At 38.3% G+C, this 144,179-nt stretch overlaps 3 protein-coding genes across 3 annotated transcripts; all 3 read right to left on the bottom strand.

Annotated features, from left to right (window-relative positions):
- Positions 1-1,449: 1,449 nt before the first annotated feature.
- Positions 1,450-38,117, bottom strand: FAM171B (family with sequence similarity 171 member B). Its single transcript, XM_082056626.1, has 8 exons — positions 37,875-38,117; positions 16,482-16,715; positions 15,676-15,768; positions 15,222-15,380; positions 11,987-12,154; positions 7,974-8,090; positions 7,032-7,155; positions 1,450-6,761 (listed from the first exon to the last, which is right to left on the bottom strand). The coding sequence occupies exons 1-8, from the start codon at positions 38,041-38,043 to the stop codon at positions 5,426-5,428; spliced, it is 2,400 nt and encodes a 799-aa protein (XP_081912752.1). The 5' UTR covers positions 38,044-38,117; the 3' UTR covers positions 1,450-5,425.
- A 3,355-nt stretch (positions 38,118-41,472) lies between these two features.
- Positions 41,473-91,050, bottom strand: ITGAV (integrin subunit alpha V). Its single transcript, XM_082055360.1, has 30 exons — positions 90,764-91,050; positions 86,067-86,194; positions 73,376-73,467; positions 72,754-72,868; positions 71,368-71,429; positions 69,715-69,760; positions 68,195-68,320; positions 67,452-67,496; positions 67,225-67,268; positions 67,081-67,137; positions 66,555-66,607; positions 65,941-66,143; positions 63,364-63,555; positions 63,209-63,254; positions 62,507-62,608; positions 61,689-61,747; positions 60,510-60,664; positions 59,985-60,122; positions 59,178-59,245; positions 58,057-58,204; positions 56,788-56,880; positions 55,670-55,749; positions 53,778-53,858; positions 52,650-52,755; positions 51,824-51,982; positions 50,334-50,447; positions 48,726-48,839; positions 48,526-48,633; positions 47,338-47,460; positions 41,473-46,963 (listed from the first exon to the last, which is right to left on the bottom strand). Exons 1-30 carry the CDS (start codon positions 90,913-90,915, stop codon positions 46,868-46,870), a joined length of 3,105 nt encoding a protein of 1,034 aa, XP_081911486.1. The 5' UTR covers positions 90,916-91,050; the 3' UTR covers positions 41,473-46,867.
- Positions 91,051-102,719: 11,669 nt separating this feature from the next.
- ZC3H15 (zinc finger CCCH-type containing 15) lies at positions 102,720-116,146 on the bottom strand. The gene is made up of 10 exons (XM_082055043.1): positions 115,956-116,146; positions 113,332-113,433; positions 110,899-111,010; positions 108,997-109,149; positions 107,928-108,019; positions 106,792-106,974; positions 105,957-106,103; positions 105,697-105,801; positions 105,331-105,457; positions 102,720-104,645 (listed from the first exon to the last, which is right to left on the bottom strand). The coding sequence occupies exons 1-10, from the start codon at positions 116,031-116,033 to the stop codon at positions 104,452-104,454; spliced, it is 1,293 nt and encodes a 430-aa protein (XP_081911169.1). The 5' UTR covers positions 116,034-116,146; the 3' UTR covers positions 102,720-104,451.
- Positions 116,147-144,179: the final 28,033 nt, after the last annotated feature.

A 144,179-nucleotide genomic window follows, 5' to 3' on the forward strand; every position in this document is an offset into this window, starting at 1 on the left:
CAGACATACAGCAATAATCTTTTATTTGTTCTCAGAGCCACAGAAAGTCTCTAATTGAAAGAATGGAGCAGGGATTAGACATTAGAACAAAACCTGAAATAATAGTCTTCTATGGCTACCCCTTTCCAATTGCAACAAAATTAATTTACACAAGCAATAATCTTACACAAGCTGCACTAACCAAGAAACAGGAATCAGATTCAATACAGATATAGATGTCTTTCTTCAGCAGAAATGAAACAGAGAATGTAACTGAATTTAAATAGGTAAACCTAAGGATAACAACATTCTTTTGTAATGGGAATTATGGTGCTGACAAAAATACACATTTTTAGTGCTATTTAGCAAAAAAGTATGAAGTAAAAGAGGTATGTTCTTGAACAACATATGACTTCAAAGCTGTTCAAATAAAAGTTAAGACACCAATGACTTTTTTAAACTTTTATTATATTGCATAAGCTATAACATTTTACAAATCTTACATTTTCAGCAACAGATACACTGAGACTGTAGTAAATACAGAGATGAAAATACACCTCTGACAAAATATAAAAAGGTAGAAATACTTAAAACCAGGATGCTGAACATCAAGAAAGTTTTACATGAACAATATCCATACTAGAGTGTTTTTGAAAATGATTGCCCAGGTAATGAAGTGTTTGTTGAATATAAGGCTCCAATGTGCAAGGTGGTGAGCACAGTCAGCGCCATCAGTTCACCTATGGTTCAGCATCTCAGAGCCGGGCTTTTGATGAACTCCATGCTCTAATAAGCACTAAAAAGTACCTTTCTACACAATAAGGTGTTGTAAAAATATTACTGTTTTCATATGGACTGAAGTGCAACAAGTGCTTCAAAGGAACTGGATCATTTAACTGGGGAATAAAGTACCAGTACATGGAGGGGGATGGGGGGGAATATAGGAATGTTAAATAAATCTTAAACTGAATGAAAAAAATTCATTTGGTAAAATAATTTTCAAGCTGAGAGTGCTTATACTAAAAATAATGACATAGTTTTCCCCTGCCAGTCTTAAAAAAAAAAGTGAAGCCATTGTTTTTTGGTCATCAGAACACGCTGAACACTGCTTTTAATAGAAAATGAAGCTCAGATTAAAGTCATTTAAACCACCTTTCATATAAATTCTTTAACACACATGTAGCTGCCTACTGTTAGAAGTGTGGCACAAATTAGTGCAACTACTATGAAAGAATGCTCATTTTTAATCGGTAGGTATAGGACTGTGCTTTGCATAATCCCACTGAAATTAAAAAAAAAAAATTTAAAAAGCAGAAGCTTGGGTTATATAAACAATACAGGTTAGGCTCCAAATTGAGATAAAAACTGGTTCTAGAAAATAAGAATTAAGTACCTATCTCTATATACTTTGTACTTCTACTGGCAAAGGATGTTAGCAGCTAAAAAAAAAAAGGATTTTTAACATGATAATAGTTTTTATATACAAACATATATTAATTTTGTTTTTGAAGTTAAAATCCCAGTCAGTTTCATACCTGTAAATCCAGTGACTTCAGGATGCTTACTCTTGACATATGAAGTTGAATGAGATCACGTAGGTGCATTTTTAAAAGGTAATACTGTTCACATTGCTAAAGATATATTTTTTGATTTCTTTTCAAACATAAAGTACAAAAAAAAACCCCAAAAACAAAAGACAACAGGGTTTACAACAATTACCATCATAACTGACATGCAGGAGTCAGTATTCCAACATAAAGAACACTAGATCTGCCTTTAAAAATATTATAAAAGCTACATAATTGTAAGTATGAATTGAGGTTCTTTTGGCTAACAGAAAAAAAACCCAAAACATAATGTGCTTTTCAGATAGTCAGGTGTCCCACTGATAAAATAAGTCTGATGAAAAAGAAAGGCACTTCAGCAGGCTTATTTACCTTTCAATTTTCCTAACATGCAGCACTAGACAACAGATACAGTGTACTGCCTTTTAATTTGTACAGCATTAGATGGGTAATTAGACTGGTGCCCATTCATTTCATCCTCTTTGGTACAAATTCCTGCATAAAAACAGAGCAGACAACTAAACTTCTTCATTCCTACATCCTGGATTACTTTTTGTGCATCATCTCTAGCTCTACATTGGTAAATAATGTCTCTAATTACCAAATTGATTGTGCTTTCAGGATTGTAAGATAGAGTTGGTTTTTTTCCTGACAGTAATCAAATGGAATTTTTAGGTGATTCCTCCATTTTTTAAAAATTTCTATAATATGTGACATTTGATAGCAAACTGAGAATTACTGCCAATTAGCTTATCCAGATTAATGTGCATATAGCTGCAGACTATTTAGCCTTAATTTGTGATACATCAAAGTACTGATCCAAGCCACCTGACTTAATCTGTAGAAACAAGCCTTGACTAACTCCATTAACCACCTTATCAAAACCAGGGAAGTCCTGGAACTGGTTATAACCTTCTGCAAGAAGAATCTCAGCATCATGTACTGCAACCACAGTGAGGAAACTCCTGGAGTTTATTAACTGCCTTTCACCTTAAATATGTGACAAACTTTGGTCCTGACTGTTCTGTACCTACCCAACACCTTTCACTTAAAAACTGTACGTACGTATATGTGGGTTTTTTGCAAAAGCTGATAGCTCAAGAGGCATCCTATGAAGAACTGAGACCTAATTCTTGCAAATATTTGTATTCCTCAAAAATAATTGATTCCACTGAAGCACAAATACCTAGCAGTTTGGAAACAAGCATCAGAAAGAAGCTATTAATATATCCTTTCCAATTTTGCCACTCATTTCCCTCTCCTGAGCAGGGGCTTAGTTAAAGGTGCTTCAGGCATGGCCCACTTCTTGTTCTCAAAGTAATCAACCTGCAGATTCAGAGAAGGTAAAACTGCTGAATTTCTCCCTGGTCTTTCCAAAAGCAGTGTGCCATGAATCCTTGCCACTTTTTGTGTGGACCTAATTCTAGCACTAGCATTTGAGCACTCTGTTCGTGCTGCAATACTGAGCCAACAGAAAAAAAATAAATATTATTTATTTTTAATATAAGACTCAACTCTAGAAAAGCCTTTTCAAGTGTTACCAGCAGCATAAGACATTATGCGAAAAATTCTAGCAAGTTACACACAGAAAAGACAGTGGATGGGATCTCCAAAGCAAGCAAAGACAGCTGTCACTTGACTGGCATGGAGAGAAGCAACAGCTAACGACAGCCTTGGAAAGGGTATCACCAGAACTGCAGCAAGCGCTCTCCAGAAAATCATTTAAATATTCCATTAAAAGAAATGTCCACACCCTCGTTTGGCAAGGGAGGAGCTACTATCTAGTAGAGATATCAATCCCATGTATGATGGAGTGCCTGTTTTTCAGAAAACTTTATCATATCTTTCTTCCTACTACCGAGAAGCCCAGCAGCCAGAAACTCTTCCAAGAAGATCTGTTCTGTTCTGCCTTGCTTTGTTGGCTACAAGCTGAAGTGCCTCATTGATGTACGGCCTTTAAAGGGGCCATTTGGCACTACCGTATGTGCAGGGTAAAACTGTGACTAATCCAGATAGCCACAAGATCCTTTAGAATGATGGAACAGAATCAAACCCTGCCCTTTGCTCTTGATCAGCTGTCAGAGCTGACGAGAAGCTGCGTGACGTGAGTCTGTCTTTTGGCACTGTTACTTTGAAGTCTCAAAGTTATAACTGATCTTCTCAACATTTCTAATCTTTTTACTTTGGTGCCCAGATACCTACCTGGATGCAGAGCGAGAACACTAGAGTGCAAAACTTCATTCCTTTGACCTCACATGAATAAAGTCATTTACAGGAGTCTGTATCACAATATCACAGAATGTTAGGGTTATTTCCCTACTCTTTAGTGTACTACAGGGCAGACAACCGAGTGCAACTCACCCCACAATTCAGATTCAGGCATCTTGGTATAGAACCTTAGCCAAGCTCCAAAGGAAATGTTTATAATGCTTTTTTAGGATGATTTATAATCAAACTGCCAAAGCCAAAATGCTGGAACTTATTTCACCAGGGAAACAACTTCAAAGCCACAGAAAGACATTTGATATACTATATGAAGCACATTAAGGGATACATCTACTTTTCTGTTAGCCAAAGTTGAAGCAATCACTTTGACGAGATAAACATTAAAAATAAAGAATATTCTGATGGCCTTTTCCTTCCTCTATACATATCTTAGTTACATTTCATGCATTCATGACTTTTGGTAAATTTAACTCTGAGTCGTAAGTACTATATATATTGCATTACAGACCAAATTTTGCAATTTGCTCTCATGTTCATAAAAACCCCCAACTTTTAAAGCCTGTTTAACCCCTCTGCAATGCACAACCTAGACAAAAGTAGCTCAGGCTGGCAAAATGTAGGCACATAAACCTCCAATGATCTTCCACTTTTTTTAAACATAAAATAAAAAGCAACCATGACAAACTTTCTTGCTAAGAAAAGTTGTTTCAAAGGCATAATTTGTCTAAGCTTGTATATTTTGATTCTGGGCCAAACTCTACCTTACAAACCTGCAGGGATTCAAGAGTATGTTGTGGAGCTCAGCTTGCCCAACAGCATGCAGAACGGAATATCTTAACTGACAACGAAACCGAGACAAGACACTGGGATCAGGAGTAGCAGCAGCTTTGAGTGCTACCAGAACCAGACCTTTTCTGCTGGATGTGGACACTTCATAGCAGATGCCAATCGTTAATGTCCACAGCTTGTAACAAAGCAGATGGGCAACATCTGAAGACAGCGGGGACCATGAACTGCAGTGGCCACAGAGCTTGGACAGTTCCCCCTTCTGCCACTACTACATGGAATGGCAACCATTTGCACAGGGATGGGCACACAGGGAGGGCAGCAACGCTATGGAGCTCTGCTGGTAAATCCAACAGAGCTCGTCTGCTGGTGTCGTGGGACTAACGGATGAAACATTTTACATTATACAAAGAAGTAGGAACAGATCGCTAGAAAAGTTCACATATAAAATACTGTATAGATGGTCACATTGATTAGGAATAAGGCTGAGGAATGGCTTTAACAATGCCAACACAACAGCAACAAGTACGAAAAAATTAAAAGGTGTGCCTACATTTCTCACCGTGCATTCCCAGAGGTGTGTCCAAGAATGACAGGCTAATTAAAATGTGGGCCTTCCCAATACTGCCAGCAAAATTAGGAACTGGAAAATCTTAATAGTAGCATTTCCCTGTTTTCAATTCACGTTGAATATCAATTGCCCAGTTGAAGTTTAGTAACTCAACCAGTATATTAAAAAAAAAAAACAGTAACTTTGCTCATTACTGGAAAACAACATTTCCCTTGTAAACCCAACACTGCAGAATTACAGAAGAAGCCAAGAGGTCAATAACCAGCAAGGAGAGCAACACCACAAAGCACATTGTGTTTTAGTTTATAGGAACAAGTGGCCGCTCCTCTCTTTTCTTCCAGATATTGGTTTTGCTATCTCTTTTTGTAATAGATGGTCTGTCCCTTTTTTTAGCAGAAGGGATACCAGATTCATGACTTACTGATACAGTTTTTCTTCTTAGACCTTCTTCATCATGCTGGTCCATGACTGGCCTGTTCCCTCCATCCAGAATGTGCCTCACAGCCTGGTCCTCTGGAGTGCAAACAGTGGTCCCACTTTCACTGCTACTCAGATCCAGATCTTCCAGGTCAAGGATCTTAGAATGCGGCATATTTTTAATGAAAGTTTTCTCTCTCTCCAGTTTCCTACTAGGATGATGCTCATTCATGTCCACACCAGAGTCCAGACTGGTATCATTACTCTCTGTTTTTCTGCCCTTTTTCAGATCTATGAAAGAATGCCTCACTTGAGCGATCGGCTTTCCATCCAGCGACACAAACCATGCTCGAGGGTGTGGAGATGGTTTTCCTTTAGAGAGTTCCAATAGTGTTTGCTCTGAAATACCTTGGAGTTCAGATGAAAATGGAGTCATTACAACAGCTTCATTCAATGTCCCAGGAACAGAGACAGACTCCAGTAAGCTGTTAGTGTACCGGCCCCAGTTTGATGTTTGTGAAGGTAAGCCCTCTTCAGTATCCAATGCACTGTTTTCATCTCTGCAGGCGGAAGGCTGTGGATGAGAGTGCACTGGCATTTTCGGTAATGTTTGCATGTAACTCTCGCGATTCATGGGTTCCACCATGGGGCTATACACTAACTGCCCTTTTCTTGGCAAAGTTGCTGATTTAGCAGGATGCAATTGTTCTGGTGAGTGGAAAAGGTCAGAGGTTTGAAGAATAGCGATGGGTTGATTGTAAACATGCATTAGATGTTCTGGGATATGGGAAAGCCCATACATCTCCTCTTTCACTGAAAGGTACCTGTTTGGGTCTTGAATGTCCCTAGGAGCCTGGGAAGTAGCACTGCTACTATGCTTTGGCTGCTGTAAATTCCTAAGTCCAGCATTAGGCTCCAATGAATGGCCTGAATTTCTTGCCTGACCAGTCTGACAGGATGACTGATAAGAAGCATCCTCTGTATAGATTTTAAAGTTGTCTCGTGATTTTCCATCTTCTTTGTCTATAGACATCCTTCTTCGAGGGCTGTATGAAGAAATCTTCGGTGTATATAACTGTGACTTATCCTCCAACTTTAAAGACCCTTTGACAGCATTGATGTGATTTATGTGAGTTGTTGATGTTGTCTGGTCTTTTTTTATGATCTCCAGCTTAGTTGTATTTTTTTCCTTCTTTTCTGCCCGACCACATTTGTCCCTATGCAAAAGAGATGTAAGGTGACTGTACAGCATATTAGGAAATCACTAGACTGTTGTCTACCAAAGCTGAATATTAGATTTAGGTAAAGAAATTACACTGTACATCACAAACTTAAAATAAAGTTCTGTAATAACTGTAATTTTTGAAGAAATATTAGGCTACATATTATAGTTTACCTAAGGAAACAAGTCTCAACTTCAAAAGACTCTTTTATCAACCTTAAATTCCATTCATGCTGAACTTCTTATAGCCTCTCTTTTTGCTTACCTGCAATAACAAAGAAGAACAGCAAAAAATCCAATGATAATGACAACAGTAGCTCCCAGTATGGCCGTAAGGAACACTGTGTGATAGGCTGTTATGTCCTTGGAAACCGCACTAATAATGGATTCTAGATTGTCAAACAGAACCAGGCAAGTATTAGTTCTCAAAAATATATAATTCCCCTTGATATGCAGAGCTGTAGCTAATGAATTAAACTGTAGTTTTCCAATGATTTTGTGTTCCTATGGCACTATGTTCATCCTTCCCTCTTCACCTTGCTATCTCAGCAAACTAGTAAACATACAAACAGAGGTTACAATATAGTGGATCTTCAAAGGATCATCTCAAGTACTAACACCTTGTCATGACATCTACTCAATTTCAGTCAAATTACCTTTGTATTAGTTGTCCAAACTGACTTTGAAACATGGTCTACGTTTTCTATTTAGTGCTTCTGTTGGAAAGTATTGGTTTTAAATTTTGACATAATATTACTCCAATAAGAATCCATTCATATGAATTTCAAAAAAATGCAACAAGTCTACATAAACCAGAATCCACTGGGATGGTTCTACCCAAGTCTAATTTTCTTGTTTTATTTCCTCGTGTCATATATGATCCTCAATACTAAGAGATACAGCCCTGCTGATTTTTAGACTCTAAAGTCACAGCTCTCTTGCAGGCTTCTTCCAAAAGGTGGCGACAGAATAAACATGTAAGTTCAAATAAGTACAGTCTAGACTTTGCCCCTTACAACATTCGAAGTTCTAGGAAATGGTTGCATGCACAAAGACACACTAGCAGCATTCAAACAGAAGTTACCCAGTTGTTGAAACTGCATGTCATTTTTTCCTTTCTGTTGTAAATAAAGCAATCAAGCTAACAGCCTTATGATACATTGTAAGTTGGGTTACTCAGTAATTTCTTTGCCAGTTGTTGCAGTACCTTTTGTTCCAGGCAGTGGAGCTGCTATCCAGTAGCCCAAGTGTTGAGCAGTGTATGTCCAAACTAACTGACCATCTGCTTCCTTCACCATCCCCAGCCCACGGCTTACCCAAGCACCTGGAAAAAAAAAAAAAAAGGCAAAATATTATAAATGCCATGTAGGATTCTTCTGTACCTCAAACCATTAGCAATTAAGCTATTATCAAAAATACACAAGGTCACAAGAAAACCTGAAACTTCCAACCTACATGCTATTCATTACACAGCTTTTGCTAAACACACAAACTTTCTCTCTTGACAATTTCATTGTAAATATCCCAGTGTGGACATTTACTTTGAAACTAAGCATCAACATTACTTACCATAATTAATTTAATAGAATTCATTTTCTATTAACAAGTGTCTTTCATAGCTATGCACACAAATCATTTGAAAAAATCAGATTATATGAGCTTAAGCATGTATGAAGGCCACTACTAAAAAAAAGAAAAAATCAAGGAGCAGGTAATTTAAGCATATGAATACAACTTCAACATTAGCAGTACTTAGTGGGAAAGCATTTTAATATAATAAACTACAATAGGATAAACAATGTTTGTCTTGAGTGTTTCTGTCCTGCTCCCTGCCCCAAGGCAATAACAGTTCAATTAGCCTAAGGAAGGTCTATCATTAGGACACAGATCCCACACCATCTGTTTGGCAATGCAAAGGACAGGTATCATGTTATGCCAGCTTCTACAAATAATAAAATCATGCAGTAGAAGAGACAGAATTGTACTGAAAGCACTTGACCACATTTCTTATGGGCCATCTGTGAAATTCTCAAGACAGAAAACCACCTCATAAATAACCTTACATTTTGAAAAGCAAATATTGAGAAGAAGGAAGAATGACTAGTTTTTTTAGAACAACAATAATCAAAGCATGCAAACAGTATAATTCATGTAAGCCCTGTAAGTTTCATTTTCCTCCAGGACTGACCTTTCAGCAAAGCAAAAAGAAGTATCTACCAGACAGGAGATAAAGATGAGAACTGACAACATGCCACGTATGCGCGCACACAGACACACACACACAGAATCATTCAGCAGTAAAACTTGCAGCCTTTCCCGGTGCTTGTGTGGGCTGGCAGAGGGAACAGCAGCCACCACCTGCAGAGGTGGCTTCTCAGGTACCTGGAAAACCCCTTCGCCAGACTCAGGAGCAACACCAGCCAGAAGGGTCTTCCACCCTGAACTCTCATAGAGATGCAACAACAACAGATCCTCAAATTCTCTGTCCCATCAACTCTAAGGCAGGATGTCACTATACTCCAAAACTATTGTTTTACAAGTACAGAGGGTGGGCTGCTTACAGGCAGATTAAAAAAAACAACCAAACAAAAAACCATAAATCAACACATACAAAAGGCAAAAAAATGTCTTGGTCTCCAAAAGTTCTGTCTTGACTGACCAAATCTATAAGAAGCTGCACAATCTTTGCTGTCCTCTTCTGTAAATTATATCTTCCTCCAATATACTCCACAGAAAACAGAACGTGTTAAGAGAAACGTCAACATCTGATTTATGAGTAAGCATATATTCACTATGATTTACTGGCAAACAGAGGGATACTGTTCCCAATTAAATGTTGCAATGCAAGCCTTCTTTTTTTAGTTCTGTTAAATCCCACATAATATTTTTGGTACTAATGAGGCAATAATTTAGTAGAAAGGAAACCACATTCAATATACATCTACAAATTCTGCATTTACAGCAGCTGGAATATAGTTTCAAAAGCTCATTTTCCTGGAACAATTTCAGTACTATGACACTTGGAGTAACCCCAGGGAAAGCTGCACGAGCAGACATGCAAAAGCAGTTTCTATTATTTTTTTCTGGCACATGCGGATCAGTCTACAGAACATCAAACACAGACCTGTTCCTTTACCCCTAACAATACTGACATGGAAGCCCTGATTATCATTATGACATATTACCCAAGGACTTCAGAGTTTATAGGTGCGTGTCAGCATCTTGCTGGGGACATTCCACATGCAACATCCTGGATGCCAGAGCCTCATCACTCAGTGCAGTGACAGCTCTTCATCTGAGTGGGGGCTGTTGCTCCTTATGGACGCTTTCAAATGCTTGCTGGAGAGCTGAGGTGGTCAGCTGTCCTCAGTCACCTGAACCTTGACTAAGGAATGCCTTGATATTACCCAGTTACCTTCAAAAGTAGTTTGCACATGTCAGATCAAAGGTAGAAGAAACATATTTAAGAATACATATTCAGAACAGTGAATACTGCTGCAAATTTTCACTGCAGAGAAGAGTTAAGGAAGTGGAAGAAAAAATGGGAGTTATGCCCGAAATGTCTCTCCTTGTCCAGAGCCCTCCTTGTTCTCTCCTCAGCAAGCAGCAGTGAACGCTCTATGCGAACACCACAACTCAGTGAGCACCCATCACAAACAATTTACATTCACAGAACCTTTATCAGAGTCCAAGAGGAAAACAGCTACTGTTTTAATTGTTTTTATTGGGTCAGCATGCCACATTCCTGCTCTTGCTCTATCCCTAAGGCCAACACACCTAGGTAGGCACGTTGCGTAGGTCCCTCAACACCCACACACACCTTACCCTGGTTTATACTCTAACCTGACCCTGTGCCGAGCTGCTCTAGCTCTGTCAACTTTTATTTTTAATAATGTTGTTGACCTAAGCTTTCTGTTTAGTGAGTTAAAACAGCTCAGCTTTAACTTTCCATTTAGCTATAGCTTTATTCAGCATGACTGTAGATAAGGGTAGCAGCAAACAATCATTGAAGCTTACAGAACATTTTAAAAATAAGTACCAAGGCCTAATTTTGTTCTGAAACTGTTATATTTTCAGGGAATACTGTTTAATTTAATTGTATTGATTTTGATGAGCAGAGGAGCTGGCAAAAGTGGCTGTGGCAGTAAGGAATTAAAACACGTTGTGCTGTTTGACTATGTCAGGCTAACCCCGCTTTTTTGATGAAGAATGATATCTCTTATCACCAGTTAGTCCTCTGAAGTCTAGGTGTATAAATGGACTTAATCTTTTATGTCAAAATTATTTTATTAATTCTCTCCCCAAGAGACAACCTAGCCAATTTTTTATTAGCATGTTCTTAATTCAAATTAATGTTCTTTGGTTGTTCTTCATTACGATGATGAGTTTATTTCTTGAACATGTAAACAAAGCTTTGTTAGAGTTTGTTTTCTCCTGTACTTTCAACAGTTGAATAACAGCTTTTTGCCTTAATAAGGAGTAAGACACCTCTTCACTTGCATATTTCAAGATGAAGTGTGATGGCAAGTATAACGTACAATGTAAGGCAATCAGGACACTAATGCACACACACCTAATACAGGACATTCAAATGGGATAAGTGTATGTAGCTCATTACTCACTGTTGACTAAAATTAGACATGAAGGGATGACAAAAGGTTTAGAATGTCTAATCCCCAGCCTCTTCTTCCCATGCATACTGTAAGAACTATGTTGTTCCCTTTGATAACTCTTATTTGCCCCTCATTTCACTTTCTCAATTGTTTTTGTTAAGTAATGTCTATTCCAGTTTTAGCATCAAAGGATCTTTAGAGCTATATGCTATGAAACAGAGCATCCAAATCTTTAAATCTGATTTGTTTTCTTTTAAGAAAGCATTCACAAAAATACCAGGCTTAAAATTTAACATCACTCAAAATGTGTGTTCTCTGAATCCTCAGCCTCCCAAGAAAATAAAAATCCATTACATTAAACATTTGTTCAATAGGAAGACTAACGAATTTTACCAAAGCTTTTTGAAGTAACGAAAGCAGGGAAATTCCTTTGAACAATTCAGGCTAGTCAATCAAAAAACAATACAGAATCCCTAATAAAATTGGTGACTATTTACCACTACTTCACATATATTAGTGCCATCACTGTTCCATGACAAAGTGTCCTGTGCCCAAAACTATATACATGTGCTATAACGCAGAATAACAAATAACTTAGCCCACTTACCAGTTTTCATATCAAATGTCCATGCAGGTATAGCATCTCCTGATTTTACAGTACTTGTGGGAAGAGGAAGTGTGATCTGAATGGGACCATTGACCTTCAGTTCTTTCCCAGCCAAAAGAACACTTACGCATATTGCAGCAAGAGGAGCTAATTCCATGCTTTTGAAACCTGAATGTGAGAAATATCTCATCGGTAATTTTCCATTCATAATGTATTTTTAAAAAATATTTAAAATTAAGACTATATCCTCTTTATAAACAAAGGCAAGCCCTCATGCACATCCAGCTACAGTCAGCTATCACCAAATTGGTCAAATAAAAATCAACATTTCTGCTCTTCTGGACTTTCAAAATCTTATTATTAAAATAAACCCCAGTCATTTCTACACCAAATCTGTAAAAGAGAAACAGACTTTTGACATATAGGTTCAATGCTGACTGTAGAACCAATGATTAGGCAAAACTTGGCCTGTGGGTACGCAAAGAAGAGATTGCATAATAGATAACCTATGTCAAATATAAATAAGATTTTTTATATAATTGCAATATACACAGCACTGAATCAAATGGAAGACATGCAAACATATGACTGCTGCCTTTCTCTATAGTTAAACAATCCTCTTAAACTTTCCTGTAAGGATTTCTAATTCAGCAGTTACAATTAATAGAAGAGCTCATCTTGAGGCTTGTCAAAGCACTCAGAGAAAACATTGCATATACAGAGTTTTACAGTGCAGCCTGAAAGTTTGTTTCCTTTGTTTTTCTTACACTAATTTGCAAATATTTCAGAATGCACAATATGACAGGACGGTGGAAGAAGCTGAAACAGAATTAGTAAGTTCCAGAATAACGTTAAATCTATGCAAGCTGTTAGAAGCTGGTTGTGAGAAAGCTCCTGATGCATCAGATATCAATTAGCTTCCACCTGCCCTAAAAGGAAGCCTATTCCTTCAGGAATATATGAATAATTTAAAACACATGTCAGACAGATTGAAAGGAAAACTCAAAGGGGAGAAACCACTGCTTATTCTCTTATGCTTTACATTTAATGAGGTGAAATATAGGTAAGAAAGGTTCACAATATGTAAGTCATGATATAAATATATGTGATTTTAATTCAATTAAAATTAAAGAAGAGAGCATGACACATTCAAACAAGCCATACAGTGGCCTCCTTCTGCACTGCAATGAATTTAAGAGCCTCATGGCTTCAGGTCCACTGGGAACAGAAAGAAAAGAACAAAAGAAAGATGGAACTGCACAGAGTACAATCTACCAGAGATTACTGTATTTATGCAAATTAAAGAAGTATCTGATAGAATGACAAATACAAAAAGATCCAAGTGCATATAAGCAGAGTTATAATGACTCATGAAACAACTTACTGCTTTTCCAGTGAAACAGATGCACAAAAACATTATTGCAATTGTGCTCTCTATACACAGTGACTACTTGGTGTCAAACAGGCTTCTGCAGATTAACTGTCTGTGAGCCAAATTAGAGCTTCTATTCAGTCATCATGCTCAGTGTAAAGCTCCCAGAGCAAGACATTCTAGTGACAATGCAGAAATCCCACAGCTGAAAGCGACTGCTGCAGTTTCACTGATATCTTTAGGTTCACCTAGTTTACGCTCTAGCCATAACCCTATTTTTAAGGTGTCTACTAAACCAGTTCCACAGTCTCATGAAACCCTGAACACATACATACATACACATACAAAAAGCAGACTCTGAAGGAGTATTTCAGTGTATAAGATATATGTTATGTTCTCACACCACACAGAAGCGAATAAAGACTAACATCAGTTATTTACCTGTTGTGTTTGTAGCTTACTCCTATAGAACAAAGCTTTGTGATTTCATGCCATGAAAGCAGGTTAAGGCCCTTTTAATTGAAGTGTATGTTTTTCTGAATCACTGTGCACTCATGTCACGGAGGCACTCCAAGGTTAGTTTAAGGGACAACAGGGTCCAAAACAACTTTTATTAAACCGGTGAGAAACAGGGTTTTAACACTCCAAAGTGACTTAAATACAGGTTCGGGTATCAGTTGAGGAAAATTATTAAGGGGCAGCAACTAATACAACAGGCGGTCCACAGAGTGCACGCACATGGCTTCACCCAAAACAATGCTCGAGCCGTCCATGAGTCCCGGAGAAGTACACACTTGCCTAAACACGGTGTGGGATTATTTTTAAAGAGATACACGTACTCGTAGTGAGTACGGGAAGTGTACACTTGCGATTCTGCGAGGGTAAATTTATAATACACTCACAATCCTGCGAGGGTTAATTTACTTACACGTGCAAATGTGCACGGAATATTACATGTGCTTATGTGGAAGCACAGGAGGAAAATACACCCGCGATTGTGTGAGGAAATAATTTATACACGTGCTCGTATTGAGCACGGAAAGTTACGCGTACAAATGTGCACGGAAAGTACACGTGCTTGTATTAAGCATGGAAAGTACGCGTGTAATTGTGCACGGAAAGTTACACGTGCATATGTGCACGGAAGGAAAATACACCCGCGATTATGGGAGGATTAATTTTACACGTGCTTGTATTAAGCACGGAAAGTAAGCGTGCAAATGTGCACGCAAAGTTACACATGCAAATGTGCACGGAAGGAAAATACACTCGCGATTGTGCGAGGAAATAATTTATACACGTGCTCGTATTGAGCACGGAAAGTTACGCGTGCATATGTGCACGGAAAGTATAAATATACTCGCAATCCTGCGAGAAGTTTTACTCACAGCCGTGGCGGCACGGCAAGCGGAGTCTCCATCCCGGGGCGGGGGGGGGGGGGCTCTCGGCGGCAGCATCTTGCTCGTGCCCCGAGAGACCCGCGACAATGGGCGGAGTCTCGACGAGAATCCCGTTTTTATATTGGCTGCTCAGATCTGACTGTAGGCATTCCAGAAGCTTCTCTGCACCCCCACACTGGCTGTGGGTGCCCCTGAAGCCTCCAAGCATCCCCCACACTGGCCGCAGGTGCCCAGCGGCTCACTGGCGCCTCGGCACTCCCTTCTCCTAATGGCCCTGGCTCTGGGGCCAAACAAAAGAAGCTGTTAGCCTCAAGTAGCAGAGGGAGAGGGAGATGTGCCTACTCCTTCCATACTGAAGGAGGGAGGGGGAAAGAGGGGAGTTTGCATTCTGCCACAACTCATATGCATTATAATTTGAAGATTTCTTCTTCTAAAAAAATTCTTAAACAACACGGTTACATACCTGATTTATTTAGAAGAATTCCTGTTGTATAGAGAAAGCTGTCCTCTTTTAAAAATTGCTCTGGTGCTGTCAGATAGGCTGTAACATTTGTAATGTGGTGATTTGTTGGAAGCTTCATTAAAAATTTTGGAAACTGAACACTTGGTTGAGATTTGGCATCTGTAAAAAAGTAATACTCTGTCTTAGCAACGGTGAAACACACAAACAGTGGTTTTATTACTGCTCAGAAATCCATTCAGCATAACAACTTGTTTTCACCCATTTTCTCCATGGTTTGTGTATTTCTAGTCTAGCACTTGTCACAGCCACATGTACAGCTACACAATTAACCAAAAATCTGGCACTGAGTAGATAGGTATTATACGAGAATATTAACATGCTTAATTTTTTTTGGTATGTGCACAGATGGTTATCACAAAGTGTTTAGATTATCATCTGCATGCACTGAACTTACCAGACAGTTTTCCAGTAATTAAGACAATATCTTCAAACAGCCGCAGATTTGCTTGCCTTTGTGGGAATAACGAAAGTGTCACAGAGGAGTATACTGTGGAAAGTGATAATATCTGTTACACTGTGCAACCCCAAAAAATCCTGTAAGATCTCAGAATCTGAAGGAACAGTGAATAGAGCATTTGAAAAAAAGAGCATTTATGAAGACTGGATAAATAAATACCTCCTGTTGTACAGAGCAGGGATTTTAGTGGACAGGCAGGAAGACCTGTTGTATGTTCGCTACTGTCTTATGCCTTCTGTGGATAAATGAGTGGCTGAAATACTTAAAAGCCCATCTCTTTAAAAAAAATATATATCACTTTTCTAAGATCATGCAAGAATTAAACAGGAAAACTTGTGAGGAAACACTGCTGAAAGGAAGCTCTAATAACAGGTTATACATGTTACACAGGACTCAGAGCATTGGCGCTCCACGAATCCGTAAAGACAACATGATTTTTGTCAAAACACATTACCAGCCCTTTGCTAAGCTTAGGTAAGCAATTTCTCAGAATACACTCATGGTATCGTAATCTAATCTACTTAAGAGTTAAAAAGGGCTATTTTCTGTTTTACAACAATAGGAATTTTGACAAGTTTGACAGATTATTCACCCTTACATCTGCACTGACAGGCACTGCCTCCCTTGCCTGACTTCATTCGGTCATTGTCAGTTGACAGTAATTATCTAGACTGCTGAGGAAGACAGAAATTTAATTAGCGACAGATACAGTTTAATAATAGGACTGTAAGACGCTTACGTACTTGGCATTCTCGCAGTCTTCCAAGGCAAAGGTGTTAACATGTAGCCATCCTTGTATGATATGATAGTTAAACTTAATCCTAATTTGTAGGGAACTTTTATTAGTACTGCTCCATTGTTTCCAGTAAGAGTAGAATTTGTCTTCGTGTAGTTGACAAACACTTCTACAACCGCTTGTCGCAGGTACTGATGACTGATGATGTCATTCACTTGAACTTTTAGTGTAAAAACAGATCCTATTAACAGAAAGAAAAAAACAGGAGGTCATAATACATCATAACTAAGGACCATACCTTAAATTTGTAAGGAAGTCCTAGAGTTTAGGCCTTAGCTTTTCATCCACTGTATGGTGGATCTCTGTCTCAACGGAGGGTAAGCTCTGGCCAAAGGGAGGGATAATCATACAATTATACACCATGGATAAAAAGGAAGAAAACACCCGTGAGATGGTGCACAAAGATGCCAAAAAGCGTTTAGAAAACTCAGCAAATATAACACCTAACCAGGTAAAACAAACAAACAAACAAACAAACCCCAAACAAATAAAAAAAGCAACCAAAACAAAATTACAAAGCAATTCTTCCCCTGTTGTTTAAGCTTGAACAATGCATCTGTGACAACACGAGATCCAATGTGCCTTGCAAGTGCTCTGCGGTATCGCACCAATGTCACAGCTGGTCTTGTTATCCAGTGTAACCCCTGGCTTGGGTCACACAGTTAAGGATGGACCTTGAGTTTCTAAAAACAGAGAACCTCATGTCTACAGACTGTGGGATAACACACTTATGTGTAAAATTATTATAAAGGAACCAAATGCATCCAGACACTTGGACTGTTTTAATCATCTCCCACCAGACTTACATTTCTGGTCTAGTTTTCACCTTTCTGTATTGCAACTTCTATATAGTATCTGTCTGCTGCTAATTAGAGGATCTGAGTGTCTTGCAGAGATCGTATTACAGTGATGAGTGGTATGTTGAAAATAGCAGGCCTGCTTGAACAACAGTCTCAAGATGCTCTGAATTACATTTAATGTCTCTCTCACCTTGACTGTAAATAAACTATTAGGGAATCTTTTCATAGACAGAAGGTACATGGAAATGGACAGAAAACCATGTTATTTCCAGTGTGAAACTAAGTTATTACCATAAATTAAAATACCTACAGACCACAGTTAAAAATATTTCAAATAACATCAGTTTTCCAGTATTTTGATTACAGACGTACTACTATTCAACACCATTGCATTACTTTATACCCAAATATTTTCAGATACTTCAGTTATGAATATGCATTTCTATTTAGGTCAAATGTCAGGCTAAGTTTGTTTGAAATTTCTCTACATAAAATCATAGTTCAATTTCTTTATGTTATCTCCTCTAGAATTGAGATTGACATTGCACCAAGAGATAACTACCATTGACCTTGATTTAAATGAAATGGTCTGGAAAAGCCAAGTGCAATCCATCAAAAAGTACACATCCAAATTAGGCCTCTCTGAAATAAGTATTTATTTACATCTATTGTAAGCATGGAGCATACCATATATTAAAGCAAAAAATAACCCGCACACAACAAAAGCTACGTTAATTTATTACTACTTATTGCACACACAGCAAAGCTTAGCAGCTGTGCCAGTTTGATTCTCTATCATGTTATAGAAAAGTCTACATCTTCTTTTGCAAATTAATATGTACTTTCAAAAAAAAAGAAAAAATATCCCAGTAGTACTTGAACATATTTTGATGGAATTAAACAGAAAATGTACAATAATCTTAGAACAATGTCATCTGTCTTTTTTTCCTTATGCATGATATTTCAAGAATAAAAATGCTTTTAAATTGCTGTTGCTAGAGAGTTTTAAAATCATGTAATGATAAAAAAAAAAAAAATCATGTAAGCAAATTATGGCTGCTAAACAGATCTTCCAAGGACTGACCCACCTACACATGTACTAGTGTGATTCCAGTGGTTTCCAAAACTTGGAATACAGGCCATTTGCCCTTGGCCAATGACAATTTAAAAGGCTACTAAACAGGGAATCAGACTGTGTACAATATTCTGACCCTGTAATCGCTTGACTGCCAGGAGTATCTCATGAAATGGTATTTAAAAAAATAAGAAATTCAGCAGTACAAAATTCAAGCCCATGCCAGTAGGAACCAGTACCAGAAATGCTTTGTATAAATTAGTATTTTAACAGCTGGAGTCAAGTCAGGAGAAAAAGAGTCTATTATTAACAGCTGAAATAAGTTGTAAAAAAAAAAGAAAACCTAGAATGTACTCAGAAAGACACTTTCTTTCAATCATTTCACACTTTTAATGTGTATTTTTCCACTTCCTGCTAACAAAAAGCCTAATGAAAACACAGGGGTGGCAGAATTGCTACAGTCCTCCTCCAGCTGGTAGTAAATTCAAAGGCTATTTTTTGCAAAAATATTTCTTCCTCTCATCTCCCTTAGTCGCAGCCATATTAAAACCCACTGTTTTAGAGGCCTTTGGTTGAAAAAAAAAAAAAAAAAAGACTGCAAAAATGTAGAAAGCTATAGTATTTTCACTCTCATAATGAACTGAGAAATATCATGGTCTGCTTTTAGCCACACTCAACTTTCATTAGTTCTTTCTCCTATGGGTTCAGAAATTGCCATAGCATTTTTCAGAACTGGTACTCTGTCTGAGGCGGTGAAGAGAAGATGCAGAAGCGCGGCTGTAGATGCAGACTGCAGTCCCGGGGGCATTACTGACACAAAGGTCTCCCATGTGAAAACAGACACAGCCTTGTGCAACACCAGCTCCGAAAGAGTAATTACCTGCGTATCACGGCTGTATGTGAGCAGCGGTTACTCACGTGGAAAACTCTCACTTCACACCAGCTCATATTAAGACAAAGATTAAAGGAGACTTGATCCCCAGCTCTCTTTGCTTCTGCCCTTACCAGACAAGAGTCTTCCTGACAAAGGAAAGCATGCCAAACGGCTGGGAGTTCTTCCCTCCCTGCAAGTCATATACACAAGCAAATAATTAAAATTTCCTACTATCAACCAGAATATGCTCTGCCAACAACTCACTTGAAGCTTCTGTGCAATCTTTCAATATCTTGACAGTAACAGGGCAGAAGACAATATTATGCCTCAGAATCTAAATGCTAGTGAAATGACAACACATACAAAATTCCAGTTAAAAAAGCCAGAACTCAACAGTAACAACAATTTTCCTCCCCCCCAGTCACATTCCACTACTGTTTTGTGTAAAGTGGAGTGTACCAGAGCATCCTATAGCAGTCCTGAGTTATTAACAACGTCCTATTGACGCTCACAAAATCTAATTTGTAAAGAAAATCTTGCTTCTTAATTTTTGTTGTTACAAACACCTTAAAGCACGAGTCCTTAAGGACACTTTTAAGTCTCAAATATGATTGAGACTGTTGTAGGGGTTTTTTTAACCACAATAAAATGTACTGAAAAATATTTTAGATGCAAAAATGAACTGTTGGTAAACTGTTTAACAAAACCAAAGCTGATAAATTAAGCAATAGATGAAGTTTGTGGTTTTCTTCTCATCACTTACACTTGCTAAATACAAGTGGGTCAGCTGTGTCGCAATATTAAATAGATTTGACAGAACTCCTACAATTAGAAGAACGAACTCAGTCTTAGCTAATTTGATTTGTGCTGCCTCAGAGGAAGGGAGATTTGTCTTGTGGCGAGTCCGCTGGAAATGCCAGCTTCTACAACATTTAAACATTTGCTGATAAATGTTCAGACAAATGCAGCAGTTATTGAGACAAAGAGAAACAAGGCCTTCTACCACATCTAGCTACTTCAGAAATGTCACAACAGTAAAATGACATTTCATTTCTTCCAGCAACAACATCTAATGCCTGCAATTTAGCTTCACATCACAGTCCTAACTCAGAAATCATATCACAGAATTAAGCCAAAGGACTGCTCGGAATTTCAAGCCAGGTACAAAATGTAACACTGCAAAAAAAAAAATCTCTGTTTATAATACCCCTGTGTAATTTGTTCCTAATTCTTTACATGCAGATAATCGTGTCATCTGGTTTCCATATTTATCTGAGATTTAATTAACATGGTCAAGGCCAGAGACCTTACAGGCACCAATATGTTCCAAACTACACATATTATTAACTGTGAGATACAGCAGCGAACACACACAAACACACACAGGGCACTGCCTGGGAAATATTCCTACACATTCTGCAACTCAGTCCTAAATCCATTCTCCTATTCCTCATTAAGGTCCTGTGGCAAAAGAGGTTCTACACCTCAAAGGAGGCAGCTACTCTTCTCAAGCACACAGACAGTTACTCAATTAAGCAATTATCTTATGGAGTGGAGGGAACAGTAACTACAATTAAATTATTCATTAGTTCCTTCCTTAGGAGGAGACTTTTCTTGTGGTTGCCTAGAGAATGTTCAAACTCATGCCAGAAAAGGCACATGCTTACATGTGTTTTATGGAAACTGCCTACACTGTGTTAGCTGCTCTTGGCTAACCAGACAGATCAAATGTGTGCTGTGCAATTTGCTTGGTCTTAGCTGACTGAACAATCATTTTCTCCATCTTTTATATTCACAGAACACCATATAGTTTGGCTTAATATAATTAAGGATATGAAAGGTGCACTGATCTGTAAAGAAGAAATTACATGTTCTAAGAATATCAGGTTTTACTATCCGCTGCAATACTGCATGTGTATCACCACTAGGGAAGAGGAGGAAAAAAAAATTTTAAAAAAATCAATGAAATATATATAATCTACACAGTCACACATCTGGCTTTAGTAAAAAAAGGTCATACAAAACAATCCTCCTGCCCATGAAGCCCAACCATTACTTCTTAAAATTTCCTTAAAACTACAGAAATGCCAGTGCCAAACTATAAAAGCATATCTATAAAAAGTAAAAGCCTGTTATACCTTTAAAGCTCATTAAGAATCCATGTATGTGAAGGTGAGCTGTGGCAGCAACTCCCTGCCACAGGGATGGTTTAATGCTGAAGCCAGCCCTCCTCAGCACAGCGCACGTCAGCCCGCGGTTACCTTTTGTTCTTTATTAGGGTATAATACATTGACACTGGACACATTTTGCTGCCTTGCATAGTGCATTAAAGTGACATAATAGGTGACTCCTAAACCCTAGTAACTATTTTATGCCTATATTCTGACAGTTATTGTCAGACATGAGGATAAGCTCTCTGAGCAGTTTTCAATTTGCTTCTTGTAGCTATCAGATAACCTGCAAATCTCATTAATAACCTCTACATCCTAATGTAGCCTTCGTTTGGTAGCTATCAGTGGTCTTCAATGCTGCCTTACTCCACAGTCATTTATAGATATTTATGTACAGATGGGCATGTACATGTATGATGACATTTCTAAGTCTATGCAAACAGTTCTGTATGTTCCAAACTGCTAACAGAGTATCTCATTTAAAAACTAATTATGTGATTCTTTATAAAGAAGTTTAGATGCTATTTATATGCTGCTCCTCTGATTCAAAATAATAGCATAAGATAAATGCAAAAAATTATTTTTCCTCCCTAAAATGACAAAGGAATACTACTAAAATACGAAACACTGCAAATGTTTTGCCCTCTGCAATTTAAACTTTGTTAATTAGTTACAAGTACAATCTACACATTTTATTCTCAACACATTTTAACTGAACTGAGAAGCTAAGAAGCTCACATGGTTCACAAAAGGCCTGAGGAAATTCAGCAAACAAATACCTAACAAGCAGTAAAAATCATTTTCTCTGGAAAAGAGTATGTTAGATTTTTCTAAGAATGACGTACACACAGGAGAACAAACATAATCATCCTACCTGGCTACAAAGAAACAAACACTTGAAAGTTGACAACCAGCTGACAGTTTCATTCTTGCATTTAGCAAAGGGTTAAAAGTTGTACCACCCCTCTCTAGAAACACTCTGGGAGTTAAAACTTTCATCTAATTAGCAAACAGCCCTGTAACTACCTGTAACCATGAAGTGACTGGCAGAGAACCTGAGTGCATAAGGACAGACCCGGGTTACAGCACAGCTAAAACTCGCCCCTGTTTAGGTTGATCTTTAAGCAAAATGACAGCATGATAAGCCTAATATTAAAGCAAGTGCAGACTGCTCCTTGAAATGCACTTGGGAAAAAGAAGATATTGGCATTGTACTGCTACACGTCACGGTTGATGTTCACTAGTGTTTGACTATGGAGACTGACAGAGAACTGCTTTCAGATAATGTGAAATTGTAAAAAAAATAAGTATTAAGTAAATTGGAGCCCAGAGCTAATTAACGGTTGCTCCATTTTTATATGAACTGCCAGTCCTGTGAAGGCAATACCACTGCATAATCTATACAGCACAGTTCTGTAGCTTCGCACTCCCTTAAAATATTTTAATGCAAAATAGAACATTAAGATGTATATTTAAAAGAACAGCTTTGGAAAAAAACAATGCAGTGGTGCAGAATATATTACACGCTTCCACAGACAAAGCAGCAAAACAGGGTCTGGGAAAGTAGGACACCACGGTATTCCCATTGCCCTATTTCTGGTCAACCAATTTCCACAGAAGCCATCAACAAAATCTCAATCATGAAGGAGCTAAGGCTAGATCCTGGGGGGACAAGCAGTGCCTTTTACACAGCAAAAGGCTGTTACAGGCATTTTACAGGAGACAGTTCAATCCCATCTAGTCAAATGTAGGTGTCTCCAGCAAGCACTTGCTTCATTTGAAGATAAACTGTAACAGATTAGAAATTAGAAAAAAATTGAATACACTGTTAGGTAAGTGGGGGATTCGTCACCCATCAGGCTGCTCTGGAGAGCTTTTGCTGGAAAAAAAAAAAATCTATTCTAAATCTGAGAGCATTCCAAACATTTTCTTTTACATTTGCTTCAAATAAAGCATTATTTCAGATACAGAGAAACACTTCCTTCCATCAATAGTATATGCTGTGAGAGGCACATGCAGACCACAGTGTCAGCGTCCTTAAGCATCTGTATATTGGTTAGAGGAAAAAAAAAAAAAAAAAAGAAAAGAAATTATTTACTATGAGCTCATTCATGTCGATGCCTGCACTATTCCAGCACACACCACAGTCTTCAGGTGGCCCTTCTTCCCACCTTACTGGGAAAACCCAAAAATAGTACTTCAGAAAACATTTCATGCTCTATCCTGCCTCCTCAGTTCCAAATCAACAGCAGGCTGCATCTCTTGAAACAACTGGATACATTTGCTTTTAAGAGCTGAGCAAAAGAGCAACATAGGAAAAGACATAAACCAGTCTACTGTAGCCTCAAACAAAAACATCTCATCCTTGCTCCCATCACTTTTGATTTCTGAAAACTATCTTCCCCAGTTCCTATTTCTCCAGGCTTTCACGCTGCCCTCCTGTCCTGGCCGAGCTCTGCTCAGTCTCCTTCCTCCCAGCATCCGCCCCATCCCCGAGACCTCCCTGTGACAACAACTCCCCATAATAGTTTAGCCCATGACATCACAGATCACAACAAAAGATCAATACTTTTCTAAAGATCAGGTTTTTTGCAAGCTTCATAAATAAAAAGAGATTGATAAATGCATTACGTAAAATTCAATGCATTGAGTCAAACCTATCTTTAAATGGTGACTTCAAATCTAGGGGAATGACAAACTACAGGGGGTTGCCTGTGGCAAATGAGCACATAATCCAGAAAAAACTTCAAGGGTCTAAGAAAATTAGTAGGTCAAAGACTAGCTATGCATTTAGTTCAAAACAGACCCAAAATCCAGTTTCATGTTATAATAAAACCATATCAAACAGTACGGAGAAGCCGTCCAACTACTGAAATAATGGAGAGAGTGTTCTCTATTTTACAGATAAGAACAAGGCCTCTTTCCCTTCTAAAAGGGATTTTGGTAGCAAATGGAATTAAAAAAAAAAAAAAAAATCACACTACTTAAGAAATAGACTGTTTTTCTCAGGTATACATTCTAGTTTTTGGTGGGGTTTTTTTTCCCAGCAAAAATATTTATAGACTTAGCACCATTTCTTTACATAAAATTAACACTGAATTTTTACCAATGTTTTTATTAAAAACAAATGTTCATTGAATTTATTTACTTACAACAATCTTGTTTCATTTAAACAGAATAATTTTCCTTTTTTATGAACTTATTTCATGGATTTACACTTTGTATGTATGTGTGTGCATATATAAACACAAATATTAAGCAAAAACGCAAGAGGAAAGGAAAACAACAAGGAAAGGAAAAACAAACACCACAAAGGAAACATTACATAGCATTCCAGCTATCTACCTCCATGACCCACTTGTACAGATACAGATGGCAGCACTACCTTGAGTTCATGTGTTTAAAAAATTACCACACTTCACATGCAAACTTTTAGTGCTCCTCATTATTTTATTGGATTTGGGTTATTTTATGGTCTGGACAGCCTTAGCATTCAAAATCCTACTGCGTAGGTAAATTAACATTTCAGCTTTTTCTATATTAAGACCTGCTGTATACAAGAGTGGACTGATTTAATGAGTTAAATAAATAAAAACAACAAACAAAACAAGCCTCTTCTACAGCCAACAGCTGAGTAATACCATGGTTAAGTGGTTACACTTCCAACAAAGATCTCAGACCAGACGCATAAAGAAACTAGTAAGCATGACATTCATTCCACAAATGTTGACGGGAACCAAATGTTGATGAAATTAAGGTCCTTCAAAATCAGTAAAATAAATCAGATCATTACAGGCTGTGTCCTTCATGATTACTACTGCATAATCAATAAACACCTTCCTGGAATGATCACACTTGTAAGAACTACTCAAGAATGGCACCAGGCTAATCCATAAAGCTGCTAACAACTCACATATCCAGGGGAACAGACCCCCAAATGCTTTCAAGCACACCCAGTAAGATGGATAAAATATAAAGAAAACAAGCCTTCCCCTTTAAATATTTTTGTGGACTACCTAAGCAAGAGCCATGACATTTAGGCATGAAAGCAGCTATAAAATTTAGATGGAATTTTTTCCCTGTATTTTTTAACATTGGATGGTATACCTATGTCATTAAAAAAAAATTCCACTGGAATATTTTTAAGTGCATAACACATACTGCTGTTGTAAGGTACTCATTTGGTAAGTAGTTGCAAGATACTTTTTCTACCACTAGATACCTTCTTCATTCAACTTATATATTAAAATGTTTCACCATCCAAGACAAAAACGAGAACTCACAGGATATAATAAACCAGAATTTTCATTACAGAATTATATTTCATATGTCTTGCTGTATGGTATATTGGTATAAATAATAAGAATTTCAATAAAATTCAAAATTGACACCTGTTATTGAAGCTATGACAATTACAATTACCATAGCAACTTTGCATTTTTATTTGCTGCTATTTTGTTGCCTCAGCCAGCCTGGTTCTCAGAACTCTGGTTACTATGGAAGATGGAAGCTGAGAAATTCACCCTTCTGGGGCAAGGGAGATAAGCAGCAGACAGGACTAAATGGTACAGTCTGTGGAACATCACTCATTTAGGATTCATTTATTTTAAATATCATCTTCTGTACTCTTATCTGAAATAAACGGTCAATATTATGAAACCAAAAAGCTTAAATAAAACTTATATATCAAATAAAGATAAACTTGCAAGTGAAAGAGACTTAAATGACCAAGTAAATACTGATAACAGAGATCCTGAAGCCTACAAAATAGAAACTCTTTGCCCAGGCATTTCAGAAGTCATTATAAGATCATTTTTTCCATCTCAGTTTACTTACTGGCTAATACTAAACGTGTAATGCTGCTCTTTCATTTTTTTAAATGACTGCCTGTATCATTCCACCTTGCATCAGAGTTGAGGGAATGAAACGAATAAATATTAAAAATTCACAGTTTTTTATAGAATACTGGGGAAAAAAGTACAGAAAGCAATCATCAAAATCTGCATAATACTATTTTAAATATGCTATCTTAAATATTCACATTATATTATATAGCCTCATTAAAAACGGGCAAGTGCCTATTAGGTGATAAGCAACCAACATGCATTTCCCTCTCATTAAGTTTACAATCAAACCTTCATTATGGAAACAAACCGACAAACAAAATTCAGCATCATCTCCTTGACAAAAAAAGAGACCATTTCTTATGGAAAATTTCTAATGATTTGCCAAACCTATCCTTTAACAGTCAATATACGTGGACAAAGGAAGAATATTCCAGTAACCCTGTAGCATGAATAATCTTTTTTTAACCTCATGGGCTAGGTATAGGATTTGTATCACATAATTCTTAGTGGTGGATAGTGAATGGAATTAGCTGAAAAAAAATCCGTGCAAGTTCAAACATGCCCTTATTTGGCAGAATGAAAAAAAAAGTCAGAGGAAAACAAAGCAGTACCTTCTTCAAACATGACATTTAATGCCCTGAAGGTTTCAACCTTAAGACAGATATGCCTGTAAAAACTCAAAGTGGCATAGTATAACCTACAGACTAGTAATTCGAATATCAGTGCATGTTATTCGCTAATCACAGAGGAAAACTACTGATGCATTCAGTGACGTTATTCAATAACATGCTGGTCACTACTCCTTCCTGAAGATACTTTTCTTCCCCAAAAGCTGCAAAATCTCATACTACTCCTTGAAGAAAGATATTTGCAATGTTCTGGCAATCTTTATCTTCAGTTACAGCAAAAGATCCTCTAACACCTTGTAAGAAGGCCAGGGTGTAGAGACCTATATGGAGAAAATACAATTGAAACTTTGCAGGCCAGCATTTCCTAACTGCAATCCTGTACACGCGGGATGGGAATTTTTTAATGCACTGGTTAGGAAATCCATATTGCAGCAAAACAAGAGCATCCAACAAGCTACTATCTCTTCCTTATATAAATTTTTACTAAAATTGAGTTTCATAAAGTATATAATTAAAAAAAAAAATCAAAATAAATATGACATTATTTTTTAGAAAAATGATTGCAGATTCTTCCTAATCTTAGTTAAGTAAAATTCCATAGATGCCATTAAAAGAGTTTAAAAAAGAGCAGGATCTGTCAAATCAGATCACAGGATAAAGCAAAACAGTTGAATCAAGACTGCTGCCACATTTATATAACCCTTCTGCATATGTGGATGCCACTGAGCTAAGTGGCAATACTGAACCTATTAATGATTCAGCCACTGCCATGGAATCATTATTGCCTCCCTACAGCTGAGCACAGGATGAAGTGCTCCAGGAGTCAGCTAAGGGACAGCTGGTAGAGAAGAACATGGGGTCCACCAACCGTGTCTCCAACACAAACACCACCAACATGGATGCACAAGTTCTCCCCTCACAGCAAGTGGCCATATTCCTGTAGGGAATAATTGGAAAACAACTTAGCACCATGGAAACCTTTCTGGGGTGACAGAAATATTTTTATTGACTCCAAGACTAAAATTGGGACAGTAAACATTGCTTTTTCCCCAAAATATGCAGATTCATTCAGTGCCTCTGATATTGTGCCAACTGGACTGAGGGAAAACAAATCCACTTAAGTATTTCTGAGACAAGTTGTTCCATGAAACACAAGAATCCAGGAGACAGAATGTAGGACAGGTTTTTTATACTGTGCTTAGGAAAAAAAAAAAAAAAAAAAAAAAAGAAGAAAAAAAAGAAATCTAACAAGTAATTAAGAGGCAAATAGCCATGACCGATTCTTTTGCCCAACGCTGCACCAAAACTATGCAGAATCTCACAAATGTTTTGCTGGGTATCTATTCCAGTCAACTTAATTAGAGGATTTTCTCAACATCAGTGGTCCATAACCGAAGAAAAATCTCTCCTTCAGCCCCGTGAGCGGAAGTTTTCTCCCTCGCTCTCACAAAAAAATGAAAAAAGCTCCTGTGATATTTATCACAAGACATAGTTCATAATATTAACAGCTTTTATTGTTCCAAACACACACGCCACTGATGTCCTGCATTTACCCAACATAAAACTACTCATTTCTCCTGTTCAGTTACTTAATGAAAGGCTTCAGAACAGAGGAAGAATATTTTCCACAATGACCTGAAAAACTTTTTATAATTCCAGTAGTGTCTATAATAGTTGCAGAGGGCAAGCACTTCCTTATTCATTCCAGCAAAATGGCCTGTATTTTCAAATCTCTTCACATCATTGACCTTTTTTTTCCAGTTTAGCTCACATTAGCACAGACAAACTATTAACCAGATTTGATACCTCATAGAAAATAGTTTATACAGGAATGCTCCAAACTCATTGTTTCATTTGGAATCCTTGCCCATACAAACTTGCAATAATAAATTATGAATTATAAATTTGGTGTCTTGCCAAACTTCATAACCAAGGACATGCTCATCAGAAGTCAGAAAGTCCATGCTACTCCTTAGTATATATTTCAACAGCCTGAGCCAGCTGTATATGTCATATTTATAAAACAGAAGCTTAGCCAACAGAGCAAGATAAGTAATTAATCCCTCTAATTTAACGCTCGCTAGACTGCAGCTTTAACTGCATCCAGTTTTGGACCCACAGAAAGAAATGTGCCTTGTTTGACCTTGCAAAGGAAAGGCTTGGGGAGACCTAAACAACTGCCTCCTAATACCCAGGAGTTTACCAAGGAGACAGAGACAAGGTCTCTGTTGAGGTGCATGGCAGGATAACGAAAGGTATCAGTCACAAATTGCAGGGAAGGATCTGACTGGACTTTTTTTCTCTCTGAGGACAAGCAGTCGTTGGAATAGGTTGTCCAGAGAGGTTCTCCATTCCTGGAGCTTTCCAAGGCCTGACAGGAAAGAGCTCCCAGGAGCGAATTCAGTGTCAACCGTGCTTTAAGCAGGTTGGACTAGACAGCTCCTGATACCCCCGCCAGCCTGAATATCTCCATGATTCCAGGTCCTCATAGTTACTTTCAAATCATAGAAAACAGTGACAAAAACCCACAAAGATCATCCACACTCAATTGTGGTTTATTTCAGCTGCTAATTTTAACACACTTAGCAAATCTGGCTGGATGTTTTAGCAGGAGTGCAGTATCCTATCATAATCTGGGGCTCAGAAACCAATGCTAATTCTACACTTTATTAAGGAAATAGTGTGAAAATATGTATTTTATCTTGTACGGCCTTACTCAATTACACTTGCAGTCAATGTAAACAGAAACACTGATGATTCTGAAAGTAAAGTGAGTTTGACTAACCAAAGGGTTGCTTGGACCGGTGACTAAAAAGAACAACACGAAACCTGAAAGCTACATGCACACTCCCGTGGGAAAGCTCACTTGTTGAATACAGGTAAAAGATATATGAGAAATGAAGAAAGCTGTGTTGACCAGAAGAAAACATTTCAGAAGAGGCAGGTAAACTATTAATGACCATTTAGAAAATCAAACAAACAAAACCACCCAACATCAACAAATAAATTCAACTCTTTTCTCCAAAAATAAACTGCATGATAATGGCTTGGTGCTCCAGTTTCTCTGGCTGTAACTACACTTTGTTTAGTAAAAGTGCTCAAGCAAACACTCAGTTATACAGGCTGAAGCACACATTAATCGAACGACACTCTATAGACCTTAGAGCGCTTTTGGGGTGCAGTGGTCATGTCAATAATGCATTTCAATAGGAGTATGCTGGGGACATGTTGAAGCACTTCTGAGGTTCTCTGTATTTTGCTGCTTCATGACCTCTTAATGCACATGGCTCAATACGTGCCTCACGCTCATACCTCTAACCAGTGCATCATGTTCAACACAAAAACCCCACTCCCCACCACAGTTATTCAGCCACCATTTGCAGGTTAACTTGCTAAAGCTGCCAGTGGTTCAGGTTAAGACTCACACCAAAAACATAAAATTATTCAAAATGGGACAAGGAAAATCAGGAGGTAGAGGGCCAAGAATTTTTTTGCTCTCTAATGCAACAAGAGCCACAATGCATTTCCATGTAACCTCAATGAGAAGCCACCACTTGCCTCTTCCACTGGTAGGACTGCAGTCTTAGGTACCTGGTGCTACCAGCAGTGAATGCAGAACGCTGAAACAAGAAGTGTCATGTGCAAAGTCCAGCAGGAAGATCTTCAGCTGCCTCGTTTCCACATGGTAAAAAAAAACCAATTGTGCCCTGAAGTCTGACATGTCTTTCAGTCAGTGGAGATGCTCTTCAAGCACACATGATGAAATATAATCACAACCTCAGGGAAGACAAAGAAGGGCAATAAATTGAGGGGGAAGGGATAAGGACAGCACGGGACCCAGACAGGATTCGTGCCTGCGCTTGGTGAGCCTGGGGGGCTTATGTGTCCACAGACGGCCAAGAGCATCACTGCCCAGCCCTGTCAGTCCCAGCAGGTCACACGGGATGGCTCCCAGGAGTGACATTGGACAAGAACAGGCATCCCCAGGGCCATGCCATGCATGTACCGTAAACTGCAGACCTGTCAGTATTTTGTTAACAAGTTTGCATAACGTTTACAATCAGAGGGCAAGTAGAATCATTTGGAAAGTTACAGCAACTGGTGCAACTGAGACGGGAGAAGGATATTTTCTTCACATCATCTACAGACAGCTGACAACCTCTCGTGAAATTCATAGCATACAATACAGTATTTTACTTGACAGAACTGCTGGTGCCACAAATTAGTACTGTCTTCTGCCTGAGAAGCCGAATTTAAGGCAACTGGTGCAGCTTCAGACCTGGTTTGGAAGGACTGTCCTTTCCCAGGGACCCATGTCTTCTACTGGATGGATCTGAAGTGCCTGTTCCAACTGAAGAGATGAGTTACAGCTTGAGGGAAATCTCCCCTATTGGCTTAGGGACAGAGGGCACTCCTAACGATTAATTCATTCTCTTGGTCTTTCTAACATTAAGTTCCTTCAGCAAATACACTTCCATATTGCGAATGGTAAAGCTGTGCACCCCCACATCCTCCTGTAAAGCATGTGCTAGCATGAAAACTGCTTTCAAACCTCATGTTCTCTGTACAACAGCTAGTGCCAGAAAAGCAGAGAAAGACAAACAATAGCTGCTTTGCAGCCTGCTGAATGCAGCTTCTTGTAGACATCTGTGGAAGATGAGAGCTTAGGAATACACAGGAGGTATATGCTGGAACACCTCTGGCAAGCTAAGATTAGGTAGGAGGAGCTAGGTCTGGAAGTTTCATCCTACTGGACACAGAAGGGTTATTCAGGAGTATGTTAACCCCTACAGTGCAATGGAAATTCTTGCTGAAGGGATCCGGGTGCTCCTATGGCACACCAGATAGCTAGATCTATGAATCAGGAATTAAGGGCAGTATCAGGAGTAACACAGAGGACTCATCTGCTCTGTCATATTGTGCCTCAAATCCCCATTCATTTCAGAAGAATATAGAATTATGCAACTTTCAAGATGACAAAGTAACCTGTGCTATTTTTCTAAGTTTGACATGCCAAAAATTAAGTTTATTTTGAATAAGCTTTCCTGTCAGGTCTTTGCCTCTCTGTTCAAAGACTCCATCAAATGAGATAGTTCACAGAGAAAGCATGCTATAGATTCCTAGTGACCCAGATAGCACTTGCATTCCACATCCCCGAACTGCCTTTTTCTCAGCCTGACAAGTCTGTGAATGTTTTACATATCAATTGGCCTTTGAAGATGTATCATCTGCCAACAGATTGACAAGAAGTAATGAAACTTTAACAAAACAAACAAGAACTGCAAAAACTACCACCTTGCAATAGGTAGCTTCTTGCTGTCATTGATTTCTCTTGCTCCCTGACACTTCTCACCGAGTGACTGTGGGCTCCACTTCCACGAATGCTAAAACACATTTCTGCCCTTGTCTCTCTCAGATCCTTATAACGACAGCTACCAGCAATGCAAGTTTCTTGAAATCAAGTTTTCTGAAGTACAGAGCATGATGCTCTTTATATATTATAAGCAATAAATCAATAGAAGCAAACTTGCACCTTGGGAGAGCTGCCTACCCCTTCACACCTCCTCAGTACCTTTTTGCTTACATAGATTCTCCTTCCAAAAGATAAAAAGTACTTAATTTTTCATTTGTGCTCTACCATGGAAAACCCCAAACTCTCCTTTTTCTTGTATTAGCAACTGAGTGATGTAAATGATGGAACACATGGACATATAAATGAAGTTATCCGTGAATATTTCTTTTTCATTATTCATTTCTATCTCAAACTGCAGATGCTTTATCACCTCTCAGTGTCCTAATGCCCTTCCTGATATTTTGTTGCACTACTAAGCCTGAGATCAGCACAGAAAGCTAAGTCACTTAAGAACATCAGCTCCAATAAATCAGGACAAGTCTTAAGTATCACATTCTTTCTCTACTTTCTCACCTAGCTGAGAAACATTATTGCAAATCCCCGAGGCTGAGAATACTCAGAAAACTGAACAGGAAATCAAAGGACATTTTCTGAGCTTATTTCTATAGGTGGAGTTAGCTGTTTGCATTAAACCATTTTGCTGGGTTCTGCACATAATACTTTTAGAGTTCTATTTTGTAGTGAAAGCATTATTTCTCACCAGATCCAAAGTCAGCTTTCCAAAGTTTCATTAAGGATCTTCATATCAGAAAGACACAGATTCCCAACAAATGTTTACATTGGGTATATCTGAAATCAAGTTTTAAAGACTGCAAACCATCTCCTCCATGTCCAATAGAAAACAATCACTACAATTTAACCCATAAGCTGTGGTGACTAAAAAAATAAACCTTTTCCCTGACAGCAATTATATTCCAATAACTAAAGGATATACAAGGATATTCCTGCTTACACAAAGATATACAAAGGATATAACCAGGATATTCCTGGTTATACAAGACAACCCCAGAGCTGACCAGAAGTCCCTAGATAGACAGCTCTGACTTCTTGAGCAGCAACTATATCCTTAGTAATCACTCGGTCATGAAAATTACTGAATTTGGAATGCTCCAAAACAGAACTGGATATATTCCTGCCATACTAATCCCCTATCCAGTGACTATAGAGAGAGTGAACCATAAAGCTTGTTCCATTAAACAACAAAAAAGCCAGTCACACAGCACTGCATATTTCTGAAAATGTGCATCATTATGTATTATCACCCAAATTCAAACCCAGATTAACAGAACAAGCTATCAAACCCAAATGCTCCTCTGAATACCTTACTACTACCTACACACCAATATATAAGTCATTAGGAAAAAATATTTCACAAATAGAAACATTGAAAACAAAGATGAGAAAAGCAGTAAGTCACACAAAGATGCGTCAGATATTTCTGTTCAGTATCTCAAATAAAAAAGAAGCACAAGGAAGTTTTATCCTCCTTGAATGACAAGGAGGAATAAGACAACGTACAAAAGAGTTTAGAAAAATCTTAACTAGAAACCTCTTGTCTAGGTTTTGCACCGTTTGCACTGTTTTGCATTAGACAGCAACTCACCATCATATGCAAGTAGATAATATTGAGAAATGGGCACAGAATCAAATACTACAGGCAGCATCTTCACAACGTATTCGCGTCCAACAGGTACAAACACCATCTCATATTTTCTTCTGGGTTTGCCAACAATCACTTATGTATCTCATCAGTCTCAACAAACAAAACTAACTGTAAAAATACATACAATACATGCAATAATTCTCTCCTCTCCTTTGTTCAGGACCACTATTAGCTGCTACAGGTTTTTAATTTCACTCTACAAAATTCAAGATAATCTTCCCATTGTATGCAAAACCACCTGCTTAAAAAAAAAAAAAAAAAAAAAAAAAAAAAAAAAAAAGGCAAAATCAGTTTATTTTTCCCCTCAATTCTGGAATGTGAGGCAGATTGGGAACAGTCTATAACAAATATGATGGCAAGTCTTTTCCTGTTTATCCTGGGATTACAAAAGGTATGGAGAGATCCCACAGTGTAGAACATGCGGTTCTATGACAGAAACTTGAAAAAAATAATACCTATTTTAAAACATACTTCACATCCAATTTAAGGGCTCAATGTGGGGAAAAAAAATCCAACATTAAGATGATGTATGTTATTCTGTGTGCTGTCTACACATATGTGACAGCTTCTATTTACCCAACTGCTGTTCTTTCCAGAAGAATCTGGTTCATTCAGTACACGTCAGATCTGCCATGGAACTGACACAGTTAAGTATCACTTATTCAGTTAGTGGTCTCTGCTCTATTTATTGCACAATGTCTGTATTATAAAGAGAATAACAGTGCACCACATCCAGAATATCCCAAGCATCATGACCATTAAAGAACACAACCCATACCTCCTGTAAAGAATGCATCTCAATAAAGATAAACAAAAGGGAACAAGGAAAACAAAACCAGATTTGCCTGGATCAAAGCCAGAACTATAATTTACTGAATTCTGTGCTCAAGCCCGCTGACCCCAATGCTCACTATCTGAAGCTCTCAGCAACTTCAATTACTTCTGCACACCAGAGTCCAGATTTCTAAACTGCCACACAGAAAATGGAAAAACTCACTGTGAATAATAAGGAACCAATGCAGGCTCCTCACTTCAGCAATCACCACCTTAACCAGAGAGGCTCGTCTCTCTCTCTTGCTGAATATTTCTTTTCTAAAATTTGGAAGAACAGTCAGAGTAACTCCATTAACTGATCCCTCTTGTGCACATTTTCTCTGCCTCGTTTTTAGAATTTACTTATTTCTTTTAGAAGTGACAAGTTTTCTGTTGTTTTTAAAGGAGAAGAAAGAAGTGATGAACCACAAAACCTATTCAGTCATGATGTGCAAATACCTTCTCACTGCTACATTTACATGTCAGCAGTAGAGTCTGCACCCCAAACAACCTCTGTATACAGCTGTGCTGACTTTAGCATCTCAGACAGCACAATAACTACACTGGCAGAAGTGTGTTAATCCAGGAGGGAATTGATCCGTAAAACTGTATAATTAGCTTCGACAGAACAGGGACATCAATACAGGAACATCAAATAAGAAAAGGCTGTGAACTCTAGCCTTTGCTCTGCACCTTTCCTGCTTTAGGAGGATAAGGCTCCTGTGCTGTAGCAACACTAGGGGCACAAATATGCAGCATAAACCCAAATTTGGCCAGACGCCTCCATACCTCCTGAAGCCACAGGACCTGCAGCTGCTGCAGGAGTGGCCTCTTCAGAGCATTCCCCTTGGGGATTACTGTGCTGCCAGTCTGCTGCTGGAAAGCCAACAGCCATTTATCCTGCCTACCTTTCAGCTGTAAACCATCAAATATAATCTCATGGAAAAAGACGACATTAGTATCTGATAAATATATATCTGGAGTCAAGCTCTTCCTTTTTAGAATTTCAAAAATGTCGATATAGTAAAAATTACGTATATGCTTTACTGAAAAGAAATACCACACAAAAAAACAAAGGTGCTTAGCTCCTTCTTCGGAATAATGAAAGTTTCATAGCAGTGATTAGCTTGGATTTTTAAAAGATTAATCAGTATTGTTTTTTTCAATTCTTTATGAAAGAAAAAAATTAAAAAAGACCATTTAAAAACCCAGCCAACAAGTGAAATGAAGCTTTAATTGTATTTCAATGTAAAATAAACAAATGCTGAGGATCAGCTCAAATGATAATTTTAAACATTCATAAACTGGGATTTGCTCCATACTATAAGACACTTTCGGGGATCTCATACCTCAAATTCTATGAAGCATAATAAGTAAATAAAAGAAAGCAACAACTACCAGGCACATGGGTCTGCAACAGCTACAACGGCAAACCAGTAGCATCGGTATCAAACTGTTTGGTACCAACAAAGATTTTGGCCAGGGCTGATAACTATAAGCTAATAGAGCTTCTTGAAAAGAAATCAATACCTGAAACCAAAGAGGATCATTGAATTACAAAAACAGTTCTTTTTTTTCTTGCCACTCAATTTTTAATGAGCAAAATGTTCACCACACAAGTTAGAAATGCTGCCAATGCCTTTTAAGTGGGGTTTGCTGGTGATTAATGGTATATTCCTCTAAAAGCATGATAAGAAACAAAATACTGAAAAACTGTCAGTTCCAAAAAGAAAAACTAAGAACCAAGCTGTTCGGCAAATACCTTTATTTAAAGTTCTATAGTTTAAACATTTGGAAAAGAAAAAACAAAACAACAAAACCCCAAACCCTCACAAGAAAGGAAAAAAAAAATGGAAATCAAGGCATTTTAGGAGTGTATCAGGAGAATTTCAGAGTGTATTCATATTCTACCAAATCTAGTTTCTTGTTCCACATTTCTAACAAGTTACAAGTAAAGACCATAATTCAAGATCTTTGCTTATGTCCCCTAATTAACATACATACTTTGGCAGCTTTGTAAATTGGCTTCAATTTAGCAAGATATTAACCATATGCCTGAAACTAAGATCATTTTATAACTTTTTGAAATCAACGGAAATAGAAACATGCATATATGTTAAAAATGAAACATATGCTCTAGTGATATGCCCAAATGGAGCACTGGTGCTAAAAGGTCTTAAATAATGCATGTTTGAAACCATTTTGAAATTTTTTGGTGAAAGGCAGCATGCCAGGAAAGATACTGGTTTATCTTAATTTAAGCCACTAAGACTTCAGAATATACATGTATTTTTTGAACTAGACAACAGAACAAACATCTCCTCACTTGCCCCTCTTCTATAAAGGAGTAACCTCATACATTTGACCACAATACCAAGGCCTAATACAGAAACAAGCACATCATTTTCACACTCTCAGCTGCTGGATAAATGACATATTTCATCATTCTGCAGAGGAGATGATCTCACCAGGCCCATCACTCATTTGACAGGCTTAAGATACTTGCACATGTATAAGCCGGGTTTTATTTATTTTTCTATAGATATAGATTTATACAGAAATAAATATATCTATATATAGATAAATACATATCTTGCTCTGCTGACTTCTGCTAGCAAATACCAGTTCACAGAGCATCCTCCGAGCCCATTCGCCTGGCGCCCGAGAGAGCATCTCCAGCCAGGTCACAAACCGGCTACGCGATCGCCGGCTTCTGTTTTCCACCCCGCCGGTGACTCGCTACAGACCCGGCGCTATTAAAGATGGATCCCTCTCCGCTACCCGCTTGGTTACAAACCTGGCGGCTCGGGCTCAGCTCGGGGCCGCCGCCGGTCCCTGGCACGGCAGCACAGCACCCGGCTCACCGGCCACACCGAAGCACCGGGGCCACCTCGGCAGCCCGGAGGGAGCGGCTGGGGGGACGCCGACCCCTCGCCCCGGGAGGAGGGGGACGCAGCGGGGCTGAGGGGGCCCCGACGGCGCGGCCGCGGGGAGGAGGGAGGGGAAATCTCCCCATGGAAGGCGGGAGGAGGGGTATCTGTGGGGGGATCGGTACCTGAGGCGGCCGCGGAGGCGCCCCCGGGCAGCGCCGCGCGCTGCTGCTGCGCGCGGGTGGCGGCGGCTGCGGCATCGACGGGGGGCGGCCGCCCCATCAGTAGTAGCAGCAGCAGCGCAGCCGCCAGCCCCGGGAGCAGGGAAGAGAGGCGCCCGCAGGTCCCCGGCATGGCGAGCAGCCCCAGGGCAGCGAAGGCATATTGCGGGCCAGGCGGCGGTCGAGAGGCCGGGACCCGCGACTCCAGCAGCGGGACTGCGGCGGCGAGCAGGCGGAGAGACCTGCGTGCGCCCCGCCCCCCGCACGTGACGGGGGCGGGGCCACGGCCTGACAGAGCTGCGGGGTGGGAGTGGAGCGAAGCGCATTGGAGCGGGGTGAGGCGGCTCCTCCCCGGGAGCTGGGACCGGACCCCGGCCGGGGTCCCCGCCGCCTCTGGGCCGGCTCCCAGGCCCTGCGGGGGGCGGGGAGGTGCGGGCTGGCGGTTTTCCTGAGGAGGCCGGGGTGTGAGCAGCGCCGCGCTCCGCAGCCGGCCGGCAGAGGTGAGAGAGAGCCGGGCACTGCGCGGGGGCAGCCGGTGTGCGGCCCGCGAACTGAGTTACCGAGCAGACTGAACCGCCCTCCGAACTCACAGCGTTTAAATTAACTCCATCGCTTGTTGCTGAGAGTGCTAAAGCGCTTTTGGCAACCCCCTGTGCAGCACCTCATGTGCTTAAGATCGCCTTGTGTCAACCCGAAATCCCCATCGCTCAGGCGCTGGAGAGTGGCAGTCAGGGTGGCAACCATCACTGCGTCAGTAGTGTTTCTTGAAGCTTTGATTCTACGCACAGGCATGTCTTTGCTTACTTACATGCTAATTCGCATTAGCGGTCCTAATATCAAACACTGCACGTTTTTTAGAATTAATGATACACATTAACATAGATAAAATTGATCCCACCTAGAGTGAGATCATGGAAAAATTACTGAATCACTGAAGTTGTTTGCAGCAGGTTAAGACTGCTACACCTGAGCACAGGCAGTGCACCTGGACAAACCAAACTCACCCCCAGGATGCAGCCGTCTGCAGGGCTGAGAGCTGAACAGGTACCGGGACCACCTCACAGTGCGTTTCACACTGGTGTTGATGAGTGTGCCCATGCTGTGATTTCAGTGAGGGAAACATCTCATTCACTGGAGGACTCTCAGAACTGGGTGATGCTACATTTTCAATGTATGTTTGAGTAGTGAATATAAATTTCTTTGAAAAGTATAACATCACTTTATTTGCCTTTTAATAAAATAGAGATTAGGCAAATAAAAATCTTTATTTTAGACATAATGGTATATTATGCAAAATTGTGAAGTTTTCAGATCTCAGAAACTTCTTCAATGCAGGAGAAAAAGGAAGTAAATAGAGCTAAAAATTATAGAGGAGTAGAAATTTTCCCATACTGAAAGGAGGAACTGCCTGGTTACAGTGCATATTTTCAACAATCTCTTGTAAAATCTAAGGGAAGTCAAATATATTTTTTCCTTATCATTTAATGTTATTCTATACAGTATGACGTAATTAATTCATTGCCATTAGCAATGACTTCAAATAAATTTGGGATTGGCATAACATAATACTATTTGCTTTTATTGCAGCTACTGATTATTTGTTGGCACTTTTTGAATACAATTTACTTTTATCGCAGTTGCTGATAGTTTGTTGGCACCGTTTGGGACCACCAAAGAACGGACTGACTTCACCCACTCATGCATTATGAACAATCGTTGCCTGCAGAGTAATGCTGCAGTGGGAAATGTACACTCTCCTCTCAGCAGGTACTATTCAATACTTTTCTTTAGAATAGTTTGAGTATGTCAGCTTTCCTTCCACCAAAAAATATCTGTGCCATGAAAACTTCATTTCATGCTTACTTGAAAGGCCCTGTCAAATAAGTGTACAAAACCCAGACAAAACAATTATTTACTTGATGTGGAACCCTCCTTCAGCAGCTTGCAAAGGTGATCTGTTTTATCTTTTGTTTAGAAAACATTTGTTCAGTGCCTAATTGCCTAGTTAAAGTCCTCTCACCCAGCTTTCTATTTCAACCTTTTATCTGGGCACTGCAAAGAAAAACAGTCTGCTTCTGCACAACCCCTGTTAAGAGCTGAATTCTTTTTGGAATCCCTGTAACATTGTGTTGTCAGGTGGAAGAACAGGGTCTACAGAAAGCTAGCCAATGCTTTGAGCAATCTGCTTCCTTTGTTAATGAATCTGACAAATGAGTATGTGGTATTGAGAAAGTGTGGATCACCTACATGTTCATTTCCAAATGTTTGTACACTCAGGCTTTTAGAAAGATATAAATTAAGTTTAGTTGTAGAGGAATAGCTGAACAAGCTTAGTAGCCACAACGTTTTAAAGTACTGTTGATGATATGAATATGCACAATTACTCATTTATAGTTCTAAATCAAATCTGCTAAATGGGTTACAAAAGTTTATTGAATATGGCTCCAAAAGAGGAATAACACATGTGGAAATTAAGTGTTTGTACCTCATTTAGATAAATTGCTGAGAAGGGATTAGAGTACACAATGGCACCCATTTCAGAAAAAAGTCATGATCTGGATTACAGTTTTTTTAACCAAATTTTCTTTGAAAAGAGATGAAAGTTGGTAATTTATTTCAACTACCTGAGTATTTACTTGAGGAAATTTGTCCAGCAGTAACTCCTGCAGTCTTTAAACGTTGTTTGCATACTCTTCAAACTAAACAAGTTACAACCTTCATCATCAACCACTGAAGGGATATACATGGCTTCTGATATTTTGTCAGGGACTGAAAAGCATATACACAAATTGCACAGAAATATAAATGTAGATAGATTCTGAAAAATTCTATGAAAAACAATAAGAGACATGGTTTGCATGTGAAATGGTAGAGACTAGTAATGGGGTATTTTACTGTAATTTTTCGTTTGCTTCTCACATTTGGAGGCCTGTGTTGTGCATTTCTGTCCTGCAAGCTTACTCTTACAGCATGTCCTGTATGGCTGTCAAGAGAGGTAATGATTCAGCACCAAACTTGTAGAAGGTTTATCAGAAAGATGGAATAAAACAGATGAATTGTGAAATACCTTGTGAGAAGATCAGCTGCTGGTAGCACTAATCTAATTCTTTATGTATATTAGACAATATATCGATGAGATGTTCATAAGTATGATTGTTAATCAGAAAGCATGTAATATTAAGATAAAATTAGCCTCTAATAATACAGCAAGAAATGCCACCTGAGAATTTTCCTAAGCAAAGGAAAAGAATTTACTGTATTCTAAAGTGATATGGCAGCTATAAAATCTGAAATATTTACTTTTGGTGTATAAAATTTTTGTAGGAAATTGGTTTTCTGGTGACAGAATATAATTTGTGACTAAATCCTCCTCCTTGCTTGTGATTGCAAAATTATTTGACTCAAAGTTAATATGTGCTGCTTTAGCTGAGAATGTGTTAATGTGACCTTTTTGTATTTAGTAGATAACTGTGGATTACAAACATATACTATGAAATATTTTCTGATGAATCAAATGCATTCCTAAAAATACGCCCGGGATGAAAAAAGAAAAAAATGCCTGTTCATTAAGAAGTGTTTTATTCCAAAATTCTAAATATCAATTCAATACTTACATTTTTCAGTTTCTCCAATCATAATATTTTGAAATTGTATACATATTTAGAAAAATACAACCTAATAAAATCAATTAAATTTGAATTAGGATGAAAAGAAAACCATAGCTGAAAAGCTATATATTTGATATCAGTACAAAATTACTGTGCCACAATACCCACTTTTTTCAAGATTTATAATTTAATAAAATTAAGGTGACTTCAAATGTATATTGCTCTCTTTAAATGTACCGAAGACCTTTGAAACAAGTTCATAGTTACTTAAAATATTCCCATTTATGTTACAAGTATTTACTAAGAAACCCAAAATACAGCACTCTCATTAGTATGTTAATTTTCTGCTTGTGCAAACAATGCTCTACTGATTCAATGCACGAGCAAAAATGACAATAAAAAAAATCCTATTACAAAGAAATAAAATGTTACATTTTTAACATATTTGTATCATAGCAAACACAGATTTCCTTCATGAACTAGAAAGGGCCACATAAACCTGTAAAAGTTTTTTTTAAGATTCAAATGCTACATTAAATCTTCATTTACTTTGCAAAAGCCAAGGGTCAAGTTACTCAACCTCAATGCAGCATCTTTGGAGAAGGTCATTGCATGAAAGGTTAGATTTGTTAGATTTCCTGTATTATACAAAAACTCTACGCACTGGAAAAAATAGACCAAAACACTGAATACCATAATCACATGAAACAGTAGTAGCACTACAGACTCAAACCCATTATTATATAGTCTCTAGTCAAAATTTCCGCAGTGGACTTAAAGAATATTGTACCAATTCTCAACACCTCAAGAGCTAGTAATGGATACATTTGGAATATACATCATGTTTCACCCAATGTGGGTGATCAAAAACTTTCAATCCCATTCATTTATCACCTCAATTTAACACACTGGTTTTGTTAATAGCCTTAGAAATATTGACCACTGCAAGTCAGCAAATGCTACATCCCTTCTTAAGCAAACAAAAATAAACAGATGACTTGGCAGTGAACTAGCTCTGATCATGTTATATTGCACTTGGGAATTAGAAGCTAGAGATTCAGTACCAAAGAGTTCAGATCCCCCTCAAGTCAATGAGAGTTATTAGAGCTCAGCACATCATCATGATCCAAACCGTGGGATTTTTTTGTGATAGGAGGCCACTGCCAGAGAGCTAACGGGTTCTTCCCATCTCAGAAGTAAACAAAGAAAAAAAACTCTCTTTGCTGTAAGGCTCATCTGTGGTCTGCCACCACCTTTTGATATTTTTTTTTAAATTTCCATTTTTATTTTATAAAATCCTGTTTATTTTCTCTTAACAGCCAGCAGCATTGAACACAAAGTGTCACATTCAAAGTTGCAATAAAATGTCAGGTTTTCTGTGACTTCATTAGACTGTGGAATAGGTCTTAGTCTAGATTTTCACCAGGGTGATGCTGCTCTGTGACTTTTTGTGAGGCTGTAGGAAAAAAGTAGTGTGGGGCCTATGCCAAGGTAACAAACAGCAAACACAAATGTTGGGAAAAAAAAAAAAAGTCTAAGTGCAACATGAATCCTTCAAAGCGCCAAGAATATGCTGATTATAGCCAAAATATTTTCAACATATCTGTGAGAGTTTACCTTAAAGACTATTTAAGCATGGACACAACTTTAGTAACAACTAAATATTAAACATCTTTGTTTGGAATAAATGTTTTATAAAGAAAGAGTATATCTAATAAACTTTCTTAAAGATTCCACAAGCATTATGTGAATCAAAGATCAACATGTAAATCAAAACTCTACACAGAAAAATGAGACAAAATATTGTAAACTTGATAATGACATCTGTGAACATTTCCTCAAATATTTCAACTTATGTTGACAAATGTATCCCACATTTGACTTTGCAGTCATGCTTAAAACAAAAGCTTTCTCCATAATTCGGTAGGTTCTTGAAAGAAATGTAAACTACTAAATTAGGTTCCTTGCTTTACTTTTTCTAAATATTGTCAAATATAGCAATAGATAACATGCATTTTGTAATTGAAATCACTTTTTAATGTTGATCATAAGATTCCGCAATAATCGCAAACTGGAGTACTTTTAGATTTCATATTTCATTATAGAACGTATAGCTCTTTTAAAATGTTTTCACTGTCTAAACAATTACATAGCTGTGGATCTATATTCATAAAAACTATGCTTGTGAAACATACTCAAAAGACCACTAGTTCTCTGTTACTGTACTTGCATTTTTTTAATGCTTGCAGTATGCATTTTATGCATATCAATTTTGACTCGAGGGCATTAATTTCATTTTAAAATACATTGTTTCAATTTTCTTTAAAAGTTTTAACATCATTCTACAGTATTTGCTATAAGATTACATTGATGCTTGTAAGTCAGTATGAAATTTATACTGACACAAGTATATATATAGTCTGTAATATTATTGCTGAATCTAGAATGTGGTATCATATGTTTTCTGCACCCTCATACAGAAAAAGATCCTGTTCAGAACCTTCCAGAAACAAATGTTACTTTAAACTGAATTTGGGGTGCTACATTTATGTTCACAAAGTAACCTGTATACTCCATTTTCATATGCTACTGATTTTTATTTAACCAAACTGGAAATTAGCGGACATGGGAGAAGCAACTATTTGCTTTTACTCTCCAGTGGAATGCAAGAAAATAAAAGTTACTTAAGTAAGTCTTTCTTTATGTAACTTCAATAAATGGAAGAAACTTCCCATAGCTACAGTAGATGTACTAATAACATGTACCTTTTTATCCTGAAAAATCAGCAAAATGAGAGTTTCCAGTTCAGTTGCCACAGTAAAATTCAGGTGCAGTTAGCACCAACATTAACAACGCTATGGTATCCCTTCCATGTGAGCTGAAGAGATCTTGGTCATGCCTTTTTTTTTTTTTTTTTTTTAAATTTTCATCTCCTTATAATGCCTAGACATGCAAGTAGTCTAATAAATTTCAAGTCAACAGAGTGTATACATGTAATGAAAGCACACATGTAAGAATTAGAGCTATAATCTGTCTGACAGCGTCTTAAACGTCTTAACCTACTCAGATTAAGACTGGGAAAAAACAATCTCCTTGCATATAATCTGCTGACAAAGCGTGTGAACTAGAAGCCTGTGTAAGTAACTGAAATTGTGTTTTATAAGTCACATTTTGAGGCCAGGATTAAAGCCTGACTCCTGATTCTTTACCATATTACTAGGCACAATACTGGAAGTAAAGACAAAAATAAAATGTTGGCCACACTGAAGACCTTGAAAATTCAGTGAAAGTGGAATTATGCCCTACACCCTCTCATAGAAACTAATTATATCTAAACAGATTTTCTAAAACAAAAAGATGTGAATGGATAAATAAGCAAGCCTGTATCTTATAAATATGGGCCCCCACAGACTTCATGCTGTCTCCCTTAATGGCTCAAATACCATCACGGTTCAGTGAGTAAGAATGGACTTAATGATTTTAAATCTCAGAAAGGATGCAGAAATGAGAGCTGGATCAAACTGTTCATTTCAGATGATTCTGGGTTTACTGGGCATTGCAGTACTTATGGGGGAGATGCAGCTTTGAACAAAAACCTCACGATAAAAACCCAAACCAGAGTTTTTGGCCTTTTAAGAACTTATCTACTTGAAACCTCACTAGCATAATTCTAGTAGAAGTCTTCCTTTCTGTATGTGGCTGCATACAGGGGATTCATACTGTAATTTATTCCTTTTTTTTTTCTTTAATAGAGAATAAACAAATCTCCTATAAGGCACCTTTGTAATAGTTGTAAGTATATCCACTCTAGGATTTGTGCAACACGGTTACACGTGGTTACAAGCCGAACAACCACCTAATTTGCAGTTACATGTCTACAAAATGCATATTGCCCATGTTCTTTTGTTCTCTCATAAGAAGCTTCACTTTGCCACACCAATGATGGGGGAAATAAGCTAATAACGACCCGTGGCTTTAAACCACTGAAATTTTGGTGTGCTTAAAAAAAAGCAACAATGAAACAAAATATTTAGTGTCTTTTCCAGTAGTGAAATGTCTTGAACATAGTGAAATGTCTTGTGCAATGAAATGTGTTTTGTGCAATGAAACATACAATGAATGAAACAATGAATGAATGACACAAAACAAGCCAAATCAACCTTCTGTTTTCAAATCCTCTCTCATTGCCAGCCAGGCTCTGCTTCATTTGACAAGCTCACTGTTCTCTCAGGATGGGTGTAAGTGTGGCTGAAGTACTGATGTAATCTAGATAAATTTGGCTGGCAGATAGTCTAGTTTGAACAGTCCCTATATTATTCCATCCTGCACTTACACACGGTCAACCGCGGAATATGAGAATTATTATCAGTTTCCCTACTGTGCATCAGGTAACCTGTCACAAAGATTCCCTCAACTGTTTTGCCAGAAACTGAAATTGAAGCCAAGTAATATACAGACTTATCTTCAAACCCTGTGGACGTCTGACTTGTGAACATAGAGGCTGTGGGTCTTCTCATCAGACATGTCTGTTGGCAGCCACAGTCTAACATTTTGTTCCTGGCAGTACCTGAATGGATCCATGCTGCCATGAACACCTAGATCCTGCTCCATGGAAATACACAGCAGAGTCTTTGGATCTTGCCCTAAATCTTTTCACTAGGTCCCATAAAAAGTACATCATATCCAGCTTTCTACCATGCACTTCTGTTCCTCTAGGCTCAATCCCTTCAGTAAAAGACCCGGAACCTGGAGAACAATATTTGTAAAGTCTAGAGGGAAACCACAAGATAGATGACTGAGCAGGCAGGCATGCAGAATAGCTATCAGATGTGCATGATTCCACTGAATAATTTCTCCCATTTTTGGAGCAGGAGGAAAATCATCAGCAGAATTAATGGGTCAAAGAATAGTCTTCAGTCTTGTAAAACAAGCTGTGTTCATTTTTTTTTTGTGCAACTAGCTTCCAAGAACTATGAAATGAAATGCTCCCAACAAAAATAAAAACTAAATGTGTAGTCCAGCAAGTATCTACAGAAGCTGCTGGCTTCAAGAGCAAATGCAGAATCAAAAAGGATGATGTCTCTTACATCCCAATAAGCAAAATCATGGTACTACATATTACTCAATTTTTTTCACACACAAATCAGTGCAGATGCATTAGTCACATGTATGAACATAATTAATACAAAAAGGAGGTTTAAAATATATTGCTCTTATTTTGTACATGCCGATACCTTCTGAGAGCAGCAGCTTTGCAGTCAGAGTGTTTTCCATACTGGGGAGACCAATATTCATAACCAAGATGTAGGCATTTTAAAATTTCAGAATGTCTTACAGATAAAGCTCTGCTCAAGCTTCTGATGTTCCTTCTCCATTCTCATGTGGTTGTAGTTGTTCCCTTTCTTGTTCTTCCTGAGGTGGTCTCACACGTTTGAAAAATCCCATCTGTGATTCAGAGAAGAATAAAGAAATGGCACAGTGATTTTCAAAGCATATGCACATTCTTTCTCTGTCCTTCTTGATCAGTTCTTAACTGATTAGATATTTGACTTTTTTCCCTCCTCCTCTCTTCTTCCATATTTTTGACCTCCAAAGCCAATAAATATCAGCTGAAAAATTAAACCAAATAATTGAACGCAATCACAGACATCATCTTTTATTCTTCCTGACAAAGCTGAAAAGTTTTTACTGTTATCCAAAAGCTTAACTGATTCAGATCATTAGGGGACCAAGGTATTTCTGCAAGCTGCTGGTACTAGTTGAAATAATAACATCACTAATATGGAAAACAATATCAAAACCTCAAATACGGTACTTACCCTGTACATAACAAACACTAGAACAGCCAAGAGCAATAATCCTGCTAGGACAGCCAGAATTATGACCCACACTGGCACAGGCATAGGTTGTGGTTGAATGCCCCATGTAATATTTGTAGTAACCTAAAGAAAAACACAATAAATCACAGTTCGCACAGCAGCAACATGCTGAGCTCATTCATGAAGTTGAAGTCTTTTATATGTTTATTCTATAGTATTTAAAATAATCTTAATCCATCATAAATTACTTTTTCTCTCCAATGTCAGTAAACAGCTATAAATTGTGACAAAGGCCACACTGACCCAAATTTAATAGGATTTCAAAATAAAATAAAAACAGGGTTGTGGTTTTTGCTGTTGTTGTTTTGAGGGGGTTTATTTGTTTTAGGTGTATGGGGTTTTGTTTTGTTTGGTTGTTTTTTTAATCAGTGATACCATGGCAATATGTAGTCTGCTTTTCTGCAATGCTCAATGATTTTCAGTAAAACTGTAGAAATCTGGAAATATTTGGGAATTAGAGAAAAAGATTTCAGGGCTTTTCCTTTTTTTCTTAAAAAGAGGTATTCCTTGAAATAAAAAACAATTCCACAAGGCTTAGAGAGAAAAAACAAGTGTTAATAATAGTCATTAGAAACCATACTCAAAAATAGATCAGTCACAATAATTTTCAACCCCTTTCTTGAGGCTTATTATACGATAGTGCCTACCAAAACCTTTTAATTTGGCAGCCCAAATAAATGGCCCGTATCTTCCTTCCTGTTTGCACTCTGTCTCCTTTCTATTTGAAACACATTTGGGCACAGATGGTCTTTTTGTTCCACATTCACATAGCACTTCATATAATATAATAAAGGTCCTTATTCAAGCTCTAGGTGCTACTACAGTAGAAGACAAACTTCAAGTAAAATATTTCTCTAACAACAATGGCATTAACAAGAACATCAGGACCATTCACCATCATTTTTTTCATTTTCAGTTAAAGTCTTTAAAGCTACAAATATTGTTAACTCTAGTTTTAGTACAAAAATTTGTTTTACCCTCAGTTGTATGTGTATAACTGAAATTAATATATTAGTAAATACTATGATAAAATCACAAGCCACAAAAAAGCTACTCAACAATCACTGGTTTTATATTAATTTTGAAATAATTCTATATGGTAACTCAAGCTGGATGTAAATGACTTACTACTGTAGAATTGTGGATATCTTCAAAGGAAAGGTTCTTATAAGGGAACTCAATAACATTGAAAGAAGCAGATGATTTGAGAGAATAGGAGTGATTCTGATTTTCTTTCTGTGTAAGAAAAAGCAAAATTAGTGTTTCATCTGGATTCAAAAATCACTTTATGTTTCAGAAGCAGGGAGAGAATATTCACAGTCACTCACATTCATGAAAGTTTGGGTCCACAGGCGTGATTTTAAATACAATATTGCACTCTTTCCCCTTTCCAGGTGGCCAACTTGACAGACTATCTTCAAACAATCAGCATTTCCACAGCCCTGCATATAAAAACAGGAAGGATATTCCAAATATGAAAACACTTGAAAAGTTGTTAATGGCATTACTTTACTCGTATACATACCTTATGTCCTATTTTCCTGGCAAAGCACCACAAACTATTCAAATATATTAAATAAACCCTAGTATTGAATATTTGCTTAATGGTTTTCTGTAAGTTTGCATTCAGAAAATTACATGAGCCACTTGTATCCCAAAGGTGAAGCAGCTCACAGCACCTTTAAGGTACATACTTTATCTACATATGTAGGAAAAAATGCCAGAGCGTGAGGGGCAGTTTCTGGTCTATTCACATCACAATCCTCCACATGTTGTTTGATGGGAAAACTCATGGCAATTAGCAGCACTCGGTGCCAACAACATATGCTTTGTTGCATTCAGTGGAAGTCTCCAAACTTGACTGACTGACCTGATCTATAAGCCATACTTAGGACTACTGAAGTTCAAGTGGCCTTTGTCAAACATATTTCTATCAAAATCTATCAGATAATATTGATGCTAAACAATCAGTATTTCAAGAAGAAAGCAGAGCAAAACAAAGCTTCATTTTATACTCACGATTTTAGCGATACACTAAAACACTATACAGTGTAGATACAGCTGCCAGTGTAAGCATAATACAACTCTGAAATTTTTACGAATATTGGATATTACTTTGTATTTTCACTTTCTTTACTCGTCCCTTTTTTGGTCCTCTCCAAAGTCTGAACATTTCTGGAATCAGGGCTGCACTCCCTGACACTTTGCTCCACCCTGAACTGCCAAGCATCTCTCCCGCTGCCGGCTTGTCCTGCCTTGCCCAAAGCAGAGACCATGATATGACAATATATTTACTTCATATTACAGATTATTCCCAATCTTGTTTAGAAAGGATGGGTCCTCCACGTGTCTGATCACAGAACAGCCAAGGATCCGCTGGGAAACAATTGTTATGAAATCCGGAATTTGTCACAAAGATGATGAGTGCAGCACTCATTGCTGCTTCTCACTTGTCCTGTTTTACCAGCCTTCCTCCTATGGAATGTTGGTTTTCAAATGCAGGGAATAGCACAATATAGAAGACTGACTCAAGTGTTTAACTTGACCTTGGTTTTTAAGGACTTAGAACAAAACTGTAGGCACAAGCCTCATTGGCTGACGACCCTGAGAAAAACTGGTGTGCATTGGAAAAATGAACCAAAACAGCTCCAGAGCATGACTTTGTCTGTTAACCATTTAAATACAGAACATGGATTTTCTGAAATGTTTCTTCATCTCATGGAACTTTCATCTCCATCTTCATTAAAAAAAGCCACAAACAAACAAACAAACCACCAAACAAAAAAATCCACCCAAAACAAAAAACAAACCACCAAACAAAAAAAAAAAAACCCACAAACAAAAAAACCCAAAACAACCAAAGAAAAACACGAAAAAACCCACTAAAAAGACAAAAAAACCCCACATCCTCAACAGTATCAATGCTGAGAGCTTACCAAAGTATGCACATCTCCTTCAATGGCAGTGACATCCCTTCGACTGATCCGATGATTGCGATTATCTTCCCTGCTAAGTGTTTCATTCTTATCATCATCTTTAGAAGCAGAAATCTAGGATACACCAAGGAAACCCAAATAATAAATAATTCTTGCACACTTCAAAGTTAAGGTCAAGAAAATAATAACTGCTCAGGTTTCTCTCTTTAGTAGCTATTCTTCTGAACCTGGCTTTACCTGCAGCTGGAATTAAAATGTTACTCCTGCCTTTTCTAGATCACTGATGCACATTTCTACTAATAACTAACACAGAGCCTTCGGTATCTTAATTCTTCTTCAACTCAAAAGTTTTACAAGTATAGAAAAAAAAATACTCTTAGACTGCAATAAATAATTCAAGTTTGCAATCTTTTAATAAAGATTTTTCTTCAACGTTTCTAACTTTGTAAAAGCAGCACTAGTAAGATACTGATGTACCACATACCCCTGTACATGCGTACACATGTCCAGACATAATCAAAAACTTTTTAATGATGGGCTTGACAAAGTATACAGTAGGTTTAATAAATTATTTCAGTAATCCCTTAGAAATTCGCAATGCAATATTGCAAATTTACATATGGGACTAGGCAGAGCCATGCTACTTGCCCTCTACATTACAAATTTATATGAGAAAACTTACAGGAGAGTTGTAAAAAATATATTACAACTGGTGCAGCAAAAGCACGGGAAATCAGTATTCATATATTCACTAAAGTTGCCTTCGATTATCAAAGACAGATGATTATTCCTCGTTGTTCTATACATAAAATATCTTTCCTTAGTATTTTTATATATATGTTCACTTAAACTCTTCTAGAAGTAATATACTGATTTCTACTACTTGTTCTAAATTGTCTTAGAATTCAGCTCTCTGCTCTCAATCAAACTTGCAGGTTTTTACCTGCTGTTTCTTTGTCTAGTTCAACTTAAAAAGGGGTTTCTTCTGCTCTGTGCTCTGCAAACTGCCTGTTTTGCCAGCAGTGATAGCATACTTTTAAGCCCCAGTGAAACACCCCTATTGACCTCTGTGGCATTTGGATGAAAGCCTAAAGAAATAAGCTAGTATGATGCCATCTTCTTCCAACAAATAAAACCCAGAAAATTTACATAAACAGCCCAGAAGCATCTGGAATGTTTTTGTTCATGACTACATTAAATATATTTCCATTGCTTTGGACTTAAAACTCACACAGCACAGTCTTCAAGAAAAAAAAAAAGAAATAAGCCAAATTTATCTCTGGGATGACATTCTATTGTCTGCCTTTTGTTTCACCTGCTATACACATTGACAAGTACTATAAAACAGAACAGTCTTGTTCCTCAGCAACAGATGAAAACTTAACTCAGACAGTGTTAGAGATTCTCAGGGGTCTGGGTATTTTGAGCATGTTTCCAAAACAAACAAATATACTTTATTCCACTCCAACAAAAACACAAGTCCTGCTTACCTTAATTTTCAATGGATTGATTTCCATATCAGAAGTGCAGTTCATGGGACCATCGATTTCATACTGAACAATATACAACAGGGTATAGTTTTTATATTTGTAAGGCCACTGCAGATTCATCATCACCTTGCTGAATGCACTTGGACCGTTGTTTCTCAGCTGATTATGAAAATAAAATTAACAGAGGTTAAAAATGTGGGGTTTTTTGTAGTCTATTGCACTCATCACAGCCATTGTAGGTGTCTCAGCCAAGATGCTCTGAACACAGACACATACACCTATAAGTTTCTTTATGTAAATGGTCTTCTAAGTTCTAGAACAATTTTTAACTACTCTTATTCATGCAGAACTCTCAGTAAGTTTTGTTTAATTAAAAAAAATCTACATTAAAGCTGTGATCATTTTTTGAAGAAAATTTTACATATAATTTTTCAAGGCAAAAGATGTTACAGTAATGATTCAGAACAGTTGGAATACAAATGAGAACACTGAATAATTTACAGCCATGAGTCATTTTCTGAGTTCAAGTTCCTTCAAGTCTTATCTATATTTCAAAGGGTTAGAAAAGAAAATAAAGAATGTGTAATGATGTAAAAAAATCAGTCCCTTCTATCTGGGCACTGCAGTTACACTAATTGCAGGCATTCCAACCCTTCTTGCAGATACCAATTATTGACCCAGCACTTAAAAAATAAATTGTTTGCATGCAAGAAAGAAATGAAGGAAAAAAAAAAATTATTCACTCTAGAGAAAACCTACACCAAAATATTTATTTCTTTTAATTTATTACAGAACTGTGTAACTGAAATCAGTAGTAATTGCATACCTCATAGATATGCTGAACTAGAGGCCCAATATCATCTTCTGTTTCTGGATTCTCCTTTGGCTGCCAGTTTGCAATAGGAAGGAATATGTGATCAGGAGAAGACACACTAAACAGTGGAACAAACAAGTGGTTATTGGAAAGAGTGAAATGAGTAATTCTCTAGAACATGTCAAAAAAATCAACACACTTTAAATACAATCTCCAATTTTTCATCTCCTGTATATAAGAACAAAACCAACAGAAGCTGAGTGGCTTGCATACTAAATGTTCCGTTTTTTTTGTCTACATGGAAAAATGAACCTTCTATTTCAAGACTTTTTTTTCCTGTTCTAAACTTTGAGTTCAACCTACAATATCTAGTAAACCATTAAAAGAATTAAGATACATGACCTCCAAAAACCAAAGTGTGAAGTACTTCAATTATGAGAAATATTGATGATGTAGAGATTTATCAGTACGGTCGTAAGAATAATTGAGCGTGCACTGAAAACAGTGAAGCTGGCGATAATGCTTTTCAGTTGTGCCATCTCCCCACCTCTCAGATATTAACAAAATTATATCACAATAATTAATGTAGTGGAAATTTTAAAAAGTGATGACTCAGGAATCAGAGATTACTGGCTGAGTTAACTAAGGGGACTGTAGAGCTTTTAGGTGTGAAGGATAGGTTTCTGGTAAGCAGAAGTAACAGAGGTAATGGAGTCATTACAATATTAATACTATGCTTAAGAGTGAAGAAGGTGAGGGCATTGCAAACTTATCTTCAATAGAATTTTCAACTTCAGCTTTAAAAGAGTTTACAGGGGTTTTCGGATGCAAACCCAGTCAGTTTGTGGAGAAGGAAAGTGACCTGGAGAAATGTGTACAACTGCAAAAAAAAGGGGTGAATTTTTTTCTTCTAAAAAAAAGCTTTAGTAATGGAGGCACAACATTCCTTATTGGAAATCATTTTGTAATTACCTAGAATTATTTAAGATGTGAAATTCCAAAGGGTGTCTAGAGAGAATCATATTTTCTTTACAACTAAAAACTTAGGCACACCTGAAAGAACATTCATTGAATTATAAAGAAGCAAACATACAAAGCTCATTTGAGAAATACATTTATTAAAACAGTATCAATGCTTACCCTCTAATTTCAACAGCTGCTAAAATGGCAAGGTCAGCCTGATAGAATGCTACTGGACTTACATTGTCATACAGGTTGGAACTGCACAGAAAATAAAAGCCAATTTATTACATTAAATAAGTATGTAAAAAACCACCGAACTTAAAATAATTGTATGTGACATCACGGCATGACTCCTAAGCCACTGTAGGAAAGCACATGTACTGAAATCTAAGGAGCACATTTCAGCAAGTTCTCAGTGACACGCGCCAGTCCCACCCTCAGGACAGTGTGGAGGTCCCTCGGCAGGGAGCACTTGATAAGGACACAAAGCTAACGCTGACTTGGTTCCTCACCTGCCACATGTAAGAAAATTCAAATGCCAGTGCTGTGGGATAACATCAACTATACAGCGAGCAGAGCCTTAAGTTCCACTTCAGGGCATCTGCTTTGCTCAGGGACTTGTTGGCCTCACACTGCTCTCAGGGCAGGAAAGCATGCTAGGGCTATTTCTGCTGATGTCTCTTCAGTGTTTAAACTAGGAAATGAATACAGTTTACATCCAACTCCTACACATCAGATATACCAAGAAATGACAGATATTAAGGCACGTAGATTCATTCGTACATAAAATTTCTCGAGACTTCCTTTGTAAACAAAGAAACAGAACATTCCTATTTCCCTCAAAATGGAACTGGGAGCAGAATTCTGATCTCCTTAGACATACCTACCTAACCAAACAATTTCCTTTAGAACGATATTCTTAAATCTGCTAATTATTCTTCGCTGCTGCTATAGTCAAAAAACACAAGCAATAGTGTGTTTTACCCCAACCTGTAAGCACCTCATCCTTTCTGAGACTAGAGTTGTTCTGCTAGGAACCATGCCAGCTTTGGAAATCTAGCTTTGTGAGTTTAAGACAACCAGTGTGATCTTTAAAACCTCTTGAAGATAATACCTTGATAATGCCTGTCACTATAAACTGTGATTACCGCGTTCAACTGCATCACTGTTCTTGCATTCAGAAGCCATGTTAGGAAATTCCTTCCATAAAAGGTACAAAATGTTACAGGAATTTCCTTTTTCTTGCATCAGAAGAGAAGCATGACTTGAGCAACCTCACTCTTTTTTCACCCAGTGAAAAGCAGTTAGTGACTGCTATCAGCCTAAGGAAATCGACAGACACCCCAGAGAAGATCACTTTCTGCAAAGAAGGACTGGAGTGACATGCCACTGGCACAGCTTGCCAGCTGCTGGGGAAGGAATGAAAAAAATTGAGCAGACAGCAATGTGAGATCTGAGAGGTAATTAATGGCTGTCAAGGCCTTGATCAGTATGGCAAACCACTGTGTCATTAAAATAGAATGACAGGTTTAAACTTACTTAACACTTGTAGATGAAAAACACATGTGGATGAGAATAATTTACTAACTACCTTAAAAAAAGGAAGCCCTAAAACAGAGAAGGAAAAAAAAACATGCTTCTGGATCACCATGGGTGAAGAAAAAGCAGCTATATTTGTAGTGTCCATAAAGAAACACAACACTGTATTGGCTAAAGAGATTCCTACCGATCACATCTCCAAATCTTAAATATCATCTCCACTAGGTATAAATTCACATTTATATATCATATTTCTATGAAAGCACTGTGATCATTTTATAGTCAACAGGAACACTACTGTTTTGTTGTATTTAATTTTCAGACTTTCCTATACTGGCTGCTGCACAACATTTAAAATGGTTCACTGCATGTTGCTTCTGCTGAGACCATCACATGCATTGCTTTTTCTGAAAGACTTAATACCTCTCATCCTCAAAATACATAACATCTGAAATTCTGGCTTTACATCAGATGTATTTACTTGGCATGTTATCTGCCAGGTGAGGTGCATAATCAATAGATTTCCATACCTTCGGATCTGCAAGTCAAACTTGACAGAGGTATCCATTTCAGACTGCTGGTGCACGCTGAAACGCAGGCCAGCTAATAACTTGAGGAAAAAAAAAAACACTATAGTTAAGTGGGTGCACTATAAAATACATTATAAAAGCTTCTTAATGCTGTTCTACTACAAGAAAATTGCTTGAGGCATGTGGTCATAGAGAGAACACACACAGAGAACTGGCAAATTAAACTTGTTCAGTTCACCAAGAGTAGAAATGTCTGTGTATTTCAGCTGATGCATCATTGCCACAAAATAGAAATGTAAGGTTTACATCGTGCTCACCCCCTGGCTTCAGCCCATTTTACACATAACTGAGCATCCCTATGTGTTGCAAAAAGTGCTGTAGAACAGGGAGCACTTTAATGGTTCTGAATTCAGTTCCCAAGGTTTGTTCTAAGTCAGCACATGACAGTTGCTTCAAAATCTGTACAGTTCAACTTAATATACTTCAAAAGACTTTGGAAGCAGTATTTATTCACCTATTCAAGAAGTCTCTTGGAAGCAAAGCCCCAAAGTGTTAATAATTGTGACTGATTTTCACTTTATGTCCTCCAAAAATAAATACCACTTATGTCATATTGACTTAATATCTGCAAGTCCCACTACTAGTTTTTTGATTCTTCTAGATTCAGCTACATTTGGTGGAAGTGCAGAGGTCTCAACTAGACAAAACTCTCTCTCAAACTTCATAAAACCAGGCAGAAGAGAGAAGCACTATTAGGCTTCCACTAAGAGAAAGGCGTGTTACAAGCTAGCTTTTTGTTATATACTAAGAAATACATATCAGAGAAAACTAAAGACAAACTCATGAGGGACCAGAGTTCATTAATTCCACTGTTTAGTGAGCTACTCCTCTTGAGTTGCATCGTAATACTCATGAACATTCCTTTCAGCCTTTAATTTAGCTGAAAAGTTGAAAACCATTAGCACTGAACCAACCAAACATGCGGGCAGCTAAATATCAAACAGATCTAATCTTCAATTCCTGAGAGTAAACATCCTGCCCAGACACTACTGTGATTAAGAGAAATGCCGACTGCACCCCTGTTTGAGCTCCCCAACGCCTGCTGGACCAAACCTTACCTTAGTTCCTGCTTTCATGGGATTTCCCAGGTCACAAACTACCATGCGAGTTTGATTCTCTGTTTTAAATGCACATGACAGTCTTGCTAGAGCCTGCAATAAACCAGTAAGAAATATTAAGGAATATAATTCTTTACATCTGGACACCCGTATTAAAGTCTGGAGAAAAACTCTAGATTATTAATTTTAACATAGTCAAGCACTAAAATTAAATAAAATCTTTGTATGAAAGTCTCCGTGGAGACAAATATTTTTGAAACAAGACAGATGCTTTTTCCAAGACTATAAAAAGATAAATTCAATACTGTTGTATTGGGTAGCACTGATGATTTTTGTGACCTAAAGCATTTCTCCATGATTCTTTAAAATCTATGTGAAGTAACTTTGAAGATCTGGCAAGGGTTAAAACACTCCATAGGAAAATAAAGATTGGAAGGCAAAATAGCACAAACGCTTATTAGCCTACTCAAAAAGAGGCCTTAAAGGAGTTATCAGATTTCAGATAAAGCCACATCACAAAGCTCTTAGTAGCAGAGGCAAACTGGAGAACCAAACCAAGGCAGGGTCCAACACATATGAAGGATGTGGTATCGAAGTTGGAATCTTTTGATATAGGGGAAAATAGTTTTCCCCTTAACATTCTTCAACTTTACAGGTACATTGATTGATCATAGATTATACTGAATGAAAAGAAGGATGAAGAAAATCTGAAAGTATAATACTTACATATAGCTGTAACGGGCTAAAATGAAATTTGGACTGCACCCACATGTCTTCAAATAAATATAAGTTATACAGACATTTTATAATACAAAAAGGGAAAGTCAGGAAATAAATTTTAATATTCTGTGTAATCAGGATAACTGACACCCAAGACTTTCTACATACTTAGGTGGAAGGGAATAGTAACACCTAACATCACTTTTCGCCTCAGAGGTGCCCAGCTCTTTACCTACCATATGACATGCTAAGTCTAAATTTAATAAATTAACATTGGCACTGCTCAAATAAAGACTTGTAGCAGATAAACTCTGCGTATCGAGCTCCATCACAAGGATGATTCTCCTTTGTTGCTAGCAGTAGGCTCTTACACTGAAACCATCCAGCCAGGTGTTATAAAGCCTCTGGGCTTAGAAGAACCTGACCATTTTTAAAATGCTTTGCTTTAAGATTGAAGTGTAAAACCCACCACCAGAACCTCTCCCTTGGACTTCCATAGCAAGACCTGAAATACAGCTAGCCAAAGAAGAAAGATAGTTGTAATTTTACCTCATTGTTACGAACAACACCGATGAAATCTGCTTGGGGTGGAACAATGACAAAGAGTTCTGCTTCGTAGGCTCCTTCCCCTTGGTTCTGAGCACTCACAATTAGTGTCAAGGGATTGTCATCACCAATATAGATCTTCCTCTGATCGCTACAAAACACAAGTGTAAAAATGAGCAGAGCTTTACGCTATGTTTAAAACAAAAACATGTCTGCAATCACCAAAACAGCACAAATATTACATGCCATTTTGTAAGAATCTTTTTTATAATGTTTACAATAAGCCATAAAACCACTGACACATTTTTAAAACAAAAACCAACTACGAACAGATCACTGTGTACATTCTGAATGACATGCCTATTTAGCAGAGTACAAGCATACATTTACAACAAACTGGATGGAAGGCTCAACTACAGAATACAGGCAAGACCTCTGTAATACATTTGTTCCAGATACAAAACCAATATCTTTCCCAACAATGTATTTTTGTTTCACCAGCTACAACAAAACCTAACTGTACCTGCACTGATGTAAAATGTTTCTGAAGCATTTGCATGAATGAGTGTCCTTGTGAACTGTGCTACCTACACACAGGTGCATACGCTACAGCCCAGACTCAGGAAAGAATTACGAGTTGAAACTCGTTTCTTTTTTACATGTTTAATAAAAGATATTGCCAGTACAAACAATTTTTTTTTCACACATGTGACCACAGAACTGTGCCAACCCCTTGGCTGGATAGAATCATTCCTGTTCTCATCTTCTTGTATCTATCTAGTATTAAATAACAGAACAGTGATACAATTACAGCTAACACTGTTTTATGCTTGCTATGCATGTCCAGTTTGCCAAATATACAAATAAATACTGGGTACTTATAGTGGGAGCCAGGGTAGGGGGAAGTGATGTGTGCTCTCCCTGTATTACATGCAAAAGACATTAGCTTACAAAGCAGAAAATGAGTTTGTCTTAAAACAAATAATCATAAATTTAGATTGTATACAATGAGGAGTCCTACTTATTTCAATGCATCCTTGTAACAAAAGTATTACAATCTCTTGAAGTTTAGAATTCAAGCAGGGAAGTTACTTTTCTCTGAAGTATTTTTCTCATGTATTTACCTTTCTACTGAAACCTCCAGCTTTGGTTTACAGACATTATCATCACCACAATCCAGCAGAATGTGTGCCTATGAAAAAAACAAATTTATATTGTTTTAATAATTCCTGCATCTGTTCTAACATGCATTCCCAATAACACTCTTTCACCACCAAATTAAAAAAAAAAAAAAAAACAACAACAACACACAAATAGCTGGTTGTAAGATATCTTCATCTCATTAGTCTCAAATGAGAATAAATGAGTTTTGATATATGGGGGCACTGTGCCTAATCCTGCCACACTGCAATTCTAGCACTGATGTCTACAGATCTTAATCCTCTTTCCATACTTTGAATAATCTGTTCATCTTGAGTTGTATCTCAAATATCTGCTTTACAAACAAGTGTAAAAATTTGCACCAAGGGCAGAAATAGAATAACTGTGTTTATTCCCTTAAGAGAACTATAGAGATAAACACAAAATACATAACATACAGGAGCAGTGGACAAAACAGTCCAATCCTTCAAGATTAACATCTTCAAATACTACTCTAATTGCTTTTCTCCAGAAAACTGTTAATCAATATGCATGAAAAGGATGTCCAGTGCTAAGGAATAACATGTCAAAAAAGAAATTTAGATCAGAGAGAAGGGAAAAAAAGATAGGACAAACATACAGTAACCATCAATACTTTCGCAATGCAAAGACTAAAGCCTAGATGTATATTTTGGTATCTTAATTCTTCAGAAGTCCTAAAATGAACATAAGTATTGCAAGCTGAGAATATGTTCTGGGTTGTCTCATGACAGATTGTGTAAGAAGTATACCTGTCTGCTCATATTAGCAGGAGTGAACTGATTGAGGATAGGGTGCAATCCTGTTTCATCTGCAGCTGTTCTGTAATCCAGACGATATTCCATAAAAATAGTAATCGGAGTTAGTTTGTCTCTAAACTCAGACTCATCCTGAGGAAACCAAAGATTTTAATTACAATTAAAACGTGAAGAAAACAAGAAAAATATCCTTTAAAAGTCTCTATAGGCAACCAACAGTCATTCTGAGAGCAATGCTGAGCATTACTAGAACTCCTGAGCTCTTTTCAAACTAGTAAATCTCTTGTTAGAAAACCTGCAGTGTAAACTTTAAAGACTGACAATTTCAGTAGTAACATGCCTGATTTTCAAATGGAAAACTGGAGCAAAGAGAAGTATTAAGTCACAGAACTATAATTGCAACGAGCCTAAAGTGTTACACAATTCCACTCTTTCCTGCCACACAAAATTCAGTGTGCTTTAAGATCCCACATAGATCTTAGAAACTTGTAACAGACAATGTACAAAAAAATCACTTACCCTCAAAAAGGCATCAAGTTCTTCACAGTTCATCTTGCCCCCCTTTGTGATAGTCATGTTCTTGGAGTGGCTGGGCTGTTTGCTGTGGAGAAAGAGAGCTCTCCTTATGGCTCCCTTTTGCTTCAGCTTATCCAACAGCAGCTCCACTTGGAAATCTGCCCAATCCAAAGCAGTTAGGTTAGGGATATTTTATTCAGTTAAACACACTGCAGATTCCTATCACAAAAGGAACCAAAAGCTGATTTCAGCTGCAATGAAAACCTAATACTTCGAACTTTTAAAACGTGCAGTTCTTTAAATATAAAATCAGTTACTACATTAGTTCGCCATCCAATAATTAACAAGCACTGTTGTTGTCCTTACTTAGCCTCTGCTTTTTCCTTAAAAACTGGAAACATATAAATGTATCGGTGCTCTTATAATTGCTATAGAACTGCAAGACCAAGAGCTAATTGCCCCCTCAAAATTTCAAACCAATCTTGCACATACTTATTTAACTGTATTGCCAATCTAATTACTTCACATATTTGATATAGATAATTAAATTTAAAATATGTAACAGCTATTTATACAAATCTTCCCAGATGATACAACCTCTATACATGCCATACAGAAAACAGGGAAAAGCTTTTATAATCAGTAGACAAAAGCTGATTGTATCAGGCTGTCTGCCACACTACAAAACCTTAGAGACAGGTTAAAACCTGTTTGAAACAACCTTTTCCTGACTCTCACCCAGAAAATCTGACACACACACACAAAAAAAATTAGTTATATCAATCAGGTCATGATTTTAAGAGAAATCTGAGAAGTCCCTTGTGGCTTTTCTATATTGTTCAGGCCTAAGGATGCACATGCTTAAATATTCTTGTTTAAACTCCCCTCAATGAGAGTTGATCTCAGTTCTGTTTACATACAAAGGACTTCCAAGACTAGTTCCACCCAGTGGTTAAACATATGCTTAAACTGCCAAATATGCTCAAATCCCACTGACTTCAGCACAACTTCAGCTAAAGAACTACTGGAGACAGTCAAATAGATGTGTATGGTTACTGAACTGGTAGGATTGTGCTGTAAAGGGCAGCCAACTGTTTTGATAATAAAAAAGAATGACAACCAGTGCTCGTGTCTGCAAACAATATGAAAATACTTTAAAGTTTTTAAACTAGCAAAACTTACTGAGTGAATTAGGGAGCTTCCCTTTGCCATCCGCTTTTAAGCAGAACTTTACTTTAAAGCTGTTTTGGAGGAAAAGAAAATATTAATTTCACACACTTTTTCTCTCATTTTCTTCTAAAATTCTTTATTGTTTTTCTCAGTTTAAAGGCATTCTCTTTTAAGACTCTAGCTCACTCCCAAAAGCTATTTTCTACTGATGGGAGAGAAACTATAACCAGTAAGTAGACAGCAATGCAAAGCTTTGGAGTCTAGGTTCATGTAGGAATAGTCACCTGTGAAGCAGAGTGTTTATTCCTGAAATCAAGCATGGCTCATGTATTTTTAAAACTAGAAGGCACTGGCATACTGAGCTGAAAAGGGAGTAAGCGCTAGAAAGGAGAAGTGGGTTTGGATAATAGTCCAGGAACAAGATCCAAAACCAGTTTGCATAGGAGTGTCTTCCATAAGCCAACTCTATTTTTCACCTAGAAAGTAAGCTAATGGGTAAAAACATTGCAAAAGCTGTGTAATCCGTTCCCATCTTGGGGGGATCTCACACTACTCAACAGATAAGTGGCAAACTCTGCAGGTAGGATGTCACCTAGGAGGCAACCTGGCATCTGTTGAAGACAATGTTGGTCCTTCCACTGTTGTCAAAAGAGTTTTTATTTTGTATTGTCTGTTCTTTAAAAAAAAAAAAAAATTAAAAATCTGTCCTTGATCACCTCTTTCTTAATTAGCAGACCAGACTTCCTGAATTCTTTCAAAACTGAAAGCTTATGAAAATAAAAACCAAAAAGGTCACTCCTCTCAAAGAAAAGCAAAGATATCCTGCTTACCAAGAAACTTTTACATCTCCCAGTGAACAGGCTTTGCTTTCTGGGTTTAGAATGGTTGGATTAACTTCCAGGGCAGCATTTACTCTAATAACTGGTCTAGCCCTGCAAAGAAAACACACTCTTGAACAGCATTCAACACCATGTTAGACAATACCCTCCCCATCACACTGTGAAACAGATACACACACAGACTATATTTAATGAAATTGCAAGAACAACAAATAATCATTGAATAGATTAGGGAAAAGCAGGAAGCTTTTCTGTGCTCTCTTATTACCATCAGAGTCAGAACCTGGACAATTGTGCTAAGAGGATGTCCTATCTCTTTCTAGCACAGACAAATAAGGTATTTTCTCAAAATGAGCCAAGTTTGGATGAGAATATTGGGACTGCAGTGTAACAGCTGGCAGCACCCTCTGTTTCAGAATCTAGAAAACTGTCACTCAGAAGGCCTTGAAGACAGCTTATTTATATGTTCTCTTAACTATGGATTACTGAGAAAGATGAACAATAGATGGCAGACTGTAGATTTAACTCAGTGAAAACAGCGATACAACCTTTTTTTTAACCGCCGGCACTTTGGAAGGTGGAGTGGCAGAATTTCAGAATTCCCTGATCCTGCTTTCTTTTGAAACTCAAGAACACCACTGAGCTTTCATTCTGCTTGCACACATATATGTAAAAGCAGAGAGGGAGATTTACCTGTACAGAACAGCTCTGTCAGCACCAAAGGCTCCAACAATCAAGTCTAGGAAGAAAGGAGGAATATTACACATTACAATTTTTAAAAAAAAATATGCTGTCTAGAGGTAGGGCTACTATGAAGTTATTCTAAAGCAACTCTTAGAGCAAAGGACCTGGATATCCATTTTTGTCCACATCCGTGGCTCCTTTCAGCGAGTACCCAAAACTGGGTGGCATAGTGCGAGCGGCCCACTGCCCTTCCAGAATCTGAGACGGGACTGCATTCAAACCATTGGCTCTTCCATTGTAGATGTAGACAAGCCCTCTCTTGTCCTCTCCACCATATGGTGCAGCAATCGCAATGTCTGTAAACCAAAAGAACAATCGTCAACATTGCCAGAGTCTAGAAGAACATACTTGTGCTTACATCAACCGCTAATTTCTGATGCTACAGTTTCAAGGTGTGTCTGTAGGGAGGAAATGCAACCAGCCTTTAAAATGCTCATCAACCACCTTTTTTATTTTTAATTGGATGTTGGTTTGTCTAGAAAATGTAAATGTTTAACAAGAACATGTATCATAGACTTGCAAGGGAGAGGGAACAGAATTGTTCTGCAAACATTTCTGCACATCAGTGACTGACTTACAACCAAATGATATGGGTTTGAGATGTCTGAGAGTATTAAACACCCAGAACTAGTCACTGTTGGTGCCAAATCACAAAACAAAGTGGGACCGTCTGCCCATTTCATTAACACACTCATGTTCCTCCAAAGGGTGTGACATTTTAATAATTCTGGAAAATCTAAATCAGCCTAAAACAATGGTAAATATCAAATTCCAATCTATCCTGTCCTGATTGTGGCTTGGCAATACGTTTTATGGAGAACTTTCAGTGTAATTATGCTATCTCTTAAAGCTTAGTAAATTTGAGAGTACTCATTATCAATGACTAATAAACAGTAATAAACAAAATGCTAATTGGGTTATCTGTAAGGCTAACTTCAGAAGAGTACCTATGATCCAAATTCAGCATTTTGGCAGTCAGTTCAAAGACCAGACACCAAACACTATACAGAGTAATTACATTATTCCCTTATTTTTCCTTAAATTTGAGAAAGTTTCATGAAAAGAACAAGGACTTGAAAGTTTATCATTTCATATTTTTGATGCTTCTTTACAAACTTCATCAAAAGAGCAGAAATTCCAATCTTGCACCATGCCATGATGTAAAGTATTTTAGTTAATGCTCCCAAAATTAAATAGAGCAAGAAAAAAAACAAACCAAAACAGACTAAAAAATGGCAAAGTAATTAAAAAGAGGCAGCTTTTGCTACGATTTTTTCACCTACAGCGTAGTGCAGATTGAAATATGATGGAATCAAAATAGTTTTCGGATAATCTCATCAAGTGACCAGATTTTTTGGCTGTCAGCTGTAGACTTTCCAGTGTCTTCTGTAAATAGTTGTGGTGATATTGCATCTTCATACTAGTTCTGTATACTATTGGCAATTAAAATCTAAACATTAACCTCACCAAAACCAATGGCATAAAATATTCTGAGCTACAAAATATACATTTTGTTCAAACTGATACATTATAAAAAGAGACTCAGAAGTAAACATACTTAGAGTTGGTTCATAAAATCAAGTTTTATCCATTAAAGGATAAGTCACTTAGTATAACTTAATGGCTAAGTTGCTGGGACAAATTATACTGCTTTCTACATCTTTTCTGCATTTCTCACAGGGTTTTAAAATATGACTATTTTAGATATAGAACGAGATCTTTCCAAAACAATTCAAGAAGGCTGAAGATTAGAGAAAATGCCAATGATTTCATTAAAAAAAAAAAAGTTAAAGCTACCTAGCAATTAGTAATATTAGCCTATTATAATTTTTGACCTTTCAGAAAAGACTTAGCTTGCAAGCAGAATGGAAAACAACACCCCACAACCCACATAAATTACCATTTTTGTGGAACTCAAATTCCTGCCGCTCTTTAGGAAACACTGGTGTATGATCTGTGAAACAAAGCATTCTCGCTAGGATTCCTAAGTCTTATCCCTAACCTATAGGATTCTTGTCTGTGTCATTGCTCCCCATTCCTAAGCAAAAGCAACAAAAAGCAGTGGCCAAGGAGAGTCCGCAGCTTCCACTGTATCAGCCCTAGACTTCTCATCCAAAGACTCACCCAGGACACCCAGCTCTTGGTACCGAAGGCTATAGTTGTTAAGGGATATTTTCACCAGACTCTCCCATTTTGAAATAAAGGACAAAAAAAAAAAAAAAAAAGCAGGCTTTTCTCAGGAAAATCTCTTCTATCAGAACATTTTTAACCAGCTCTCTGAAACAAAACCTCCTTTTCAGTCACCATTGTCGTTCTGGTCTTTGAGCAATGGAAACAGGAAAATTATATCGAAGATGTCCTAACAAGTCACAGTGGAGAGCTGGATGTTTCATCAAAATTTCTACTGTACTTATCACTTAGAAAGTAATCAACTGACCAGCGTAACAGCTAAAATAGTCCGTGCTGTAGTTTAAATGGTATAGTCTCTGCTCGATGCATACATGGAACTCCTGTTAGCATTCTTGGGAGTAGCATACAAGCATCGAAAGGAGTCTAGACCTTCATGTCCAACATTCAGTCATGGTGAGAATGCAGAATGTTTGTGTGCGGAATCCACATATAGTGTGCTTTTGAGATTTCATCTATGAGCTGAAAATACTGATCAAGAAATCATGTCCTACCATTGAAGCCATCCTGATCTAGATCGCCCAGAGGTGCAATAGAACTGCTGAATCTTGCAAATATCTCAAAACCATTCAGCTTTGTGATCTGAAACCCTCCAAAGGCTCTTTGAAGGCAAATGGAAACTTGGCCGACCTCTTGAAGTTTTCCATCAGAACCTCGATCCATAAATAGAGGAGCTCCAATAAACAAATCTGTATAACTGGACCGAAGAAGGATAATGTTCTTCAGTAACAGCATGAAAGTTCAGTGTCATTCTCTTAAGCATCTGTTAGCAAGACTAACTCAGCACTGAAGTCAATATTAAGATCAAAGTTACCCAGCTTTAAACTGCAAATATTGATTGACAAAGTAAGCACAAATATACCAGAATTTCATGCATTTAAAGCATGCGAACACACAATGTATTTATGTAAATAAGTACAAAAACAAATCTACAATTGTTAAAAGAAATGTTGAGTACCAGCAAGAAAGTGTGTTGGACAGATAAATGTTAAACCACTGATAAAGACAGAAATCTATAATGTAGGAAAGACTTTTTAATAAAAGCTTCTTTTTTTCTTAGAAATCCAGAAAAAAAGTTAGGTGACAGTAGGGAGAAGAGGGAACTTACTTGTCCCCATTGATATCTGTGGCAGCCACTGAATACCCAAAATAAGCAGCCATCTGGAAAACAAAATTCAAAACAAACTTTTGATTTGCAGTGATACAGACACACAAAGAAGTTTATACAAAGCTGAATAGAAAAGATATTAGGGGGATGATTACATATACCACAAGATTTTTTGCCTCCTTTCTCCTGGTATTTTCCTTTCTGTTCCTTACTGTGTTAGAAAGTAAACTGAGCAGTTACCTTCCCCATTCCCCCTTTCACGATCTAGTCCTCTTTCCCAATTCTCAAAACAGGCAGCATTTTCTTCATTTAAATAAGATTGTTTCTCTAAGTAGTACTCCAAAATGGGAACTCCTAGAACATATATTCTTAGGATTCCTACAGACTTTGTAATTTTTTTCTTTGGCACATAAGCTAATAACATATACAATTTCTATGTTCTGGTACCCTACATACTCTCTCAATGTGTCATCTTCCTATAGGAATAGCCTCCTGGTCCCCCACCACACTGAATAAAGCTACACACCTGCTCTCCAGTGAAGTTGTACATGGAAGACATGTTTTTCCCATTGTAAATAGACACCTGCAGATGAAGAAATACACATTACAGCATACCAACAATATCAATATTTTTTATTTATTGTAAAGTTTAATGTTTCAAATTTCTTACCATGCCCAGAGTTCTTGCTGCCCTTGGGACTCCTGATACAAAGTCTGAAATATAAAAGCAAGACACCCAGATAACATTCAGGTCCCAAAGCACAATGATGTTGCTTGAACACAGTAGCCAGTGCTTATACATTTTCCCATGCACTGTATCATTTGTTTTATACCATTTATTTGAAAGGGCTACCCAGCATATTAACGTGATTTTTTTTATTGAAGCAAGGGTCTTACCTTCTGTGCCATCACCATTGAAGTCTCCAACAGCCACCGAATAACCTGACCAATAGACAAAATAAGTAAATCCCTTGAAAAACCTTATTAAACCTTTCTTTTCTCTTTATACTCTTCATAGGTCTCTGTGCACAGTCCTCTTGCTTCAACTTAAAATAAACATCACTTCTAAGTAGCCTAGCCTATGAACAGCTACATGAGTAGACTGCAATTCATTAGCACCCATGAATTTGAGATCAGAAGATTAACATTTTAAAATTATCATCCTGGGAATTGTCCTGGTCTATCCCTGCTGTTTTCTGAAGACAGTTAGACACATATATGAAGTAAAATGATGGTTTCCCTCTTCTTTGAGGAACTCTCTTCATTAGTTTTCTTCCTAAATATTACTCTTTCACGTTTTTATTTTATTTTGTTTTGGTAGATTATTTAAAAACATCTGCTTTTCTGAAAACAAAACAAACAGGTATGTGACTAAATTATCACGTAAAAATTGTACCTTGGCCATTCTCATATTCAGCCTGAATCACAGAGCACAAAAATTCATGGAAGTATTTTCAATCAAGCCTATGGCAAGAAAGTTAAGTTTCTGTCACATGTAAATTACTGCATTTTCAGGTATGTGTCTCTTTAGTTACCTGACAAATGTTGAATTAGTAGTTGTGTGATTTAGACTTAAATGTGAATGGCGCAAGGAAGTTTTTCAAGTACAACTAGGTTTTCTTCCTTTTCAAACTACGCACCCAAGTAGCTGTCATCAAAAGCAGCACTGGCAGGTCTTGTTGCCAACTGGTCATCATACTTTGTGCTGTAGACTTTGGAGTCATATTTAGCTACAATCTCTGCCACTCGATCAGAAATAAGTTGGCCTAAAGAGAAAGAAAATAGCTTAAAACCACAGAAAAATGTGCATGCACTCATTCAATAAGCAACAGGACTCATTTACAGAATGCCTTCTTCTAAAGCAACAACTGTTCCAACAATATTGACCAGAAAATAGCCAACAGCAGCACTAGATAGGATGCGAGTGAAAGTCTGGATCTCACTTGAGCAAGATTTATGCACAGTTAATCAAAAACACACAGAGTTCTCACTGACAATAGAAGCCACTCCTACACCTAAGTCAGGACTTAAACGGGACCACTCAGGTCAGAGCGAGCACATGCTTATGGTATTGCAGAACTGAGTCACCATCCCTTGTCTCTATACCATGAGCACAGTATGTGGCTGCATTCCCTGTTCCCATGTCGCCAGGCACTAGGTGGTGACATCATCACATTATTTTCTTGGCATTTAAATTAAATCTTGAATCACTAAAATTTTTTTTTCAGAAGAGCACTTCATATACATATTCATACATGTATGAAGTATGGGCAAAACTGCTCCTCTAGCATCCCAGAATGCGGAATAAAAAATTGGGTGTGAAAAATCTAGTTTTTAGAAGTATACAATTGTCTTCCATTCAGAGTTGGGATTTTTTTTTTGTCATAGTAAAAGAGATTAAGGTTGTTTCAGCAGAGGAGCTGTCACTTTTGCCAAAAAGCTATCAAATGAATATACAAACATGATATTATACTGTATCCATAGTTTGATTTCCATCATTCCATTTTGTTCAGAGTTTAAAACATAGGACTGTCATAAACAGAGTTTGGCAGCTACGACTTGATTATAGAAGCATCATCTTTTGAACAGAGAGCTGTAACTAAACACTGAATGATCCTGCAAATACTAACTGAAGCCCATATTAGCAAAATATATAGGTAATGTTCAGTGTAAACAGTGCAATTAGTGGTAAAACGTGCACCATGGCACAAACAGATCCATATAAACAAATGCCATACATCTTTGCCATGAAAGGAAAATGATGATTGTACTCTTTGCAGGGTGCATTTCCCATTGAAAATACATGCTTCATATGTGTATCAGAAATCACAAAACATGTAGATTTTGAAGCAACAAGAAAAACACCCTAAAGGAAACACCCTGCTGGTGGAAACAAATTCCACATTTCTGGGAAAACGCCTTTAAAATGATCACAGAGTTATTTAAAAGACACCTCTATACAACTGTTACTTCAGCTTCAATCTGCAGTTGCCTTAAATATTTAGGATATATTTTGAAGGATGAAGAAAAATTATTTCTGTTAGTTTTCTTACTGACAAAGACTTGGACAGTGGTTGGAGAAGTGTGGATACAAATGACTAAGAGGATAAAGAGACAAATCAAAGAGGTCAACTTCTCTGACTTAAATGATGTATCTCACCTTGCCAGTAAAAACTTCCAGGTCCTCCAAGCAGCACTCTGTCTCCCTTGGAGAGGAAAAAAAACACAAAACCAAAACACCACCACACACATTAAGCATAGCTAAAGACAAGAAAATATGTCCTATGTTTATGGGAAGTAATCCCATATATGAATGTGGCTGTAGCTTCGCTGGCCCAAATACTTTTTAATTTTTGAATAAATGATTAATTAAAAATGCACCTTGTAAAATGTTAAAATAACAAACAATATGCCTTCGCAGTGACTTGCTTCTCTATTTCAACCATTTAAGATTCCTGGCAAAATTCTGCTTTTATTGTAATAGACCCTTCTAGCTACATAAATTTAAGACAACAGAAATACAATTAGGAGAAAACTTTCAAAACTGCTACAAGGCAATCATAACATGTTTTAAGTCAGGACACCAAACTAGTTTCATCTTCTGCCCCTGCCACTTTCTGCAAGTTATCTTTAGAAAAGTTTAATTCAGAAAAGCTGTGATGTAATTCCCCCACTCCATATTTCTTGGTACAACTGCAATTCACAAACCAGTTTATGAAACTTTAACCACAGTAGCTGCCCCAGTGCTGGGAGTCTGCTCTGTAAGTACTGAATTGGGCCATAGGCTTTGCTGCAAAATTAAGCCACTTACTGTGGTTTTAATCTTAAAAACTCTCATATTTACCACTCAGAAAAATCTAGGTCAGAGATCTGGAGATCTCTTTTACCCAGGCTTGTCCACTCAGCTGGGGTTTTGGATTAGAACTCGAGATTGGTTTTAGCTGGGGTAGAATTGGCACAGCAAGCCTGAGGGGTGCATGCAAAATAAATCAAACACAGCCCTACACTGCATTTTGCAAAGTTTCCTCTGGAGGAAAAACTAGAGTGTCCTCAGGCAAAGAGCAAGGGGATATGACCTGACCATAAAATGTAAAGAACCCAAAGAATTGCCACAACACAAATAGGACTTGTGTGGTCTTAACATGTCCAGACTATGCTGAACAATTTAGCTGTACAATATAAAAAACCTGTAGTTCTTAGATTTGTGCACAGTTTTACTGTGCTTGGATTTTAAAAGTAATTGTGAATTAAAAAAAACCCACAACAAAACAAAACAACTATAAAAGGCAGGGAGAACATAAAAGTAGAAGAAACATAAGACAGATGGTAAAAAAAAGTCTGCTTCTGTTAGCTGACGAGAAAAACAAAACATAATACACAAGAACATTCTTTACCAGTTCCCTTTAGCAGCAACTTATTCTTCCTCAAGAAGTAACACTGGTTATGCCCATTCCCTTCAAAATAAGTCTCTCAAAAAGCCTCGCTACTACTGTTTATTTCATCTGAGGCCCAGCTGCAGCACAGGTTTATGGCATGAGGCTGGAAAAGTGGATTATTTGTTTAGGACATGGTTCCTACAAGAGATGAAAGTGTGCTGCAGTGAAGACGTAGGAGAAATGAGTTTATGATACTGGAGTGGTTTGAAGTTATTTTTGTTTATTTACAAGGCTGTGTTTGTAGTTTTTTTCCCCCAGGAATGGCAGTTTACATTATTTAGTTTTGTAATAGCTGTGCTTGTATGTGGTCTGTACCAGGGCTGTTGTTAACTTAGAACTGTCTGCTGACCCGTAGGAATTGAGAAAGAATCACATACCTTTGTAAAGTCAATACTAAATCCACCTTGACAAAATCCCTGTCCATCTGCATCGATAGTGGCTACAAAAAAGAATGGATAGAAAAGAGAAGGGAAAATAAAATAGTATCAGTACTAGATTATATGATTCTGTGGATGCTTTCCAATGCATCTGTCTAAGTAACCTTGCACTCCTGAACTTGAACATTGGAATATTTTTTCCTACTAAATCAGTATTTTCTCTTTATCAACAACTCAGAACCAAATGCTGTAACAACTTAAGGGCTGGCCTAACATGCCTATAACATTAACATATGTTCTAGCCTAACACAGTAAAAGTAAACAGCAACTCCATCTGCCTTTCTATTTAACCTTCAAAAGTTTAGGAGAAAGATATTTGCAATTTTTACTCAGGAAATAAGGTATCTGGAAAGTAAGGAGTAACTTTTTCTGTTAGTATGGAATAAAAATCTGAAAGGTACATAACCATAAGTTGTTTCAAGTATTGGCTTCAAACAAACAAACGAAAAAAAAAAACCAAACCCATACCTGACTGAAAATACCTCTACATACTGAGACTCATCCCAGCAGGAACTCTTACGGCCAAGTTAATCTTACAACTATACAGTTTCAGAGTAGAAATGTTGAGACCCTCTTATCTGGAAGCGTGACTACTTAACTAGCATGAGTTAATTTAATATATGCTATTTAACTCCTTTTCTGTTGGACCACACTAGATTTCATTCCTGCTGTTCACCAATAATTTTCAGGCAATTAAAATAAAACCTAGCTGGAATGTTCAACTTTTAGACTTCTATATTTAAAAAAAAAAAAAAAAAAAGTTATAAGCATCTGAATAACCCACCAACTCAACTACATGACATGGTTTTGAAGTGTTTGGAAAATGAGACTCAACATTTTCAACGATTAATGTAATTGAAACAATGCATCACTACATATGTATGCATACATTGATATCAGAAACTACTTGTGCAAAATCTTGTCTTCTAAAATGAGCTTTCTCTTTAAGTTACTGGAATAGTAATAAGAAAGCTCAAGAAAATTCTCGATTTGGTCTTTGAAAAAGCACCCAATACACATTTTTGCTGGAGTGATTACTCCAGAAGTGACCCATTCACAAATCAAAGTCCTCAGTTCCAATGGCACTTGGATCTCAGCTTACCCTCTAGCCTACAGCAGAGAAAGCAAGCTCTGTGCGCTCAGCATCAACGGGAGAAGAATTCAGATGTCTCGATCTAGCTTAGGCTTTTTTTTTTTTAATTGCTATGAGATTATACATGGGGAGGGGGGCGGGAAACACCTGTAAAACATCCTGCTTCAAATGTACACAAGGTATAACACAAGAGAAAGTCCCAACAGAAAAGCAACAAAGGACTCTACACTTACTGGACCTGCATGGTGCGTATTCCACAGATTTGGATCCGACCCGCAGGTAACAAGTTCCCACAGGCTCTCGCTCTTGTTTGGTTTCAGTTCTCCAGTGGTACAGTGGGGCACAGGCCTGAGGGAGAAAACAGGGCAGTGAGAACGCAAACTCCTCCTCAAAATGCTGGAGGGTATAGAATAATATAATGGAATTCCCATTTTCTACAGAACACTAACCAAAACCAATTTTGGCAGATGTACCATGTGTTATTAGAGAAGATTTATACTATCAGTGCTGGGGCAGAAGTATCACAAGTTTGTATTTTCAGAAACAGCCTATTTATCTCAGGTGTTTTAGAAATAATAATTTACTAAAGCAACAGCTGTAAAAGAGTTCATCAAGAATTTATAATACATTCTAACTTCACGGAAAATAATTCTACTACTTTCATCAAGACCAGACAAAAAAAGCTACAACCTTTGTTTATAAAGAGTAGAAAAAGGCTACCAAATAAATTCTGAAAGAGACAAGCCATATTGATTAGTAGGACTTTGTTTAAATCCTGAGTTTTTTGGGTCTTTTCACATTTTTTCCACTACAGTATCCCAGTACTGAGGCACTTCAAGGGCATCAAATACCTACCAGAATTTTATCATTTTTGGATCTCACAGAGGCTCCAAACCACTGATGAGACTTAAATTCCAGTGGATCATCAGGAGCAAAATCTCTGTTGCCTAAAAAGAAAATGCAGCATAATTTCACAGGAAACTCTACAGTAAAAATAACAACAATAAAAAAGCTAAGTCATTGGTTTTAATCCATATAGAAAAAAGCAGAAAACAGTAACATTTGAAGATATCACCCTTTCATGGACATACACTTCAAAAAGGATTTATTATTCACTTATACATCTAGGGCCAGCCTTCTTACATAGGAAGCATTTGTACAATCCTGATTTCTTGTAAGAATGCCAAGTTCATAGTGTCTTTGACAGCACCCCCCGTAAATACCTCATACTTCAAATATTTGCCTTTCAAGTCAGATTACAGCACCGCTCAAGAATCAGTGCCAAAGCCAAGTTAGGCCTAATGCTTCTAGAAAAAATATTGCCCTGATTAAATTGTGCAAGTTTTGCCTTTGGCTGGAATCAGGACAGAAATCCTTCCACTGTTCTCCCAAGTGTTAACATCTCTATTCTGAATGCCACAGCAGTGTCCAAAGCACAGCAACTAGCACGCTGAAAGCTACAAGTAAAGGGAAAGGGTATTCAATAATGAAAATGTCAGAGAGTTTTCCATACAGAAAAGGAAGTTAAATAATGGATAATTTGCACTGGTGTCTGTATGTCAACTGTTCGGTGATGAAGGCTGGTAAAAGCAACTTAATGAGTGGTATTTGTGCAAGTATGAATGTTAAAAGTCGTTACATCACGTAATGTTTCTTATCTACTTCACACACAGTATCACAGTATATTTGGGATTGGAAGGGACCTCAAAAGATCATCTAGTCCAATCCCCCTGCTGGAGCAGGAACGCCTAGGTGAGGTCCAGTGGAACAACAATGGAAACTCCGCCAGCCTAATCAGAAAATGGATGTAGCACTCCCAAAAACATCTCTTTTAAAAAAAGTCACCTAAATCGCTGGTTTACTGGGCAGTGAGGTCAGCAGCCACACATCACTTCCACAGACTGCAGGGGAAATTCCCAAACCCAGCCCCGCTATGAATCACAGACCTGTGACCACTTGAAGCAAAACTTCCTTGCATGTCTTACACCTTGTAAAGAATGTTTTATTTGAGAGACTGTGTTACTGCCACTAGGAAAATCCCATGAAAAGGACAACAAAAGTGATTCTAATCTGCAGTCAACCAAAACAAGCAAGGATCTGGACTACTTTTGCCCTTAGGTTAAAACTCTGTAGAAATCAATGCCAAGTGCATAGCATCACAGAGATTTTTTTTTTTTTTTACTTTACTGGTTTTCCCAGTTTCATGAAAGATAATTAAAAAAACCCACTTCCTTCTGTCACCGCCTCCTCCACTTTCTTATTGAACAGGTGCTAAAGACATGGAGGGCCTGATGATGGGCACATCTGCACAGATTTATGTACACTTGAACGTTTATACTGTTACCCTTGCACAGACAGAAACATAGTTTGGAAACCTGTATGTCACCTCCTCATAGTACAGAAAACCAAAACCAGATCAAGATGTTTTCCAAATAGGGAATTGTCTTGAGCACACTTCCAAAATCCCTGTTTTATCATCATCTTTTTGCTCGAAGGATGCAGTTGCACGACTGGGTTAGTTTCAGATGAAGCTGACACCAAAAGGGGTAGCAACTCCCATATGCTCCTGTCCATGTGTTCATGCTGCCAGCCCCTGTCTTGGCGCTACTGCCTTTTGGTCACATAGTCACAACAAGAACCACCTAAGAATGAAACCTACTAAAAAAATATTCAACAGGATGAGGGACCAACCCAGCTGACTGCAGGGGAAGCAGCGCTAACCTGCTGGGGCAAAGACAGGAACATATGGCTGGGAACTATATTCTTTCTGGCAGCACCGGGAACTTAAAATTGGTTTATTCTGCTTCTAACCACACCCAAGGTTACACAGCCTAGAAAGACAGATTTGGCTTCTACCCTCGTATTTGTCCAGCTACTCTTGAATACAAAGAAATCTCTCAGCTTTACTTGCCAAAGCAAGCTTTAAACAATTTAAAGTTGGGAATAGTTACAGCATGGCACTTTACACCTTTCTCTGCTGTTGGATACTTTTCAATGTTATATATCTACGACTAATACAAAAGGTTAGTGTAGCGGTTTTATAGTGTAAAGCAGAATCCTGTTGTGCTAGGTACTATAAAGATATCCAGGATGTAATCTTCTCAATTAGGTTTAAAACAATAGGCAACAAGTAGAAGGAACAGTCTTTTTGCAATAGCAGATAAACAGCTGCTCGGCATTATCAGCAATCTGATTTTATCACAGATGGTGAGGAAATCAGTTCCTTCAAATGTTAGTTGAAGGCATCACCTGAGACAACATTAAGAAAACAAACAAAAAAAGCAAGCCAGCTTACTGGTTAGCAGTGCCATCTACCCACAGCCTGTGGTGACTGCACTGGAGAGGAGGGGAACCAGCGGTTTAAGCAGCACAGCTGCCAGAAGAGCCCTCTCTGCCTTTGCCCCGGGCATTCGTGAGCCGCAGGCGCTGCCCCCGCCCAGGGAAGAATCAGCGCCCAGGAGAGCAGCTACAAAACCACCTCTCTTCCTCAGTCTTCAGGAAACAAAGATTTTTTTAATACAGTACTGAAAAAAGCCCTGATTCAGCTTTAAATTGAGGATAATATTGGAAACATCTCTTCAATTTTATTTTAATTGGTAAACATCTAGGCTTTGAGATATAGTCAGAAGCTGGCATATAAAAAACCCAAAATCTCCAACTCAGAAAGCAAATGAACACCACCCCAAGTTCATTATGTTCCAAATGTCATGACTTCAGAAGCCGGCATCATAATTTCTGAAGGCCTAAATAACAAGTTAGGAATTCTTATACACAAAATAATCTCCCACCACATAGTAAAATATGTTCCATTAGGCAATTTGGCTAAATAAAATTTATTTATTTATAATACACTACTATCGCAAGAATATTTTACCAACATCTGAGTTAGCCAAATTGCCTAATATCAGTGCAGATGCACATAACAGAAACCAACATCTGCTAGGAGGCTAACATGCCTTACATTGAGTTTATCCTGTACTCAAAGCTTCATTAGCTTCTCTAAAACTAAGGGGGAACTTGGGAGGAGGAGGGTGATGTTCAGATCAAGTATAAGGTACATACATTGGAAACATGGACTTTTCCAATAAAAACCTGCAAACATTAAATACAGGTCAAATCTGATCACAACTCTCTATTAAAGAAATTTAATTAATTACTTAATAATTTAATTAATTATTAAAGTAACCTTTATTTACCACCTCTATTCAAAATTCTCCCCAGGAAAACACTGTGTTAATAGATTATGAGCCTTTCCCTCAGGTCCAGAAGAGAAACTTAAGTTTATGAGGAAATCTGGAAAACACCATGGCATCAAAAATCCCCTTGCTTTAAATGAGGAACCATTTGTGTTTCTGTTCCTGACTGTGGAAAACAAAGAACACTTAAATGTGAGCCCTCACTGAAGCAAATCAGAGTTAAGTAAGGTGTTTTAGCTGCACTGTGAAGTAGATTTGTCATGGGAAGATACAGGACTGACTTCAGCAATTCTGGTTTTTATTATAAAGACCCTGATTTTATTATTATTTTATCATGTTATAACTTCCCAGTGGTAGTTATAAAAATTAAATTTAAAAAAACACCACACCAAAAAAAAAAAAGGCACTTTCCCCCACATCCCTCATGCCCTTTAAAAACAGTACCTACACGAAATGAAGCAAACTGTAATACGGGCAGGATTTAAACATACTGGGTTTTATCACTTCAGACCGACACTTCAATGTAATATAGTGAGCCTTAATACTGTAACAGTTCTTATAGCCGCTGCTGTTTTTCTTGTATTGCTAGATAATTTTCCATTTACCGTGTCTCAAGAATACCTTAGGAACGTTTTTAAACCAATTATGCACATTTTAAACAGGCATTTGAACAAATATATATATGCAATACAAACTATGTTCCGACCAGATTTGTTCAAGAAAACATCCAGAGTTTTTACACAATACTATTTGTCAGGTTAAAAAGCAGCCACTACAAGGACTTCTACTTGATGGGTCATTAATTTCAGGATCATGTCATTTGACCATAGGGTATTATTTCGTATCTGTAAAGGGCAGCTTATGCCACAGATTTTCCTTTGCTCCTTCTCATTTTAGCAGACATCACATGATGATTTTACTTAATTCTCATGAGGGAAACAGGCTGACAGGCCAAGTCAACAGTGCTTTGCCTCACAAAGTACTTCCCAGGTGGGGTGATGGGGTTGTCAAGGCAGGAGAATCACCCTAAAAATCCATTACATAGGTGTGTTGTTGTTGCTGCTGGACCAGTGGAACAGAGTCACTTTACTGCACTACCAAGGATTTAAATTTATAAATGGAAACTAATGTGGAGTGATGCTGAGTAGAAAAAGTGCAGAAAAGGTCAAAAAAAACTCCAACAATCTAAACCATCTTTCAAATAATAATGAAAAGATCAAAAGTTCTTTCAGTGATGAATTTCTTTTGGCTGCCAGCTTTGGATAGTTGGCACCTTCTTTTTCCAATGCAAATGTTACCGGTTACAGAAACAGCAGTGTTACTACAAAATGATTGCAGTTGAGTAAGTGGATGGAGTTGTAACTCGTAGCCTGCTTGCAGGGTAATGAGAAATCGGAACTAAAACATCTGCCCCTGCTCTGAGTGCCAGACTGTGCTGAGATAATCATGAGTCAAGAGGCAGTGACCTGATGAAGCCTGGTTCAGTGTCATACTGCAAATACTTCAGAAGCTGTAAAATTTAAATAGTGTCTCAATTCACAGAATTTCCATTAAAATAAACCTTTTTGTAAAGATGACAATCCAAAGTAAATGATGTTGCCCCTTCTAGGCAAAGGGAAACTTTATGCAGCCAGCCAAAAGAAAAACACGCTTATAAAATATACAAAAGCTGTGTTTTCGTAACATGAGAACTTGGAGTGGTACAAAGCTGGCTATCTTCCATCCAAAATGTCAGTGACTTCAACCTTCCTTAATGGAGCAAGCACCAGCTTATCTCTACTTGAAACTCCCCAGGCCGTGCGGCAGCTGATGCTTTAGCAACCTTGGTTCAGCCACAGTGTTGCTACACGGAACTTCCCACTACCGCCCTTTCCTCTCCTGAGGTAAGAACCCTCCTTCATTCCCTGGGGGAGCGTGCTGGAACAAAAGCATCTTTTTCCCTTTACTTAAGTAAGACATTTTATTTTTTTCCAACTAGTCATGCAGTTGAGATCCAGCTACACGCACGCAGAGCCAACAGTATTCATGCAGGAATCTACCTAATCACAAAGGCATGAGCTTTTTTCCACTGTCAGCTACAACAACTCGCGGAGGAGGTTTGATTCATTTGCCTCCCTCTTTCGCATTCAAAGCAGCACCCAGAGCCCAATGCAGACTTCAGTTAAACCAGCACACATGATAAGGATAACAACCAAACTTCAATGGGACTGAGGTAATGCTAGATCTAGTGAGATAAAAATCAATGCACTTTACTACAAATGAATGAATGGTCTTCACAAGATTTATTGCTTTGGTGTTGACTAAATCAATAGCCTTTGACATTGAAATCCCCATACAGATTGCACCCTAATACCAATAAAAAACAATCAGCTAAAAATAAAACAGTACTTCACTAAAGCATGCTATTTTCACAAAATACTGCCCTATCCCAAATTTCCTTATCCACCTCCTTCTTTTGTAATTGGAAAAGATGGAGTGATGAACAACTGACTTGTCTGCACATATGATAAAAATCTCCCAAAGGCAAATATAAGCTCGTGACACCCTCTCCAGTCACAACTTCCCACCATCAGCAGATCTTGCACTGTGCGATGCTACAGCACGAAGCTGCGAGAGGCAGCTAAAATAACCGCTTCAAACTAAATAGGTCACAGATAGATAAAGCTGTGCCAAACTGGTGGTTTAGGCTTCCAAACAAAGACTCCTATTGTCTAGAATCACCCACTTGGGGATAGAGGGAAAAAAACACAACAACACACACAACAAAAACCAAAAGCCACCACAACACACAAAAAAGGAAACATAGGGAGGAATCAGGAAAGGTTTTATAATTATTTTCCAGTTCAAAAGCTTCTTTCTCCTCTTTTAGTACAGATCAAAACAACTGGTCTTAAAATAATTTTATCCAACATTTAAGAACACACCATTTCTCTAAAATTACTCTAGTGTGTCAAAACAAATGGGTAAGGGCAAGAAGAGGGAGAGTACAACTGTCAGTGATAAAACTTTATGCAGCCAGAGGCTACACTGAATTCTTTTTCCAAAGCAATAAACACACAGCACATTTGAGATGCTCTTAGTTTTTAGTATTCAACACTTTCTGTAAGTTTCCTTTCTGTAAGTTTTCAGATCTGATATAGAGAAGAAAAGCAGTCGGGAAAGCTTTCACCAAGAGAGAATGACAATTGAGCAGCGCGTGGAGCTGTTACACTACGTGTCTCAGAAGAGCAAAACAACCCATTGTCTGAACAAGCAGATCTTTCTGTGCTAAAAATGAAATGTGCTTGAGAAATCTGCAGTTCATTAGCATAGAAGTTCAAAGTTGGTTTATGAGCATATTTTCCTTTGTAACAGTTTGTAGAGCTGTCTGCATTTCATCAGATTATTCTAGATTCTCGGTACTGCACTTTTTGGTGCTGATATAGAGTTGTGCTTCAAGCATCCTGTACAGAAGCAGGTACATTTCTCAATGGAAGTTTTCATTAAAATACTGGCAGGTTTTTGTAAGAGAAACTTTATAATCACAAACCCACTTTGTTGCATTTTTATGAAGAGCCATGGGAGCACAAAGAAATGCTATTTCCACCAGCCCACTTCCCACTATTCTTGACTGATGAAGAGTTAGGACTCCAAACATGAAAAGTAAAATAATATGAATAATTATGAAGATTGTTTCCTTCGGGGAAATAAGCACACAGGAAACTCATTTGGTTTACATTAATTTGCTACATATTGCCAACATGTGTACAGTCTGATTAACTCCAACTGGTTACATGGGTCTCTGAAGAATTTTTTGTTTGTCAGAATGAAAATTCCATGATCCTGCTCTCTAAAATTCCATGGCTAAGTAATAGAGGTATTTATCTAGATGTCAGACAATTAGCTAAGTGTATTTACCCTGCTATTCCATGTACACCAAACCATAAAATACATCAAAACATAAAGATAACTTGTTGATTTTCCTAAAAAGCCCATTTGACCACCCCTCTGATTGCTGGTTTTGTTATCTGGCTCAATGAGCTTTTGATCTTCCTCTTGCATAGAAAAAACATGTTTAATTATATACACAAAAAAATGGACAGCTATTCAAAATAAATATAACTCACAGAAAAACCATTAACTCTTCAATAATATTTTCCCTGAGCAGGATTATGGAAATCCTTTCAGTAATACTTGGTACCAACTGTTCAAGCTTTGCTGTGACAGTGCGTGAGGGCTTGTGGAAGGGGAGGGAGAATAGAAGTGTCTTTAAAACAAATAGGTTTGGACCTCTGGCTCAAAACTGATCCGAAACAGAAAATGGACTGCTATATTAAGTGCATTCCTTTTACAGTTTACCCACAAGAAATATGTTTTCCCTGGAAAAAGCTGCTAAGCAGCTGCCAGATAAAGCCAAGTGCTCACTAGACACAGTTAAGCTTTCTAAGAGAGGAGCCACCTCTCCAGTGTTGTCGAGAGAACAGTACTGGGGCTCGGCAAGCTGCAGGAGCAGGTTTTCCACCATTCGCTTTCCCAGGTTCTTTCTTTTTTAGAAGATTCAGAACCTTCCTCTCTTGCTGTGGATTAAAACAAAAACTAAAATAAATTTCTGGTCCCAAAATTATGCAGTGTAAAGAAGGGTTAAGAATGAAGACAAATATTTACCCACCATGACCTATTACTTGTAGTTTTTGGTAATTTTAATGTGAAATGTAAAACACCTTGCAAAGGAGATGATATACTGATAATATTTATGCTTCAGACAGGTCTGAAGAATATGCTATCTTGAGAATGTAAACTTTCCTCTGGTGCTTGCCCTGAAAAAAATACAGCCTCCTATATGTTCTGAAAGTTAACTGAGACAGAGAGAAAAAATCCCAAGTATTTTACATTTAAAAAAAAACCCCAAACTGAAATTGTGGTAATGCTGTGGCAGTTGTAGTAAGCAGGCAAGATACAGAAGAACACAAATACCAGGAACTTTAGTTTTGTGACAGAAGCACATTTAACTACTGAATTAACAAGGTAAACAGGAATAAGGCAAGAAAAAAGTTCATTGCTTACACAGCACTTTTTAATCAGACCTATTCCTATTTAGATTCGCAGGATAACCTGTTGAAGTAACAGATATGAGCACTGCTTCATATTTCAGTTCTGCAACAGGATCAGCAAGAGCATATCAGGAAACTCACTGTGGCGGTTGGCTCCTTTTAAACTTTTATGTGCTTCTAACAGCAAAAAAACAGCCTGAAATGCAAGCCTAACAATACTTGAAAGCCTTAAAAAAAAAAAAAGAAAATACTTTCTGGCCATGTACACACAAGCACATGCAGCACAGCTATATGCACCCCTGAATTTGAGGGCATTTTCTACCACCACACATGTTTGTTATGCAATTTTCACATAGTCGTAACTATGTTAAATCAAAGCCAACTGATGTCAGTGCTAAAATGCTCAGCAGCCCCACAGCGAAGCATCTTTACATTTGGGAAGTGTTAATGTGCGATATAAACACTTTGCCTTCCAAAGCCACTATGTATACCAGAACATCAAAACCAATCAGTATAATATGCATGGAAACACACACACACATATATATATATATATACACAGAACATTCTCTTGTGTATTTTTACATGAGTGTAACCATTGTGCTGGGAGACCCCTCCTTCCCCTTCACAAGTATATTGCTGTTGTAAACAAGAAAATATGCTGTGTAGGAGCAGTGAAATATTTTTTTTTTCTGGTCAGCAGTTTAAAAATTGTAATACATGTTTTAATGAGGGATTTTTTAATGTGGGGAGAGCGTGAAAGGGAGGGAAATATACATATTTTCAGCATGAGATCTATGCGGGTTCCGTGAATGGGCTCCTCCTGCCCAGCTCCCCTCCTTCAAGAACTGAGTTGTCATGCACAGGAAGGAAGAAACAAAGCAGTAAATTTGGTGCTACCAGGAACCACCAGCTTAATGACTTATCACTTTCCTCCAGAGTCACTGGGGTGAGGGTAAATATAAGTAACAAGCAATGCTGGAATAAGGTAAGGGCTTGAACAACTCCTCCTCCAAATATGAACATAAAGCAGCTAGGACCTTCTCTCCCGGGCTACACAACAGCTGTTGCATTTGTCTCGTGTCAATGACCACACTTCTGTGCCGACACAATATTTAAGCCAAAAGCAAGCATTAGAAAATAAAACTCAATTCTGTGCCATCGGTGCGGCCTTTGTATGGGTGGGGAAGAGAAAAGGACACACAGAACTGGAAGAAAACTTAACTAAAAGCAAGGAACATTTAATAAGAAAAAATAATAATAACAGGGAGAGGAAAAAAAACCTGGCTTGGTGGAGCTCTGTAAAACCCTATTCATTTTTGTGATACAACCACAAGATGAGTGGACAAACACAACCTCACACGGTCAGAAAAAGCCTTGCTCTTTCTTCCATTCCCCTGCTACATTCACAGACGCTGTGAGCAAGACGTAGCGGCTTGGCCTGGTCCAGGATCTTTGCTATTTGGCACAGGGAAGCAGGAGGATGAACTGTGACATGCCTTCTAGTAATTGTCATTTTGCAACTCCACACATGGAGTTTGGCATCAACACAGAAACAGAGAAAAGCCACAACTACAAATGTTCGTGTTATTTTCACAGGTCAGGTTTCTCACTAGCTACACGTAAGTAGAAAAGAACTCCAAAGAAATTAATCTAACTAATTATGCAGAACTTGTGCTGCTTTTTCCATTAACAAAACCGCTAAATAATAATCTTGGAGGGAGGAGAGTTTTTACTTGTATTTCAGGGCTAAACAATAGCTCTGGAGTTACAAACATTGAAGTACTGTTGGATGAACCTCTTGCAGAGATTGTGTAAAGCCATCTACAAGAAACACCTTCACGTCAGCACCACAAATCAGTGGTCAAATCATCTGCTTCCTATTTCCTGCACAGTGAATCACAGGTCTGCCCTAAACCTGCCACCTTACGAGGCAGAGGCAGGCAGGACTGGGGCTTTACACTGTGCTGGCAGTAAGACATTGTCATCGTAATGTAGGGAATCAACCATTGTATTATGCACAAAGAAAAAGACGTTTTATTTTCTCTCAGTGCATTTATTATTTTATTATGCTGAAATACAATGCCCCTTTTCACTCAGAGAATAATCGACAAATGCATTACTTCCCAATTCATTGCCACAAAGCTGGAATGAGTTAAAATGTACCCAAAAGAAATCCTTCTTAAGCCGTTATAACCTGCTATTTTTACTGTTAAATTTCAAGCAATTAACATGTCCATTACAAGCAAAACACTGTTTGCCTAGTAGCATATACCTTATGCACAGACACACAGCAAAGCAGCGTGGCCTCTGTATCTATTTACTCAGCCCAGCACATGAAAAAGCCTATTGCAAGTGATCACAGTATGAACAGATAAATGCCCTGTAATTCCCACTGGAAGGTGCATCTAGAACATACTCAGGTGGATAATCTTTCCCTACCAGAAGATTTTGGTTGTTACATTAGGGTGATTATTAATTAGGGATATCTAGATTCTTTCTTTAATACAAACAACCAAAATCCACATTTGTATCATAGTAAGCGATAAGCCCAAAGGAAAAAAAAAAAAAAAAAAAAATTAAAAACAACTTTTGCAAACAAAATGTCACACTTTGCAGCTTACTAAAGATCTCAAGTAATCTGGTAGGAAGGTACCTGAAGAGTTAAGAAGAGACTGATAATGACTTGGGTTTTGTGAGCACCACTACATACCACTATTTTTTTTTTTTTTGCAAAAGAACAAAATAGTTTTCAGAAAAAATATACAGGGATTTCAGCAGTCTGAATACCTTGACAATGGAATTGGAAGAAGAGCTTCTCCACTGTATCACACGTGATTTACGAAGTCTGCAAAAACCTAACTGCCTTTACACTGCCAAGTCAAAATACCAGCAGAGGCAAGAACTAATTCTCACCAACTGGACCTTAAAAGCATAGGTGCTTTCTCTGCCCTACCATATGGGTCTTGCTAATCCACTCCCATGACACAGAAAGGTTTTTCCACTGGCCTGAAACATGCTGTGGAAAAGAGGATTCAGCACTGAATGGCTGAAGCAGAAAAGCACACGCAGTGTGTTCTCACATGACCTGCCACAGCCTGTGCACATCACTCTGTGCACCAGAGCATGAAGAGGGAGAGAAATGTTCAATGCCAGCGCTGTTACTGCTCAGCTTTAGCATACTTCAGAAAGGGGCAAGTAATGCCTCTGAACTCAGGCACCTGGAGTGCTGCTACCCTGCTTCCCCAAAAATAAGACAGGGTCTTATATTAATTTTTGCTCCAAAAGAGGCATTAGGGCTTATTTTCAGGGGATGTCTTATTTTTCCATGAACAACAATCTACATTTATTCTTGAGGAAAAAAACCTAACATTTATTCAAATATGGTCATGTCATCACATTCTGGAACATCACCATAACTCTCCAAAGCCTGAATTCCACCCTGAATTTCTTGTGACTCTATTTCCTTTTTCCACGTACCACAACGCCAGCAGGACTGCCCAGTCTGTGCGGGAGAGCCCAGCACTCACCAACCTTATTGCTTTGGGTCTCGTGGGGTCTGTCGAGTGCAATTGTTTTGGGGGTGTCAGTTGTTCGTGGTGAAGGGTTCATCTGTCCTGCTGCATTCTACTGCCAATTAATTTTACTTTTTTACATGTATAGCTGCCTGGACACTATTAAAATTGACTTTTTTTATGAACTGTAACTTATTTTTGGAGTAGGACTTATATTTCAAGCATCCTCAAAAATCCTGAAAAATCATGCTAGGGCTTATTTTTGGGGTAGGTCTTATTTTCGGGGAAAAAAGGGTATTACAAATACCATGAAGCTATGTCTGAAAAGAAAAATAGGTTTTTTCCCCACAGTTTGAAGATTTTACTCTCAGTTTCAGACTGAACTTTTGAATATTACTACATACACTACACCTTTGCTGATATCAAAAAGTATCATTCCTCACATGTTTTAATAGGCAATAAGCCTATCCTTATTGGGAATTAGGTTGCTAAATGTTTTAGCATTGCTGAGAAGTACAGAGGAAAAATATAAATAGGTTAAAACAGAAGAGGAAAAATGTGTGCTCACTCAGGCTTTCAACACATAGCGAGGACAACAGAATTCTCAAAGAGAGGAGATGAAAAAAAAAACAGAAAAACAAAAAACCAAATCCACACCCACAAGCCTTGAATAGTTGCCAGTCCAGAAGCAGCTGCCCTCACACTGACCGTCAAAACCCCCCCGCGAATCTCCATCTTTCTGCGTCCCCACACCAGGATCAGAGCAGAGATGCCCCATCTCCCCGCACAGAGAACAACGCGGTACCTGTGGAGTCAAATATGATCGGCTGGCAATTTCTGTCAGAATTCCAGTTACATTTGAGCACCTGGCCTCCTTCTATGATGTTCTGCTGGGTGGTGTTGGCTTTTGGAGCTCCCACTAGAAGAGATATCCTGCAGTACAAAGAAGAAATAAAACAAGGCACAGATGTTGTTACTTTATGGCATCTGAAGAATTAATAAAGCAAAGCCCTTGCCCATTCAAATCTAAACGTGACTAGAACTACACAGAGCTTCAGATAAATTAATATTAGGTTTTAGGTCTTGGGTTCTTCTTTTCTGAAAGTAAAAAAAAAAAAAAAAACAAAAAAAAAAACAAAAAAAAAACAAAAAGAAGATAAAATTATGCTGTCCTACTTAAAATTATGTTTAAAAGGACATAAACACCTTTTATATGTTTTTTCTCCTTTCAAAAATATGTACGTATGCAGTGGAACAGGAAATCATGTACTTCTGTAATTTGAGCAAGTCATCAACTGGCATAATTTCTGGTTAATTTTGTACATAAGGGTAATTCAAGGAAATCAGACAAAAATGGAAACAATATATAAACAAAATACTGCTTCTGAGCTCAGAAGGTACTAAGTGGTGAGTCAGCCTAGTATTAGCAAACGCTCTTTTAAAAATAATCTCCAAGTACCCAAGTGACCATCAACCACAGGTCTGTACATTAACGAATCCTCAGTGCTATTCATTACACAGTAATAATTTTCTTATTACGATCTGTTGTGCTTTCATAAATCTCTGCTTATATGTACATGTCAAGTGCACTCTAAGCAGGAGTTGCCACAAGATTATGCCTGTGCAGGTGGTAAAATTGAGAAGTTGCAAAGGAGGAAACAGACCAAATACAGCACAGGACCAGGCAAGGTTCTCAGCGTCTGCCAACAAGGTTACTAATGTCTTCTCATTACTCCAGCACCTCTGAGACACACTTGACTCATCAGCACTTTCCTGAGGAAGTCAATTTGAAATCTAGACAAAGACGTACAAAAGACATAAAACTAAATGCTTCTTTTCATCAGAATCTGCTCTGTTGTTTCAATGTAGGTTTAAGAGAGAATATAGCTTGCAAGAGCAAGTCGCACCATCCCCTATCGGGCATTATGGTTATTTAGTTTTGGAATTGTGTTAGCTGAACAAGCTGCAAAACTGGTTGGAGAGAATGCCCACAAGTAGGCAGATCCAGACTTATCGAACTTGTTCTGCTCTTCACAGTCACCTTCCAGACTTCACTTCTGTACAAAGCTAACTTTGTATTTCTTCATATGTAAATACCAGGTGTAAACACGTAGCACCTCAAAGCTCAAGGCATAAAAACCAGCACAGGCTACTAGTTTTCAACTTATTTGAATTTGCAGAACCTTAAAATCTTCCTGATGAGGACCCCGATAGAAAATCTAGGCTAGATGGCAGTCCATTTGTTACCCTTAGTTGCCATTCATAGACTCCCTAGATTCCAAGAGCAAGAATTTGAAATGCTTTAATCAACTTAAAATATTCTCTCTGGGCATAACAGAAATGCTTAAAAGTAAACATCATAATGCCAAGTACGGAAACACATTAATTATTATAATTACAATCTATTAAACAAGTGGTAGCTTGCCTCCCACTTTACGCTTGTATGACTAGCTTCTTGAGAAGCCCCCCAAATTAAATCTTCTAAAAAAATAAATCATTCTAATAATATATTTTAAATATTTCTCAAGATAATCTTTGTGATGAAGTTTATTACCCAGATTACCAATAAAGGCATCATTGTGGGACTCCACAAAGGTTTAGTCACCTCTTTTCCCAAAGAGAGAGGGGAAAAAAAAAAAAAAAAGCATTTTTATCACCGCAGAGCAGATTTCTGACATGGGTCTTATAATAGTACCATGAATTACCTAAAACCAAAGAGGTCTCTAGTCTGCCTGCTTTGGGCAAGGGGAACAGAGGGAAATCTGCTCTTTCCATGGGAACAGGCCAGCCATGCTTTGATCCTGCCTGTCTCCTACGTGACGCCACCGCCTGCCCCAGCACAGCACTGTGGACACATTGACGCCCTCAGCAGCTCCACCTACACAGGTGCTGTCCTTTCAGCAACCATCACTTGCCAGTGCTTTGCCGTGGGCCAGTAAAGAGAAACTGGCATTTCCATGTGCTTGTGCACTGGAAAGCCAGACTATCAAATGCCATTCTTTTAAGACATAGCGTGTGGGAGAAACCTTTTTCCTTTTAATAAAGTTATTATATGTTCAATCACTTAGTAATATAGTTAAGCCCTCTGTGAAGCACCACATAACAATACAAGACTACCAATGACTCCTGGAATAGGTCTTTCACACTGGACTTCTAAATATGCTTTATTTTGGTATCCAGCAGGTCAAAATAGACTATGAAACAGCAGCTTGAGCATTCCAGAACTAATAACACTCCTTTGTTGTCAGGCTAGCCAATCCAAATAGCTTTAGCTCAAGTAAATTTACTTAATCTCTCATACTCATGTTAAGGAGATAAATAAAAACTCACCAAAGCAACAACAGAGGTGTAAGAAACAAGTGACGCACACGACACTCAATAGAAACCACATAACAAGGCTCATTTTACTGAACACCTTTTGCTAATCATGCTGCAAAACAGTTCACTCGGTTTTCAACCCAATATTTAACTGCAGACATCGCTGAGCTTGCTGTTCATCGCTACCTGATTGGAAGATCCTTGTGGGTCACTTCAAACTCGGGACATTCAATGATTCTACCTTTCTTTCCCCTCCAAGAGCTTGAGGGAATCCGCAGGCGTTCCAGTCTGGGGGAGGGTGTGTTGGTCCTTCCTCAATGATGGGGAAAACACAGGCCTGTGTCTGAAGGACACCGCATACCAGTATTTCTGGCTATTTCAGGGAGCAAAAGATCAGTCTCCCGAGGCATAAATTCAAAATTTAAACCATTAGAGCCTGCTTCTGTAAACGTAAAAGTTGTCTAACTTGCTTTGTTTCAATTATGAGCTTAAATTTAAAATAAAGCTCAGTAATGGGGTTTAGCTTAGCAGATACAGACTAACTACTAGGCACACCTTAAAATTGAAAAAAATCCTTTAAAAATATGAAGGAGTCTTCCATGTTGTCTGAAAACCACTAGTGTTTTAAGTTTTTTGTGTTTTGTTTTTTCTTTTTAAGAAAAAAAAAAAATAAAGACAATACTCTCTTATTTTCCAGCCATGCACTTTGAGGTCAATAGTTATTACAAAAATAATGGAAAGGTTCCAAATAGTGATTTCAGTGAGAGCTGGGTCACATAATCCCTTATCAGAAAGCAAGGAAGTTCACTACATGCATTTACCAGCCTCCTGATAACTCTGCAGCCACACATGCTGACTTAAAAATAAAGGGAGGGACATAACTAGAAGCTTTTTTCTTTTAGTACTGAGACTTATAGGATTAAGATAGCTGAAAGATGTTGCAACACATGCAAGTTAAGACAGGACGACTTCTAATATTTGTAGGCAATAAAGAAATGCAAACAAGGCTAGCTAATGTGCTGCAAAAGAACTTGCTCAATAGCTATAAAATTTGTTTATAAAGTTTTAGGAGCTAGAGATTGCAAGAGAGAAAAAAATCCCCTCAGCATGACAGAAGGCAGCAGCTTTCCCAGCTTTACAGCCCTTTCATAGGATGGGAGAGGAAAAAAGTGGCAAAAGCTGGATCTTAATGTAGCCCACGCTTGAGAAAGACAGGCTAATTCATTATGGCAAGACCAGGACTTTGAAGTTAGCAACACGACTGTTCAGAAGTCTGAAATACACCAGCTACTGCTCATTGCCTCATTTTCGCTTAACGTGAAAGAAGGTATTCGGGAAGCACATGTGGAGGGCATTTACATGGAACTTTTTTTTTCTCTGGACTCCTCAGCAGCTTTGTGACCCGCACAGAGAGAGCACAACCCAGAGCCCTTCTGCACAGAGCACTCAGGAAAGGAACAGCAGGACTTCTGAAATTCCACGGGACAAAACCTCAGGTGGAAAACGTAACGAAGCAAAATACCATACCTTCAGCTTTCTACACTGTATTTATTGCCACCATTATTTGCATAAACTGCAGACTGATAAGGCTATTCAAAAAATCCAAAGTTATGTTAAGAGAGCAGACCGACCGCACGAAACCAAGATGTGCTTCCCAGTAAAAGAGCATCAGCAGCCAGAGCCACCCTAGGAGGGTGAGGAGATGCAGCCGAGCCCGTGTTCCCGGCGTGGCTCGGTCCCTTCGGTACCGCGCGGCCACCGCGGGGTCCCGCTCGGAGACCCGCCCGTGGGGCGGGCCGGCCACCGCGGCGCCGCTCGGTTCCATCGCGGCGCTCCCCATCCCCGCGCCCCCCACCCAGGCCCGAGCAAGCGTCCCCCGTCCAATAACCTCTCCCGCGAGCCGCCCTGCCGCCAGCTCTCCCCCGGACCGCACAGTGAACCAGGGGCAACAGCTCGGCTGCTGACACCAGGGGCTCCTCCCGGCCCCGGCATCGCCCTCCTCGTCCGCATCCTCCTCCGGGCTGGCCGGGCTCTCGCACCTCGCCGGGACAACGCCAGACTCGACCACGGCCCCGCCGGCACCGCGCCACAAGCGGAGCGGAGCGCGGAGCCGCCAGGACCGGCCCCCCGCCCCGGGGAGCGGCAGCCCCGGCAGGCGCCGGCCGCCCGGGACGGGGCACTTACGAGGATGAGTCGGGAGCGAAGAAGTCCACGGCGAAGCCGAAGTAGCTGCCCTTGGGGCCCGAGTAGACGGCCGGGCGCTCCACGTCCAGGTTGAAGGCGCTGCCCGGGGCCAGCGCGCCGCCCAGCAGCAGCAGCAGCCACAGCCGCGCCATAGCCCGACCCGCAGCTCTGCCCGCGGAGGCGCCCGGCCCCGCGGCAGCGGGAAGGGGGCGGAGGGGCCGCACGTTTCCCGCGGCGGGGCGGGGAGCGGAATCACTTCCTCCCGCCCTGCGCCCAGTTCCCTTTTCTCCTCGGGACAGGGGCGGCAGGAAGGAGAAGCGGCATCATGTGGTGCCGGAGGCGGGCCCTGCTCCGCACCGGCCCGGGCTGCCGCGCCGCTCCCCGCCCGCGTCTCCCTCCCGCCGGGGCGGAGGGCACGGCCCGGCCCGGCCCACGGCTCCGAGAGGCCCTCCCCGCTCCGGGCGGCTGCAGCCGGTCAGTTCCAGCTGCGGGGAAGGTACTTGCCCCGTGATCTCCTTTTGGTGTTGGCAACCGAGTCCTAAAAGCTGGTTACTGCTAGACTCGAAGGCTTGAAGAGGGCAAGTGCTATTGAGAAGTACCGAAAAAAAAAGAGGGGGGCACATCCCTCTCATAAAGTCTTTCTTTGTAAGACTTTCCTCAGTAGAGCCTTTCTTACGAAGTCTTGGAGACAATCTGTTGCAGGAAAGCTGTTAACACAAGGAAAGAGTGAAGTAGGTGCCGGCATGGACACACCTGTGGAGGAAAACAACGAGTTTCAAACAAACAGGATATTAAATGGTGTAATTTAAAATCCCAGCGTCGCAGCAGAGCCCAGCAGCACCTCCGCCAGCGGTGGGCGCAGGGCTGGCTCTGGAAAACCTCCCTCACGGGGATCCCGGCTCCCGTTTTACCACTGCACCTGGGGCAGATGTGTCCAGTGTCCAGGTTGAACCTCTTCACGCACAGCTTCTGGCCCTTGGATCAGCTGTCACTGCCAAGGTTCTAGCACTGTCATCAAGGGAGCTCAGGCAGCTCTAGGCTGTTACCAAATCCCTCGCAGCCTACAGCAAAGTTCAGCATCTGCTTAGCAGATCAGTGTTTCAGGAAAATAAAACATGCTGGAACACCAAAAGTGGAATTAATTCATATTAATTCATAAAACCCAATACTGTTACCACATAATCAGTTTAACGCTATTGCCGCCGAATGTCTAAACTTTCAGCTCTGCTTTCTCATGTGAGCATGATAGAAAGTAAAAGGAACATAAAATGATGTTTCATACCCTGAAGACAAGTTAAAAATATTCCATATGTATTTACTGAGGGACATAAGTGAAGAATTCTAGTGCAACAGCAGTTGCAACGAGGTTGAAAAGTCCTGCCTTGGAGGTATTGTTAAGGCATGGCTTGTTTAATTAAAGAGTAGAAACTATATCAGTTGGAGCGTCTGTCTAAAATGCTGGTATAACTCCCCCTAAACTTCTGAACGGGCTGTGGGAACCACAGCTGCAGTTCTGGACTTACAGTCTACAAGAGAAATCTGTTAAATCTACTGTAAGTGAACTTCTGCACGCTCAGGTACATCAGGTAGAGCTAACAAAATGCAGAGCAAGCAACATTAGAAGCCAGTTACTGAGAATGTTTCCAATAGAAAGCAATCATCATCATGGCAGAAAATAAGTACAAATAATCAGGTACAAGTTGCTCAAGACAGTCAGAAGCATTATGTCTGTAAAAGAACTGCTACTTAACCTACTGAACACGGCATGATTTCATAATCATTTGGCATTCCAAAAGTTTTGATGTAATTGGCTTAATTCAATGTAGGGAAATTAGTATAGTAAAACTTTGACCCAGGTTCATTTAACATTGTCTTCTTTTACTGAATTAGTCTTTGAAGAACTCAAGGACCTTTCAAAAAAAAAAAAAAAGCTTTCTTCATTGCCAACAAATGAATCATATCTCAGAATTAGTATCAGTTTCCTGTTTTCCAGTGCAAATTTACAGTCACTGTTGTTTGTTTTGTTGGGTTTTTTTTTTCTGTAATGTCCAATCAGCTTACATTTACTGATACGATGGAATTCAGGCTTACAAGAAATGTGTGATGTATAAAGGATCCCAAGGTGAAGGACTGAACATTGATATTGGGTGATCATTTCAATTTCTCACTAAATGAATAGAGAAAGTTGCTTTAAATACAGTCAGGATTTATATTAACATGTAAGGTAAATTTAGTAGTCTTGAAACAAAAAAAAAAAACAACAAAGAACAATAGAGTAGCAGAAAGAAGCTGAGTAATAGCAACCTTTTAAAAGCTGGATGTAAAATATGAAAGCAATATTGTACACCAGGGATTCTTGACAAACCAACTGCTACTTACCTACTGTTACAATTTTAAAAAATTTTGCTTGGAAGAATTACCAATATGAGGGGAAAAAGCGAGCAAGGATAGACAGGGTGACAGGATTTCACAATAAATTGTTTTCATTGAAAATGGGTTTTGAGTTAGGAGTTTTCCATTTAAAAATGTGATAGGTCTGAACTCTCTCCTCCTCCCACCTAAGAATACAGGCGTTGCCTTAATTCTTGCACAACTCTGCGGCACTGGTGCTCCACTGTAAGCAGTGAATAATACATATTATTCATGTACGTACTTATGCTTTTAAAAAATATTTTAAATGTAGGTTTTCCAGACATCCTGGGGTCTACAAAGGAAGAACTCCCCAAACAATTCAATTTATTCATTCTCACAATTCCCCGTGTGTAGTATTCCAGCTTGACAACCAGCAGCACAAACGTGAGCAGTTTGTTCAAGTAAACCCATGGCAGAGCCAGAAAGAAGAACCAAGTCGTCCTGTGTTCCAGTCACTTGCTCTTCCTACCAAGTGATAATAATAATTCCTTAAGGGAGCCAACTCAAAAATTCTCATTCTATCAAGAATCAGAGTGTTCCTGTACCTAGACTTGATGTTTGTTGGTAGTTTTCCTAGCTTTGCTGCCTCTTCATAGGTCAAAAAACCAAAACAACAAAAAGTCATAAATAAGATTAACTTTTTTTATTATTTACTGACTACTCCCTCACAGGTGTTGGACTACAGACCTGATCAAAGCAAAACTGCAGATGGGGTAGTAGGTACTCAAATTCTAGCAAACAGGGCAATAAAATAAAGAAGTGGTTTATGTGTACTTTGATCAGGAAGGCAGTAGTTTAGAGAGAGAGAGGATTTATTTTCTCTACCTGATTTCATAGCTTCACTATATTACACAAACAGCATAGGATAAGTTATTTTTTAAGATATTACCAAATGACAAATTTTGGCTGCCGTGCAGCACTACCGCTTGTTGTCAGCCAATCGCTGAAAGACAGGCCAGAGGAACAACTCGCACTTTACACAGAGCCAGGAGTTACTCATCCCTAGGGAAATAGTTTTTGCGAAGCACTTCCTGTCCCCAAGCAGATAATGGCTTTTTAACCAGCTGTTTCTGTATCTGCTTTGTCCCGTCACCCGGGCCACGGAAGGTGCAGCAGGCTGTGATTCTGCTGACTCAGCGCCCTGCTCCGCTCCCGCCGCTGCGTCACCCGGCGGAAGCGACGGCAGCAGCGCTGTCTGGCTCCCTTCAGACGCCACCGGAGCCTGCGAGCTGAGCCACAGCTCCCTATATGGTGGTTAATATACCTCCAGCCTCCACGTGGGAAAAAATCCGAAGCGCACAGGCTGGGGATTGTCCCTCTAACCCCAGCCAAGCTTACTGTAAATGAACCAAAACCTTTTGTGTTGCGCAAGAGACCGAGTGACTTCGTTGCTTGCACTGAGCTGCTATGACTGACAGAACCACGGACAAAGGAATCAAAGCCTAAAACAGATTTTTCCACTAATGTAAAGCAAAAAAGCACCCTTTCAGTGAAGATGTGATTTTTCTTCACTATCTGTTTCAGTTCTCAATATGTCTACCAACCAGATAAACAGCTGCTACTGAGATCATACTACGGAATGTAAACAAATGAATTATGTGTTTCTGTATTTACTCTTCTGTTATCTCGAGTTTTCGAATTACAGGTTACTGACTAAGATACTCAGTGGTGAAAATTAACCACAAAGAAGTGGGCAGAGAAACTCTCATTCCTTTTGACAAGAAACCAAATTTTTATCTGTATTTATAATTGAATACAAGTAGTTTGGAATTCTGTGGAGTCTAAAGAACTGCTTTCCATTATTTGACAGATAAAACTGATTTCCTGTTACAAGTTGTTAGGTTTTACTCATGCAACTAATTATTAACACAGCTGAACAGAACTGTGCAAGATGCAAGGCACTTCTGCTGGACAGGTACTCATTTCCATTTTTGCTATTCCTGAATCTCCAGCCAGTAACATAAACAGAGTAGTTAAGAATATTTTTTCCTTTGCAATCATGTCTCCTCCTCATGATACTACACTTGTCAGCAAAAAATGGACAAAATCCTATGATTTGGTAAAAAATGCGGATGTGCCAGGCACAGTGGTCCTATTTAAAAGGCTCAGCAATATGTCCTATATGTGAGTGATGAGCTTCAGCCTCCCAGCGGGTCCAGTGCTCCACAGGATCAGTAGCACGAATATCTGGAGCCCGGAAAGGATTACCACTGATTTGGTCATCAATACTAATATTAGTCTCCCAGAAATGCCTTTATTGACATGAGAGTTTAACTACATATTTTGCTCTTGTGCCATCCAGACACTTGGATTGTAAAGCAGCTCAGCTGCTTGGGACACATCTTTAAGAAATAACTCACTTTCTAATGAGGCAGTAGAAAGCAAGCTTAACTTGACCAAAATGATGGACTTCGCGTATTATTTTGGTTTGGTCAGCTGATGCCTTTTATTTCTATTTTGTCTAATATTAATCTTTAATGTTAATTTTCTAGAAAAAAGATCTGAAAACTATGCAAGTATTACTGGGTGAGAAGCATGAGGAAGCCACTACAGTGATGTGGTAAGCTTGATGTGCCTTATTGCTCCTACGAGCAACTCACCACATCAACATCTCATTTCGTTGTCATGCAAAAGCTGTTCTTAGCCCAAGGCTACAGGATAATGGATTTTTTTAGGACAACGAGGGTATGACCATGTTTGTAAAATCAGCTTCTAGCTGGTGAACAGCTCTCAAGTCTCACTTCTCAAGGAAGTGAGTTGTAGCAGAATTTTTTCTGATTTGTTCAGTACCATTAGCTGTGTTACTTCAGGATTAGTCAATGTCTTTCCACCATCCCCTTCAGGTGTTTTAGAGAATGCTTGTTACTCACCAGGCCTTTTTTTTACATTAGGATTTCGTACAATCAAATTCAGGGACAGCTCTGCTTGATTCACAAAAGGATTCATATTTCTTCAGTCTGACAAAATTAGCCATTATAAAATCATGCGCGTCTCAGCTTTTCTTCACAGAGCAATTCTGCAGATCTAACAAACAAACGTATCCTGATGTCACTCTAACACCTCCAAAGACTTCAGTACTTTAAAAAAGATATTTTTAAACAGTATTTTTACTCTAGAGAGAAGGATCAACAGGAAATAATGCAGTAAAGGAGAAATGGATCAGGAAAAAACCCAGCCTCTAATATTCCCTACACAACATCAAATATGTTTTAATAATATCCATGCATATATGAGGTGTAATAGAGACACAAAAAGTTAAATACCCCCCTATTCCATTGCCTCTCATTGCTTTCAGATAATTTTAAGTACAGTCCTTTCTAATGAGTGCATCAGCCACAGCAAGTGCACCTAGAGCATGTTATTAGAACACACACAGAGTTTTTATTTAGAAAGTGGAAGTGAGTCTGCTTGGCAGAAATACTTGTGAAGCAGCATTCTGCTGGGAGCAAAGAGAAACACAACACTTCCTTGCAGCCAGGATCCACAGACACCAAAGACAAGGGGCACTTCCTAGGAGATTGCCAGTTATGGAGAATTTTCAGATGATGAGGCATTTTCTAGTTTTCTTACATTCTTGCTTGCTTCTGGTTGTACAGAAATACTGGAGACCACTGCTTCCTGGTACAGAGATATTGCCATTCCCATCATTAGTGCAAATAATCTATTCAGTAAAAGCATGACAATGTGTACAAATTTATGCCCTGTTTTTTGAGAATTTTTCACAGATTTTTCCATTACTTTTCCATCATGCATTTTCAAAGTAATCAAATAAAGCTCAGTCTCAAAGAACAGTCTTTTTCTAAATCTACTGTTCCAGAAACATAATACCACTTCTTGCCTTGAAGCGTCTGTCCTCTAGTGCTCCTGTATTACAGTAACACTTCTATGTTCTCGCTAAAGGATTTGGAACAAAACCAAGTTTAAAACTTAAATGGTTAGAAATACAAAACAAAGTTCCTCACACTGCTCTGTGCTTAATAACGAGTTCAGACTTTAAATATGTTGAAGAATTCTATGGCAAAACAATAATCACATGCAGAGCAAGTAGGACTGAAAGGCAACAGAGTACAATAGAGCCAAGCTCCTTTCTATCTGATAGCAAAAGGGATATTGTGATGCCTTAATACTTCAGAAATCCACTAACAAACTAAACCTGTTACTCTCAATATTCTTCTACACTGAAGCACAAAAGCACTGGAAGATTGCATTAAGACAAACTGACATGGGAAAAGGCATTTCCTTCCCGTTCTCTCTCAAAAAGTGTTCCAGGTATTTGAGCCCAGACACCTTGGGCCTTGCTAAACCAGCTCGGCCATCAGCTCCAGCCTCTGGGCCTCGGAAGACTTGGTACCATCTTACAGAATGGCCCAGAGTACAAACTTCCTCCCTCTTCCTCATGCAAAAATCCCATTTCTCCCAAACCAAAGACCCAACTTCACGTTCACTTTGAAAACTACTATATTTGATCTTCTATATCCACAGGATACTGTCTTGTCTGGCATTAATATTAAACCAAGGTGTGTTGTTATCTACAAAATGTTATACTGCTCACTACATTTTTCCTAGGTTAAAGAATGAGTACCTAATAAATAAAGAAAACAGATAAATACGGAATCAGGTCTCTAATCATTCTAACATCGGCAGGTTAGTTTTTGGTTTTGTTTTTTTGGGAGGTTACTATCGTTTGCTTTTAAGACATAAGCCTGCAATTGCCAGGAGGATGTTGTAATAGACTCCTAGTTGGGTGCTGCTGGTGAAAGAATGTCAGAAATACAAATCATCTTCACATCTATCAAAAAGCAGCCTGCCAGTTAGTACTGACAACAGTTATCTGCTAGAAACTGCAGACGCTTCTGTGTTTGATGAAAGAGCACATTTTAAAACTTTTTAAATTTTTTTGCTCTCTTGCAGCAAGAGCCCTCATTCCGCTCCATCCTGCCTCCCCATACAAAGAATGGACAATTATTTATGTATAGCAAACATGTAGAGCTATAACTTCATATGTCTGTGGAAGACACTGTTGTGGGACACAAAAATCTAGAATTGCTATTTATAGAGTGCAGACTTTTTGTATTGACAAGAAAAAGACTGAAAAGCCTGTGGTATAAGGCTGATTTCTACCAACACAAAGTACAGTTCTGACACCCACCCACTTCTTACTCAAGGAGAAAGTTCACAAAGGTGAGACAACAGCAGTTAAACTCCCATTGATCCCATATAGTTTGTCCCCTCCTATTATTCTCTACTCTGGTCTGACAGATGTTCAAAGAGATAAGATCTTCGCTATGTCCTTTCCAACCAACTTTCCTAATTCTCCTCCTTTCCATTTTATAAACAAATCCCTGGACCGTGCAGGGCCACCTGAGGAGAGACCCTACTGGGCAACGCGGAGGGAGCCCAAGGGAGAGGCAGCACTGGCTGACACAGCCAGCACTGAACTGGTTGGTACGGCTCAGAGAGGTCAGGCAGAAGAGCCTCCCTTATGTCATGTTTTTACTTGGAACAGAGAGAAGGCAACAGAGAAGACAACACAAAAAAGCGATGAAGAGCTAAGATTAAAGGTTTGTTGATTAAAAACTTCGCTGTTACCTGATTTTAAGGAGGCATTGAGTTGCAGCTGTAGAATTTTTAAAGTGGAGGGCAATTAGTCTTTTTCTTAAGTAGCCTACTGTTCCCAAACCAGGACAACTAAACTACTTGACATGTCAGACACTACCCAGATTGGTAGAAAACATTGACTGAGAGCTTGAGAAGGATTCACGTTATTGTACAGAGACCAGCCTACCATGATGTGTTCAATCCAATCTCTACATGCAGCATTCAGAGCATACAACTGACAGCTTCAGTGTCAGAACATAAACCAAGGAATAAAACGGGAATGGAAATGAAACATGAACAGGACAAATGGTCTCCTAGAATAGCAAGCTGTTAAAATTTATTAGAGGACTGAGAAAATAATGTTTTAGCTGATTTTCCACAACTCCGATAGATGCACTACACCTACATTACATGCTGGCAAGACAGTTTCATTCCACCACGGGACCAAGGATGCAGCATCCACAGAACACATTTCTGTAATGGCCAACTGTACAACGAATATTTTGCTCTGTGAAACATTCTATAATAATTTGCTCCTCTTTTTCCTTCAGAAATGCTTCTGCTTCTCTCCATGTATTTTATATAGTAATTTAGGTGGGGATTTTTTTGTTTGTTTGTGTTAAAGGAAAGCTGTGATGCTTTCTTTTCCATTGCATCTTGCTTTAATTTAGGACTCCATCTCATTTTTGCATTCTGATGGGGTATTCTTTGGGAACCTCTCTTTAGTTTTAAGCCAGGCTTGTTCAAATTTATGTCCAGATGTGTTATAACACTCTCTAACCATTTTCAATCACAAATGTAAAAGACAGATTATCTCTGAGGGCTTTTTCACTAAATAAAGTGCTGCTATTTTATGATCAAAAGAACTGATTATTTTTGCCGTTCATTTCAATAATGTGTTATGAGGAAACCTATTGTGTTCACATATTAGGGCTATAACATCATAAATGAATAAAACATCTTGGCCTTATTTCTGATACCAGCAACAGCCACTCTCTGTAAAAAGACAGAGCATCTATTGAAATGAAAGAACTAAAAGTGACAGACTAAGCCAAGGTCACTGTTAAGCCTCTAGTACGAGCGTGAGGGAAAGAGAGAAGGGCGATTTGCAGATATTACTGTAAAAGCACTTAATGTCATCATAGCTACATAAAATACATCCGGTACATAACCGGGAAACAAAGACTGTTTCATTAAAGATTTTGCTGATTAAGGCCCATTTGTAGCAAAGAATCAAGCACCTTAAGAAAGTATCTGATTTTGTTAAAAAAAACTTTCTAGCACTGAAATGCACCAAGGGATTGTATTCTTCAAAACTGAAATATATTCACTTTTTTTTTATATCTACTTTCTTTCTTTGGCATCAAGTCAAAGCAAAGGAAGGTGTAAGATATACCCTCCTGTAAGTATTATTAGATCTCTAGGGGAAAATACAAGTTAGTAGGACTCGCATTTAAAACAAGATGCAGCAGAGCTGTGGAACTGTTGGGTTTCCGAAGATGCTATAAATGTAGAGAGATTCAAGGGGGAGAGCAGGGAATACACCGGGAAGGAAAAGCCACCAAGGGACACAAGGTACATCTGGTTGAGAAAATCTTCTAGACTGAAAACAGTCAGAGGCTAGGTAAGACAAGCGCTCCTGGAAGTACACAGGCTTGTCCTTTTCCTGCCTCTTTCTTCCCCACGCATCTGGGTTTTGGAGTGTGATAAAAGGTCTCTTCATCTGATGCAGTACAGCTGCTGGTATGGGGGTTTTGCAGTTCCTCTGGCCTTCCCAGGCCTCATTTTTCGAATTCTCTTTCTATTCCTGTTGATGTTATTCAGGGTTTTCTTCTCCTGACATATTTCAGGTGAATATATAGGAGAGAGATTTGCACACGAGAGCAAACTCATTCTCTCAGTTTATGGCTGTAATAAATCCACTCTGAGAGAAAGGAAGATCTAACCTCGTAAGGTTTTTGGTTTAGTCAATCACTGTACGGTTTCAGTAAGTTATACAAAACGAGCACATGAGACAAGAATAACAAACGCTTATTCCAAGTTTCCAAGTATGTTATTTGCAAGATATGCAAGCTTACAAAATATTTAAGCCTCCATTACTCATATTCAGGTGATTTTTAAAAAGACGCATAAACATCACAAAGTAAGTAGAAATCAGCTTTCAGAATACCTGAGACAGGTTTTTGACGCTTGTTATTCCTCACATCTGACTAAAGAACTGTGAAAGAAAGCATTCATAAAAATATACTAATTTATATATGTAGATTCTTTCTGTACAATCTATTTGCTAAACAACCAACCTATTATGACAACACTGAATTGCCAAGGAAAGTACCACTGCTTGACCCAAAGTTTATCAATAGTAAAACCTCCCCTGCATAAAAAGCAGATGAGGAGAGTGTCCATTAAGAAATGGCAACATTTCTGTTGCAAACAACTAGTAGATAATGTGAGTTACTGCCAGTCTTTACATTTAAATTTTAATCTATTTTTTCAAGGGCTCTATCAACAGGTTATATTATACAAGTATGGAGCTCTTTGAGTAACAGCAATGGCAAGCCTAAAGTTCAATCACACGGCTCTCAAAAAAAGTGTTCAGAAAATTTAAAGCCAGCCAGCTTATGCTGTTCGAGTAGTTTTTGTGTGTGATGGAAATGGTATGTTAACATACATCAAAATGTAAAGCCAACAAATACTCTGCTAGCATAACAGCAAACCTCAGGAAGGGCAGGCATGGCTCTTCAGCAGCACTTTGTAAATGGGTTCTGCTCAGACAGACGTCCAGTAAGAGGTGCTGTGAAGGCAGAAGTGCTCCACCAGCTCTTTCCTCCAGAAGTGTCAGAGCCACAGCTACACCACACTTCTCATTGTATGCCCTTCAGTTATGAGACAAACAAAAGGATGCAGACGGGTGCATGTTGCAAGGGACAGGAACAAGGTTTATTACAGAGGCTTTGCTTTCCTTGCTTATGATCCTTTATAGCCTGACCTCATGTGTATGTGTCTCCCGCTGCTCCCACACAAACTGTCCAGTCACTGAAGTGAATGAAGATAGCGCTATTTTATGATTCAGATGACATCTCATTTTCCCCATAAGTGACTCATTCACTTTACATCAGATAAATTTTGGGTAACTTTCATCAATAGGAACAACTCAGCAGCAAGTCACACTCAGGTGGGTTCTATTCTGTCACAGTGCTCATTTCTAATATAGTCTAAAAATAATACCCTAATTAAGGCCTTTGCTTTCATTTTTAATTGAGCATTTATTGACTGAAACTCTGTCAGCTGCCAATTTAGGCTTTTGTAACTCCTAAGATGGAGAAGTTTTAAGAGGCTAGGTTCAAGCCTACCCTCACGCAGAAGGAATAAGCAGCAGCATGTTGCTACTCCGAAGTACATTGAACACTCCACGACAGAAGACTTCTTTACAAGCAGCCACCCTGTGCTCATGGTCAGAAATGCGGACAGACGAGCCAAGCCAAGAGGCTTGAACAAGACCAGTCAGGAGAAGTGCTGGAACAAGTGGAAAAGAAAGGGTGAAAACCAAAAAGGGACAGCAAACTATTGTTTCTTGGCCACAGGAAGTCATCTGTCAATAACTACTGCCTCTAAGTTTTTCTTCAGCTAACTTATGGATATTCAACGTATTTAAATACACAAGGCAGCTGTCCTGATGTCCAAATGAAACACACACGGAGGAGTTTCACACCACAACCGAGCCCCTTAAACCCGACAGGGTGTACAGGCACTCCCTCTCTGCCCATTACCTCAGTGTTTTACAAGCTGAAATCACAATGAGTTATCCTGTCACTCCTCCACTGTAAAATGCAGATAATTAACAACGCTGATATCATTGTTGAAAAGATTTAACCTATTTAGATAAGCAAAACAGAGCAGTCTTATATACAATATACCAGCCTCTAAGACAAAATATAGAAAGCCATTTTCATCCTTAATAATGATTAGATTACTTTTATTCCCATGTAAAATATACAACTTTGAAAAATTATGCAGCATACATTCAAATATGAATCGAATTCCTAAGTGTCCCATTATCCTATTGCTGACCTGTTTAATCCAATGATCTGTCAACACTGCTTATTTATGGCCAAAGGAGAAAAACCTCCATAAAGAAATATTTATATCTGATATTGCAGCTTTTCCTTACACACTTACAGTTAGAAGTCAATTTCAGTAGGGCTTTCTCCAAACACTGCTGCTTGTTACTATAGGAGAAACATTCCACAAAAATCCCAGGAAGTGCAAAAAAAAAAAAGTCGAGTCAGCTATTTTAGAAATAGCATTTGAGATACAAGAGTCAATTTCGCAGTGTCAAAAATAACCATTAAAGCTAATATTACCACCCAAAAGCAGTTCGAGAAAGCTCACCAACAATGCCACAAATCTTAATGGTCTTTAAGTAGTAATTTAGAAGCTTTAGGAAAAAAAAAAAAATAAAATCAATACAAACAGTATCATTAGCACAGCAATAGTGTTGCCAATACTATTAGGAGTATGGCAAGGAAGTGTAACCTACGGCCCCCTTGAAAAAGCACCACCACCGAGAAATCTTTATGGGAGGGACTTGATGAATTTTCAAAGGGCACATTGGCTTCATTTAAGCCCAACATAAGTGCCCCTGCAGGGTACGAGCCTGCTCTGCTTTGAGGCAACTTCCTACTGCATAACTCTGTGTTATTTATAGAACACCACTGAGATGACAGGCATTTTTTAGACTCTAACATCCCTGCTCTGCAGAGCTTCAAGCCTTTGCTAATGTATGAAACACAGAGGGGTAAGAGTCAAACGGCAACGAGTTATGTATAGAGTGTAACAAATCAGTTAATGGATGGGTAGGAGATAAGACCAGTAGGGGAAAAAAGTCAGCTGCTGAATTTTACACTGCATGAAGTATAGAAAAAGAAATTGTAAGTGCAGTTAGTCCTAATGTGGCTGAAGCCAACATCATCACTTCTTTATCAGGACCAGAGAAAATATTTATTACAACTAGTAAATGAAGTTGATATATCCTAACTTAACAGAGAAAAATCAGCACAAGTTTTTCAAAGTTCATAGTTTTTATTTACAGTTTTGTTGGCAAAAGGCGGTGGGAAAGTTTAAAACATTTTAAACAGGGGGCACCATGTTGTATTATATGATGTATCAGTTCACAATCGCTATCTTCAGTATCCAGCTGATCAAATCAAGCTGATCAGCACTTCAAGAAGCGTAAGCTGCATCAGCTCCATTAGAGTATGCTGCCTAAAACCACTTCAGGCAGTTTCTAAATCAACACAATCACTAATAAAAATGCAGTTCTGGTGAAGAATGTATACTTTGATTTTTATACTGTACCTGATATCAAATTGCCCACTTACACTTGCATACCGGCAGAGCAGTTACGCTTCCTACTTTTAGTGGAAAGATACCATCTCATTTTCTGCAAATTCAGCTGGCAGGTAATTCTGAACTAATCTGAATATTTTACTGTGAGCATAGTCAAGACTGGAGTAGATGAGACTGAAGGAAAATATTCCTGGTGTATGACGTGCCCATCAGAATCAGCTGGGTAACCATAAACATCCTGTTTAAGAATTCTATTCAAGAAGGAGAAAAAAATGTAGTCAGTTTTCACTATATCATATGGATTTAACTTGTCACTTGAGCTTTTAAATTCATTCTTCTAAATCAAGAGTGTTTAGTTCTTCTTCTAGTTCATCCAAGTCCTCGCCAGTAAAAAGATTTTCATCAACTGGAACTGCATCAATTACTCCATTTTCCAACTCCCCATCTCCATCATTATCTTCCTCTAAATCATTTTGCTCACTGCTGTTTATATCGCCACCAGAGGCTTCACTTAATTTATTATCTGAAAATAAAAATAGTTCTTACATATTTCAGTGTCATACATTTTTTAATCACTAATTCACAATTCCACTAAACAGGCTTTAAAGTTCTAAAACAATAAAGAAGTTACTTTTTTGAAATTTATGTAGACTTCTATTGGTTAAATTGCATGTACCCGATTAATATACAGGTTTGGATCATCAGTTACTAAAACAGGTTAAAAAAAACCACCTCCAACTGCTGTTTTCATAGTAGGGTCAAACTATGAGCTGCTCGCACTCACAGTCTGCACTGAAAGGATTCAGGGTCTTAAAGACCAGGGCCTGCATTCCACAAGCACACCACGATCAATGCTTTGCTCTAAGAAATTAGAAGGTGATTCAAGCCAGCTAGAAAAACTGAAGAAAAGCTTGAGCTTTGTTATTATTCATTTAAACATTTACTAAAACAAACATCTTGAGGATTTACTTGAAGCAGCCATAACGCTAGCTTTTATTTAAACTTGAATTTAAGAATATAAGAAGTGCATAGAATTTACTTGAAGCTACCTCTTTAGTAACTACATGTATCATTAATAATAACTTGACTTCCCCACCTTTTCAAACAAACACTTATTTCCAGCAGATCAATAATTCATTTCTATCTACCTCTTGGGAGGCTCTTAACAATTCAATCCCATATTAATGATGCCTAAATAATGAACTTACCGTCTTTTTCCAGGAAACCGTATGTGCTGAATCGCTCGGGACTGGCCACGGTAATACCAGTCTCATCTACAGCCTTGGGGACGTAGAGGTTCAAATCTACATCATTTATGCAGACAGGGTCTTCCACCTGAAAAATAAGCCAAGATGCTTCACGTGAATTACTTTGCTACATAAATTCTTATTTCTGCAGGATTTCTACATTTTTTTAAATCTTCTTTTTGAAACAAAAATTTTGACAAAATGTATACCGTGTAGCAGTGTTAAATTAAGAACCAAGATTATTGATTGCACTATAAGAGCAGAAATGAGAAGTTTTCAAACTTGAATGTAACTTGAAATATTATTCAAGCTAGTACTGTTATTTACCTCATCATCATCTCCTGTTCCTTGAATGTAACGGGTGTCATCTGCTTCTTCATCATCAGCATCAACCAATTCTGGTCGGAACTCAAATACTTCACGTCCACTAATCTTTTAATGAAAAAAAAATATATTAATCACTTTATAGATTTCATACTGCTGCAAAAAAAAAAAAAAAGGGGCAAAGCAATTCCAGGCTAGCTACCTTATCACAAAAACTAATTTACTCTTTCTTCTTGTATTAAGAATTGGACTGTAGAACGTACCACCAATGCTTTGCCGGCTTTAAAATCTGCTTTCCTCCTCTCCATATCTTGCTCAGCCTTATCAATTTTTTCTTGTCTTTTTCTTCTCTTCCATGCAAGAAAACACTCTAGAGTAATTTTGGTAACATTTGGTCCTAAGGCAGCACGCTGTCAAATAGAGACTGATTAATACTAGAAATTGTTTCCAAAGGCTATAACAAATTAGAGATTTAATTACCTCTTTCCAGAAACTAATTAAAAACATTTCTTTCTAACTCTTTCTTCACTCCCACCACTGTTAAACATGTACCACCAACTCAAAGTTTGACTCACACAGTTTTCCAGTTAGTGAGATGAACGGACATGAAAGTTAACGTGAAAAGTGGAAGAGGACAGAAACCAACAACAGCTCAGGTTCCTCAAATTGAGGCTGCCAGGCAGTGGGGACAGAAACCAGCAGAGCAGCAACCTAACGCCTTCAGAAGGCCCCTTTCTCTTGGTGTTGCTTCCTTGTTAGGGAGTTATGAGAGAATGCCAGAGGCAGTGAGCTGGGGATAAGAAAGGCCCATAGAAGCAGTTGTAGCAAACAAAGGGAACACAGCAGTAAGAAAAGCCTCCTAAAAAAGATTAGCGAACCTGCACTAAATATGCAGCTATAGTTCAATCTATTCACTAGGTAATAGTTTCTAACCAAAGACACAAATCAAACATTTTGCATCCTTCACCCTGCCTCAAGCTCATGCAGCTATAAAAACAGTTTACATTTTTTATTTATTAATTAGGAAGTTATTTGCAACTGTCCCTTCAGAGTACTGAAAACAAACACCACCCAAAGATACCTGTCTGAGAACTTTACCTCTTTTTCTATTAGATCTTCTAAAGAAATTTCATCTTGCTTTTCCTCCTTCTTTTTGTCTTTTTTTAATACAAAACCTGGAGGGAGAGCATGGCGATACATGCAGTTGTCTCCTCCGCCTGGACAGACCCAGAACCAACCATATTTGTTGTTTTCAATAGCATCAAGGAAATATTTGCAGACCTGTATAAAACATCAGTTGTTAGCACTGCATTCTCTTTTAATCCCCAGCAATTTACACTACACATATGGCCACTACCTGTCAGAAGTACAGTAATTCAAAGCCAGTCATGCTAAAAACAGAAGATGCACATGAAGTGCATTGCTGCTAAAAAAGCAGACAAAAGAAGTGCAAATTGTTATCTATAAGGCATGTAGTCAACAGTTTTTTTCCCATTAATATAATCCCAATTTAAAAAGAAAGGGTGATTCAGAAGACTGGCGGTTACGTATGACTACAAACCCCAGAGTGCCTGTAAAAGCACATTGACAGCCTTTCTGTTCTACTCACCAACAGCTGTGTCATTTTAATAAAAATAAATTGAACCTGCCTCAGGTGTTAAACCTTCCAGCTTAAGATCCTGAGGTAAAGATGCCATTCTGGAACTCTTATCAAGCAATTCACAGTTCAAACTTGGCCATAAAGTTTAACTATTGCAAATTTAGGCAGTATCAATAGAGTATTTAATTATTTGGTATTGAAAACAAGGTAAAATACTTCAAAAGAACGAAAAAAGAGGTTGTGATACCATTTAGTCTCCAAACTGAGGAATGTTCTTGAAGTTAGAGGTCAGGAACCACTAATAACTCCATTAGTAAATTCCACCTTATAGGAGACAAGTAGGATGCCCTAGACACATTACTAATTCCTTTAGCATCTCTATTTTGAAAACTCTTAATCTACTACCCATTTCTATTTTACAACAGAAATAGAAAATACCTTGTGATGGCTGAAAGAGCTTTGGAGTGTGCGTTTTTTTTTAATACATTATTAGTAATACTATCAGCCAAACTGTATACTCAGAATATTGTTATAATATTCCATTCAAAATCTTTAGATAATGATAAACATATCTAATACCAGTCTGCAGTTAACTCTCTCTACTACAGCTCAATTAAAAAAAAAAAAGACATACTATTTGAGTTTTGGGTTTTTTCTTTTCCGCCTCACCATGCTTCTTGTTCACCACTTCTTCCAGCTTTTTCTCATCCCAATTATCCATTGTATCTAGAAAAAGACAGACAGTTTCACAAGAATTCCAAATGCTAAAAAATGTTGTCAAGTTGCTTTTCTCCCTAACAACAGTTTTAATGTGCCATTTTTACATTTTAGTTTATAGAATGGAAAATAAATCAGGCCTTTATAATGAAGTCTTCAAAATCTCCTATGCTGCTCACAAGATCACTTCCTCAAAAGTCTTAGAAACTTATAGAAGAAAAATAGGAAGAGAACTGAAAAGAAGGTTGGTGGCTAATGTCCGGAAATACAGATCATTTCACTTGAGGATCAAGAGAGAGAACACCAACTTATCTGTGTTGAAGTTAAAAGAACATGCTATTAAAACAGCAAGATCACCAATGGCAACAGCAGTAGTGAATCTATGGGATCCTATAATATTAATTTAGGCTAAAATTCAAATAAAGACCGAGACATGATGAATTGTGGAAAAACCAAAATAGATTATTTTGACTGTAAAAATCACTAACCCCTGCTAAGTTAAAGTAAAATCCAGAGTATTTAGCCAACAAATCGTCTGGGGAAAGGAGATAAAGTCACAGAAAATATTCCAAAGTATGCTAAATTCTAGAACTGTGCACAATGGGGCAAACATTTTCTGGAAAGCAACTGTGGCTGCTCATTACACTGCCTCCTTTTGCACCTCCATTTTATACAACTTAGAAGAAGTCAGCAACTCTAAGAAAGACCAAATACTGTACAACCTGCTACTTGTATGACATAATAGATCACACAGCAGAATTTAAAAACTACCATACAATATCACTAGGTCATACTTCTTTTGTAAACAAGGTCTAAAGAATACTTGTGAGCAAACAAGTTTCACTGTTCATAATTTTGAACATGGTGGTATGGATTGTCTCAGTCATTGATCAGAGCCTTCAGCATCAAAACCACAACACAAGGAGATTCAATCATAAAAATCCAGTTTCAGAATCAGAACAGTTCATTTTCTAGAAGTATTGTACCTTTTTCAAGGTCTTCATCTCTTGCATCAATGTAGACACTTCGTTTTTCACACTTTCTTTCCAAAGACAGATCATGAGAAAACTTGCATTTGTCTCCTTTAGTGCATTGTCCTTGCTTGAAGAAAGCGCAAACCACAGATTTGGGGTCAGCACCTGTGCGAAGAAAGTTTTTATATTTTAATACTATTTTTAAGCAAAAGCTACGTGTTACAGGTTCTGAGAACAATGTCGAGGATCATACAATCTTTACAATCTATAGAGAATGAAAGTTGTTTAAGGTGAGGTTCATCAAAAGTAAATACTTAATGTCCTCAACATGTCATATTTACTTTGTATAGCATGATATTTGCATTAAGTATCAAAGCTAGCACTCGACTGTTTAAAAAAAAAATACAGATAGCACTGCACCCCAGGAATTATTCATTCATATAAATGTAATACATATGAGATATCACCCTGTGCAACTTCTTCCCTATACAATGAGGTATTTTTGCTTCTAATACACAGCAAAGCATCTACTGGATGTCAGAGTTCCCTTAAGAGATCAACACCACACTGGAATAAATTATAATATTCTAACCTGCACTCATTCAGATCACTTTTTTTTCTTTAATAATAGAAATAAGATGGCTACTCATAACCTCCAAAATAAGCAATTTTTGTTATACTATGAGCTATTCAATCAACCTAACTACAGTTTAAATAAATATAATCCCAAAGGAATTATTTCACCATTACGAGGCGAGAGCAAAAGTGAATGCAGGTAGAAACTTACTTATGAGACACAACTAAATCAGAAATACTTTACTTTTAATATTCGTTAAGTGCTCAACTAAGATTTCAAACTCGAGTTTTTCACTTGCTGATTTTATCCTTGGTGCAGGTCACCAATGACACCTGTTTGAAATCTTAACTAAAAATCTGCTTTTTTTTGGTGTTTTGTTTGTTTGTTTTTTTAAACACTGAGTAGATCCCTGAAAGAACTTCACATAATATAGCTCTCCTTGTTGGCAATCTCAACAGAAAGCCAAAGCTTTAATTACAGCAATATAAGTCTTCTGGAATAACTTTAAGTCAATAACTATTACATTTGGAGAAAGCTGACCACTGCAGATCATAAACAGAAAACTGGCCTTTGTTGCTGCTAAGTGCCACAATGAACAAAGTAGCCGGTGTGCTTTCAAAACTAATATGTAAACCACACTTGTTTAATAAAAAATTATTGCACATAATTTCATTAGTTCCAGAAGAATAAAGGAAAGAGTTCATCACATGACATTTAGTTCATTCCTACATGTGTTTTATTGTTTTGTTTACGTCCCACATGGTAGCCAATTGCAGAGTTTCCTAGAAGGATGAAACACTCTTAACCTTATATTTAATGACAAAACTAGTTTGTTCAATAACTGAGTTCAAGTAAGATCACATTTCCAAACCCAAGTCCTACTGTTAATTGTAAGGTGGAACAGAAGTAACTGGAAATTTTTTATAGTTCTGATTTGAACACAAGTTTTCTGTGAAGACAACAGTGATCATATTTTATTCCTTGTCACACCTGCATGTTCGTGTTTCCCTGAGCAGACAAGCTGCTTTAAACAATACTATCATGCATACCAAAAAATCATGCCATTCAACCAGAAGCATCTAATTAAGGAAACTGTATCTATAGCTTCCCTGTCAATATTGACATAGCTTTTGATATCCTAATGACCTAGTAACCCCAAATGAGTTACTGAAAAAAATATCAAATCGTTACTGACGAACTACTTGGTACACTAGATAGAGAAGGAAACAGACATATCTACTCCATTAAAAAATGAACTGGCATTTTTAAAGGATTATTTTACCTGAAGTTATATAGGAATAATAGAACATAAATTACAATAATTTAGTTACTGGTACCTTTGCTAATTTTCTGTGCAGCAACTACAGGCTTGAAGAGTTCATTTAATTCTTGTAATTCTTTCTTCTTATCTTCTTTTTTTAATTTCTTCTCACTTTCTGTTTGAGCAGCCTATAATGACCCCAAATTTGAAGTTATTACTATAAAATTAGAATGACATTACTTGCTTCACATGAACTGTACATTAAGGTCTGCGATTCTGTGAAACCATTCTAAATTTATAAGGGGAAGAGGGAAAGAACCTGCGACTTCTGCATTTCTCCGAATTCCTGCCCTTGTGTGCGTGGCCAGTGCCATCTAGTGGTACCGCCCTTTCAGACAGAAGAGATTCCAAATGCAAATTGTCAGGGATGTGAGACGCTGGTAGGTACCATGAGGTGACACAGTAACCTTTACTCCAACTTTACAGGCGAGGAAATGAAGTGAAAGATATTGAGACTGGGAGAGGAAATTTCTCTTCTGTGACCCATTAGCAGTTACTTCCAGATCTGTGCAAAAACCATCTCTCTCTAGTCCCCTCTGTGCTGCTTCGCTCTTTCTCTTCACATATCCCCAAAGCAATTTCAGGAAATCCGTCCTTAGAATTTGACAACCAATTTTAGAACACTGTATGTCTGAATTTATATCAATTCGACATATCAATGTCTCAGTGATAACCACTGGTTTATAAGACTTTTTTTTTTTTTACAGATACTAGGGGTCCAAGATTGAACAACAGCTCACTAAGGAAAGGAAGGTTTGTGAATAAGAAAAAAACCTGACTCCGCCTTACTCTTTTTGGATAAGCCAGAAAAGGCCTGTATCTGTACCAGAGCAACAGAGAGGGATGAAAACAGAGTACTGAGGGAAACATTATTAGATAATTCAACTCTTTAAGGGAAGGCAGTGAAACTAACACCACTATACAAGTATGGGGTCTACTTTATTCATAAAATATGGTGTAATATTAAAAAATGAGCTTTGTTCTTATGGTGAATTGGGATAACATACATCAGATGGTTTTAAAAAGGAACTGATTAGTTTGGTCAGTTTTCACACTATAAGTTCACAAATCCTATTTTATGTGACATACAGACCCACACATCAACTATGAAGAATAGTACTTTAAGAAAGCTTTTGTTTCATCCTAGCATTCTAGAAAGCACGAAGATGAAGCTTGCCTCTTTTTAAAACAAACAAACACAAACCACAAATATGAACACCATTTCCATTTGTATCTCAGGACACAAAACCCCTTGCTTTTAAGTGTTCTTTCCTTCTCAGAGACAACCCTAACTGAAAACTATTTTACAAAATAAGAACCGTATAATCAGTTCTAAAAATTACCTTCTGACATCCATCAGTCAATAGCTACAAGCATTTGAGAAACAAATTATTTTCAGTTGGTTAATTTACATACTGGTATTCCTATACATGCTACAGATTCAAAGATTTCATACAGAAGTTTCAGAAGAACTGTCTGAGTAACACACACATAGAATCATAAGGGACATCGAGTAGTGCTTTCCACTACAAGAAATTATTAGATCTGATGACCCAAATATCAACTTTACAAGTAAAGTCATACTTGACATTTGTTAGTTAATACTTGTGTTATTTACGGAATTTAACATACATTATGACATCATGAATTTAGCTGATGCAAGTGTCATTATTTTACAGGCTTATTCATAGAACAGGAAGCTGTGTAAATACTTACCAACCAGCTTCCCCAGCACTCAGCAATAAGAGACTTGGCTCACTGTCATTACAATAATATTTTAATGAAATTTGTGCTTTCTGATTAAGTAGAATCTAAACATTACAATTTACAGAGGAGTAGACAGTGGCTCAAAAATTCAGTTTCTTTGACCAGTTCACCAAATAGATGCAGACTTGTCATACTTGTTTCCACTTTTTATTAAAATAAATAGTAGAACAACAAGTACACAAGGGCCTATACTTTTTTATTCTTCTCTCAATTCCAGTTTTTGTATTAGTAACAACTACTCTTATTTTTAACTGTTCACTATTTCTTAGATCAGGTGGGAATTAAAGGGAAGAAAAAAAGAATGTCCAACTGTACTTTGCTGGTCACCAGTTTCCACAATTTAATTTCAGTTACACCTTAAACTTAATTGATACTTTTAAAATACTATGTAAACAAAAAACCCACCCTTGTTAGTTGAGTTTAGGGGGGAATGGCTGGGTGGTTTTTTTGGTTTTTGATTTATTTTTAAAAATCCAACAAAATCCCATCCTGTACAGAGGTACCTAATTCAGAGCTAGACAAGCTTTGCAAGAGGACTGTTAGTTAAATCTGTGCTAGTCACAATACATTAGGCAAGTAACATTTCAGCTTTTTTCTACTTCAGTATTATATGACAATTTATAATTACAAGAAAAGATTATTTGACTATAGAATGGGAAAACATTACACAATAAATGCTTACCTGACGTGGATTTTGCTGACCGAATTTAACCTGGTGAGTCACGGCCTTGATAAATTTCTGTTGCTTTGCACCTTTTTTATTCTTTAGACCAAATGTTTTATCCTAAATCAAGAGATAAATACAGCCACATTAGTTGAAACAAGTTTAAGTTGTTACCAAAACAAGACAGACCTGCCACTCCCGCCAGGTTTTCAGTTAAACACAGACTGTCTCCTCTAGCAACACACCCAATCCAAGAAACACTATGGACAATCTTTAGATCCCTCACACCATCTTTAAAATTTGCTTTTCCAAAGCAGCTATTAAATGTTGCTTTTGTGTGAGCTGTTGCTTTTATCAGCAGACCTACTTGTGTCCAAATACGAGTATACACACAGGGTCTCCAGGCCCCTCAAAGCAAAAGGACAAGATGTTTTTGGTGACTACCCAAGTAATCTCTGAGGAAAATGTGAACACTGAATAGCCATAAATACTGCCTTTTTTTCCGCTGCTGTCTACCTGAAATCACTTATTACTTTTATCTTCAAGTATTCATATATAAATGTTACATATTTATTATGCAGACAAATATTGCCCCATGTAATATATTACTTTTTATTTTCAAGTATTTTAAGCTTTTCATTTTCCAGCTGTACTAATTTGAAGATGTCTTTCCCCTCTGTCAAGTCCAGACAGGTGCATGCACTTCCTAAACTCCATTGCAACATATTTCTGTTTACCGCCTGAACCAATTCTTCCTCTTTATCTCCAGTTTTATTGTTAGACAGATTTCTACACCAAACCTATTAAGAACTTAATTTAAAAAGCTCATTCTCACAGGAGTATGTGAAGTAGAAATTACCTTCTGTACTAGAAATACCTTCATTAAAAACCTATCCCTACCTTTGATTTGACGCTAGTATTTTTTTCCTTCCAGCAACAACAGATGTTCATCCAGTGATAATACCTCAATTCAAACATACTTTTAGAAACCTTAAAAATCCAGAAGTATATTCTAAAAGAATGACAGAATAAACAGTTCCAAGTTTCCAGAGTTACTCTGTTTTCATTTACAATATATCCCCTCTCAACAGCAGCTGGTCCTCTGTTACTTCATGCTAATTTGAAGAGTCTGCAAGTTGTCAAAATAACTAGACAGGAAAGAAAATACATAGTTCACACACGTGATTTCCGTGACAACTGCCAGATGGAATATATATATTCCCATGTATTTGAATTATGTAACAGATCGTTGTCAATAATCAATGCACATTTTCCCCCCTTTCAGCTGTTTTTTAGTTTGCTTTTGTTGTTTTTTTTTTTTAATAATTAAAAACCAGAATTCTCCTATGTAGCTAGATTCAACAAGAACATCAGAAACACTGAAGCCAACAGAGAGTGAGAACAACGACTGCAACTTAACATTTCCAAATAATGTAGAAATAATATTTTAGAGTGCTAGATCAAAAAGAACACTTGCATTACATGGATATTCTGCCTGAACAGCTGAGCTGCTTCTATATTCCATGCCAATGGATATAGGCAAACATTTCATTTTCTTATAACTGCTCTCTCCTTGTACATTCAACACCGCTTTCTTTTGTATAGCGGAAGATTTGCATGACCATCCTAATAATTACCACACACATACGCCTCTAACAGCTTCTTTAAAATCTGTTTTACCATGGAATTAAGCATCAGTTAAGATTACTGAATGGTTTGGGTTGGAAGGAACCTTAAAGATCATTTAGTTCCAACCCAAACCATGGGCAGGGACACATTCCACTAGACCAGGTTGCTCAGAGCTCCCTCCAGCCTGGCCTTCAACACTCCCAGGGATGGGGCATCCACAGCTGCTCTGGGCATCCTGCTCCAGTGCCTCACCACCCTCATGGGGAAGAACTCCTTTCTTATATCTAAAGAGAATGAGATATTACTGATTAACGTTCAAATTATTTCATATTCAACTTCAATGAAAGACTTACTAAATTGTTACTCCAGGAAGTGCCTCCTGAGCCACACAGATGCAACTGTATCACAAAGACCCAAAACAAACTACACACACGTTTTAAACTGAGTGAGAAATGCAAAGCTACGGCTCGAAAAGCCAGGCTCAGAAAATACAGGAACACACAGAACAAATATCTGGAGAAGGGAAAGAAAGAGCTCTCTGGTCAAATCACCTTCAGCCCAAAACTAGCTCTGCCCAGAAGTCGTTCCGGCTGAAACCCCGATCCCCAGTCCAAGAAGGGCAGCGGCCACCAGCACAACTGACAGGAACATGGGCAGTGACCCCACAGCTCCGCAGCCGCCGCCGGAACCTGCACGGCCGGAGCGGTGCTGCTGGGCTGGGCTGCGGCCCCGCTCAGGGTGGGTGCGCACACCGCCCCGCAAACACCGGCTTCGGGCTTCACGACCATCGCCGCGGCCGCTCCAGCTGGAGAGGCGGCCCGCGGGGGTTCGGGGAGCCCGGCGGCAGCGCCCATACTCGCAGCCGGGGCACGGCACAGGGAGGCACAGGAACTGCGCTGCCGCGTCCCGGTGGACCCGCGGAAAGCGCCAGGCCCCGGGAGCGGCCGGAGAGCGGCCCGCTCGGTGTCGGCGGCAGCAGCCGCCTGGGCCCAGCGCGGCCCTGCTCGCCTCACCTCGATGATCTTCTCCTTCTTCTTCTGGTCCGCCTTCTTGCTGCCCCCCGCCGGCTGCTGCTGCTTCTTGGGGGGCATGGCGGGGAGCGCAGCGGCCTCAGCTCTCGCTCGGGGACTCTCGGGGCCGAGGCCGCCGCGGGGCCGCAAGAGATCCGGCGGCCGCGGGGCACGCTGGGAAGGCAACGCGGGCAGGGCGCGAGGGCCCAATAATCTCCCGGCAGGCAGCGCGTGGCGGAGCGACAGCCGGGCGCTCCGCCCAACGTCACAGAGGGGCGGGGAACCCGGGAGTAGGCTCCGCCCCCCGGCGGGCGGCTCCGCCCCCGGGCCGTGCGGGGGCGCCGTCCCCGCTGAGCTGTGTTATAGATTGTAAAAGCCGGCTTTGTGGTCTGACTATGTTCAACCTGTAATTTTAGTAGTTCGTGTCCTTCATCGTTGCAAGTTGACATGATGAATTTTGTATTTTGATCACTTGTTCAGCTAAGAAATAATTAAGCCAGTTCTAAAAATCAATCAAAGGAAAAACACAAAGCTTAAAACTTGCTAAGGCCCAATTCTATACTGACATATAGGGAGCCGCCCTAAATTTTGGTGCGGGTTCCTTTTTAGGAAAGGCTGCAGATCCTCTTGTACCCGACTGGCTTTTTAGATAAACAAGAGCAGAGAGAACTTCTTACCAGTGAGATCTGGTAGATTGAGACTTGAATGTCTGAAAAATGCTATTGCCAATAAATCGCCATGTACTACCATAAATACTGGGGAGGAAAAAAGTGTGCAAGATGACCCAAGATATATTGTAATAATCCATCATATCCAGAACCTTTAGTGTGGAACAGGCAAATCCATCTTTGTTGAGATTGTACTTCTTTATGACACATATAATTAAAAGATTCATTCTTCTAAGATGAAGAACAGTATTTTATTTCTAGTTTCTGGGAATTTATGCAACTTTGTTCTAGTTTGCATTCAGCATTAGATTTTGAACTAGCTTAGGCTAGACTTGTGAGTAAATACAAGTCAGTACTATCTACAATATTGAATTAAAAAAAAAAATAAATAGCAATAGAAATACCAGGCTTAATATGACTCAAGCTTCTTGATTTTTTTCTGTTTTCTTTACCTTAAAAATTAAGATCACTACTCTAGTTCTAATTAATTACTTTATGAATAGTTTAATGAATGACAAGGGAATGATTAACTTAGAGGTGTTTATGGGTCGTCAAAGAGCTTTACGGTTTTGACTCCCGCTCACCTGAGTATTTGTTCTGTATTTTAATAATCCCCTCCCCACCCCCCCAACAAGGACACTCATTTAGTCATCTCCCTCTTCTCAGCCACCTGTTTTCACATTTGTGCTAAACCCCAAATTTTAAGCTTCTATCCCTCTGGGAGACTTTCTTGAAAACATGTAAGTTTCAAAGCTGTCAGAAAGAGCCTGACAAAGACAACACAGATTTTAAGAGTCTCTCACTAACACAGCATCAACAGGACCAGCAACCTGTTTAAGCCACCCCACCACATCCTTCCTCAAGCCCCACCAGCCTCCAGTGGAGGGTTTTATAAGATAAAACCAAACTTCACTGGTTAAGTCAGCTGGAGATGTTTTAGCTGATAATGAGAGCCACCTGGAAAACATGATCCTGAGGGAAAGGCAGGGGATATATAGCTTTCTTAGGGGACTAGGAAGGGCTCTGTAATTCCTGCTAGAAATTTAGTGGGAGCTGAGTACTGTTGTGATCTTCTGCATGTTAATTTAGGTATTGTCTACTTTTGCTTATGGGGAAGTCTGAGGAGAGGCTGGTCTGGGCTTAGATGAACCTAGGGTAAGGGGTGCTTGGATGTGCTAGGCAAGTGAATTTGCTGCCACATGTTAGTGTGGTAATAATAGATCATCTATGGTGTCATCCTGTGGTGTCACTGCTGAGGGGCCAGCTCTCCTGGACAGGCATGGGGGTGACAGACCATTCCTGTGCATTTGTGCCGGGAGTCACCCGGAACAGGCTTGTTGCTGAGCAGCTCCTGTGGTGCATAGGAAAGCTTGAAGATGCTCTTCAGGCACAAAAACTTCTTGGCAGATTCCCAAGTCTTGGGTACTATTTTTTTCCTTTCAGGAAAAAGAACAGAAGGGAAGAAAGCAAACAGCTGCCAATAACTTCTTAATACCTCAAAATGAGAGGGTGGTATGACAAATGGGCAAGCCAAACATCAGCAAGCTCAGCAGAACAGAGATAGCAAAAGCCCATCCTGCTGCACCTCAGGGATGTTGGGGACTTGGCTGAGTTTAAAATAAAACATTGTGTAGAGAAAGGCCTGTGCTGAGGGAGAGCTGCTGTCAGGCCTCCCTGTGAGGCAGTGCTGGGCCTGAGGTGGCCGCCTGGTTGCGAAGCCGTTGGGGTGAACCCCTCAGGGCATGATCGCCATTTTGTTGAGTTTTGTCTTCACTTGTGTTCACTTGCATTTGATTTGCTGCACAGCCTGGAAGAGGGAAATCTTGTCTTCTCTGTGGCTAGTCTACTGCCACGGTATTGCTGGATGTCAAGATTGAAGTTGTGGTGAGGGTGACACATTGCTGAGCCCATAGAGAAACCCTGTGACAGCAGAGTGTGAGCAATTCTCCTCAGAGAAGGTCACTCCCTGGTGCTCTGAGGGAAACGGGCTCACAGTCACTGTACTGCACAATTAGGTATTTAAAACCAAACAAGCCAAGATAATGATACCAATCATATGATTTTTTGGGACAAATGATTTTAATTTGTGCTTACATTTCTTTATTATGTTATAGTAACACCTTTTGTGTGGAATGACACAGCTGATTAAAGATAGTAATTTACGAGAAGAGGGAGACAGAAAGGACAGTTAGAGGCATGGGAGGTAGTTGAGGTCACCAGGTGTGTCTCTTATTGCAGGCCCATTCTTAAGTCCTGTTTCTTGACAAGAACATGGCATTTTTTTTCATTTTCCCCACAGCAAAGTTCTTAAAAATTGGAGTCAGGACATAAAAGAACATGTTTTCTTTCTACACTATGCCGAGTTGGACCATTACAATGAGCTGTCCATGTTAGAATAACCTCCTTTTTAAGCTTTCTTGTAGGTGGAACTGAAGTAGAGGTATTCTTCCAGTTGGAATGAGATCCTGTAAAAAAGATGATGTGGGGTATAGACGAGTTTGACTTTGGTCAAGAGTGCATTCCAGGCTGGGATGCACTTAGCATTTGCTATTTTTGCTTAATTCCTGGAACGTGCAATGGGCTCATTTGAAGAGTCTCAAGCAACAAATAATTAAGACATAGCATTGGTATAAATATTGACATTTAGTATTATGCTTGTAATTGTTTGTAATCATCTGGTTCTGTTCATTAACACACTCTAGAAATGAGAAGCCTTCAAATGCACTTGCTTTAAGTGTGCTTAAATAAGCTTGCCTTTTTTTTTTTTTCTTCCTCCAAAACAATACATTTGATGTACCTTTTTCACATGAAATGAGCTCTGTTTTTCTTCATTGAATTTTCCTTATTGGAAAGTTTTGTGTTGACTTGTCACATATGTAGTGAAGTCTGAACCTAGATCACTGCAGGAAGAAGTTGTTCCCTAGTTGATCAGGATTCATTTTAAGGATGTGTAATTTCACAGTATCAATACTAATTGCATTATTAAGCAAAATGCTGTTGGAAAGAACAAGTAATATCATTATTTTTGTGTCAACAAACAGCCATTTCTCAACCACACAATTGCCAGAGCTAACTGAAGGGAAGTAGTAACTTTTAGTAACCCACAGTTAGTCTGATTTATGCTCATGAGCTCACAGCTCAGTTTCTTCCTTAGCACCCAGAGCTACCTACTTCATTTGCAGGGGTTTGTAAACAGAGATTTGCATCTCCTGGGGTTTTACTTTGTACTGTCTGTTTCTTAATATGGGCTCTTGTAAATCCATGAGGCCTTTCAATTAAATATTGTCACAGTATCCCCCTGCCTTTAAATCTGGGTGACAGTATTTTTTTCTTCCTGATTTCTGCTTGTTGGGATCCCCCCTTTACTTGTCTCATCCACTTGTGCCTTTTAGCTAAGTCTTAGAACCCAAACAACCTGCTTAAATTAACTATGCCTTGTGACATTAAAAGTAGTATATTTTTTTTTCTGGATTTTAGCTTTTCCTTAGAATGTCATTTACTTTCTCAGTGTTTAATTTTTTATGATCTGTGGAGCAGGTAGTTGCCTTTACAAACCATCTCCTTCTGGTCCCTTTGTCCCCATGAAATGGGAGGAATGAGGATGAATAGCATTCTGAAAAGTTGTAGGGTTAATATAGTGGCCTTTACCATGAAAAAAAAAACCAACTTTATTCTTGTTATTATTAGGTGAAATGCATTATTTTGCATTTATTTATATGCAAATCTAAATAAGCCTTTTTGAAAGCAAGACTGGATGTATGGCAGCTTTCCTGGGAGGAGCTGCACAGCTACATGACTCTGTTGTGACAATGTAGTGTGTGTCACAATATCCCTTTGTTCCTTACTTTCCCCAGGTAAATGTGCAAATAACTGAGGGGAGGAAAAAGTCTCTGGAGTTTTCAGAAGAGTTTTGGCAGTTTTGCCCGAGAGCTGAGTCCTACATAATGAGCACTGTAAGATGGGGCAGAAGCTGATCTGGAGAAGGACGCTGGAATTGTGAGTACAGGCTGAAACATTCTTATAATTCTGTAGTGACAAACTGATAAGTCTCAGCTATCCTATCTCCATTGGTCATGTGCTAGTGATTGACTTGAGAATTAGCAAAGTATGCTTAATTATTATGTAAGGTACCTAGTGAGAGGTGGTCCTTACGCCTTGTGCAGAGATGTGGTCACTTCTCAGGTGCCATAGATGCACTTGCCACACCTGCTGACTTGATCTGGAATTGCTGTGGTGAGGCTGGTGCTAATTAACATGAGGCACTTGTTTGTCATGGCTGCCAGTGAATCTGGTGTGTTAGAAACAGTCAATGAAGACAATTATAGGTAAATCAAGAAGGGGAACAGAAAGCGTCATAAAACTTGGATCTTCAGCAGAAGGACACTGAGATACTTTTGTTTGAGCATCAAGGGACTCTGTGCAAGGTATGTGAGAGCGTATGTGAACTTAGAGAAATCCAAATAGCATTTAAGTTGCTCATTTTGCTTCTGCTAATGGTGTGACCATGCTCATTCAGGACTTATTGTAGGTCATATACAGGAACGGCCGTAAGGTGTCAGAATTCCCCCATGTTTCAAGTAAGTTGCCCAGGAAACTGTGTAAGTGGTACAGTCAAATTCTGTTGTCTTTACAGAGTAATTACAAGGGTTTGCAAGTTGCAGGTCAAGTTCCTGAAAAGTCATATGGTTGCCATATATATATGAATCCTTTAAGTAAATTTTGGCTTTAAGAAAGGTCTTTTCCAGAAAATAAATGCCAATGAATAGCTTCTTTTTATATAACAAAAGAAGTGAGAATTTAACAAACTGTTTTCAAAGATTGCAAGACTGAGAGACATGTTTAGTGGGGAAGATCTAAAGGGATGTAAACCTGTAAATTTCTCCCTGTTTTCATGTGCAGTACTCTTGGAACCACATATATTGTACCTGGACCATGCCCAGTGCCCATACAGGGATGGGAAGAAGTGTGGGGGACATTTCCAGAGACGACAGCTTGGTGTTCTCTGGATTTGCAGTTGGGTGGCATCCACTCCATGTCTGGAATAACCCTGTTGTAGCCTGGATTGTATTGCACAGGTGATATTACTGGATAGTGTTGCTTTTCTGAGGTCTGTGCTCTGGGAAGTGTGCTGGAACCTTTGTCTCATTTTTGTACATCTTCCTAACCAAGGCTGTGGTATTCAGAGTGTTCTCTATGTGTATTTGGATTAGGATTCTCAGAGCTTGCACTGTGCCTACAGAAGAATCCTAGAAAATTATAGTCTCTACAGAATTGTATATGAAACAATCAAAATTCTATTAGAGCATAGTGTTCCCTAGAACATGAAAGAAAAAATAATTAAGGAGGTATTTTTAATAGGAGCTTAAAATACAAATGAATTTGAAGAATTAAATGGATGCTGTTGTCTAAAGTTCACATATTACAAACCGTGTTTGTCAGCTCCTGATACCATAGCTACCCTGTTTCCCTGAAAATTAGACCTACCCTGAAAATAAGCCCTCGCATGATTTTTCAGAATTTTTGAGTATGCTTGAAATATAAGCCCTACTCCAAAAATAAACCCTAGTTACAGTTCATTAAAAAAATTCAAGTTAAATAGTGTCCAGGCAGCTATACATGTAAAAAAGTAAACATCTTTTGGAGCAAAATTAATATAAGACTCTGTCATATCTTTGGGGAAACAGGGTATTTGGAGATGTCTGGTTTAAGTGTCATTTGAGACAGCAAAATCAAATGCTTTCAAAATTCTGGTGACCCAGTGTCAGCGATAATGAATTTATAAGTTTTTTGTAGGACTACCATTTATAAGCTAATGAATATTTGAGATAGTAACACAGCAGTTGATGTTAGAAAAAAGGCATTTTAATGAACAGCATGGACTTAAGGAAAGCCATTCTGATATAATTTAAAGGTTAAACTGTTTCATGAATTTTCATGGAGTCTAAATACCACATGATTTCCTAATTCCCAAAGCTGAAACTACTCTGGTACTTTATCCCATATTAAATGTTTTAAGAACTGACTGAGAGTAGATCACACATGTAGGTGCTTGTGGGGAAACATCGTCTGCCAAGACCAACAGAGAACCTCTCTGAATATTGTCATAATTCAACTGGAAATATTTCTAACATTTTTATGATAAATATTATGGATGACAAAAACAAATGGCTTGCTCTGTGAGAAAGATGAAGCAGTTATGCAGAGTAATCGGACCATTTAGTGAGCTGTGCTAAGACAAAATGTTTTCTTATTGCCCAGTGTAATATTTTTTCTGGAAACAAGGCAACTGGTTGTGAAAAGGGACTTTCTTTGGTTACACGCTTCTTTCTGAACAAGACTTAAAAATTACACAGGAATATTTGGAGTAACACTTTGGCAAAGAAGACCCAAATGATGCTGGAAGTGTGTGAGGAGGGGAGAATGAGTTGAAGCAAGGAGGACATTTGATATCAATTTTGGTGACATCCCTATTAGACACTCAAATCACTGTAAGAGGATTTTGGAAAAATGGGAAGGGTATGAAAAGGAGAGAGTGAACAGTCACAGTCAAGAAATGGAGGAAATGTGTCCCTCTGGAGAGCATATCTCCAATGGTGGCGAAGTTGGAGTCTTTTTTTTATTCTAGTGTATAAAAATAAAGGGACCAGAATGGATTATATACTTATTTTTATATCCTATGTATAAACATAAGATGGAAATCCTGAGTACAAATGGAACATGACTTTTGGAAGGCTGGAAATTTGAGCTAAATTAGAGTCTGTATTTGTAACTAATTTGCAGCAGGGAAAAAAACATTATAGTAGAGATGCAGTAAATTGTTTTCCAGTTAATCTGAATATCATTTGGGAAATAAGATAGTCCTATGCAAGTTATCTGGGTTCAAGATAGAAATAAACTATGATAGCCTGTGATGTAAAGAAGGTCGTGCTAATTGATTATTTTCTAGCCAAAAGCTCAGAGGATCTTTTGTGAGCCTGGGAGCCAGACTTTGTGTCCTAAAGGTTGTCAGGCTCCTGAAATGAGTTCCTATCGGAGAAATGCAGCCAGGAAATCTCATCTGTAGTCAATATAATTACTCAATTTATTACAAGAATCTGTATTCCTCGCCCTCTTTGTGCAATAGTTCTTGCCACAGCAGGAAACTAGTGAAGAGTTGTGCTGCTTTCAGCTCTGCCTAAGTGAGCTGCCACAAATCTGGAGCACATCCATATGGAACCACTCAGGCAATTGCCTTTAGTTGCTGTTGCTCAACCTGGGTTTACTTGGACATTTTTTATTCCACATTAACAGCCCATCTTGTGCTATTAATGCTGTATTGGTGACATCTATAATAGCACTAAGCTTCTTCTAAAAACATCCAGAAAATAGTAAGAAATCATAAAAATGTTTCAAAGTTTTGGAGACTAATTTGTTAATTGGAATGCAGAAAATGTAATGTTTAATTCTATGAACAGTCATGCTGTTGGGATGCTGGTGAGGTCCTCGGGTGGACCCTGGCATTATGCCTTGGGGGGCGTGTCTCGGCATGACCTGGGGGTCATGCTGGTGGAGTCCTGGAGGGATCCTGTGATTGACCCTGGCATCATGCTGGCAGGGTCTTGGCATAACCCCAGGTCATGCTGCCGGGGTCCCTGGAGGTTCATGGGGTTGACTTTGGTGTCATGCCGGGTGGGTCTTGGCGTGAACCTGGGGTCATGCCGGAGGGTTCCCAGGTTTTCCAGGCTTTGATCCCCTGTTGTGATGCCCGCAGGGTCTCAGTATGACCCTGGAGTCATACTGGCAAAGTCCTGCGGTTGACCCTTTTATCATGCCAGGGGGCCTTGGCATGACCCCAAGTTCATGCCAGCGGGGCCACTGGGAGATCCTGGGGTTGACTTGGTGTCATGCCGGAGGGGTGTCGGTGTGACCTTGGGGTCATGTTGGCAGGGTCCTGGGAGGGTCCAGGGATGACCCTGGCATCACACTGATGGGGTCTCAGCATGACCCCGAGGTCATACTGCTAGTGCACTGGGGGATCCCTGGGCTGACCCTGGTGTCACGCTGGGAGGGGAGGGGAGGGGGTGTCTCAGTATGACCCTGGGGTGGGATGCTCTGTTTCACTGTGGCTGGCGGGCAATTCGACTCATCAGGCCAGGGGTTATGAAGGAACTGGGAAAGTGGTAGGGTGCTTTGGGAGCTAGGGTTGACTTCTTTCAGAAGTTCAAGTATGGTTAAGAACTATTGAGCTTTGATAGCAACTGTTATTATTTTGGGAGACAAAATATTTGGTTTATGAGCACAACCTGGAAAGCAAGTTCTCAAATACATACACATTGCACAAAACCTTTGAAGGATTATCTGTTTTAAAGATAATGCTGGATTAATCTGAAATGACTACAATCCAAAATTTCTTGCTGTTGGCCCCTCCATGCACTTCTGTTGTTTGAAATTACGTCAAAGAGTCTTATGGTCCACTCTCTGAGATTATTCTCGTTTATGCTGAGAAAACCAAATGTGAGGTAGATACTTCAGCCAATGTCAAACTGACACAGAAGCACCTAAGGCTCACTGTTGAAATTAAATTGATTCATGTTTTTTATTTGCTTCTCAGTCTTAGCTATCCGAACAAATGTTTCCATTGTGAAATATTGGGGGGGGGGTAGGAGAACGCCACCTGTTTAGTCAAAGACAAAAATAATATACTCCAGTAGAAGGTACCTGAGAAATTAGTTTGCAATTTTCGTGTTATTACAAACTTAAGAAAATCAAAACATCTGTCAAACAAATGTTGAAAAACATCTGCAGAAACATTTATATTTCCTTCCTAGTGGTTATGTGACAAAATAAGTTAAAGAGGATGGTACCTTTGTTTTTAATTTTCAATTTTCAGAATTTGAAAGAGATTTCTCATAGAAGAACCGGCTTTTTGTTGCGACTTTTATCCCTTTATGTGTATATTCAGTGACTGGGATCTTTCTGTTAAGATGAGGATATTGTCTTAGAGTTGTTAAAAGTTCATTTAGTACTTGGTGATACATAAAGTCTCTCAGGGGCATTAAGGAATGAATGCATGCTAAAACATACAAGATGTGTCAGTCCTAAGTTTAGTGTAACTATCAGGTGGTTTTCCTTTTTTTCAGCTTAAGCTTTACTTAGAGGAATATAAGCAACTCTTAGCTAAGTGAAATCAGTGCTCTCTCTGAATTAATGAGCAGCTAGAAGGCAGTGCTAGAGGTATTGTGGAAAATGTAAGAGCTGCCTGGTTTAGCTAAAGGAATACAAAAATAGGCATTTCTTGATCTTCACTCATGGTTAAAACTTTAATAATAACTTTAAATTAATGTTATATTTTTAGACATATATTGTTTTCAAAAACATTCACTAAAGTATTTGCTTTAATTCCTAATGGTAGTGAGTTCCATGAGTTATTCTGCTGTTCTTTTTATCAGTGGATTTGAATGCCTAATTTGAGTGCCAAAGAAAATGGGGAGCAGATACTCTTATATAGTCTTAAGGATTCTGATCATTTTAACAGCCAGCTATCCTAGTTTTTCATATTACCTCAAATTTTTCTCAAGTTGATATTTACTCACTAAAATGCTGTGCTGTGACATAGGTCATCAATTGGGGAATATATATTAATGTTTTGGTTTGCTTCCATGCTTATTGATGTGGGCTTGTGTTGGACCAAGAGGAGCAGGTGGGGCCCCCAAAGACTTGTAGAATTCTGAGCTGCAGAACGCTGAACAGGTTGCCCAGAAAGAACCAGGAAAAGCTGCTGTAGCTTAAACCATACAACATGCCCTAGTGTTAGAGGCTTTGATTTACATAGAGGGTGTAATGACTTGTGAGCCTAATGACTTAATGTGACTCACAAGTCACTTAAAAGCAGCTTTGTGCTTTACTTTGTGATAGACATTTGTCATCTGCTTAGATAAGGATTGTAGTGAAGTGTAACTGAGCAGGGCTATTTATGCACATAGTGAATGTTACCTTTTCTTGGTAACTTGAACTACAAGCTATGAGAACAGAATGAAGTTAATTCTTTCTAATCTAAGGTTGCCTTTAGTAGTCACACAGTTAAACAACCCCCTGGCTCACTGATTATATTGTTATTTTGTCTATTTCTACCTTTCACGATGTTTGTTTTGAATCAGCTTTAAAAAGTCATTCCAGTAACTACAAATAATACCCGTGAAATTGTTCCTTTTGCTGGAATTACCACATCAATTTCTACTTGGTGAAGACTTTATGAAAACTTTACCCACTATGCTCAGTCTTTGCATCTCTCTTTTTTTCTTCCAACTGTGTGATTGTGGCTTTGTGGAACTATATAACCTATTTATTTTCTCTTGGGGAACTTGGAGACACATACCTTTTCCCAGCTGCCTTTCTTTCATGACACGAATTCTAAGCCTTTCTTTAAACCTTCTTTGTTACCATCTTCCTCAGATTTTGCACGTTCATCAGTAGTTGTATCCTACTATCATAGTAACATCCACACCTGTATCTTGTTTGGAGTTGGTTTTGATGTCTTCATAAAATAAATTCCATCTTATTTTTCCTGTTTTGCTATTTTTGTTTTTTTGTGTGTTTTTTTTTTTTTGTTTTTTTTTTTTTTTTTTTTGAAAGAGAATAGGAAGGGGAAAATCTAGAACACTCAGTAAAATTATGAAAAAAAGAGTTAGCGTTATCATGAAGATTTTTCACATGTATTAGAAAATACAAACTAGGTTGGTAATTTAGTATTGGATATAAATATTTTAATTAATTTTCTGGTTAATATAGTGTGTACATAAAATTAATTTGTAATTTAAATTTGAAAAGCCAATTGGAAAGAACGCCATCAGATAGCATTTTATAGAATATATGTTTAATTAAGCAGTAAAGCCATGTAAACCATCTGCTTCTGTTTAAATAGTCAAGATGTTACAGAGCAATTTCTTGTAATTTAAAACATCTATGCATTTTTGATTGCTTTAAAATTAGTATTCAGCTTTCCTAAGGACTTTTTTTTTCTGCAATGACGTGCAATAATGATTAATGAAGAGGATTTTGAGCAGAAATTCTGTTCATTTTAGCACATTTTGAACTTCAACTTCTCAATTTTTGTCATTTGAGTTTTTTTGTTCTTACCAACAGTTTAAAGAAGATCAAAGGCTAAAGTAGATGGTGACAGTTTGAAGGTTTCTGTATGATGCATCATGGGTAATTTAGGAGGAACTGGGATTTTTTTTTTCCAGTGATCAGCTGGGCCTTTTCCTGCAAACTATTTCATGGATGCTTAATAGCTGAAAGTGTCATCAGATACAGCTCTTTCAGGCCATGGTGTCTACAAACTGAATTCCTGTTGCAGACTGCTAAAGAATCAACGTGAACTCACCTGATGTGGGGCTGGCAGGAGGTGTGAGCAAAAAAGTCTACATCTCTTCAGTCATTCCTGGAGAACCCCCACGCAAGGGAAAGCCACCTGCCAAATCCAAACTAAATGCTAAAAACTGAAAGGAGCCCACCCGGAATGCCGTAACCTTGTAATCAAACTTTCAAAATCTTCTCTAAAGGGAGTGTGGTCTTTTTAACAGGCAAACCTTTATTTGACTGTAAATTTCAAGTGTATTTGAAGGTTCTGTGGTACAACTGAAAAGCTGTTTGTGGGGTACTTGTCAGAAGGACTGTTTGTGACACCTTGGAAAAGATGGGGAGTTAAAATGAGGTATGACTGTGGGGGCAGAAGTTTCCTGTAATGAATACTGAACAGTTTAAGGGTTTCTTTAGAGATCTTGAACACAAGAACGTACTTTGTCTGACTTACTCTGCCAGTGGTCGATCTTTTGAATTCCTAATTATGGTGTTATAAAGTGGCTTTTTTTGCCTTGTGCATTCTAGGGATTTTTGCCTCATTTTGTTTCCTCACAGAAGTCTTTATAGCTGTTCTAATGCATGGTTTAATATATATAGTTGTTGTTTTATGAACATGAAGTGTTAACACTGATGTTTTTAAAGTCTAAATAGGATAAATTGTTTTGTAGAAATAAGCTTTGAGTTACAATGTTTTATAGGATTTTCAGACATCTTAGCTGAAGAGATGTTCTGAGATGCCTTTGCTATATTACCTTCCCTTGTCAGCATAAAAGTTTGTCACAATTGCATTCTACTTGTCTTTGTGCCTCTGTATTTCCTCACAGCTCTTGCATTTCTTCTAACCTGAGCCATAACGTGCAGTATGTAGTGGAAGCCATACGTCTTCAACAAAACTCTACATCTCATACATAGTAGGAGTAAACTGTGTGGCAGCTTGTTTGCAGACTAGAAACACAACCATTCTGTTGTCACTGGTATTTTTAAATCATCCACCCTTGGGGTATATAGGTAATTCCTATTGTTTTACTTAGCATTTTACCACTGAAAGGTGCAACAGGTGTTTGCTGTTTACAGTGATGATGTTGCCCCTTCCACTTTGCAAGCACATAAAGGTTTATTCATTATGGGCATGTTCTGGAATAACTGGAGCATCAAATTGCATACACTTATGTGCTGTATTAACATTACTTCTCCTACTTCTATTGTAGCTGTCTTAACATACAATGGAGTTTTTGTGTTAGTTATCATGCTTAGTTTGATTTCTGAAGGTAGCATTGTGAGAAAAAGCATTCATTTCCATTAGTATGACATATATCATTGTTTATATATCTGACTCTACAGCATGCTGCAGTTTAAGCCTTTGAGCTAGTGCAGAAGATTTTTAACTGATTTATTTGCACTGTGTATTTACTTTGTATTTATAATTTCTGATGAGAAGAAAATGTTTAAAAAGCATTTAGGTATCCTTAATGAGCCTGAGAAACAATAGCCAACTGAACTTGGCTTGTTAATTTAAAACTGATGTTAATGGCATTATTTTTATCCATATTCCTTTGATATTGTTCCCTGTGCTCCAGTTAAAATTAATGATGCATAAATAGATTCCTAATTCATGCTCTGAATCATCACTTAGTTTTAACTTCTATGCTGAAATTGTAATAAAGTTAAGATTTCTATTAAACACTAAAAGTATCTGTCAATTCAGTAAGTTTGCACTTGAGACTCTTGCAATAAACATATGCGATGAAGTCAAAACAGAGTGTTTTAAATGCCCAGTCTGGTTGCTGGGCTGGATCCTAAACAGAGAACTGCTTTCCTTGTGGTAGGAGCTGGAGTAGTTTTATTGAACTCACCGGGAATTGTTGTAGTGTCCTCTTTACACCCCTGGAGATCTCAGCTTACTTCAGCTTCTTTACTAAGTGGTACTTGAATTAAGAAAAAAAAATGCTTATGTTTGTTTTTTAACTTTGTTCTCAATTTATAAGGTGAAAGCTTGTTATTTGTGATTTCTTATAAGCAAATTTTAAGGATATTACTAGGACTATTGTGGAAAAATACTTTCCAAAGTAAGAGGAAACTGTTTAGCACGCATGGTCTCAGTTCTGTAGGCACTTTGCATTGACATGCCTTTGTTTTAAAAAAAATCTTGACTGAAGCGCTTTATACTTTTTTTTTTAAAAAAATGTTTGTGTCTGAATGTTTGCAGAACTCAAGTCTGTACATTAAAGGCAATAGATTTAGCAGCTGTAGAAGTGCCATAATGTATTAATGTGATCCAAGAATCTGGTGGAAGCCAAAGTTACTGTGATTCATTTTTGTTACATAACCTAGCATTTATACATAAATTACAAATCAAGATGCTTCAACCATGACTGTCTTTGATATTTATTGTAAACATGTAAGCAATGTTTCACTGCTTAGCGTATGTGCAAACATGCAGTATTTACCAAGAGCTTTGTAGTTGCTTTTAGGGTAAACAACTGCTGTAGCAACCCTGGGCTGCTGCTGGAGTGGAGCTGAGTGTGTGGCTGTGCTGGGGAATGGCCAGGCAGCTCAGTCCTGTCCTGAATGATGGCAGAGCTGAGGTGTGGGCAGATCCCTGTTCTTTTGGAGAAGGGCATTGCCAATGTGTGTGGCTGTGCAGTGGGGAATGCCTAGGTCTCACCTGGACCTGCTTCCCCTGTTCAGTAGGTCTGGATGGCACCAGTAGACTCAGGGCACCTCTGTGCAGAGGAGCTGTGCTTGTGCCCATCCCAGTGACAGGATGGAGCAGCAATGGTGTTAAAAAGAGTGCTGGATCAGAAGGCACCAAGCTCAGCCAAAAGGGATGTTTTTAAATGTTGTCTCCTAGAAAGGTGCTCTTCTCAGCTAGGGTGCATCTATTTAATGCTCAGATCTCTCAGCTTTGACTCCATCCACCTACCGTACAAATCAGAGCTCCCAAAAGTGCACTGCTTTGGTTTTGGGTTAGGATTATTGTATGCCTGACCTTGGCTCAGCCCCAGGCCAAACAATCTGTGGGACTGCCTCCAGTAGGAGCTTGAAGCCACAGTTACCCTGCTGGGGTAGGGTAGTGGGCTGGCTGCTCTGCCTGTCGATTTCCCAAAGGAATCAATAGACAAGTGATTTAGAGTAACTACTTAATTGATACATGTTTGTAACATATTTTTTGTAGGATGTTGTCATAAAATTGTTTTAATCACAGACTAAATGTTACTATGTTTTCTGATGGTGTATTGTGGGATGCATTATATTCAGGTTTTGGGAGGAATGTTAATTGAAACCCTTTTAAATAAAATATGGAGCTACCAAAAGGGTTTGTCCGTGAACAAACTTATGTGGGTAGTGATTAATTCCTTTGATTATTTTAAAAAATATATTTTTCCAAGCATGTTAAAAAAACACCTCATCTTTTACCCAACTTGGCGGGGGGGGCTGTGGCACCTGTGAAAGACGAAACAAAGTTAAAATATGAATTCATGGCAAAGTGAGCTTTATAGAAGGTTGTGAATTAATTTTGTTAGAAAACTTCTGTGGTGTTGTATGTAATATTTGATAATCCTTTCCAACCCATAATAACAGATGCTCTCTTGTTTTATTAATAGATAAAACTAGAAGAAAGTCTTAACTACATTAATAATGAAAATTTTTGTGATGTAATTACACATATAATTTTGCACTGAGGCATAAAGAAAGGAAAATATGATAATGCATTTACTTCTGTTTATACTGATGCTTACTGTAAGGCGATTTTTAAAAAAATGAGAAACTTTCTAGAATACTGTTGCTCTCTAAGCCTGTATTCCTGTTAACTGTCTAAACTCTGGTATATATGTATCAAAACCCTAAGGGACTGCATGATGCCATTCAACATATTCTTATTTTAAGCAGTGCCACTGTTTTTTGAGAGAGTTTTCTGCGCTCATCCTAAGAATTTAAGGCAGACTGAGACAGTCAAGGCATCAGCCTCTTCACTCTTCATTCGTTATACCTTTTCCTTGCTAGACTCTGCAGAGGATGAGTGTTGTATCAGCCCTGGCAATGCACTTGGTGCAATTGCATTGCAATGTGAAAATGTAAGTTAACTGATAATCTGCAGTGGGTGGGGAAGTCTGAAAACTACTCTTAACTGTTCTGAAGAAAACTTAATAGCCACCTTAATCTACTGATGTGCTAGTTTGTTTTTGAAGTCTGAGACTTAGATCTAGAACCATAGAGCAAAACAAGAGTGTGAATCCTAGGATTAGGAAGAGAGGGAAGCATGTATGACTTGTTGCATCTCTGTCAATGACAGATTTTAACTTAAATGTTAATTTTGGTTGTAACTTATTTATGTGCAGCTGTGTTAATTACATAACTGTAATTGTCAAATTTATGAGGAAGTACTAATCTCTTCATTCTAGAAGAGGCTGTCACATCTAGAATATATATATATATATGTATTTCTCTGGAGGCGAAATCTTATGTTTTCTTTCCCAATGAGTGGGAAACTAAAGAACATAGAAACACAAATCTGGGAGGGTGCTAGACTTACACTGGGATTTTATACAATCAAAAGGTTTTTTTTTCTTCAGTTGTTTGTTTCTTCTGTTTTACCAGTTTATAGAAAATGAAATGAAACAGCTTATTGTTGTAAAATTATTGTATTCCATGTCCCTAGGATTCAACACTGCTGCTTGTATTAGGTGGAGAAAGAGGTACTATGTATTTGCATGGAGCTACTCACAGAGTTGTGTCAAGGACTATTAATGTATCCTGAGATTCACAATATGATTTGCCTTTGCTTAGAGAATTAAAATGGAGGATGCCAGTTGCTTTCCTGGTTCAGGCTACTCCCTATCCATACTGTTCCAGCTCTGCTTCCCCTGCTTATTCCATGGGGGAAAGAAGACACAGCCCAGTCTCACCCTGTTGCTCACCATCTCCCCTCCACACTCACTGTCTCCTGGGCGGAAGATAAGGTGTTTTCCATTATAATACAGTTTTCACTACATGATGGCAAAAGCTGTTCACCTACACTTTTTATGCCCTTCTCTAGTTACTGTAGCACTAATAATGTGTTTGCGTGCTCTCCTACTTATATCAGTGGGAAAGCATCCACTGACCTGAATCAAACAAGATTGAACTCCAGGTTCCTGTGAGTTCTACTTGAATTACTGAAACAACTTTAAGAGGTGTTCAAGGGGAAGGGATTTTTTTTATGTATACATAATGCATTTCTTTAAAGATATATTATTATTCAGATGTAGGATTCTGCTTCTAAACTTAGCTTCAGGTTTCAGAAATATCTCAATTTATTTGGATCTTGTGATAGGTACATGGAAGAGCAAAATCCCCTTCACTGTGTTAAGAATTTAACTGATCTGTATAAATACATAAACCTAATTAACTGGGAATGTGACTATTTTTTTTTTTGATTAACGGATTAATGGTACCTCAGAATTTTTTTTTTGCAAGGGACCTAAGCAAGATGTTGGCACGTATAAGTGACCTGTGCAATCTTATGTAATTCAACGTTTGTATCAGAGATGAGACTCTAGAGGGAGCTCATCTCCCGTTTTCTGCATTGAGAGAAATGGCTTAAAGAGATAAAGCTGTTTATTAATGAGTAAAGTAAAATCTCTTTTGGTTCTGAAATATGAAAGAAACTATCACAGTACTGTAGGACACTTATTCACAAACATCTTTAGAAATTTCTCAATTCATAAAATCAATTCTACCTTACCATTATCCGTGTTGTTTGAATACTACAGAAGGTGTACAACAGAGGAATTTTCAATCTTGTGCTTACGTAATAAAAGGTAACTTATGACCTGCCTCTTTTAAAGAACTCTCGATACCCTGTGAGTGCAGTAACACAGTAGAAAGGTTAGAGTATGTGCATTTTGAAGCATTTTACTTCTGCTGGTGGTGTGGAAATACGAGAATCTTGAGGAGAAGGTCAGAATACAGGATTTCACATTTGTTTGTGAAAGCCTGTATGTTGCATCTACCTTCCTGCCACATGTCAGTGGGCACATAAAATATGAGCCATGCACTAAACTTTTTTAGCCATGATTTCCAACTAGCTAGCTGTGTGTCATTTGACACTGGACAGAAGACCTTGCATAATTTTACAGCAGCTTATGGGTCATGGCTATAGTGATTATTTAATTTTAGTCCTTAACCTGTTGATTGAATTTTTTCCTCACTAAGTAAAGAGGCTTGAGAATTTAGTGAGGTTTTTGCTCAAGACAGATGGTTTAAGGCTGTATCTGCACTGCATGATGTCATTTTCATCCTGTGTGACTGGATTTCCTGCTGATGATACTTCCACGTGACGGTGCCCACCCAGTCTCCTCCTGTTATGGAGTCAAGATGCACACTCAAAGCCTTAGGATGGGAAACATTCCTTGTTTCAGTCTGGATGTAGCTGGACTCGCCCAAAGTGAGAGTAAAAGTCTGGATCAGAGTTAAAAGCAGACTTCAGTTTCACCTGCTCCATCTTATATTCACCATGTTAGATACCTTAATTTCAAGGAACTGCAAGATAGAATGTTTCAAGAATTTGTATTTATAGAGAATACTGGGGGAAAAAAAACCCTTTTTTTATCAAACACTAAAATGCAGTATTTATGAATTTTGAGTGACAGCTTCAATATTTCATGTAGAAATTCACAAGGGATTTGGTACTGAAGACATTCAATATCCAAATTGCACTTTATGTTTAGTGTCTTGGTTTATAAAGGATGGAGGTAAAGCCATCAAAATCTGTTTATCAAGACAGTATTCAGTATTAACTGCTTTTTACTTGCATTCAAATTACTTTGTCATGCTTCTAGCTAACAGCAAGCATTTTTTTCAACACATTACATTAGCAGAAGATTATGTAAGTGTATACTGCAATTTATTCACAGGGTTACTTGTATCAACATGGTATTTACAATTCAAATAGGAACAGAGATGTATGTAATTTATCAGAGCACACTCCATCCATCTGTTACACTGTGCTCTCAGAATGCTCTGTAAACTTAGAATATTCAGAAAATACTAAACCAAACGTCTTTCCTCAGTGTTTATACCATTTGTTACTTTGCGCTATTCTTGTGGTTTAGCCCAGACTATTGTGGTTTAGTGCGAGGTGCCTTCTAATCACAAAGAACTTGACTGAAGTAGCTTTGCTAAGATTAATAGGAACTTACTCCTAATGGTAAGAAATCACAGCCTCTTGTGCAAATTTTTAAAATTAGCAGCTCTTGTATGTGTGTTTTAATATGTGTGTGTTTTAATATATCAAAATATATTAATTAAACGGTTGTATCTATTTAGTGCAAAGCTATTTTTTATAATTTTATTTTTCCTGGTTTGAAAAGTAGTCAGTGCTTTTTCTGCTCTCTGCCCTTAGTAGGGAGTGAACACAAACTGTTAATTTTATAGGCCTTTGTGGTGCTTAGCATGGGTTTACAAAAGGTCTGTAAATAACGACCAGCTGATTTTCACAACATTCCTCTGAGGCAAATGGATATTTCTATTCCCATTTTAAAACTGGCAATATGTACTTGGATTGATATTGGAGTAACAGGTAACTTTTTTGCTTTTTCCTTTCCATAAAGGTGCACATAACTATGTAGCCTTCTGAAACTGAACATGAAGTGTGGATCCATGTCCTGTTGTAGCTCTCGCTACATGGACAGAGGTTACCAGCATTCCTGTTTGCCTGAAGGTCCATGACATAAGCAATTTCTAACATGTTAGAGTAAAAAAAGCTAGGTTGGTTTAAACAGTAGGCATAAAGTTATTCTGATACAACTTTTCTTTCCTACTAAAATGGGCCAGGGTGTATAATACGAGCAAATAGGCAGCAGATTTGGAAGATGTAGCACCCTGTTTGATTATTGCCTCTATTCCACTCTGGTGTGACCAGGGAGATCCTATTGTGGCCTTTCAGTACTCAAAGGAGAGGGGTGGCTATAAGAAAAATGGGGACAGATTTTTTTAGCAGGGCCTGTTATGATAGGATGAGGGGTGATGGTTTTAAACTAAAGGAAGGGAGATTCAGGTTGGACAGGAGGAAGAAATTTTATGAAGTGGTAAAGTACTGGAAATAGGTTGCTCAGAGAGATGGTAGATGCCTAATCCCTGGAAACATTCAAGGTCAGGCTGGATGGGGCTCTGAGCAACCTGATCTATTTGAAGATGTCCCTGGTTGTTACAGGGGGTTGGACTAGATGACCTTGGAAGGTCCCTTCCAACCCAAACTATTTGGTGATTCTATTTCAAGAAGGACAACAATAAGCAGCTAGAGACAAAATAGCTTGTTAAACTCTTCAGCTGACACAGTGACATCAACAAGAGAAAATAGTCCCAGATTAGCAGGTTATTTGCTGCCTAACAAACTGTCTTGTTAGGAAATCTTTTGTAACTGCCTATCACTTAGTAGCCTTTTCAATTTACAAAACAATGAGTTGGTTTGCACCACAGAGGCATGTGAATCCCAGTTCAGTTTTGTCAGTTCCCTGCCTTTTCAGTCTTTGCTTACCCGTTGTCTTGGAGGATTTGGTTCTAAAAGGCATCTGATAGTACTGTTCAAGTAGTTCTTTCTGTTAGATGTGGAGTATAAGGAGCGCAGATGGGAGAAGTCTCTCTCAAAAGGACTGGCTGTGGAGGCAGGCTCTTGTGTTATGTGGAGAAAGGAGCTGCCTGAATTCCAGCCTGCAGGCTATAGACTTCCAAGTGTTCTTCAGATGTCCGGTGACCTGGCTGGGACTGATGTATTGAACAGTGTTCAGATGTGGGTGGAAGGCTGTACTTGCCAAATTTCGGTGTCTGAAGTTCAGGTTCAGGGAGTCTGGAGAGACACTCAAGACTTGTGGATCTCAGAACTTTCCCAGTAGCTAAAGATTTCTGTGTATGAGTAAGAGAACCTTTAACAGAAGTAACAGCTCACAAGTAGTGAAGGACTGAGGTTGAGTAGCTATGCATTTTTCTGAAAGCATAATTTGGAGGCAAAAAAGCTATTTACTTGTTTGAATGATTGACAGTTCCATCACTAGCATTTTACACAGCCTAAAAGCTCTTTCCATTAGACAAAGTGAAGTGTATGCTAGTCCTGCATCATACTGATGCATTAGGAAATAATTCTAGCTTTCTGTAATTGTTTACATGAATAACAGGCTATAGAGAAAATTACTGAAAATTAATTGGTGAATCTTCCAATCATGTATACAACTGTATTTTAAGGTAAAAATCTTGAAATGTCCTTCAAATGAAATTGTCTGACACTTTTCAAAAAGGAAATTTGTAATTTGCAGAAGTAAGGCACAGCAGGGTTTTTCCACTTGCCACAAACCGGGGGTGGGGAGGGAATATTCCCAAGTACCTGCCTATTTGTTCCATGTACTTACCTGTCTATTCTTATGTAAAGAAGACGACTCAGTATGATACGTCTTATATATTTAGGATTACTCTGAGCAATATTTTGTTTGCATTCCCTCTCTTTGCTGTGTGAAATATGTGAAAGGGTAGAGCTGCAGCAGCAATAAGAGATCTCTTTGTAGAACCTTGTATTACAATTATTTACTTTGACCTGAAGGTATGCAAAGTGAAATAATAAACTAATGGAAATCTGTATTTAAGCATAGCTACAGAAACTTGTTTTATGGAAATAACATGCTGTGGGCCCTATACTGCCCCATGTAGTAGCTTGAAAGCTTATGTGAGCTTGAATTTATTTGGCTGTACTCTGATGAGGGATTTGGAGATTTTACTGCTGTGAGTAAACACCAACTTCTCCAGAATGGTCTCTGTTTAAAGAAGAGCAAAGTGCTGGCCAGTGTGCCTGACGTGTCTGATAAACGGATGATGGGCCTTGCTCCAGTGTCTGTCATATTCTTGCTGCTTCACAAACTGGGTACAAAATTTGCTGAAGGATTTTGTTTAAACCAAGTGATGAGGACACAGGTTTCTACAATAGAATGTCGAGGACTCAATTTCAAAGGCTGTGTGAATATAGATTGATGTTTTTGCTATATATCTATAATTGAAGATTAATTCTAGAATAATATACTTATTTTAACTGATGATTTACACTGATTGTTTAATATCTCTTGAGGTTTTATTTTTTGTGAGACTCTATTGTTATTACTGATGTCAGTATAATCATGAAGATACATGGTGAATTATTATACTTGAGAGGTATGCAAGGTAAATTTCAATGAAATATGGCTCATTTGGGGATTACAGAATCACAGAATGTAAGGGATTGGAAAGGACCTAGAAAGATCATCTAGTCCAATCTCCCTGCCGGAGCAGGAACTTTTTGTTTTGTGAGAAAGAAGAAAGCAAATACTTGTTATTTAGATGTGAATTACACATTTTCTTCATCCTAAGGAATTTCATAACATAATTGCACTTTCCTTTTCTCTCGAATCCTTAACCAGGAACAAACTTCGTTATCTTTAAGCAGGTGATTTTTGTAGACTGTTATAAGTTACTGAGCAGTAATTAATTTTAGTGTCTAAAGACATAATTCTATGGTTTAAGCTGAATGAAAAGTGATGTCATAATTAGAACTTAAGTTACCTTAAGCTAGATGATGATGAATCTCTGGAAGAGAGGTATGACAAGGCAGGGGTGGTCATGTTGTTAGGAACTTGCACAAGGAGATTTTGGAGCGTGTCCTCTGTGATGCTAACAAGCTCGAGCCTGAGGGGGACTGACAAGATGCTTCTCTTGACCGCTCTGGACCTTGCTAGTTTGCACTGTATTATTTGGTGATCTAGAGTGTTTCTTCTGTCTTCTTCCCTTTCTCCAGCCCCAATATGAGGTCTTCTTCCCTTTCTCCAGCCCCAATATGAGGTCTTCTTCCCTTTCTCCAGCCCCAATATGAGGAATTGGCTTTTATGGTTCTCCCCTTTCTCTGAAACAATAAAGGTTGAATGTGGAAGAAGGACATGATATACTTTGTCAGAAAATATGAAACTGTTGTTTCTTCTTGTGAAATTAAATCTCTTCAGTTTCATGGTTGAGATTACTTGCTGTGTTTTGAATCAGGACAGGAATTTCTGGTGATGGATAGAGCACATTTTAATTGTTTTTCTTTGTCTAATTCCTGTAACATGGTGCATAATACACTTCAAAAGTCATCTGGCAATTTTACCTTCTGAATTCCCTGCTAGTCTACCTCATATTCAATGTAACAGTTTGTGACTGTCCTGAAAATTAGACTGTCATTTGATTACTTAAGATAGTCACTTTCCTATTTAAGAAATAAAGGCCTAATCCTGCTGAACAGTGAGCAGCTTCCATTGTTCTCATGTTCTCATGTTGTGAAAAACACCTGGGTGGACTCTTTTTAAAGGTAACTGTAGCTTTCTGTAAGCATGAGGTACTGCCTACTGCATAACAGTGCAGGTAAGTTTAGGTAATATTATTAGCAAATAATCTGATTCTCTGTGAAGATCAGTGTGACTAAGGGGTTCAAAGTCATTGACTTCTGTTCCCTCATGTGGAATCTTGATTCCACTAAAGCAAATCCACTTACAGCATTTGACCAAAAACTTTTAAAATATGCTAAGCCTTAACATGCTGTAGTGTGTTAATGTTATATCTTTCATCTTATGTCCCCTGTACAGGTACTGGCAGATAAATTCTCCACTGTGATTTGTAGGAAAAAAGCTATTGCTCCTTAAGGCAGTCAAAATGTGTCAGAATTTTTTCCAGTCTTTGTTTGCCATGTGCATTGTATGTAGCCATTTAGTTTCTAGCACATACTTGGGGAGCACTGCAAAATTTCTGACTGATTGTCTTTAAGTCTTCAGAAATACATCTTTGCCTGAATTGAATGTTAATTGTTCACTTTAGAAAAGGTTGTGTAACCTGTAAGTCTGGTTTTTAGAATTTTTTTCAGAATCCTGCACATCCAAAGCTGAGTAGAGCTATGTCTAGCATTACTTTTGACATATAGTGACATAGTTTCTTTTTTATACAATTAATTCCATAAGCCAATGAATTATTTTTTCAAATGAAACTGGAAATGAGTTCTGATAGAATATATTCTAATGCTGAATAACAACATGGTCTAGGGTTACTTGATTAAATGCATTATGTATTTGTTTACAAAGGACAGATAGAATATGTCACTTGCAGCATGGATAAATTACTGTTGATATCTTTGTTTGATTTTTTTCAAAAAGCAATCATTAAAGATAAAGGCTGATCTTTCTGATATGTTGCAAGTGATATTAGTGCACATAGAGAAATAGAGAAAGTACTTTCTTTAGAGGCTACAGGCTACAGCATTGTCCACCAAGTATAGGTTAATATAATGTACTTAGTTCCAGCCTCAAACTATGGATAACTTATTCTTGACTTTATCTCTTTGCCTTGTTTTTGTCATTCAAAAGATTGAATTAATCTATTAAAAATGCTGACTGCAAGGAATCTTTCTAGTTTTATCTGTGTAATATGTTAGAGAATCTCAATCAAACTGGATATAAAAAATGGGAATATCTAGCAATACTTATATATACACATATATATGTACACCTGCATATACACATACGTAAGTATATGTGTGATGGACAACAAGATTTTGTGTCCTCTGCTTTTTGTGGAATCATTGATACTTTTTTTTGAAGGAGATCCTATTTCTTTAGTATCACTTGTATAATTTTAAACAGATATTTCTTCCTAAATATTACTTGATGACAATAGGCATTGCAACACCCTTTACAGCACTGTGACTTTATGGTGTGCAGGTTTGTTTAACAAGAGTAAGAACAGTAATGTGAGCATGTGTTTCTGTAGATACAGAAATGACTTGAAGTTAACAGAGTGGTGCAGCAGACAGCAGCAGAAGAGCACTGAAGTTAGGAGAGAGGAATGTTGCTTTAGGTATTTGTTTAATTCACTTATATGCTGCAATGATAAAGGTTGCTCTACCATTTTAGAATTATGATAAAGGTTGCTCTACCATTTTAGAATTTAAAAAATATTTTTTCACTTGTGAAATGCAGCTTTTTTTCTAGCATGGATTTATGGGCATTAACATCTTCCCATTTCATTCTTAATAGGATAAGATCAATCTGTTTCTGCCTCCTATAGAAGTTCAGTTTTGTATACCATAGATGATGGTGTAACTCAGAAGACAAAAAGGCAATGGGTATCACAAAAACATTCCACAAACAATTGCCCATTTTGGGTAGTATATAGGTTCTATATAGTTTTGTGAAGCGTTTTTAGAGGCCTTTTTACCTCTGTGGTCTGAATTGAGTGACTATAATGTTATATCTCATGTGTTGCATAATGAGACTACTAGAAACTTGCATTTATTAAAATGAGAACTTCCTAGGGTTAGAAATGCCTTTGTACTGGACTGGTCAGATTGAAGCTGTGGGAAAAACCAAGGCCAGTCTTGTATTATTAGTTCTCGAATCAGAATGAGTGGGGCACAGATGCGAAGAAAACTGCTATAGTGGTGGGAGAAGGTGGAAAACTGCCATTTTGCACTGAAGGATGACAAGCCAATAGTTTTGTGGTCTGGGAAGAACATGTAGATGGCTATAGTGCCTTTACCTGCCAGTTCTTTTGGACTACTGAGTTCTGGGGCATGCTGTAGTGCTGGAGATGCCGCTTTCTAGCGGGGAAACTTCCAGTTGCAAGTAAATGCAGTTAGAGAATGGGAAGGAAGGGATACAGCTATCCAGTAGTTTCAAGTGCATGCATTTCCTTAAAGGTGTTGTCTTTTATTATACTAGTGACATTGCAGCAGTCCTGCTTGAGTGAATGTGGTTGATCTTAAGAATATCTATGTTATGTCTATTGCATCCTTTTCAAAGGCAGGATGTTCTATAACCAGAACTCTTCCTGTTTTCTTTCATGTCTAGTACTGAATATGTAACTGAGCTTCCATTCAAGACAGAGAGCTGAAATGTAAGAAATTCTGGGATCAAAACTCAGTGTTATGAGTATCTACAATGTCAAGTGTTGGAATGATTTAATTAAATTGTTATGCACAGTTGAATACCTCCTGAATTTCATTTCAGTTGCAATCAAGCATCTACAAATGGAGTTGGTGTAATCACAGGTTTTGTGACAAGTGATTCAGGGGTTTTATTAGCAATCTAAATCAGCTACAAGATTTGAGAATGCTTCATTGTGGCTTTTGCAAGTCCAGTAGTAAGAGATAGGTTTTATATCATGGGAGGTCTAGTTGGTGGGATGTTTTAGGAACTGAAGTTGTTTAAGGAGTAAAGATCCTAAAGTTGGCATTCAGCAATAATGAAACAAAGTTAAGATTTAATGCTAGAGTGTTTTGTACTTTTATGCAACTGCAAGAAATCAGACTCTCATTTCCATTTCCTTGGGGAGCTGTGAGCTCCAAAGTGCTTGCATCTTTTAAACAAGACATGTGTCTCCAAAAAAGGCAAAAATGTCATAGGAATGACATGTTGAAATAAGCTGGGGTTTTTTTCTGCATTCAAGTTTCTTGTTGAAAGACATATAAGTTCCCGCATCCACACCCTCTCATGGTAGAAAAAGACAGAGTTTTGCATAACCACTTCTGCATGATAAATTATCACGTTGGTCTTGAATACACATGAAAATGTGACTACAGAAGAAATAGGACTGAAGAAATTAGATTGTGCTTTTTGGTCAGTAATGAAATTGAAAAGCTTTAGTTGCAGATATATTCAAATTATGTGAAACTAAAGCGCTTCAGATGTGGTTAGTTTCCCTGAAGAATCCTGAACAACGGTGATGCCTCAGAGAGATATGAAAGATTGGCTGTACCATGGAAATATATTGAAAAGACAATGACATTAACAATTTGAACTGTAGATCCTTTAGTTTCTCTACTTAATGCACTGAGATTTTTACACTGATTAATTCATTCCCCACCTATGATTCATTCAATAGCATACCCAGCCATTGCTTTCATGTTTTGGAGCACTGACTACAGAGCTATTATTTTGGTCTCCAGAGCAGGCTCTTTTATGAAGTGTGCACCATTTATACGAAGTTTCACCTCTAGAATGACAAGAACAGTGTTACTTTTCACTTCAGTAAACTTACACGCTTAAAGAAAATTGTAAGCACTTATCTATTAGCAAAGATGTATTACTGAACGAAGCATCTCTGATTTTAATCAATAAGGCCTTTTTTTCAATACATCTTAACTAAGGATAGAAGATGTACAGTTCATGGCTTGAATTTCCATTCAATCAGGCTTCTGCTGAAAAGAGAGGTCCTGACTTCACCTTCATCTTCTGCCACAAGTTTTGCCCTGTCCTTTGGGCTGCTGTCAAGTGCGGACACAGCATGCTGGAGCAAGAATTCATGCTGATTGAAAATGAATCAGGTGTTTGTTTTGGCTCAGTTCCAGCTAAAATCAGTTTTCTGATAAGCTCACCATGTGGCTGCAGAAACGCTTGCACTAATACATGGGAAGCAGCAGTAATGCAGTACTTAGGGTAAGGAGCTTGCTCTTTTACATAGCAGTGTAGTATTAGATGAGATTCATGTGATGTGTTGAAGCCCATTCATTGTTGTCTGGCATTAAAAAATTAAACAAACTAAAGCCACTGTGCACTCATGTGACTGTTATCACTTATGTCTAGGTTCCTCCCTCAAAGGGGTGGAAGTATCGCTCGCTGTTTATAGTTTCCTTGCTCTGCTTTCCCCAGGGGGTCCATTATAACAGGACCATACAGCTGATGCCCAGTGAAGCACGGCAACTGAAAGCTTTTTTTTCCTAAAAGTGAAGGTCTGCTCTTGTTGCTGCATGAGGGAAAGAGGGTCTCATGCGCACAGGCGTTTTCTCTATACCTGCAGCAACACTTAGCCATTAATATAGCGATGCCAATGAAGCTTTAAGTGAGAGAAAGCAAGCTGGCTTCCAGGAGAAGTGAGCGCTGCTATTAATAATGTTAGTGTTTGTAGTGTTTTTGTAGGTACTATTTGTTGTATATATTAGTATTTAAATCATGGGTTGCTGTTACCCAGACTGTTTCCTGTATTAGGCATTTCTGCTGTCTATTTCTCACTCTTTGCCATCCTCAGTAAGTTTCTCTTCTAAAAGTATCCAGCTCTTAAAGGAAATAATTTAGTATCTGTATTTTAGGCATGCAGATTATCTTCCATGGTTTAAGTTGCACATTCAAGTTGGGCCTCTCAGTCTCTCTGCCAGCAGAGATTCTTGCTGCTGCTCCTTTGTTCACTAGAATTTTATCCCAACTTC

This window comes from Streptopelia decaocto (assembly GCF_964273445.1).
Source record: "Streptopelia decaocto genome assembly, chromosome: 6".
Taxonomy (NCBI): Eukaryota; Metazoa; Chordata; class Aves; order Columbiformes; family Columbidae; genus Streptopelia; species Streptopelia decaocto.

What these genes read in the sequence shown, in the direction of transcription:
- FAM171B (XM_082056626.1), bottom strand. Translation starts at nt 38,043, where the DNA reads ATGCCGGGGACCTGCGGGCGCCTCTCTTCCCTGCTCCCGGGGCTGGCG. An exon ending in AATTCTTCTAAATAAATCAG is followed by an intron (nt 12,155 to 15,221) that starts GTATGTAACCGT and finishes TCTCACATTCAG; the next exon opens with GTTTCAAAAGCATGGAATTA. An exon ending in GTTCTTCTTTGTTATTGCAG is followed by an intron (nt 6,762 to 7,031) that starts GTAAGCAAAAAG and finishes TCTTTTGCATAG; the next exon opens with GGACAAATGTGGTCGGGCAG.
- ITGAV (XM_082055360.1), bottom strand. Translation starts at nt 90,915, where the DNA reads ATGGCGCGGCTGTGGCTGCTGCTGCTGCTGGGCGGCGCGCTGGCCCCG. An exon ending in GGACAAAAATGGATATCCAG is followed by an intron (nt 63,255 to 63,363) that starts GTCCTTTGCTCT and finishes CTTTCTTCCTAG; the next exon opens with ACTTGATTGTTGGAGCCTTT. An exon ending in CCATGAAAGCAGGAACTAAG is followed by an intron (nt 55,750 to 56,787) that starts GTAAGGTTTGGT and finishes TTTTTCCTCAAG; the next exon opens with TTATTAGCTGGCCTGCGTTT.
- ZC3H15 (XM_082055043.1), bottom strand. Translation starts at nt 116,033, where the DNA reads ATGCCCCCCAAGAAGCAGCAGCAGCCGGCGGGGGGCAGCAAGAAGGCG. An exon ending in AGAAGGAGAAGATCATCGAG is followed by an intron (nt 113,434 to 115,955) that starts GTGAGGCGAGCA and finishes CTCTTGATTTAG; the next exon opens with GATAAAACATTTGGTCTAAA. An exon ending in GTCAGCAAAATCCACGTCAG is followed by an intron (nt 111,011 to 113,331) that starts GTAAGCATTTAT and finishes GGGTCATTATAG; the next exon opens with GCTGCTCAAACAGAAAGTGA.